The sequence below is a fragment of the Eutrigla gurnardus genome, assembly GCF_963514095.1.
Source record: "Eutrigla gurnardus genome assembly, chromosome: 21".
Lineage (NCBI taxonomy): Eukaryota > Metazoa > Chordata > Actinopteri > Perciformes > Triglidae > Eutrigla > Eutrigla gurnardus.
The window spans coordinates 9,656,621-9,799,578 of NC_139932.1; the positions used below are offsets into that span (position 1 = coordinate 9,656,621).

At 43.4% G+C, this 142,958-nt stretch overlaps 6 protein-coding genes across 20 annotated transcripts; 2 read left to right on the plus strand and 4 right to left on the minus strand.

The window, feature by feature from the left end:
• Window positions 1-13,772: 13,772 nt before the first annotated feature.
• On the minus strand, window positions 13,773-18,529 carry fam3c (FAM3 metabolism regulating signaling molecule C). Of its 5 annotated transcripts, none has more exons than XM_084039106.1 (10): window positions 18,432-18,529; window positions 17,987-18,024; window positions 17,801-17,905; window positions 17,682-17,708; window positions 16,810-16,933; window positions 16,107-16,165; window positions 15,698-15,748; window positions 15,538-15,622; window positions 15,314-15,440; window positions 13,773-14,587 (listed from the first exon to the last, which is right to left on the minus strand). In XM_084039106.1, the coding sequence occupies exons 2-10, from the start codon at window positions 18,000-18,002 to the stop codon at window positions 14,498-14,500; spliced, it is 684 nt and encodes a 227-aa protein (XP_083895232.1). In that variant the 5' UTR covers window positions 18,003-18,024; window positions 18,432-18,529; the 3' UTR covers window positions 13,773-14,497. The 5 variants fall into 5 exon arrangements, with proteins under 5 accessions (XP_083895232.1, XP_083895230.1, XP_083895231.1 ...); XM_084039104.1 differs by having other exon boundaries at window positions 17,987-18,055; window positions 18,432-18,509; XM_084039105.1 differs by having other exon boundaries at window positions 18,423-18,485.
• Window positions 18,530-19,057: 528 nt separating this feature from the next.
• Window positions 19,058-27,297, minus strand: LOC311032052 (sortilin). 2 transcript variants are annotated; one of them, XM_084038660.1, is made up of 21 exons: window positions 26,715-27,293; window positions 26,080-26,142; window positions 25,740-25,816; window positions 25,563-25,659; window positions 25,172-25,339; window positions 24,885-24,958; window positions 24,707-24,753; window positions 24,298-24,434; window positions 24,118-24,201; window positions 23,570-23,630; window positions 22,387-22,539; window positions 22,161-22,258; window positions 21,979-22,078; window positions 21,695-21,869; window positions 21,412-21,605; window positions 20,439-20,631; window positions 20,188-20,304; window positions 19,939-20,083; window positions 19,744-19,850; window positions 19,537-19,654; window positions 19,058-19,430 (listed from the first exon to the last, which is right to left on the minus strand). In XM_084038660.1, exons 1-21 carry the CDS (start codon window positions 26,961-26,963, stop codon window positions 19,416-19,418), a joined length of 2,472 nt encoding a protein of 823 aa, XP_083894786.1. In that variant the 5' UTR covers window positions 26,964-27,293; the 3' UTR covers window positions 19,058-19,415. The 2 variants fall into 2 exon arrangements, 1 of the variants encoding a protein (XP_083894786.1); XR_014599148.1 differs by lacking the exon at window positions 19,058-19,430 and having other exon boundaries at window positions 19,539-19,654; window positions 19,744-19,870; window positions 26,715-27,297.
• Window positions 27,298-37,239: 9,942 nt separating this feature from the next.
• On the plus strand, window positions 37,240-53,292 carry impdh1b (IMP (inosine 5'-monophosphate) dehydrogenase 1b). Of its 7 annotated transcripts, none has more exons than XM_084038891.1 (16): window positions 37,240-37,551; window positions 41,880-41,978; window positions 42,146-42,226; window positions 45,323-45,371; window positions 46,916-47,017; window positions 47,126-47,200; window positions 47,983-48,189; window positions 48,303-48,390; window positions 48,471-48,670; window positions 48,976-49,066; window positions 49,183-49,278; window positions 49,842-49,985; window positions 50,173-50,317; window positions 50,401-50,544; window positions 50,629-50,712; window positions 51,241-53,292. In XM_084038891.1, the coding sequence occupies exons 1-16, from the start codon at window positions 37,331-37,333 to the stop codon at window positions 51,260-51,262; spliced, it is 1,848 nt and encodes a 615-aa protein (XP_083895017.1). In that variant the 5' UTR covers window positions 37,240-37,330; the 3' UTR covers window positions 51,263-53,292. The 7 variants fall into 7 exon arrangements, with proteins under 7 accessions (XP_083895017.1, XP_083895018.1, XP_083895019.1 ...); XM_084038892.1 differs by having other exon boundaries at window positions 37,243-37,551; window positions 42,149-42,226; XM_084038895.1 differs by lacking the exon at window positions 37,240-37,551 and adding an exon at window positions 39,679-39,809.
• prrt4b (proline rich transmembrane protein 4b) lies at window positions 51,658-73,725 on the minus strand. Of its 2 annotated transcripts, none has more exons than XM_084038888.1 (4): window positions 73,587-73,725; window positions 67,321-68,429; window positions 62,247-62,381; window positions 51,658-56,149 (listed from the first exon to the last, which is right to left on the minus strand). In XM_084038888.1, the coding sequence occupies exons 2-4, from the start codon at window positions 68,339-68,341 to the stop codon at window positions 54,066-54,068; spliced, it is 3,240 nt and encodes a 1,079-aa protein (XP_083895014.1). In that variant the 5' UTR covers window positions 68,342-68,429; window positions 73,587-73,725; the 3' UTR covers window positions 51,658-54,065. The 2 variants fall into 2 exon arrangements, with proteins under 2 accessions (XP_083895014.1, XP_083895015.1); XM_084038889.1 differs by having other exon boundaries at window positions 73,591-73,674.
• A 7,130-nt stretch (window positions 73,726-80,855) lies between these two features.
• On the plus strand, window positions 80,856-83,626 carry LOC311032515 (uncharacterized protein). Of its 2 annotated transcripts, none has more exons than XM_084039365.1 (3): window positions 80,856-81,016; window positions 81,488-82,137; window positions 82,948-83,626. In XM_084039365.1, exons 1-3 carry the CDS (start codon window positions 80,991-80,993, stop codon window positions 83,307-83,309), a joined length of 1,038 nt encoding a protein of 345 aa, XP_083895491.1. In that variant the 5' UTR covers window positions 80,856-80,990; the 3' UTR covers window positions 83,310-83,626. The 2 variants fall into 2 exon arrangements, with proteins under 2 accessions (XP_083895491.1, XP_083895492.1); XM_084039366.1 differs by lacking the exon at window positions 80,856-81,016 and adding an exon at window positions 81,032-81,101.
• Window positions 83,627-85,347: 1,721 nt separating this feature from the next.
• Window positions 85,348-86,863, minus strand: lepb (leptin b). Of its 2 annotated transcripts, XM_084038784.1 has the most exons (3): window positions 86,449-86,863; window positions 86,178-86,334; window positions 85,348-86,081 (listed from the first exon to the last, which is right to left on the minus strand). In XM_084038784.1, the coding sequence occupies exons 2-3, from the start codon at window positions 86,331-86,333 to the stop codon at window positions 85,761-85,763; spliced, it is 477 nt and encodes a 158-aa protein (XP_083894910.1). In that variant the 5' UTR covers window position 86,334; window positions 86,449-86,863; the 3' UTR covers window positions 85,348-85,760. The 2 variants fall into 2 exon arrangements, with proteins under 2 accessions (XP_083894910.1, XP_083894909.1); XM_084038783.1 differs by having other exon boundaries at window positions 86,178-86,863.
• Window positions 86,864-142,958: the final 56,095 nt, after the last annotated feature.

The following is a 142,958-nucleotide window of genomic DNA, read 5'->3' on the forward strand; positions in this document are numbered from 1 at the left end:
CATTGTTTACACAGTTTCAGTAGGCTATAACGCTGTGCTTCGTGCAACAAACCTACCATGGGCTCAATCCTCGCATACTGGCACTGTGTTTACGTCACAGCCCATATGTATGTGCTGAGGAGAGCCCTGCTAACCAGTGAGCGTCCGTGATACATGAATAAAGATAAATATGATTGGCTGTCACTGTGGAAGTGGAATCAACACCAAAACTCTGTTACATATGCAGTGATTTATTTTGAGATATATTGAGATAATGCATCAGAAACCAGCGTTTGACTTCCTAAATTGATGGATTTATAAACAATCTTCGAGACGTATGTTTGTATCTCCGGACTTAGTGTTATCAGCTTGCTTTGGATAAGGAAACAGCGGCGTTATAACACCTTCCTTCATGCCCCAAATAACGATATGTTGAAACAGGAAATTGAACCGACGCACCCAGAAATAACTGCACTCACAAAGCCTGTGTGCACATGTGCCAAAAATCACACTTGCAAATGGAGAAACGAGCCAGCGGGTCAACATAAGTAGATTTGAGATATTCGGATCCGCCGTCTCCACTCACACTACGCATGTCGCAAAATGACATTTGTGATCAATCTCCCCTTCACTGGCACTTGACAATCAGCTCCCCACCCCCCCACCCCCCTTGAATCTCAATAATAACCTGATTTCATACAGACACACCATAACACAATTTACACATCCTCGCCTTGCTGCAAGGACGCTTTCTCTAAGAGCCCCAAAGGTTTTACATACATTAGAATACAGAGAGGCCTCATAGCTTAATATCTTTAGTTATGAAAGCTGTGGAAATGTGATCCTACGAGAACAGTGTGTCCATCAAATGTCTGCGATGTTGTGACTTCCTGCCTTATGGATTATATTTGCATTTGCCCCCTAAAGGTACTTTTCATGACCAAAAAGAAGACTTTTTTTCCGGAATGTGCTGCGTACAAAATACTGCATTTTTTCATTCTTTCTGCATCCATATGAGCACTCTTTTTTCATGATAATATGCTGTATACGTGGATGGTGTGGGGGAAAATGTTAATTAAAAACACAGCGATTCACTCCATTACAGAGGCAGTGACCGGTGTGGGAGAGAAGGCAGGGAGGAGGAAGATGGATAACGGGGGAGTGTTGGGGAAAGGTAACGGAAGGAGAAGCAGACATCACCCATTTGCCTCATTACCATTACTTGTAGTGACTCTGGATTTGATGAATGAAAGGCGTGAGATTTCCATTACGAGCAGCGAATGGGAATGAGAATGGGGAAGAAGAAGATAAAAAAACAACAACCAAAAAGCTATTATTATTACAAGCTGAAAGTCCCACACTTTGATAAAAGTGGAAAAAAGCGTCACGTCCTTTTTAAAAAAATACACTTTATTGCAAAAAGCATTCACTCACCCATCCAAATAATTGAAATCAGGTGTTCCAATCACGTCCATGGACACAGGTGTATAAAAGCAAGCACCTGGGCATGCAGACTGTTTCTACAAACATTTGTGAAAGAATGGGTCGCTCTCAGGAGCTCAATGAATTCCAGCGTGGTACTGTGATAGGATGCCACCTGTGCTACAAGTCCAGTTGTGAGCAGTGAGCAGCAGAGATGCGTTCTCTGGAGGGACCAATCACGCTTCTCCATCTGGCAATCTGATGGACGAGTCTGGGTTTGGCGGTTGCCTGGACAACGGTACTTGTCTGACTGCATTGTGCCACATGTAAAGTTTGGTGGAGGGGTATTATAGTGTGGGGTTGTTTTTCAGGAGCTGGGCTTGGCCCCTTAGTTCCAGTGAAAGGAACTCTGAATGCTTCAGCATACCAAGAGATGTTGGACAATTCCATGCTCCCAACTTTGTGGAACAGTTTGGGGATGACCCCTTCCTGTTCCAACATGACTGTACACCAGTGTACAAAGCAAGGTCCATAAAGACATGGAGGAGAGAGTTTGCTGTGGATGAACTTGACTGGTCTGCAAAGAGTCCTGACCTCAACCCGATAGAACACCTTTGGGATGAATTAGAGTGGAGACTGAGAGCCAGGCCTTCCCATCCAACATTAGTGTGTGACCTCACAAATACACTTCTGGAAGAATGGTCAAAAAGTCCCATAAACACACTTCTAAACCTTGTGGAAAGTCTTCCAGAAGAGTTGAAGCTTTTATAGCTGCAAAGGGTTGACCAACATCATATTAAACCCTATGGATTAAGAATCGGATTTCACTTAAATTTATATGCGAATAAAGAAAGGTGAGCGAATACTTTTGGCAATATAGTGTATGTTTAAACCTGTACATACACACAAAGCGGTGCATTAACAGCTTGCTATCCATATCTTGCATATTTGATATTGTCTCACATTCGGTCTGTGTGCGACTGCTCGTGTCTAGACTCTGATCAAACAGTGAGAATAAGCCACCTGGACTTTTCCACGCCTCGCACAATACAAACATCATCCACTTTCCAGCAGGTCAGGCAATTTTCCCCGAGCAAATTAGATGTTTGTTCTACCAACTTAATCACTGGGAACCAACCACACCTGTTATACAATGTACGAAGTGGAAGGGGGTGTGGTTTAAAAACATAAATACAAATTTAAATGACTTGATCTAGAAAAACGACCTGGCATCTGTCTGGGTAATAACTTTGTCTCTCACAAGGGCGTACACGTGAATTACCAAGGGTTAATTACCAGTGAGCTCACGAGAGAGGCGTTTGGGGGTTTGGAAAATGCCACGGGGATAACGGAAGATGATCAGCTACGGTGCTGGATTAGCAGGAGGCCTTAGCTATACACAGCTGTGAAAAATGTGCGTGTTGAGTCAGTGAAGGACAGGCGATCTGTGTTTAAGACTGTTGGATGAGCCTAAGTAGCCTGATAGCCTGATAGCCTGATAGCGTATCACTCTGGGAATGGAAACACGGAGCAGAAAGAAGCTGATAAACAAGCGAGGGCCTATTGTTGTCGTCCACTGAGAGGACAAAATTAGAAACCGCACACACCCTCCGAGGTCAGAGGTCGGCTACGTGAGTGCCGCAGCTGCTGGCCCGCAACCATTTGTCGGCACATGCTTCACCTTTTTATAGTGATTCTGGTCGTCAGGGGGTCACCTTCTTTGGTAGGACCATTCCAATGCGGTAATTGGTTCAGCATGTTAATGACTCGCTAAAACATCCAATAAATCTTTCTTACTATTCTTTTTTTTTATAGTCACAGCACAGAAACGGGAGGTTTTATCGTCATTATTAATTAAGAAACTAGTTTTGCAACTGCAAAATACATTTATAGGAAACACAATGCTGCCTGGATTATGTTTTCTGCCTGGAAAGGAATTTCATATGTTTTCTTACAATATCCACGAGTAGTAACTTAAGCAACACTGTTTTGAGATGGTATACACTTCCTGTCTCCGACGTGGGCGTGGTCATGACTCGTATGCCTCTCCCTACCTTGTTTGGACGTGTTGTGAACGTTGGATTGGGTTATATTACAAAATGTATTTATATATTTTTTTGCTAAAATTAAATATTATATAAAGGGGCGGGGCAGCGGTGAACCCATGTGACAGATACAGTAAACTATGTACTTACAATACTTGTGCTAGTAGCGGCTAATGTAACCTTGAACTGCCAGCATAACTGTCAAAACAAATTAGTATATAAATGTAATTTCTAGGGAGATGCGTCGTATTTTCCTGAATATTTTGCATTCTATTCCTTTTGCCTTCTCTTGCTGCGTCGTTCCTGTGAAGTCTGTTGTGTGTTCTCAGGATCTGAGGGTTAGCAACAGTGAGCTCCTGCTGAGGAAGCTGAGCCTGGGCTTATTATACGGCCTGTAACGATGCCGTTCTGGCTCGCTGGCACCTGATAAACTCCACTCCTTTAGGAGATGAAGGCAAGGACGTGATATCAGTCTGAAGATACTCCTATGGACGTGCTGTATCTGCATGTGCATCGGCATGTGCCAGAACTTCTCCGTACTGACGGAGGAGCACGTACTCACCGACTGGAACACAATCAAAAACCACAAACAAATACCCTCATTTATGAGACTAAACGCCGGTCGGCCCCTCCCTCAGCCCTGTTTTACGACCCGAGTGGAGCCGCTTTGCTCTCTGCAGGGTCTGTGTTAAAACTGTTAACTGTGTCAACATTTGCAACACACAAGTCAATGGCTTCTCTATCGCCAAGGGAGGAGCACCTTCTGTCCAACAGCACAGGTCATAGGTCATAACTTACTGTCAAACAGATAAACTGGAAACAGTTGGTAATCTGCACCGTCAGGAAAACGCATTTCCATTCACGAGCAGGAAAGAAAATAGACTGGAAACCTTGTGGGTGAAATTCATGTTCATGTTTCTTCTTCAAGTGGATTTCAAGATGATTTACTGAAGGACAGGAGCGCATTACGCTTTCTTCCCCCACCATCTTTTCAGCCTATCACAGGGTTCCCACAAGTATTTTCTTTTTCTTACCATAATCCCCCCTTCTTTAACCTGCGGGCTACAGCCGCTCCCTTATGACAGAAGAATACTTTCAGCCTTGTGCAAATAAACATCAACAAAGTGCCCTTCCCCTATATTCCTATTTTTAACTTCCCAGCTTTAGAGGAAGAATGTCAACAGCGACCAAAACAGCAGGACAACTTGTATTTGTATCAACTTGTAAGGAGTGTATCCCTGTGTACAGTTAAAAGTAATTATCATCAGAATAAGGAGTTCTTCAGTTTATTAAAAACTTTATTTTCTGGGGAGACACTTTTTAAAAATGACCATCACAATCCAATTCACACTAAACCTGATCTCATCCATAAATCACATAAATTATCTTTCCTGGCCATTTTTAATGCCATTTCCGCATCACCTGATGAATTTGGTTAACTATCCATTTAAATATTTTCAATGAATCACAATTCACGCATTTTTTTTTAAAACATAACAACATGTGAAATAGTTTAAAATGAGACAAAATAAATGATGCATAGCTAGACGTTACACAGACGATGTCATCCTTTTCATTTCCACTCTGCAGATAAACAAACAGAATGTATGCTAGCCTTTTTTTCCAAGTAGGCCGCTATTATCAGAACAATATGAGCATTTAAGGCTCCCCCATGTGGCTCAAAGGCGTACTGCCGATTTAAATGTTAAATAAATGACTATGGAATAAAATCTCCTGGTGGGTGGGAATGGCTGCTGAATGATGAAGTGGTCTAAGAGGGCAGCGAGCTGGGAAGAGGAGGAAGGCTGTGTGGGATTTAAAATGCCAGACCTTGTTAGCTGAAAGACATGTTATCTCCATGATTGAATCACCCTCTAGTCACCAGTAATGGAGATGTGTTCCTTTTGTTGCTTCATACAACTCGTGTGCACGCATGCAACATGCCAGTGTTTGTGTGTGTGTGTGTGTGTGTGTGTGTGTGTGTGTGTGTGTGTGTGTGTGTGTGTGTGTGTGTGTGTGTGTGTGTGTGTGCGTCTCAAGCTTTCCCGTGTCATCCATCCCTCCCTGGTGAACTGCGTACGCCATTAAAGGATGGCAACGTTGCAGCCATTAGCGTAACAGGATCAGACCATGGAGGAACCTTAGAGACTGACTGCACACATGCATATATGTTCTGCAGACATGCGCTCATTCCAAGGAGGGCAGGCGCACACACACACTGATACTGGAAACCATTATCACAGGCGGTTAAGTGGGCAGTTAGTTATTTTGCATGTGTGTGTGAGAGAGAAGGGGGTGGGGAGTGTATGAATGCCTGACTGTATTGAGTGCAAAATAAGACAGGGGATAAACTTGTGACAGCAGCGAGCGTCCGTCCCAATGCGGCCCACTTTTTGGCAGGAAGTGAAACGAGGAAATCGGAGGAGAGAAGAGCAGTAGCTGAGTTGTTCGCACCCCCGAGGTCCTGTCTCCCAAAGAGGAACGGGATGTGTCCCCTCATAGCTCGCCACGTCTCTACCCGCTGTAAGAGCGGGGGAAATGGTGGCGAGGGGTTCAAACAATGGCTGAGAAAACGATAGGCCTGATATTGAGGTCACATGATAAAGGCGAGACAAATGAGTTGATTCTATGGCTCACAAAACGTTCCTTGACGATAGAGAGAGAGAGGGGGGTTGTACATGGCTGCTGGTAATTACGCTTGGAAATGGGAATAGTGGTTATCTGTCTCCTGTGAATGAAATCTCTCTTGATTGAATCAGGAACACGATGAACAATTCCTTCAAGGCACGGATAGGCTTGACCAAATGGGCCGCGGGCCATATTTGGACGGCTTCGGGGCCCAAATGGTGTCGTGTTTCCGCCGCGGCTCGTGTGACTCGAGGGGGCCGTTTTTTCCCGCGAGGGGGGGCAGAGATCAGAGATGTTATGAAAAGTGATCTGAGAGGGATTGTGTCGGTTCTGAAATGAAAGGCATATGGCCCTGCGGCGCTGGATGTACACACATGACGTGCAAAAACCTCAACAACATTTGGTCCCGGTTTGACGCGGCGACGCCTCCGCCGTCCGTCCAATCGCCTCATTTAAAATATAAATATCCTCCTCCGCCACACCTTTGAGCAAACATTCTGTTACACACAATAACAAAGTGTTGTTTTGTTAGAGCGAGCGTCGGCCCCTCCCCCGCTCTCTTATCACCAGGTGTTTCTGGATTCTCATTGGTCACCTGAGGAGAGACATTGCAACACCCTCCGAAGGTTCAGTGACCTCCGCTGCCGGGATTACTACCAAACATCACATGAATGATTAAAGCGTCACCTGGAGCACATGTGTAGATACAAACACTCACACACACACACACACACTGTACGGATATAATGTAGGTCGACTGCACAGCTTGCTCTGTTTTCACACAAGGTTGCACATTCTGCAACTTGTTTGAACTTTCAGTTCTGTGAGCCGTCTCAAGTGAAAACATCACCTCTCCCCAAATGAAAGTATGCAGAATTTGCTCAGTGTGTGTGTGTGTGTGTGTATTTGCATGCAGAGACTTGGACATTAACACTAATCTATGCAATGAAAACAACTTTAGACTAAACTTTAGACCAGTGTGAAGCTCCGTTGACTCTCAAAGGCTCTCTAGGATGTTTGTGCGTGTGTGTGTGTAGGTGTGTGTGTGTGTGTGTGTGTGTGTGTGTGTGTGTGTGTGTGTGTGTGTGTGTGTAGGTGTGTGTGTTGGGGCATAAAGGTTAAACCCACACACCTGCATCCTTTTTATGGAAGCAAAAACACACGGCAGACAGTCCAGCGTTTGTGCAGCAGTGCAAGCTGTGAAATGCCGTCACCTTCAGGCATACAGTAGGCTCAGCAGGATCTCAAAGTATGCACGCACAACTATATATATATATATATATATATATATATATATATATATATATATATATATATATATACAGTATATATACATACGTTAATAGTTACTTGTTTACGTCTGATACAGAACTGATGAAGATGGTCACAGGTGTGATTCACTACGCTTTGCTCCAGGAGGTAAACAGGAATGGGAATGTTTTCCTTTACAGAGTAGAAAAGGGTTAGAATTCAGTGTAAAACTGAGTCTATATAACATTTTTACATTTCCAACTATTCATGTTTACACAGTGAAATGTGAACTGTAACAATGCTGCAAAAGGACAATAGAAACGACTACCGTGTGGAACCTCTCCCACCACATATGGACAACATCCAACACATGGAGACCACATAGAGGGGTCTCCACCCTTGTCTGGGGGCCCACTGTCCACATGGTTACGCTTCTGAGGTTGCAAGCAAAGCTGCTGCTGCTGCTGCAGAAACTGGTTCAAAGTTGAATATCCAGCTTTACGTGCTCACAGACAAATTGCATTGGCTGTTTTGTTTTTTTCGTAAGGATTCGAAAATACTTCAGGATTCAGAATAAACGTTTTTGAAAGCAACAGAATCGGAACAGGAAACATATCTGATGAACAGTTTATACTGTGTTTATCAAAGCAGCGATCACTTTAATGTATAATAAGCTATCATATATACTGTGACAGTGATTCTGCTGTATACTTAGGAAATATAATATAAAATAAATACATACGTGACTTAATTTTAGAGTCTTTTAGGATGATTACCCTCCATTTACGCACACGGCGCCAGCACCCGAATGTTCGAAGCTTTCAGAAAGGGCCATAAAAAAGGCTGCAGTCGGCAAGTCAAATGCATTTCTTGGCTCCGGATGGGCCGAGGGTGCACTGCGGTGACGTGAGCGCACTGGGATGACATTCAAGCGGCTCCGAGTGACTGTTTATAATTCTGCATGGGTTTTTTTTTTTTTATGGTACGCTGTTCTTAAGTATGTGTTGTGAAGCGAGGGGCATGCGAGATGCAAATTGATGCAATGAAATTCATGAGGTGGCTGAATTTATGGGGAGAAGGCTGCACTGGCTTGCCAGAGAAATATAGTGTGATGTTTCTGCTCTTGCTGCTCTCTCGGTACCAGCTGGCATAGTTATGGCTGTGTGAGTAAGCACGTCATCATTCTGATACTTGATATATATATACATATATATATATATATATATATATGTATATATATAGTATATTCTCAAATGTAAAATGCCCAAATGTTAACACAAGATGCCCAAACAGCCAAAAATCTGAATCCCAAACAGATGGACAAGTTCTCCTATTACATGAAATAAGATTTTTTTTTTATAAGACAATAATAATTCAGGACTATATTCAATCAATAGGCTGTTTCATGGACTGGAATTGTATTTTTCTTTTAAAGTTGTATTTCATTTGGTTCAATACACCAGCTAATAACATTAAGTAGAAAACCTAAATAGTATTCGGCTGTTTAGAAAGATAATATTCACATGTACATGTACAGATACTTGTGTTTAAGTACAAGTATTTGTACTTACTTCCCACCTCTGGGCCCGAAGCAGCAGAAAGTCAGAATGGCGACTATGAATGCATCCTTTGTTTCTCAGACGAGACCAGACGGACGGTGTGTGTTTTTGTGACTGAACCACGTTAGCCATTAGCGGGGGGGGTGAAAAGGTTAGTGCCGTTTCGCTGCTCGGCATGTCATAGCGTCATATTTTGATTTTTGTCAGGTTTCCCAGAATAGGTCTTTGTGGGGAAAAAACATGTACTGTCATAAAAACAACAAAACACGGCAGAGAAAATAGTTCCTCTTTGATTCTTTGGGAAATGATTCCATCAAATCCGGTCACTCTGATCGCGTGTGTCATATAGAAATATTGCTATTGTGTGTGAAAAGATCCATATGATCAGCTATTGATCCAGGTCTGAGGCCTGCGTGGTGTTTGTCTGTCTGTGCTGAGGTCGGCAGGAACTTCCCACAGACCCACTGAGTGTAAACACAGCTGTCTGGATTTATGTGTGAGAGGCAATTATGGGATTGGTGGTGGGGCGGAAAACAAGGGCAGTGAGGTCATTGCTGAGATGGGGAGGGGGTTCCACCTTTTTGCATAGCTGCTCGGACGCCGTGATTCCGCTTCCCGTGGCGCCATCGTGATTTCTGTGACAACCACTGTCTACTTCTTCTCCCTCCTCCATTTTCAGTCTCTTCATTTATTTGCAATAAATCCTTTTTTCCCGACCTGCTGAAAGTTTGAGACTTTGGAGTCCACTAACTTGGCTTATATACTTAGTTATGATCCAGCACTGTGTTATGACAATAAATGATCTATAATAAACAATACTTGAATCCTTGAATGTGGAAAACGGCTGTTAATGTATCACTTGTGTCTGGCGCTGTCCCCGCTCGTAGGTTAAAGGTCTACCTGAGAAGCTTTTAGCTTTCATTTTCAGTTGTTTTTTCTTTGATTACTTCGGGCCTCGTACCTTTACTACTATTCTACCGCTGGGTCGGTCTCACCTATTGCACGTCTGTCCATCCTGAAATAATCATTCCTCCTCTCCGACTCTCCCTGAGGCTACTGACGTTTTTCGGGGGGGTAGGTTTTGAGCTTCAAGGAGTTTCCAGGCTCTAAGAATAGAGGGTGTCATATGCTGTACAGATTGTAGCCCCTTGAGGAGGAAACAGTCTTGGGTGGGGGGGTGGAGGGTTAATGTGCAGAGCTCGCAGTTAACAAGAGGGCTGGGCCCCGTTTGGGGTTCGGTATCAGATAAGAGACAGATTAGGGGGAGTGGCTACAAGCCTACAGACAATATGGGAGCTCTCAAATAACTAAGTTATGCTGGCAGGAGCCCTGCTCCGGGACATCCATGCTACATAATATGGCCTGGGTGGATGTCAGAGGATTCTGAAGAGAAGGTTCTTCTTTAAGGTGTAACATGTGTCGGTTTTCAGGCTTGTCAGATTGTAAATCTTCAGCACCACGGATTTCCCCTTTTAAAGTCTGCAACACTAAAAGAAGCTGCACAGTTTCCTCCTCTCTCCATGGCTGGGGTGAGGAAGCAGCTTTGTGCTCACTGCTGCCACTGCTGGTCACAGAGTATATTGCAAAAACACTCAGGTCTGTTGTAATATCATCTCTGACCACCAAGTGGTAATGACGTGTGATGCTCCCAAGCCCTAAGTGTTTGACTCCCGTACATTTTGGAGGATAACGTGCCTCTTTGGGGTCAGACATGTGAGTTTGTGCACAAACAAGAGAGTGTTTTGATAAAGGTGACGACTCACAGAGGGACTTCTGGTCAGCTGACTCACGGGGGCAGAAGATCGGGGACGGTGCAGACCAGGAGAGGACGTGGTCTGTGGTGAGACGTGTTCCGCAGTGGAGGTTTTACAGTGACCGGGAGAGATGTAGCATGTAATTAAGGCCATGAGTGTGTTTCAGTTACAGAAGTTAAAGGAGCAATACACTAATTCAGAGCATTTATAGAAGAGCAAGTAACTCTTTGTTTTATAAAGAGTTGCTCTACCCTCTGTGTGTGTTGTTATCTGAGTTTCTCCTCTCTTTGTCATAGCTGGGCTGGTTGCGCATGCTTTTATTGCACGTTTGTGCATGTGAGCGTGCCCCACTGGCTAGCTCAGTTACAGCTGATGATGCCAGCACGCTTGCCGTCGTTTGTACCGTTAGCTACGTTAGCTACGATAGCTACGTTAGCTACGAGACGCCGTCAAGAGCCGTCGAGAACTTTAAACAGGAGCTGCATTTACATCAAAAGGTCCAAGCTAAGTTGAGGCGAGGAGTTTGTTTTGGAGCAAACCCAAAGCATGATAGCGGCTTGGTCAGGGGAGGGGTGAAAGGCCAGAGGTGAGGGGTCAGAGGTCACACCCAGGCGAAGTGGAATGATCTCCTAAGTTTCTTTGAGAGGCAGGCACTTTTGTTCGGCGGACGGATTTTATTATGGGAAGCTTGCAGTGGGGGAGAGAGAGAGAAAAAAAGAAGTGGCTCTATACAATAACAACACAAAACGAGCCCTCCTCTCCTGTTTTCGTGAGAGCGTGTTATGCTCACAGTCCTCCTGTGTTTATACGGCTTTGCCCGCGGGCTCCCACGGGGCGTCTCATCATTAGGGGGGTTTATGCGCTGGGAGACATCCTACGTTTATACATAATGCATCATATAGCGTGTCTTTATATAAGACGAGCGGGAGACGGTTCCCTCCCACACCCCATCTCTCAGCGCAGAAGGCGCTCGGAGGAGGTTCAGCCTACACGAAGCACGTACCTCTCCAACCGCACGCTGGCAAACAATAACACGTCTTCATATGCGAGTCCCGCATGAAGGGCCACATGCAAGAATCTGTCATGTGAAGCATAAACAATATATATATATATAGTATATGTATATGCGTCTAAACTGGAACAGCTGCCAAACAATTGCTCTCCCTTACGTAAACACACATGTTGTGCGTGGGGCCCGGGTGAGATCAGAGGGAGAGCAAGGCAGTGTCTTTTTTTCATTCAGCGGGAATAAGGAAGAGCTCTGTGTCGAGGTTGAACTCAGGAGGTCACGCCGCTGGCAGAGAGTGGGGGGGGGAACCTTGAGAGGAGTCATGTGCTTATCCGTACCCGACTGCGACCACAGACACACAAACGATAGTGAAAGTGCGCGCCAGGCTTGTCAGATTACTGTACTATGCGAGCGTCCAGATAAGCAGAGATATCACAACGTGAACGTACTCCGAGTAGGACGGACAAAAAGGGGGCGTCATGTGATGCGTAGGTTGCAAGCCGAGGCCTCAATAGAGCCTCCGCAGTGATATGCATGCATATTTTTGATCAATATTCTCATGTCTGGCATATGAATTATGCAAAAGACAGATGTTAGTTTAAATCCTCAATAGGCCACACTTGGCTGTTTTTGCACATAATAGTGTAGATGCTGCTAATTCAATCTCCTAAAGTGCAATCAGGTGATTATGTCATTGATTATGTAAACAGTCTTTAATGAATACAGGCCACCGATGTATAATTAAGCTATTCCTGAAGCACAACTTCAAACACAACAAATACTGCGCTTGACTTTACTTTAAAGCACAGGACACCAAATTAAATGAGACAATGGCGCCCTCTGCCGGTCAATTTGAAGACAGCGATTCTCAAACGTTGCCAGGTTCTTGCATCAACACAACATAAAAGAGTGAAATTGGGAGATGGACCATTTTCTTTTGAAGCATATTAAACCTGGCAGAGAGACGGGGAGGGTATTCTGATGAAGGAAGGTGTTTTTAGTTTAAATGTACGAGCCGCTGCTGGCTTGATTATTTACCTTAAGACAGTTTTTTCCCAACTTTTAACCAGAAGTTTTCTGAAAATGTATGATGAGGCATACATTTCCAGAACACAAATCTGACCATTGCTCTCAACATTCATTTTTTTTTTTTATGGGGGAAAAAAGGTTAAAGAAATCAGGCTATGAAAGATAATGTAAATGTAAAAACTATCAGAATATAGATCGTTTTGAGAAGATGGCTTTTAAGGGTATGTGTTGTAAAAACTGTTCAGACATTACAGATGAATACGGTAAAAATAAATGAAGTGATATGAAACTTCCCCAGTTGATGAAACATCTGAATGGTTAACAAGTTTCCTGAAATATGCTATTTATATGTGAATTTCAAGAGAAATCTACAACCTCAGGTGAAGTAAAATAAACGTGCATTAAAAACAATGTTTTTGCCTGTTATCCTTTTCTAAAAGTACAAAATGATGCAAAATAAGCATCAAATAATGTAGAACAAAAGGAATACCTGATTCAATTACTAACTTATATTAAGTATCAGACGGTAGAGGTGGCCCATATTTTATGAATTTGACTTTGGATTATTTTTTTAATACTTTTCCACCAGAGATCATACGGCCAATTCCCAATATCCCAATTACAAATACAGTAACATGAGGGTGATATTAGGCTGATAGCAGTTTGTGGTACTTTGAGCTTTGAAACAGCATTTTGTGCCATTTCTACACAAACATGGAGCGTTCATATGATCTATATTCACTTCTTAGGGAAAGACGTATAAACGCATGTTTAATTAACGTGATCAAAGTCAACAAGTCTGCTTCACATGACAGAATTGCTTCTTCAAAACAATGAAATCACTGCTTTGAAATGGTTTTGGTGGGAACTGAAAATCGGAACAGGTTGTTGACATAAGCATCATTATTCAAACCTGATGATTGGATCATTTAGTTTAGTTAATTGCCTGCCTGAGGTGAACAAACAGTAAAAAAAATAGCACAAAGAAATAACTCCTTACCACAGCTAGAAATACCAAACCACTTTGTCATCCTCTCTCTCTCACTCACTCACTCACTCACTCACTCACTCACTCACTCACTCACTCACATAGAGAGAGAGATTATAGTATCATTTATTTTCAGAAATTATATTATTACAATGTTCTTTAAATTAGGATCTTTGAAATCTCTGACATCTTTCACTAAGCAAATATTTACAAATTTCACAGTGAATTTGGTACATTGTCTTATAATATAATGGCAAGGAGCATTTTCTAACCCTGTTTATAATTTCCTCAAAATAAATGCAACTCTGAAAGAAACTAAAGGACTCACAAAGTCATGTTAGTTAAAAATAAAAAAAAATAAAAAATACAGGAACAGGGTAATGAGATTAAGGCAGGGAACAGGAAATGGAAGCTCCCCCAGAAAGAAAGTTGGGCTACGACATCCATTCCCATCAGCTACTGTGCAATAATGCAACCCAATCCCAGCAAGTCTTTGGCCCTACAATTAAATTGTGATATTATAGCAATAATCAAAAAGTAACTCCCATTTTAATCAGTGCAATCTACAGACTACATTCTCCCCAATAAGCTGCTACGGAACGGCATGCAAACAGAAGAAGTACGAAAAGAGTCCAAGAGAAAATGTCCGTGCTGCACCGTCCTGCTCAGGGCTGACTGAAGTTTCACACCGACGTCTCTTTCCTTCTAAGATTGTCCGGAGACTTCCTCAGCCCAAAGGAGAGCAACGACTCAATTGTTATGAGAACAGGAATGTCGGGGGGGCAGGGTGAACGGGATTGTAGGGGAGACATGGGTGGCGCACAGAGCTGGGATCAGTCTTGCCTCTGGGGCACGCATCCTTCCATCTCCAACACCTCGGGCCATCCGTCAAACTTGTTGGTGTCTGCATTGTTCTTTATATGCTGAGGAAACAAAAGACATTCTGTTAAATAAAAACACAAATGGATTGCATTTTCATTATATGTAATAGATGTAGAGACATTAAATATCCTGGTTGGACAGGAAGCGAGTGGTAGGGTGTGTCATTCTGGTAAATGAACCTGATGATGGGGTAAATTGTTCTCATAAGCACATAATCCATCCATCCATTGTCTACCGCTTATCCTGTATTCAGGGTCTAAGCACATAATGAAAGGGCTAAATACACCACAAGTGTTTTTAAGTGTTGCATGTCTTCCGACAGGTTTTACAAGTCGTGTACATCTCTTTACACAGGCATCAGGATGTGGCGTTCCCAAACACACTCCCTTACAAGGTTTTAACAAAGTGCTCTTTGAAATCTGAAGACCAAAGCGCGAACACACTTGAGTATGAAAATTTGAACCATTTGCCAGACCCACCTTGTAAAAACGTGGGTGTGAGGCTTTTTTTTTTAAATCGGGTGCATCCTCACCTACAAGTTCCTCTGAACTACCCTTACATTCAAAATGAGTTAGGGGAGCTCTTTAATTCACTTGCTGGGGTGAGCGCAGTAGTTTTTACTCGTAGGCTCATGTGCTGTGGATATGCTGGTAGTATAAACTTGAATAGTTTTGTCCCCTTACATTTTCAGAGATGTATTAGGTAAATGACAAAACTGTAATAGTTCATTTGAGGGTGTAGATGTATACGTAAGTGGGTTATGTTACCAGCTCAAATGGACTCTTGGTCTTGATGCCTTTCCCTCCTACAAAGACCCAGTTATCCCGGAAGCCCAGACTATTGATAACTGTGCTGCCCAGATCAGCGATTAGCTTCTTGGCTTCATCGTTGAGTCTACGGAGCAAAAGAGACGGATATTACTACATAATCACACATGCGATCAACATGAATCTTGTGAATCTGTAAGCGAGGGAATATTGTGGGGACTTACTTTGTTGACGGATCGTCAAATGAGGCCATCATCACGATTGTCCCGTCATCGATTTCCTTCAGGAACTTAATTAAGGGAGCCACTTCTACAAAAGGTTACAGGTGGTTAACGCATTATATACATTCATTTATTTTTGAAGGCAAAAAAGAAGGGTGCTCACCTCCTCCCCACATATCAAAAAAGCTTGTCTTGATAAGTTCCCCTGTTCTCCCTGTGGGGGTGGGGAACATACAGTTTAGATCACTTCAAATCCAATGTTCCATAAAACAGAGGAGATTTAGTTACAACTTCTATTAACTAATTTACAACTCTGATTACACAATTTATGTAGTGTTGCACACGACAGGTTTACCACTAGGAAAGGCATATTGTGGTTGTGAAACAGACCTTTGTTTCTGATAGGAAAATGTGAATCTATTGGTAGGTAAGCATTCTCTGCTCTTCCAGTCCTTCCAGCCCTTCCAGTGTAACACTGCCGGAGTGTTGCGTTATTATCGGCGGCAGCTTTCTACTTAATCACATTGACTTGAAGGTGTGGATTGCCAACTGATAAAAGCCGATAACGTTACCATTAACCAGGGCAATGTTGATTCCTCTGCCCACGTTGTTCTTCACGGCGCTCAATAATCTACAACGATACAAAGGAGGACACTGAGAATAGAGCTCATACGGGTAGTATCACATATGTACAGCGTGTGGCCTTCAAGACGCTTCCTACTGAGGTTGTTCAGCCATGGAGGGCCAAGTCCCCCCAGGGCGGCATTTATAAGCGGTATAACATTACATTTTTACAGTTTTTTCTGTCTGTGTTGTTGGTGAGACAGAACAAGACTTTTAAAAATAATTTGTAGTTTGAAATGATAAAACACTCAATAGCAAAACAACGGTCCAAAACCCTGATTTTCAATCTATAATTGAGAAGCTGGAACCAGTGAATGATTTTTTTTTCTGTCAACAGACTAATCAGTATGTTGGGTGAAGTGTGAGGTGACTGTTGCTAAGCTACCAAATACAGCTAAAAGAAAATAGCCTGTAAGGCTTTAAGGCTGTCTTGATGAGTTACGATGACAACAATGCATTCCTGAGAACTACCAGATTGAGCTATACCATAAGTGACAAAACACGTCACTCTACATCTGTTAGAAACACCATTCCAAATCACCACTGAAGTGTTCTCACAAAAGCAACCACAGACGTATAAAATGTTGACAGGTAAGATGTAGTCACACCTGGGCTTGAATCTCAAAAGGTTTTAGATGCCATCTGACTTACAATTTGTCCTCCAGGCAGATTCTGGGCCCCACGACGCTGGCCGCTCCGCTCGCCATCCTGAAGGCGAGGTGTCCGAGCGGGCAGGATTTGGACAGCCCACACTTAAACCTGAGTGGCTTTGCTGCTGTGAAGAGAAAACGTATACAATAGGTATACAATAGGTGTCCGCGGCACGCCATTGGGCGCACACAATTTCTGGAACATCTGCAACTGAAATCATGGGTTCAAACAAAAGCCTACCAAACGCAATCTTCCTCTCTAAAGCGTAAGAGTTAATTAACTCCTCCACACAACTACACCACTCTAAGCAAACGTGGGAAACGCAGAGATCTATGCACACTGCACACAACCGCCCGGATAGCTATGTTTACGCCACCCGGCACGCCCATAACATTTTTGGAGAGTCAATATCCGTCTTCCTGGGCTGCATCCCATTATCCCCCCTAATAAGTAGGAGACATATCATTAATCGTATAATCAACAATCATAGGGTTTGTTTTGCCATTTATGCCATTATTATTAACTTCCCTACCCTTATCATGCCGATGTAGTTGTTTTTTGTAATTAAATTATCATTGTATATTTGTATATTATATGTTCATTCAACAGTCACATTTAGGATTTTTCTCTATGTCTCTGTTAGATCCCTACACCACTGTGATATTATGTGTTAATAACAGTGATTAATATGGTAAACAGGAACCGTCAGGGCTGCATTACATGGTATTGTACAGTAATGCAGTAAAGTGTCAATCAGCAATCAGAAAAGGGAAACACGTTTCCAAGAAGACATTGTGCAAAAATCATTGCTGCTGCGGCTGGTTAGTTAAATAAATAAATAAAAATAATAATAATAATAGAAGCATACTTACAGACTTCGTTCGCTGGCAAAGATTTAGCTGAAATGTAAAACAAGTATAATAAGTTGAATTAAGTTTTCATCAAACGCCATTGAAGCAAAGCAAACCCTTCCTTGTTCCTTGAAACTCACACATCATACTGCCGAGTTTGAAGTCGATGTTTATCTCCAGCAGTTGAAACGCCAGAAATACAGCGAGGAGGAAGGAAAAGATGATCGCTGCCAACTTCAAAAAACCTTAAATGACACGGACACATGTTATTACCTCTTTTATTACTGTATGTGTGTTTTTTTTTTTTAAATGGTGGACGCACTTACCGCCAGCCCTGACCATCTTCGTCCAACAGCTAGCAGAACTGCGGGGACAAAACAACGGGTCCGCTTTAACTGTCATGTACGGAAGGTAACGTTACAGAGGGGCTCCATGACAGCGACAGTGTGACGTTTACTTTAGCTAGCCGCTAATCGTTGACAGAAGACGTGCGTCTGAAGCCACGCAGCGTGAGCCGAAGGAGTTTGAGTTGACTTTCGCTCTACTCGTGAAGTTACTACACGGTAGTACGTCTGCTGTGAGCTAACTAGCGTAAACGGTTTATATTTAACGTCAAAATGAACGTTACGCTACCTACGTTTGTTACCGTCGCTGCCTACGTTTGCTAACTAACACCGAGATAACTCCGGCGGGGAAGCGGTGGTAATAACTTAGTAAGGGACATGCGGCGTTTAATAGTAGCCTTGGGGTTAACAAGCACACCTTGCTTACCTGTTCCACTGCCACGGTTGCCACCAAAACAATTGTGTGTGTGATGCCCACTTCCCTGGGTGAGAACAGGCTGCAGAGATGGGTAAACGGCCGGAGGGATGCTCCGCTCGGCCGGAAGAAAAAATCTAATATTGAACAGGCATGAGACGTTATGAAAATACCATGTCACGATTATATCTCTACATACATACATACATACATACATACATACATACATACATACATACATACATACATACATACACCTTTTTTCAGTTAATTATTTTAAACGAGGATTAATACATTTTTAAAAACTATTCGGATTACGTATTTTTTTTAACTTGTATTCCATGTTATTGAGCTAGACAGCTTTTTCAAGTCACTGATGACTATATTAACGATTATCCCGATAATGGAAATTCACCACAACCGATTATCTCGCTGCATTTTCCCCCTAACTCTGCAAGACCGGACAAATTTGTCACGAGTGGCATATCTTAATTTGAAAGTTATCTTTGTTTCCGTCACGCCAACTTCCTCCTTTTTCTTCTTCTGCGTTCAGTTTGAAACAGCTGGGAGACGTTACAGCGCCACCTGTGTGCACTGATGAACAGAAGTTTATATTTTAAATATCATAGACACATAAATAATGATATACTGTATTTATTTATTTTTATTTTACAAATGCACATTGCTAGGATTGTCTTAATTGTTTTCACATTGAACAGAAAGTAAAAATGAGGTGCAACACAAAGTAAAGATAAATAAAAAAAACAATACTGTACAAATGAATCAAAGAGTAAGCAAAGTGAAGCAATGAAATTAGGCTAGCTCAATAAATTAAGACATTCTCATGCCCGTCCTTCAAATCATCAGAACTTTCCACAAACTGTACTCCCATCAAAAAATATCAGGGATAATCCAACAAAATGCCTGGCAGTCTTTTTTCAGCACAGCTGGTCCCAATCTTGAATAATCCATACATCCACAGAAATGTGCCATGTGTCATTCAATAAGATCCTGGTGGAATAAGAACACAGAAGTATTAGTGGAACTGACACCACCTAAACAGCTTCTGAGCCCAAAACAGTATCTGAAAACGTGACAAAATGACGATAACTCTTACATCGTCGGATTCCTGCAGGCAGGCCGTGCCGTTGCTGCTTGTGGCGCTTTCGAGGTCAGTCGTGATGACGTTATATTCATCCTGTATCCGCAGGTTGGAGAAACGATACGCCGGTGACCTGCAGAGGACGACACAAAACCACAATGGTCAGCCATTGAGTGCATAAAACTGTATGTGTGTGTTTGTGTGTGTGTGTGTGTGGCTCGCCTGTTTCTGTAAACCACCCTCTTCACAGCAAAGACGGCAGAAACGATGGCCACCAGGACGACAAATCCTGCTCCTGCACACACCAGGATCAACACCAGCCTCTCTCGCTGGGAAACACACACAACAGCTATTATACTATATTATTATAGATTGACAAAAAGCACACAGACTCATTAGAGCAACACATCTACTCACCGGCGTGTCAAAGTGCGTGACTGGAAACGAGGACCTGGCAGGTGGACCGGGGCTGGGTTTAACGCCACAGGGTCTGATGACCGTCTGTACTGCGTGCTGAGGACTGAATCCCCCCTCGCACCGATCACTCGGGACCCTGCGGTACCTGCAAACACAGTCATGTGTGTGTGTGTGAGAGAGCGTGCATGTACGCAAGATGTGTGTTCAAATTCAATCTTCAGATTTTCAAAAGAAGCCTCCTTTATTTACCCCGCTGTCAGCAGCTCATCCTCCTCCCCGTTAAGGCAGAGCTCCAAGGTTTTATTGGCAGCGCTCTGTTGCCTCACACACTCGGACGTGTTCACATGACGATAGTAGCCGTAGTCGCTGTGTGAAAAGGACAGATGTCAGGGCTTCGCGAGGGAATGCTCTCCATGCTGTCTTAGTTCCCAGGCAACCTCTGATGAAACGGTTTCAGAGGCCAGTTTGGGATCTGCATAATCAGAAACATCTGGACGTACCATGAGTAATCTTCTCTGGTGCACGGGCAGGGGCTTTGCTTCTTGCTCACAACAAAGCCGCGTCCGTTTCTGCACACAGACTGCTTCTTGAGCCTCCTGTATGTCTCTTTTACGCCCAAGAGGCAGCCGCTTCTCTCCGAGTCTCCTCCGTCCGTAGCGTGAGCCAACCACTCTTCGTAGTCCTGGGCGTTACCTAGTGAGTCAGATGGTGACCAATCAGAATACGACTACCACTGACAATAGTTTCACATTTGCAAGTAGAAAATATATATAAAAAAGTTGAACAAAGATTGTTCAAAAATCTTGTTTGATAGCCTCTAGTGGGGTTGCAATTAGTTAACCGATGTAATCAATTTTTCATTACAGGAACCATTACAGGTTTCCCATTTATTTTCAGGTGTTGCTAATGGTCAGTCATATCGCCACAACGAAGATAATTTTACTTCAAAATCCGCAACAACAACCACACAGCAAAACTGAGAAGAAAAAATACCTAACTTTTTCTAAATAACATTAAATATTAATGACCTCATGAAGCAATGACAGCTATTGCTTCATGAGGACTGTGTGGGAGTCATATGATCCGATTTGATTCCCCTCACTCCTTTCAAACCAGCGAAAAGAGCCCAGAGAATAAAATACAAACAGTCATTTCATATATGAAATACCCAAAACTGTTCAAATGTTGGCATTCAAATGTGCATTTCTTTATGATCCCAAGGAGCTGACTGAGAAAGCGTGTTTTCAAATGAAAGATAAAGAAAGCAAAAGCGTGCTGTTTTAGCAAAAGTAATCATAATGAAGAAAGAGGAACAAAGTGTCTGAATCTCATTGGTACTTATAAGTTATGGAAAGTCCCGGGTCATGGGTTGTTATGTAATCTGTGATGGGAAACTGCTATAAGGCCACCAGAGCGTGACGGAGTGATCCAGGCGAAGAGGAGATATAGAAGCACTATAGCATGTTGACTCACACTCTCTTGTAATGAGGCTCTGGAAATCAATGGTGACGGCCACCCACATGGGCTGGCCGTCGTCCTCGGGCCGGAAGCCCCACACGCTGACGTTCATGGCCTTGGTCCCGGGCTCGGACGCCAGACCTGCAAAGAAGAAGGGCTGATCTGTGAAGTTGTAGGACTTCCAGCACTGACCCTCATCTGTGGAGAACCTGGTGACGAGACAAAAGTATGTCACAATGACATCACAATAATCTGCCCTCCATTGTGCGTGAAGTAGAAAAAAATATCATCTCAGTACTTGATGGTCTTGACTTGTCCTTCAAGCCGGGCCTCCACAGCCACAATGAGACCCCCGGAGTCCAATATGCTGTAGTGGTGAGGACCTCTCAGCGTCCCCCTCCAGTTATAACCCCCGTCTGAGGAGACGAACACGTCTGGGTGCTGTGACGACGACAGAGAGTCCCCCACGGTACCTGGAGGAGACAGGAGACCGTCTGAATCATCACATTTAGAGACACCCCATCGTTTTTCATGCACTGGTCAAATTCAAGACATTAAAGAGGAACATTGCTGTTCAATCACCGTGAGCGATGACCAGACCGATAGCAGTGGGCTCAGACAGAGCCAGCATGGGAACGATGCGGATGTTGCGACTGTGCTCTCCGTGGATATGAAGGTTGCACTGATGGAAACACACACATGGTGTTTTAGTAAAAATATAATGTTAATATGCAGAATGGGATTCAATCTTTCATGCAACATACATTCTTGACTTGCTCTCCACATTCCATATTGTCGGGTTTCTTAAGCGGTCTCCACGTCCCTCCTCGATTAAAGGAAATGACGGATCTTATACGGCCGTCTGCCACAAAAAAAAAAACATAGTTACGGTCATACTTCAGCATTTAAAGGTCGTTAAAAGCTGTATATGAATACACTGTTGCCCATAAAGTTGGAATGTTTTGTATTTTGCACAGGAAGCCCTCCCACCCTCATCGAGTTTATTAGTGAGGTAGACTCCTCTCAGCGAGGTAATGTTGGTGAAATCGCTCTTCCTCTGCCCGTCAAACAGGTGGCGCTCCAGCGACTTGGAGAAGAGGATGCCGCGGTCGTCTGACGTGTACATGGTTCCAAAGAAGGTGTCTGTGGAGGAACGCAGAGAAACAAAGGACAATCTCTTAAACTTAGACACATGATTACTCTACAGTCAAGGGTCAAAGTTAGTGACCTAGTTTGTTATTTAATGGACATACATTGCTGTAATTATAGTTGTTATTTAATGAAGTGAGGATGTATTGATATTAAAGGTATAATGTGTAAGATCAGACAAAAGAATATCAAGAAGTATTGTTTTTTGACGCCGTGCCAAATACATCAACGCATCGAGTATAAGCCAACTATAAGTCGGTGACACCTGACGATTATAAATAAAGAAACAGCAGCTTTATTTTGGTAACAAGTGATGCAACGCTGACACGAACCTTTCAACATCAGCATAACAACAACAAGTCCTCATCAATCATATTTTTACTGTGTGAAGCTCACACACACACACACACACACACACACACACACACACGCACACACACACGTCAGCTAAAGCCATGAAGGACAAGAGTGTGTGTGTGTGTGTGCGTACGTGCGTGCGTGTGTGCTTGTGTTACACCCTGATCCCAAGATATGTTTGTCAGCTTTTGCAGTGTAAACTAAATCTCCCTCCCTCCAGCTAACAAAAGATAAAGCCCCTCTCTCCCCCGTATCGCCCCTATTTATCTCAGCGGTACAAAAGTCCCATCACCGAACGCATACAGCATAAACTGGAGCACTTGTCAGGGAAAACATTTTTCAATAATAGCATTAACGTGAGAGGAAACCAAAAATAGGAGTGAATGAGAGTGGGGCAGGGAGCGAGGGAGGGGGAGAAAGAGAAAGGAACAAAGAGCGAGGCAGCTGGACTCGTATGCACAAACACACTTTCAGTATGATGGAATGATTTGTCAGCAGCCAAGAACTTGTGAAACCAGTCCGGCCTTCGCCGTCCAGCTTTTCCATTCGGGAGTGAGAGAGCTAGAAATCCTGTGATGTTGTCTCCACAACACGGACACGTTATCCAATATGTGATCGTTTTTTTAAATGCAGTTTTATTCTAAGATGTAGGTCTATTGTCTGTTACCTCCGGGGTTGTCTACGTGCATGAAGAGCATATCTTCATCTCCATCCAGGATGGAGTAGAACTGCAAACACATGGAGAGAAAGAGGGAGGGAGGGAGAGAGAGACAGAGAGAGGGAACACATGCGGGTGAGAAACCTGGATTTAATCAAATAAAAACACGTTTTTGTGATGACTAATTTAATCTGAAAAAAACCCCTGGTCTAATCGCCGTGAGAGAGAGGGGGTGTGTTTGTGCTGTCAACACAGTGTGTGTGTGTGTGTGTGTGTGTGTGTGTGTGTGTGTGAGGGTGTTTCGTCAGAACAGATGTGTTTCAGTTTTGAAAAAAAGGAAATGTTGCCATCAATGTTTTTTCAGCCTCTTTAACCCTAACCTTTAAAAAGGTTTCCAAACTCAAGTCTGACTCAAAATGCAAGAGAAATGTGTAACAAAGGAGGTCATTATAACATCTTTACAATTCACATGGTAGAGTAGGGGGTCAAATTATTTCAATTTAAATATGTATTTAAATATAAAAGAACAATTAAGACCCTTTTTATGTCTTTCTCACCTGCTCGGTGGAGGCCGAAGGAAGCAGCGCTCGACTGAAGGTATCTCCTTGGTCCGATGAGAAATACATCACACGAGGAGATCTCTGGGAGCAAAATAATAAAAAATAAATAATAATTCATCAGCGTGTTGACATTCTCATTTTGAAGAGTGTAACATTGGCTTTCCTTTAAGTTCTCACCGAATCCTCCATCACGGAGAAGAACAGGAAGGCTCCTATGTAGCCGAAGCTGTAGATATCCTCATGGATGGTGGTGAAGGTCTTCCCCAGATCTTTAGTCCTCTTCAACACTAAGTTCCCTTTCTCGTCCGATTCAACTGTGGCGACAAGAGGCAACACTTAATTGCTAAATTGCTTTTTAATGTTTTTCCTCTCATGGGACAAGATTGCTCGACACACAATGAAACAAAATCATGAAACTAGACAATGAAACAATAATAAAAGGCAAATATTTGGATTTAGAGGTATGTTTTCTTTCACTAAGCACCACTGAGGTTCTAATTGTTCTACAAAGTTCAAAATGAGTTGAAACCGTCACATCGGTATCGCTCTTTGGTGTCATGGAAGTGATTTTCACCTGGCTCCTTACCTGTGTCCGTTTGGCTGCAGCTGAAGAACAAATGAATGCCGGCCCCCCTGATGGAAAGATAGAGTGAAAAGATGTCATAATTCTACCCCAAAAAAGATGTCCCCATGCTTTCACATTTCTTTGACTTTTTCCATCTCTAACAATGGCGGCGCTTGTTTTGCTTCCTGTTTATCCTCACCATGAGAAAGAATGTACTCCGTCGTGAACTTTTGTCCACTTGGCGCCAAAGTCCAGCGAGAGCCACAGACCGCCCTGCGAGGCCGGGAAGAAACAGTGGAATGTTTACCTTCACTTCGAGGTGTGTGTTTGATGTGTGTGTGTGTGTGTGTGTGTGTGTGTGTGTGTGTGTGTGTGTGTGTGTGTGTGACTTGAAGCAATTGAACGGAGTAAAGGGAGACCATGAACCAAAAATCGGATGATTTTAATGAGCGAGAGAAGCGACACCCCGAAGCCCATTTGACTCACGTCGATGCTCAGGGCCACGAGGTAGCCGGGGTTGAGGAAGTGGTACGTGATTGGCTGAGCCAGGTGGAAGGGCAGCTGGATGAACTTGAAGGTCGCGCCGGCGTCCGTGGAGGTGAAGATGATCCCGCCCGCGTTGTCCACCACCGGTATGTCCGCCGTCAGGATCACCTGTCAAATTCAGAGTGGATCGAAGCGGTTGGTGACAAAAGGAGAACCAACCAATCACATCGCTCACTGCAGGAAGCTTTACTCCTGGGTGAGACAGCAGTCAGGCAGCAGAGCAACATCTGAGATGTCTTCAGACTTTTCTTTTGCAACATCCCCCGCTTCCAACATCGCACGCGGACCGCAAGTCTCAACCGCTTGCTCGCTTCACACGGCGTTGACTTACAGAGCCCCCTGGTCCAACGCTGACTCCAAACTCCTCCCGTATGAAGGTGTTGTTGATCCGGTGGGAAATGTCATGGAAGGACTTTGCGTAATCCGTGCTGATGAGAGAGGAGAGAAACGCTTGAGTGCCACTCAAGGTGTGCTGCTCGCGATACTTCCCGCCGTGTGTCCAACTCACCTTCGATAAAGTCGCGAGGAGCCGCCCTCGATGAACGAATCGATCGGCGCACTAAACGTTGACAGCACCAGGACGACCTGGGACACGCAGCCACGTGGTTAAAATGCTGACGAGTATGGCAGTACCATGACATGTTTTTGTTTCTCAGCTTCAGGAAGCTTTAAAATGCTAGACCAATTTGTTCAAATAAATGAAACAAATCAATAGTATAAGGGGATAGAGAAACTGCAAACACTGCCACAGAAAGTGCAAATTCTGAATATGTGAAGAAAAGCAGGCAGCATGTTGTGCTGATGAGAATAATTAGACCTTTCTGGTACCGTATAATGCTGATACTCACCCCTGTGCCGTCTCCCACCCATGTGAGGATCACGTAGGAGCCATCGTCGCCGTTAAACCCTGTCTAGGAGAACGAGAAATTGTACTGTTATCAGTGAGGCCCTGGGCCCCAAAGTCTCACTATGAAAGACGTTGGTAAGCAGACGTGACAGACGGTTATGAAGATGCCGTACGCTCTGTACTTTACTGATGCCTTTGCAAAGGTATAATAAAACAGAGAAAAAGACAAAGCCGTTGTAAACTTCTGTAATTTCAGATTTCCATCACACAGTCTTCACTTCCTGCGGTGGTTACAGAACATTGTTTACCAAAATGGGATCAATGGACTCCTAAGTATAACAAACACGTTTAATGATGGATCACCACAGATAATCAGTTTGCACATTTCATAATCATGAAATCAAATCATTTTTGGTGTCCAGCTCCATCTGTTTCATTTAGTTTGTTTATTGTTTTTTTTTTTTTTACCTTGAATATCCTGGAAGAAAAGCAAAAATAAATATCACTTCCTTTCAAAACACATTTATTTGCCTTCTGAAAATCTTTTTAGGTGACTAAATGTGATATAACTATATATGACTTCATCCAAACGTTGATCACCTCCAGAAGATATCACTGAAGCCAAACACACCTCACCTCATGCGTATTGTCATCCAGAACCTTGTGCTCCACGGGGTTGAGTGGGGTTCGGCAGGGGATGAAGGGGGGCCCGTGGACAGGCCTGGTGGGGCCGGAGGGGCCGCTCGTATCCCTCCGGGGCCGTGCGCGCGCTTGGCCCCGGCTCTCACCCTGCTGAGTCCGGTGGAAAGTCACCGTCCTCCCCTCGCGGCCGCTCCCTTCAGCACCCAGAAGAAGGACGTGAAGGACCACGAGTCTCCAGATCATATCCGATATGAAAATAAGAGGATCTCACAAAAAAAATAAAAATACTCAATAAGAGTAACCTGCTCGGTTAAATGCAACTCATAGATAGTGCCTCGGTCATTAGTGTTGCGCTCTCAAAGCAAGTGGGTGTGGGACGTGCTTGGACGGGTCCTTAAGATAAAAAAAAAAAAAAGTGCTGTGTGAAGTGGTGCGTCCTCCACCAGCAGGTGATTCTGCCCGCATCCAGGTGACCTGAGCCGCTGGGAGGATTCACGCTTCGAGGATGGAAACGCACCGTGCGGCCATTTGCAACCAATGCAAGAAAGGGAAATGTGGGAATCGGCGTGAGGATACTTTTGGTGTGCGTTCGTATGTTACAGGGGTGAAAAAAAGAAAATGCTTGCTTTACTGGAATGGAGAAGTTCTGACAGTGGAAGGGGGCGTGAATGCAGCATAAGAAGAGCGCGCTCTTCCTGATTGTGTTGGCAGTGAACGCAACTGAACGCAAGAGGTCATGCGTTCACTTAATGTCATGTGCCAAAGGGGCCTGAGGAGGATACGCGCTCTGACGCACAACTGTACATTATACACGTCTTAAAAACCAACACCAAGTCAAACGTGCTGCATGCATGCTGTTTCCAGCCAAGTGAGCTGAAGACATAGACATAAAGTAGAGTGGGCTTTGTCCTACCATGATTAAGCTTGGTGTTGAGCTATTTCAATTTCAGGTTCACCTCAGATGTATGTTTCTGACCCTTTAAACAGTTGCTTTGTCCTTCAGGAACCCGACATTTAGAAATTGAATTTCAGTAAATGTTTGAGCTGTCTTTTATTTGTGTTAAAACCCATTAATTATGGTTGATCATTGATATCTCCGGCCAGAGACTCATTGATATCTTTTGTCCTTCTTGCTTGGTTGCTTTACAATTAATCCAATTTAATACTTTTCAGTTTATTAATTGATCATTTACAGTCTGTTGGCACACATTATAAAACATTGTTTGTTTTTCTTTAATTTTGAGGCCGATGGCGGTGGTGGTTTTCCTGCGTGGTGGTGATCCCTTGTGTGATCCCCGTTCAAGACTTTCTTTGTTTGCACGTCACCTTTTTGCTGTGTGAGTGGGGTGTTCTCCTTTTTCTTTTAGATGTCACTTCCCCTGCCAAACCCTCAGCCTGTATTCTTTTCTGTTGTGCCAAAACAACTAATGCTTATTTTAATCATTCAATTTTGTATTATCATTAAACTCCGTCTCCTGCCCTCCCTGCGTGAACGAACCTGCTGTCTGTGCCTTTTGCCTTTGCCTTTTGTGTGTGAAAGAAGTGAATGCTCCAGTGTTCACAGTTTAGCTGTTACATATGGAGGGAGAGCTTGAGGGATTTGGTGGCACAGTTGAGGGAATGATAGATTGAAGCAGGAACAGGCTGCGGCGGTATCACACCGCTATGTCACTTTGTTTGAGATGTTATTGAAATGATAATTGAATATACTGTTTTATATCCCTTGGATTTTAATTACTATTTTTCTTTTTTATACTTTCTTTATTTTATTTTTGAATTTTCTGTATGTATCTATACTTCTTTCTATCCGTGTGCTGCTGCAACGCCCCCAAAATTTCCCCCCTGGCTTTTGTTTAACAGTCATTAATTCATGACTGCAGTGACGCAGTTCAGCTTCTGACCGTCTTCAGCTCCGTAAAAAGTCAATTCAGTCCGTTGCAGTTTGTGTTATGTTCAGCTCAGCACACGTCACACAAGATTTCTGTGGCTTTCACAGCCTGTTAACGAGCCCCGGGGCCAGGAAATGACACGTTATCGCAGCTGAGAGTGACGCCTTGAGTCACCAGAGAGGGGGATCTACATAGCTGCAACAGAATCAAGGCGGATGTTGTTATTCAGATAATTTGCCCTGAAGATTCCGCCTCAAAGATTAGTCTGAACATGTGCTTAATGGCTGATGTGGTGTTCACTTTCCCTTTCGACAACTCATTACTAAAAGTGAGTTGTATGCCTCCAACCAGTTCAGTTGCAGTTCAGATGCCTTTCCGAAATCATCACTTAAATCTGTTTTTTATCATACGAGATATTTGCGTGGTATTGTCATAATTCAACATGTATCATGAGGTCACTGTGACCTTTGACCACCTAAATCTATCACTTCATACTCGAGTCCAAAGCGGATGTTGTGATGAAATTCCCTCCTGGCGTTCCTGAGACGTAAGCGTCCACATGGATTCATTGGTCATACGTACTCATGGACCCAGACTGTTGTGCATCCGGCCATTTGGAGAGAGAAATACCTCTCTTTGACCTTTACTTTCTTATGTTGTTTTTCATGGCTGGGGGTTGTGTCGGGAGGCTGCTACTCTGTTCCACCAGATGTCAATACTGCATGCTCTGCACACTCGCTTTTCATTCAGTATGCAGTGTTCTCACGTGTTTTATCTGAATCCGTTTTAACATGGAGGTAGCTTGGAGGTCATTATTTTGAGAACATAAGTGTTAACATACATCTCAATGTGTCTTTTGTGCCCACTTTAAGGGCTTTGCCATTAGTTCCTAAATCACATTTGACTATTCTCCACTACATTCGATACTTTTGAGTCAGCCAGGCCTCCAAAAACAAACTCTCCTGTAAGCAGTTATTCTGGTACTCACGACACCTTCAATCAAACTTTTTCAAATTCATTTTATTTACAAAAACAAAACCTCAAAATACACATTGAAAAGGGGCAACACTTTCTTGTTTTCAGTGCAAATCATTGTTCAGTAGTGCAGATACATGTCTCATCAGGACGAGCTGCTACAGTGTTTGACAGCAGAGGAGACAAATACAGCAAACGGTGTGGCGTATTAACAAAGTGTGCAATGCAGAAACAAGTCGGACATGTCGGCCGATGTCCATACTCGTCGATGGAAACTCCAATCAGTGTCTTCAGTGATCAGAAATGAATAAAAGTCTCACAGTCAGTTGATCCATTGCCACACAAGTCAGCATTTCCATCCAGCTGCCATTTTTTTTTTGTCAACTTTTCTCTTTATGAGCCGTTGTTTCTGGTTACAGGTAATCCTCCCCGCCGGCTGCTCGGGCAGAGCTGCCTCTGTGCCGGCTGGTCCACGTCCAGGGTGTAGTGACAGGCTTCCCGGGCGTACATCAAACCACCGATGGAGTCCGCTAGTCCATAAAAGACGGCGAGGACACTCAGCGCCGTTCCAATCAAGTACAACTTGAGGATTGCCAGCACCATGGCTCCTGTGGAGAGGAGCATCAGTTAAAAGATGACATTCTGGAAATGTGATATAAATGGAATATAGCTGAGTAACATTTTAACAGCAAGCATGCATGTTTGGACATTTTCAAACAAGAGTATACATTCAAATTAAATTAAATTAAATTAAATTAAAATTAAGTCATGCAGTAGTCTACAGGAATTGGTTGCAGTTTAAGTAGAAAGAAACTGTGTATAATATATTCATTTGCATTAATTTTGGAAGGAAGCTGATTCAACAGTTCAACCTTTCAAATAAAGTTGATATAAAAAAAAAAACAATAGACCAACAAACAGGAAGAAGCAAGTTATTGGTGCATTCTGAGGCTGTCGGAAATATCGGAATTACGGTGATTACGGTGATTAACGATTAGTATGCGTGTGTCTTTTGATGACGGATTTGCTGTTCGATTTGCGGGAGGTAGGAAATTTTCCGTTAAAGTGACGCATTCGACTGTTTTTATGCATCTTGCTTTACAACACAGCTACATTAGTCTACAGCCAGTTAACGCGACAGCTGTTGAACGTCTGTTTTTTAACCTTCCTCCACCGCGGGCGACACCAATTCGACGTAAACGTTTGCATTTCTTGACTTTTAAGAAAGAACATGAAGGCAGCATCCGAACAGAGCATGTGGCTTTGGAGGCGCTAATAGAACAACTCACCAGATTCTGGTTTCTGTCTCGGCTGGAAGACGGATAGTTAAAGAAACCCGCTGATATTTGTCGGCCAAACAACGAGTTTGTCTCTGCTGAACACTCCAGGAACTGTTCACCACGCTGAAGCTGCTCTCCGTCTCCGTCCGAGTGTGTCTGCTGCTGCTGTGTGTGTGAAGCGGAGGTCCATTATAACGCGGGGGAGTGACATCACGCTGGAGGGAGAATTTCCTGATCGCTCGCAGTCGATGACCTGAAGAGAGTTCAGGAGTTTCCAGTGTGGTGGCGTGATGCACATGTCGTATACAAGAGAGAAATATACATAAAGGGTTGATTGTTTTTAATTTGTCCGCTCAGTTCAGTTTTTTTTTACTGTAGATGAAAACAACTAGTTATTATAACATTTTAATATGTGTCCATTTATTTGGCATATGAGTCAATTAACAAAATATTGGTTTTAGCTGTAATATCCACCAAGCTATTCTGTTTTTGTGTGTGTGTGTGTGTGTGTGTGTGTGTGTGTGTGTGTGTGTGTGTGTGTGTGCTAATAAACAGGAACACGACTAGAGTAGACCAGCTGCTCTGTAGGCATCGTAGACTTATTATCGTGACGTCGCCCGTTGGTTTTATCGCCATCTTGGATTCTTGCAACCAGTGAACGGAAGTGGCCGCTGCGGAGGAGCGACGGGCAGAGTGGCACCCCGAGCAGCAACCTTACTGGATCTGGATCCACCTGGTTCCTGGTGTGAAGCTGTTACCGCGAAGAAGCGACCTGTCGATCACAAGGTAGCCATGCCCTAAAGCATATCCAAAATGGGAAGATTTCAAACTAGCAAATCGGACCAGATATTCCTGTTTACAATGTTTAGACTAGTCGCCCCCTGATGGCCTGTAAAGAGACTGCAAGCTTAAGGCACTTCAGCTTCGACTGTGCTTCCAGCTAAAGTCAGCATACTAACATGCTCACAATGGTCATTCTGACATGACGAGCAAACTGAAGACAAGAAAGTCATGAAGAGGTCCAAGAAAAGTTACTGTAGGCCTACTTAATTTTCAGGTATCAGTACTTTACTTGAGTATTTATTTTCCAGACAACTTGTGACTTCTCCCTACGTTTTAAAACAAATATCTGTACTTTCTACTCACATTTTCAAAAAAGGCTTGTTACTTTAGTTTTAATGCGTTTGAGGGGAAAATCTCAGGGTGTGCAGTTGATAAGAAGTGTGTTTATCTTCTGCCACAGGCCAGTCAAAGCTACATCCCCTACTGAACTGTATGTGCTGTGGAGTTGTATTGTGGGTAATGTAGTTGCCGGGTTTTGACCGTAATATAAAAATACATATCTCTGGTACTGTGCAATAGAAAAATACAGCTTGCTTGATATGTGCTACTGCTACTGTATTTTTGATGATTAACTGTAGTATTATAATCTCTCGTCCTTCCTGTATCAGCGGTCACCAAGGAAGTATTTGTTTTCCAACAAGGAAGCTCTTGATGTGTACTTAACCTCCCTTTCCCAAAGACTGATAAAAGATGTTCTCATGAATGTCGAAGCATTTCACCTCAAATCACAAATACCAACCTCATGATGGCCCACGTTTATATTTGAGTGTTTTAGAGACTCGGGGCATGGCATCTTGTAAAACAAATGTAACTACCCTAACAGAAAATGTCATGGGTAATACAATGGGCTAGCTCATGAGAGGTTCACTTCCTTGTTTTGGATGTGGCTATGAGTAAATGAGGTGTTTCTTTGAAAGGTTTGGCCAACATATGAATACAAAGGAAAAGTGCTGTTGAGCAATATTTTTTCTTTTTCTTTCTTTTCTTTTCCGTGACTCGAAGCTAAAGAGTGACTGAGCATTAAATTACGAGATTCAAATTACAGTATGATCGCACACACACACATGCACAGACCTGTTCCTACACACTGTATAAACCTGTTAGAATATTTTAATCAGAAAAAAAGGAGGTCTAGGTGTTTCCAGTCTTCCCACATGCCTGAGCGGAGATCGCAGATAACTCTGGAAAATCCCCCTCCTCAGTAGAGGGTGCATTGCAAAATAGCAGTGCTGTTCTATAGCATTCATAGGAGTCATGATTTCACTTCCCCTGAGGCATGGAATTTTTTTTTAAGGAAGTTCCAGTCTAAATGGCTACCACTAATATCACAGATGCTGGCTCTTAAATCAACACCAAACATTTGATGCGAGTATATGTAAACATCAACATGATAGCGTATGACTAATAAATCATTTGTGGTTAACACTTTATTAGTTTAAAACTTGGCATTGTGTACACTTAAAGGCAATATTACTGTAAGATGAGTCTAAACATTTGCAGTCTGTGTCACTTGTTGCTTTTGTCCATTACAGTTTCTTTCAGGAGAATCAAGTCTCATGACTTTCTGAAAAGAAAGAAAGAGAGTTGTGCAAGCAATTATAGTGCCTTGGACTACTCTGCAGTTCCCACTGCCAGACATAAAGGCAGCCAATCGTTCAGATGATTCATCACACAAAGAGAAAATCTTTTTCTCATCATCATGAAGACTGTAGTTATCATGACTCAGGGTCAAATTCTGTGTGAAATGAGCCATTTCACAAGAAATCAGTTCTGGCCAGACTTCAGCGGCTCCTCCTGTGAGAAGAGCTCTGCTTCTCCACCGTTCAGGCTGGGAGACGTTATCGACATAGCTGAGGCCCAGGTCTGCAGGACCGTGCTGGATAATGAGAAACATTCTCTAAAGGGACTCTGGTGCTCAGAAACACTACCACTTTTGTCCCACAGGGACTGCCAAAGTCAACAGAATAATGGAAGCTCCTCGTAGCTTAAAGGAAAACACCACCGCATTTCCATACTGAACTATGTTCTGCTCTGATCTTAGACGAGGTGATACATACCTCCCTCTCCTCTGTGCGTGCACTCAATGGCTCTTGCGCGCACTCCGCGCAGCGCTAATTTGCTAGCATGTAGCTTGTCCCAGTATATTCCTTAGGATCCAAAGGGGGGTGAAGTTAGAAGCGACCAAGCACTTCCACGTTGTCCCTATTTAAATACGGTTACGTGAGTAGTTACACGACCCAAGTTTGGTTACACAAAATGATACATGCCAATTTTTCTAAGCGGATAACAAGGATAACTATATAGTATGGCGGAATAACAACTGGAAGCACTTCGACGTCGGCGCAGTAATATCATCACTCCGCTCCCCCTCTTACTTCCGTCAATAGAACCTACGTGACCTGCACGCCGTCGCCTGCACCAGCTGTAGTAGTTTGTGCACAGTTGAGGAAGCATCAGGTTGTAGTAAGATAGTTTGAGAAGAATCAAACATCATGGTTATAACGTGCATCGTATAGGGTTGTGAAAACAAGCAGAAGGTATATAGTCCCGTCATGTTTTGAGTGATGATATTACTGCGCCGACGTCGAAGTGCTTCCAGTTGTTATTCCGCCATACTATATAGTTATCCTTGTTATCCGCTTAGAAAAATTGGCATGTTTCATTTTGTGTAACCAAACTTGGGTCGTGTAACTACTCACGTAACCGTATTTAAATAGGGACAACGTGGAAGTGCTTGGTCGCTTCTAACTTCACCCCCCTTTGGATCCTAAGGAATATACTGGGACAAGCTACATGCTAGCAAATTAGTGCTGCGCGGAGTGCGCGCAAGAGCCATTGAGTGCACGCACAGAGGAGAGGGAGGTATGTATCACCTCGTCTAAGATCAGAGCAGAACATAGTTCAGTATGGAAATGCGGTGGTGTTTTCCTTTAAACACATACAGTTCATTTAGCAGACGTTTTTTGTATTTTCACAGTTTCTTCATATCCATTGGCTGGAAACGCACTTAATTCCGTTCTGCAAGAATTGAGCTGGCAAATACATAGTACAGTGCATCTGTGCAGAACTGTTGTAAAACTGCAACTAAAGCATTTCCTTCCAAATGAAAATGGTGTTAAACGTTGCAGCCACTAGATGTCAGTGACAGTTAAGAGCTCAGGACACAAGCTTTAGTCTTGTGTTACCGCATTTCAGTGGAATACTGTTTATATTTTATAATAGACATTTTCCTAGCAGACTTATAGGAGCAAAGACACAAGGCCGTGGAACTGAAAGGGTCTGTCTGAAATAGACAGTCAAGTGTATAATAAAAACAATTAAAAGTGAGAAAAGAGATACATATTAAACAACCAATTTACTGTAAAAAGAAAGCCTTCTTGTAAAGTATGTTTTGAGAAGTGATGAGTCTTTGTGTCAAAATCTAGTTTCAAGTATTATTTTAGTTTACACATACAGTATTTTATTTACAAATATTGTGTTGAATCAATCTTGCACATGCACTGGAGTGCTGGTTGGTCTCTAGGAATATAATGGCGCTGCCATATATAGTCTTTAGTGTGTGCTTTGTCCCCAATGGTGAATGTGTAGGTGGCCATCCACCAACTGCACATTTTTGCCCCGGGGATTTTGTAACTCAGGCTGTCCTTTTACTTTATCTGAATATACAGAGCTCTCAATACAGCCACAGAATACATTATACAACTGGTTATACAGGCTACATACAAACATTCAGTGCAGCACCTACAGCATGTTCTTTTGCTCTTGCTGAGACACTTTGATTAAAAACAAAACAATCAACTGTTCAGTTTTGCTTTAGAATTTAAAGGACCTGTCTTTTAAAAACATCATAAAAAGTTACTCTTCTGTTGTAGGCCTTTGCCTAAAAAGAGTTAATTCCAAATAAACTCGGATCACGTTTTCTATCTCCAGTCAGTCACATGGGAGGACAACTCTTGTCTGTGATTGTTACCCTTGTGGTCAACCGTATGACTCTGATTTGTCTCAGCCAGCCAATGAGTGTCCACACTGTGCACATGACATCCATTATGACAGATGTAATTGACTGAGGGGGGGTTTGCACAACATGAGGACGTGCACATGCGAAATTAAGAGTGTGCTTCCATCCCTTTTAGCGCATGAGACATGAACCCTTTGATCCGACGAGGTGATTTTGATGTACAATGTATCTCTTTGCACGTAAAGCCGGTTTCCTCACTTGCTTTCCCCCCGTTGAGGGCTTTTCCGTTACCATGTGTTGAAGATTAATTTAAGTTGTAAGTGGGGAACCTCAGAGGGGGGGGCTGAGAGGATTTTCCAACTTAACGCCTCGCCAACTGTCACAAACAGGAGGTGATCCCTTTGAGAAGAGTGACGGCCCACTTGTGCGTATACGTGGCAAAGGGAACCCTTTCCACTGGCTTAACTGGACACAAAGTGACACACAGAACCCAAAACGACAAGGCGTAAGTCAACGAAGAAAGAGTCAATCTGTCTATGTGTAAAGGTGGTGCTGCACGTAAAAAAAAAAGACCATAGGGTGTGTTCTTGAAAACAAAATGCTTTTGGAAGCGTTTATGTAACGCTGACACTTTGGTGCGAGCTTCACCCGGCAGCGTCAAGGTACAAGTACATGTTGTGTTAGCTTGTGGGTCCGGCCTCGGCCTCTGACTTTCTTTTTTTTTAAGAGGTGGAGTGGTTACACCAGAGCATATTTTTATACAGACTCACTTTCTATAGCCACAGTGTTTCTCAGCAATTGGAAACCAACATTTTGCACAAAGCATAAGAAGCGTACCCATGGGTCCGTGGTGTGAGGACATTAGTTCATCATCCAAATAACATACCACAGACAGGATCTTGCTGTCTGTGCTGCTCTCTTTGCAGTCCCGTTTATTTTAATTCTGAAATCCTCTTTGTGAAAGTGACGTGGCAGGATTAACCCGTGCGTGGAGTGGTTGCAAGACATAGAGAGCTTCGCGGAGCACTCAGCGGGACAGTGGCGCTCCGCTCCATTCAACTTGTGGAGAACAGCTCGGGGCATCGGCTGCTTTATCCTACGCATACAGGCATCATCTAGCATTTACATTACCCTCTGCCTTTGTGAGAGAAACTCTCCAAGACTTGGAAGACATCAGCACAACAGCCTCTCCACAACAACACTCTGCTGCTGGCATCATTTCCACGGTGACACCCTCTCAGTGGGAGAATCTCCTAGGTGACGCCCTCTATTGACACGCCTAGAGGTGGCTGGTGCCTTTTTTTGTAGGCAGGTGCATCCTGTGCGGGGGCATACGGAGTAGCCCTGTCCTCGTTTTTCGGTTTTTCTTTCTGTGGGAACACCTTTGCAGCTCCATATTTGGTCTGGAGGGCAAACAGAGCAGACACTGGAATTCAGATAAGAATATTCAGAGTTTGCATTTGTTTTCCAAATTGTACCTCCTTCGTTTTCTCCAAGCTTTTGGGTTATGAACTTCGTGCCGAATTCATGGCTTCAAGAAAATCTTCTGTTGCAAACGTCAGCTGTTGGATGTTTTCACTGACTGGTCTGTTTTAAAAGCAAAGCAAACTGCACGGCCAGGCCAAAAGGGGTGCACTGGATTCAGAGACTGACCTTGGACGGACCATGGAGGGGTATGGTTATGAGCACTTTTGTGCAGATGGAGCGAGGGAGAGCCAGCAGGTGGATTATCGGAGGATCGTTGGAGACACTCAGCTGCCACGGACAGACGATTCATCCCGGGAAGGGGAACATTATGTCAGGCAAACTTCACACGGTCACGGACATGAAACTGCAGCCCAGCGATACAACGCCACACGCATCCTGGCCGGTCTAGGCCCAGAGAGGTGAGTTGCTGGGAACTTTTTACTCAAACAGTAATTTGGTTAGATACTTCACTTTTGATTTTATTATTTTCATAGAATGTGTCAGAAAATGTTTCAGCTATATTGTAAAACAATTGTGCAAAAGGTGCAAAAGCAAGACTAATTATAATATCCAATTTTAAATAAAATGGCAATGTGTGCTTTACTCTTACCAACTGTGCTTTCATAAGGCTGCACATGTAAATTAACTTCATGCCATTGGGTCAGTTTACATGTGCGCGTGCGCACACACACACACACACACATTTAGATCAGTTTGCAAATGCCAGGTTTAACCCCTTGCTTTGTTTCACACACTTAATTTCCTATGGATAATACTGTTGCCTTATGAGCAGATACTAAAGCAACAAAAAATGGCTTATGTGAATTATCAGGTGCTATTTTGAACCTCTTTCTCTGCACACGTACAATTGCATGATGCAAGGGATCAAGGAGCAGTGTGTTACGGGGAGGATGAGCAAGGCTGATTCAGCTGCTGAGAATAGCTACAGTGCATAAAGGAACCACTGACCCATATCTGCAATGACCCACATTTAATTTGACACAAACAGAGTGGATAACAGATCCCCCCTCCCTGAGTCACCTTGGCAGACTGATCCAGCAGCCCTCACCTAAGATTAACATAGATCAAGAGAAGAATGTGAGGCATATAAGGTTACAGGGAAGACCACGTGGTTCTTGGATTGAGTATCTGAAATGTAATCAGTGAAACATCTCTGCAAGAGATAATCAATATACTGGAAATGCCAGCCCCAAGAATAGTACCTATGTTAGTCGATAGCCTCCTCTACTATGATCTTCTGCCAGATGGCGCAGCAAAAGAGCTGACGGCCATATTTTTTCGTGAGAATGTAAAAGTGATTTTCTGTCAGAAACTCATGCCAACCATTTTTGCAGCTCAACGACAAGAGCAGCGTGCCGACATTCTGTTATGTGAATGTGAATGTGCGTAGCGCTGCATGCTGGAGAGAGACGTGCCTGAGCGGCTTTAAGTTACTTCTCTGTATCCTTATCTCCTGTATGGAGAGTAAAGTTATAAATATATAAAGCTTTTTCACCGTGAGTCACAAAATAAGCTTTTCAAAGTTTGAATTGTTATCATGTGAATACAACTTGACTCGAGCTGACCTTTCAGCACACCTAATCAAGTTTAGATGATTTACATGTGACCAGAATTTAGACAACGCTGCTTAAAGTCAGTGTGACGTTTCTCTAAGAAACTGGAAAATTAAGGGCTTTGAGCTTTGATTTTTGCAATCAATGCGCCCGTAAGCATTTGACAATACAGGTCTGAGAGAGTTGCTTAGTCACAGGACTTCCATCAAGTGTGGAAATGTCACGCCCTTGCATCATGCACTGTTTCCACTCGCTCTCACTGGTTTTTGCTCTGAATCTTTGTCTCTACACTAAGAAACTTGACCAACAATATAAAAATAGAACTACTGACTAAGTGGAAAAAAATCAAATAGCCAAAACACAACAGTAAACGAAGTCACAGATCCGTTACTTCTACTAGCAATACCACGATGTAGGCCTCATGACTGTGATACTCCATTACATTAAAGGACCATTCAAAAACGCTAAGTTAAAGTATGTATTGTCAACAGAAGGTACTGCAATATGAGGCTATAATACTAGCGAACAATTGCATCATTTTAATATTAATGCAAGGTCTGGACTTATTTATACACACACTGTTGGAAAGATTGTGACATTGCCTGGTAGAAAGAGTCTTATAATAATAATAATATATTATTATTTTTTAAATGATATTGGTGAGAGAAGAAGCATTAACGGAGCAAACCTGAAAACTACATCTAAGTAAATGTACACAGTAACCTATGCCAGCTTTACTAAATAATGGCCCACTAGCTGGAAAATGCTGCCAGTTTTGAATAACTGGTCTGACTGCATTTTAATAGTAAACCTCCACGTGCAGCAGCACTCCTGTTGTAAACGAATGAATCAGTTGGTTCCCCCCTTTGGTGCTGACTCCAGATCAGCAGCTGCAGCAGCAGCAGCAGCGCGCAGAGCGGGTTAAACACGCCTCTATGAGGAGGAGAGGGGATGTGACGCTGCTGCTAGCAGTATACATAACACCAACACGCTCTGACTGCAGCGACAGGCAATCATCTCTGATACACTTTGCTGCCGACTACTACTTTTACATCTTTGGACCAACCACCGACCACTTTTTTTTCGATTTTTGTTTTTTCGAGGTAGAAAATAATTATTGTGTCTATTTTGTATTTTTTTTTTTAATTTATTTAGCCTGTCTTCTGTAGCTTAACAGCTGGAAAGTTGCTTCCCTCTTGGTCAACGTGGGCATCAGCTCCAAAAAGGTTAGCAGGCGAACGCAACTGGGTCTAAGGGAGAAGGTGTCGGCGGTGTTCGCTAAGTTAAGACGCTAACTAGTCTTGACCACTCGGGTCACCTATGTGATGGTTGAAAAGCTCGCGTTAACGTCTCGCGAGCGTTTTTACCCTAGACCGAACCCAAAAGATAACCCAAGCCGCTAACGTGAATGCTAAATGCTAACGGCTGCTCCCCACATGTCTGCGAATAACGCTGTACCGTAGTCTGCGCTCAGCTCGTGTCTGGTCTGCCAAAAATAATAATAATCATAATAATAATTCAGTTGGGATAGTTTCATTGTAACGTTAGCACCAACGCGGTCGAGTTTACTTGTTTATGTATGCTAATATACAGTTTAAATGAGTAACACGTCCATGGACGCTTTGAAGAAGTGGTGACGGGTTTAAATAAGGTAACGTTGAACTGAGCAACGTTTGCGTTTGTGGAAATATATTTGTGTCAAATGTCGAAACACGGGCGTCTTATTTAACTGTCCTATTGTTCAAATCCATCACTGGGCAACTTCAACACCGGTGTCTCCAATCATCCGGCTAACAGTTTGCTAATATTACAACCCCCAGGCTAAAATTGTCAACTAGCTAGCTAGTTTGTTTGATTGTTGTAAGCAGAGCATCGTGTAGCTTTAGCGTTCAAGGTAAATAACCTCAGTGCTTATTTATGGCACTATTGCTGAATAATTAACATTACCCGAGAGTAAATCCTCTGCTTCGTATTGCTGAAAATGTTAGATACAACGCTAGGTTAGTCGTATTAAGCCCGCGAGCACATCATTCTTTTGACATGACATGACATGACACGTCTGACTGGCACTTGAATGCAACGCCAAACTCGCTTCAAAATTCTGCTAAAATAGGTTATTCTCTGTCCTTTTCAATGGCATTATATGTAGTAGGAAAATATTGTCCACCCTTTAGTATAAACACGGATCCTCTCTTTCATTCGGCATGCATTGAACTCTCAAAGCACAATTTATTGTACTGTTTCTGTATCAGTTATGCCAACATTATTCTTCTAACTTAATGAGTGTAAATGTAAACCCATTCAAAAAAACAACCGACATTTCATCGGTGCATTTGTCGGTTTACAAAACGCTGATATGGTTAAACCGGTCACGTTGAGGACTTCTGAGTGATGAGGGAGGCTAACGCAGACACTAGCGTGGATAATATCGCACGCGGACGAGTAGCAGCGATAATACTCCACTTCCGCTTCACTGTATAAACAAGTAACACCATTTTTGTTTACTACGGATGTGCGGTGCTAGCTACTGATAATGCAATCTATAATGGGCTACAATACGGCATTTTTGAGAATGTGGTGTTCTTCTTTGGACAACGTTTGACAATAAACTTGCTTTCATTTATTTTACCGTTACATAAAACGATCAAAAAACTACTTATGGTTTAGTTAAACGTTAGTGGGTCACCTGGTCGTATTTAGCGTCACGCGCGGTCACGTGGGGGGCCACAGCGCTGTTGTCATTTGCCTCATGCGCCCGATGTGGTTTGAAAATAGTAACGCTGTTAATAATTTAGATGTAGAGATAGACGCTCAGCACTAAATCACATAGGGATTTCTGCAGTGACGAGTATGCGTTTGTGATATTTGGTGTGGTCTGATGCACCTCCCGTGATGCATTATCAGAAACAATGCCTCTATAAAACGTTTACAATATTGTTACAAGTTTATTAATGGATATTTTGACCCCACAGTCTGGAGAAGGGGGGGTGATGATTATGTTGCTATGGTTATGTCTTGCTGAGAGAAGGTCACTCAAGCTCCGCATGCAAAGTCTGCAAAGGATGTCTAGTGTTCGTGCAGTTCATCCCTTTTCACTGTCCTCAGATGCACATCTATGTTGGAGTCATGGGCTGCACAGTTGATTGAAGTCATTTCTCTTTATCGTTGTGCAGCATGGCGGATTACTTAATCAGCGGCGGTACAGGCTACGTCCCAGAAGATGGACTCTCGGCTCAGCAGCTTTTCTCGATCGGAGACGGCCTTACATACAAGTGAGTTTCCCTCCATCGCAAACTTCGATTTGATTTTCTGAAAATCTCAGTAAAGTAATTAAATGAATTCAAACTAAGGTCTCCTGATTTCTAATCATCGCCTGCACGCAATGGTGGGTGAACTGTACGCAGCAGTGCTTTGTAATGGCCAACACATTTTGAACCAGCAGATCTGACCAACAGTGCGTTGTCTACGATGGTCATACGGCTGAAGAGCTATGCTCTAAAGGAGATGGGTTGACTTACAAGTGAGTAAAACAGTCATCTTCAAACTGTTTTGAAACTGTGCTGTTAAAAATCCGTTGTCTCTCCTAATAGAGAATTAATAAGGGGGAAGCAAATGACAGGCTCTCCAAATCAACTTTACTTTGATTAAAACAAACCAGCCCAAAATCTCAATCTGGTGCCACTTAAGTGAATGAATGCGGGACATAAATGGAGGGCTTGTTGGAATGCCCCATCTGAGCTTGGTCATGGAGGTCAAATTTGCTTCCAGTGGACATAACTGCATTATTAATTTAAGCTAACCATCAACGTGCATGATCTGGCCTATGAATGCAACTTGCATAACAGCTCATGCCCTTTCTTATAATCACTCCGCTTTGATAAAAGTACTTATGAAGCACTTATGTCTCACGTCTTACTTAACCTCACTCAGCTCTGCTCAGCATTCTGGTGATAAACGAGAATATTTATTTTATTTATTGTATTTATTCTTTTGGGGTTTTTAATCATAAATGAGAATTGGCAAAGCAGTGTGTAACGCAGTTGTTGCCATTTCTCTTCATAAGCTTTCTCCTAAATCCAACATGGTGCTTTATGCCTTGAACAGGTCCTAATGACCACTGAAATCAATACGTAAGATGCCCTCTCAGTATTCCCTGAAAGACCATTAGTTAATGTATTATTCAATGTGATACATGGTACACAATTCTGCACACTGTATTATTGTCTGCACACCCAAACTCAATTTTGATTTGACTAATTCAAGTTTAGTCGAACGTTTAATTGGCTGTAATCCCACTTGTCTTTGCTCTGATAATGCTGCTCCTGCTTTATAGACACTAACTGAATAGAAAACGTAATGGTGTTTGAGTGTATGCGCGTGTGATTTAACATCCTCTCCGCGCTGTAATGAAGTGCATCACGACCAAAGTGAGGTTTGTGCACATGATGGCCTGAATTGATATCACGTGGGTCGCAGGAGGAATTTGGGTGTATGGGCTTGGTTGACCTTGCATTGCTCAATTTCTTTGAAGCACATTTTAAAATTCCTGACAACTTTTCCTGCATATCTTTATGTATATCTTAAACAAATAATTTGGGACATTAACGCTTGCACTCCTAATCCAGGTACTGGATTTAAGAATACAATTTAGTAGGATATTGCTATTGTTTTTAGATTTGTGATTTTTAATTTAAAGAGGAAAATGAAGAGACGCCCTCAAAGAAAGTGAGACCTAGAAACAGAGACAGAAATCATGTCCTTTTAATTGTGATGTTCTTTTAAGCAAGGCAGCTTTTAAACTTTTTTTACAGTCAACAATCCTGAAATGGCCTAGAAAGTGACAGGGATAGCCAACCAAAAACGTTCTGTAAAGCCGTTAGCTTTATTTTACGAGGCAAGGGGGTGAACTGTAGTTTATACACGGAGACACTGTAAATTACATTTGGAAAAGCCCCATTTGACACCGTCTCACACAAGCCCCAGGCTGTTTGTTAAATACTAGTTCACTGCCACTGCCATTTACACAAGGCTACTTCAACTAAACCATATAATTAAAGCTACACACTATATACTACCAAACTATACACTGTGTAATTAAATCTGTGGGCCTTGTTGACTCAGTCTATCCAGATTGCTCACTGAATACAGACTGTTTTTAAAATCCATCTCATGTAAACCATATAGAAGTTATTTGGTGAGCTCAAACCAACCTAATTAAATGTTGATGTAATATGAACCATGGTTGAGTACCTCACATGCAGAGCTGGCATGTGAGCGCATCTTGTTGTTTCACTTCTGACAGAGCTTAAGCAAATAAATCTCTGCTGACAACTGTCGTATAACAATAGTCTTCTGTCAGCGTCTTTGTCACACAAACCAGTCAATGTGGTGTCAGACATGTTACTTGTTCAGATTCACTCTTACATTTACAAATTCCTGGGTGCCATGCTATCAGTTGTTTTTGGGTGGTTTTTTTATTTTTATTTTTTTTTGTGCCCAGACAAGGACGGGCATCTGTACAAGCAGGGGAATATGAGTTATGGCCTCTGGTTGTACGTTGAAACACTCTCAATCGGCATCTGCTTGTCTGTATTTAACATTCAAATATGAACAATAATAAGGCATCGCCAAGCCAGTGCCGGCTTTCCAATTCAAATCCTACACAATGAGCTCTGGTTTAGCACTGACCCTGATTCAGTGGGTGCAGCCTGTGTGCGGCAGCTGAGGTTTGTGGCTGCTACTAAATGCAAGCAGATGTCTGCTGTACTTCCTGCTTGTCCCCGTGTTGATGTGTTGTGGGTGTTTTTTGCTCTCTGAAATGAGTGGAAACAAACTTGCATCTTCTTGGACTATTTCAGGCGATTTTCCTTTTCTTCCGCCCACACTTGAAGCAGCAGAGATGTCCACCTGTACAGCTCACCATCCAACTGTTTCACACACCCGTGCTCTGTGGTTACACCTTAAGGCATACAAAGCCTCTCTTATTCCCCTGTCCTGTTTTTTTCACACCCATCTGCAAAATCCAAGAATACATACAGGCCCTGGTTTGAAAAACAAACACACCATTCCTCCATCTTTCTCTTGCCACTCATGTCATTGTGTCCATACAGTCCCAAGAGCTGAGTGAGAACAACTGTACCTTTTTACCAAGTACAGAAGGCTTCCAGCTACATCCAGTGTCTGCACTCAGCTGCTATGTCACTTGGTGATATCCTGGGATCCATGAGGAGAAATGAGTGTATCCAACAATAGGTCACAGGCTCTAAACTGTGGCATTGCCCTAGTTGAAATTGTTATACAGGAGGGAATAAGTAGAAAGAGATCAGACAATGACAAACTGAGTAAGACATATTTAATTCAAAGGTTCTTTGACAGTCTTACAGCTATTTTTAAACATAGGCTTGTTCAGTGGTACACTCATTCAACAGTTCACCCTGCAATCCACCTATAATGTGGGAGTAGGAAACATTTTTCAGTTCTGTTTTGCTTGGAGATATTTTGCAGGACACATATTGCTTATTCATGTTGGTTTAAACACGATGAACTCTTAAAGCTTCTTCATTTTAATCTTGAGTTACATCGGCCCCTAACTTTACATTTTGTTTATGTCTTTCAGTGACTTCCTGATATTGCCCGGCTTCATCGACTTTACCTCAGACGAAGTGGTGAGTACACCCATGTGTGAAGGTCATATTTGAGAATTTAAAGGGCATGTAAGGTCGCTTGTCTTTCAGAATTGTGTTGCAAGTGTATGCAACATCTGAGAAGAGACTTTTCTGGGTATTTCAGAGGAGAAGCCAGTCACTACTCCAGTTTCTTCCACAACCCTCCACGAAAAATAATGTGTCAGCAGACTGACCATTCTTGGCGGAGACAGCACTTAAACCATCAGCCCTAAAACACTGGAGTCTCTTTTTATTTATTTATTCTTTAAAACGGGCCTCTCTATTCCAGACCTCAAATCAAACGTGTTTTATAATGGCTCCTAGAAAAATAGTCTGGTTCTGCCCATCTAAAAGCGTCTGCATCATTTCTTCTCTCCCTCCTACCCTGCTATTTTTGCCCGATGTGGTCACCCACTGGCTGCTCCCTCACTCTTGTGTTTACATTTGCGTCTGGTCGGTTGCTCATCCACCTCTCAGCAGATGACGAGAGTTAATCTCTGGGCTTTAGATGAAATCCTGCTCTCCTGCCTCTTCCATCCCAGCAGATTCAAATTCAATTGATATCTTTTTTTTTTCCTTCAGACTTACAGAGAGCTGTGTGAGATGCTTGTCTGGCTCACCGTGTTGTCATGAGCCGGTTGTCTCAACAGAGTCTTTGTCTTAGCCTAGTTTTTCACTGGATAGTGAGTCTATTCAAGCTCGAATAACACAAATGCTTCCACATTTGGCCCCAGTCACAACTTTGAAAGGAGTAGTTTCTACTCACGAAGCAACTCATAAGCTGTAATTTGTGATGTACTTTCTAGCTTTGGTACACTGTGTAAGTTGTTGGAAACATGGTGAAGGGCCACAAGTGTTTGGAGCTGTTGTGGGAAATTCTTCAGGGACGTGATGTCCGTGACGTGCTTTCCTAACTCGGTTGAATTTAGCAGGTTAGTGCAGTTGTGCTCTCTAAATGGAGAGGTGGTGTTAGGTGATTTGTCCTGCCTTGGCCGTGAACCCCTGAGAAAAGCCTCCGTGGTTTATGTCTGGCACAGATAAGGAGCCAAAGCTTGGACACTACAGAACTCATTTGCTGGTTTCCCATGTGCAAGGAATGCCATTATTTTCACACAAACAGTTGAAGATAACAAAAGACGGTGATGGCTGTTGTGGGAATCGGTAAGATGTTGAACGTGGCTGTTGGAGTTACAGTGCTATGGCTCATTTTCTCACTTTTCAGTGACTGGTTCCTGCCCTCGCAAGGGAGTATTGTGTTTTAAACGGACTATGTATTTTATTATGTTGGCAGACTTCTCGTATAAACGAGATAAACACGTACTGACACACTAAAATTATATCACATTTTTTTTTAAAGGAGCACTAACTTAGACGAAATAAAAGAAACTATTCTCAACTGAGTCTGTGTCCTTTTAGTGCCACTGAAACACATTTAAATATCAAGCACTTGAGGACTCAATTGTACTGTATATTGAATCTGAAATCTAGTGTCCCCTGGTGGTCATTTCATGTGCAAAACGGCCCCCCCTTTTTTTTCTTCTTAGGACCTGACATCAGCGCTGACCAGGAAGATCACATTGAAGACCCCTCTTATCTCCTCCCCTATGGACACTGTTACAGAGTCATCTATGGCAATTGCTATGGCGGTAAGACACTGCTCTCCCAAAACTGCAGAAATATTTAGGAAGAGCACTGAATTTTATTTGTTTTCTAAATTCTGTTCTTAACTTTTTTTATTTTTTTTTATTTGGTAGCTAATGGGAGGCATTGGCATCATTCACCATAACTGCACACCAGAATTCCAAGCCAATGAGGTCCGCAAGGTTAAGGTAAATAATGATTATACTTCATATGTACAGGGAGCTATTCTCAAAATCTTTTTTTGTCTCAACGTTGTATAGTTATGTCTCTAGTCACATAATTTGGTTTTAGTAGTGGTAGCAGAATTGTTGTTGTTGTTCTCATCACCATTACACACTCACATAAGATAAAATAATCCTTTATTAGTCCCAAGGCAGGGAAATGTACAGAATATAGCAAGAAAAAGGGATACTGTAACAACCAGAGGCAAAATGGAACAAAGAAATAACGGTAAAGATGTTAAAATAATTAAACAGTAAAAAAACAAATATAAAAAATATAATTGTAGACAGTGGTGGAGTTGACATTATTGCACATATGAATGATAATGCACAGAATATTGATATATTTGTTATTGGACATGAATGAATGAGTGAATAATTGACTGTTATTGTTATGTGCAGTCTACTGGATGCAGTGTTTATTATGCACTCTTGACAGCATGCCTGTCCAAATGTGTATATAAGGATTAAACTAACATGAACCAAACCTTAACTCTCTCATGAATCAACTGTTTACCTTTTTTGTTATCTTGTACCCTCTTGTCCCTATATAGGCTGTGGTAATTGTCTTCCGTCTGTGTTCTTTGTGTGTGTGTTTTTTATTAATGTTTTCTTGTATTCGCATATTAACACGTTTGTTTCTTGCGTGTGATGTTTTGCACTGCTTCTTTTTTTTGTTCTTGCACAAATAAAAAAATAAATAAAATGTATAATGATAGCTCTAACATTTGGTTTCTCTTGTTTTCCAGAGGTTTGAGCAGGGTTTTATCACAGACCCTGTTGTGATGAGTCCACGCCACACAGTTGGGGATGTGTTTGAGGCCAAAGTAAGACACGGCTTCTCTGGTATCCCTGTGACGGAGACGGGCAAAATGGGCAGCAAACTAGTGGGCATCGTCACTTCCCGAGATATAGACTTCCTTTCTGAGAAAGACCACAGCAAACCTCTAGAGGAGGTATGTATTATTGTTTTTGTTTTTTTAAGAAACCCTATATACTTCAGTTTCCAAATGTTTGCATTGGTATCACTCATTTGCTTCTACACTTATGATGTTTTGTCATCTCCAAGGCCATGACAAAGAGGGAGGAGCTGGTCGTGGCTCCAGCCGGTGTTACACTAAAAGAAGCCAATGATATTCTGCAGCGCAGTAAAAAAGGTAAATACAAGTTCACAACAGCAGGATTTTTTTTTTAACTCACAATTTAATAACCTCACTTTCCCTTTCTCCATAACCAGGCAAGCTTCCCATTGTAAATAATAACGACGAGCTAGTGGCCATTATTGCCAGGACGGATCTGAAGAAGAACAGGGACTACCCGCTGGCCTCCAAAGACTCCCGCAAACAGCTGCTGTGTGGCGCCGCCATCGGCACCAGGGAGGACGACAAATATAGACTGGACCTGTTGGTGCAGGCTGGAGTGGACGTCGTCGTACTGGTGGGTGTTTTTGATGCTTGAACGTGTGGCTGATTGTACATCTCATCACTGGTCACATAAATGTGAGAGGAGGCTTGGACCAAAGTTAGATCATTGTTGTCTAAATTAATAAAAAAACAACACCAAATATAACTTATTTGCAATTTTAATGTATTTTTTGTATCATACGTTACAAATATATCTGGACATTGACCTTAAGCGCTAATGTTCACGTTTTGTATACAGAACAGAATATCGCCTTCGTCTACTGAATCCTTGGGTCCAATGCCAGTGTACTTAAACCGTGAATGTTTTTGCATCTCCAGGACTCTTCACAAGGCAACTCGGTGTATCAGATCAACATGATAAATTATATTAAACAAAAGTATGTTGAATTGCAAGTGGTTGGAGGAAATGGTGAGTTTGTTGACTTCTTACGTTATCTAAACAACTTTGATTTTGAACACATACACAGCCTGCTTCTTTTTATATATATATATTTATTATATACATTTTCTTTTTTTTCCCAACAGTGGTTACAGCAGCCCAGACCAAGAATCTGATCGATGCCGGTGTCGATGCTCTGAGAGTCGGCATGGGCTGCGGCTCCATCTGCATCACACAGGAAGGTACTCACCCTTTTTCTATGCCATCTCCTGAATGGTTACAACATCACTTTGTTGTCATCTGAGTACTGGAAGAGCAGAAATATAATAATAGCAGAAAGTTAATACAATATATAATGTTGTGACCACATAACTGACAGTTGAGATTTAACTATAGGGAAAATAATATGTTGGAATCATAAATCATCAGCTGCACCTGATCTTAATCTGGCTGTGAGCTACAGTGAGAAGAAAAGGCTATCGGTTGCTAACTGTAAAAAAAATACCCCGAGACCCTCCTAGTTGTCATGGTGATCTGCCAAGGTCCAATTCTGGGTTGCCATGGGGACCGGCCTCTCGTGCTCAGACTTGGTCATGTTCACCAAGAGAAGAGAAGAGGCGTGTTGCAGCAAAAGAACATGAAATTAAACTTACTGTTAGTCATCCATCAAATAGAAGCTGCTTTTTATTTTATAAGCTGATTCCTTTTCGTCCCAAGGTCTCATCTGAGTACACTGTTGTTGTTTTTTTTTTTTCCTGTTTCTGTTTCCATGGCAGTCATGTTAGATTTGTTTTCTACCTTCTAGTCATGGCATGTGGGCGGCCCCAGGGGACCTCGGTGTACAAGGTAGCGGAGTACGCAAGGCGCTTCGGTGTGCCAGTCATCGCTGATGGTGGCATTCAGACTGTGGGCCATGTGGTGAAGGCTCTGTCTCTTGGAGCATCGACTGGTGAGATTTCAATGAGAATGACATGGAGAATGTTGCAGCATTGTGAAAAAGGCCTTATCCAACAATTGCATTTCATACAGTTTGTCAATCCAGTCTTCACTGCAGTGAAGCTTTTCATCACGGCAGAGATGATGTCAGATTAGGTAATAAAAGCCTACAGATAATACTCTCCTGTCTCCCACTCCAGTTATGATGGGCTCATTGCTAGCAGCAACCACTGAGGCTCCAGGGGAATACTTCTTCTCAGATGGTGTGCGGCTGAAAAAGTACCGTGGTATGGGCTCCTTAGACGCTATGGAGAAGAGCACCAGCAGCCAGAAACGCTATTTTAGGTAGGCGAGAGGCTTAAAGCCAAACGGCTGTTATAATGTGATTCCATTGGAGGAATGTTGATTGATGTTTTTTTTTTTCACAGTGAGGGCGACAATGTGAAGGTAGCCCAGGGTGTATCGGGCTCGGTCCAGGACAAGGGCTCCATCCATAAGTTTGTACCTTACCTGATCGCTGGTATCCAGCATGGCTGCCAGGACATCGGTGCAAAGAGTCTTTCTGTGCTACGGTGAGCAACGTGTGAATCACTGGTGATGATGCACGTTATTACTTTTATGTCCATTCTATTTGACCATGTCTTTATCTCTTTCAGTTCCATGATGTACTCTGGAGAGCTGAAGTTTGAAAAGAGGACCATGTCTGCACAGGTGGAGGGAGGAGTTCATGGACTCCACTCGTAAGTACAAAAACATCTTGTCTGCTTTAAGCCACACATTTAAATACTCCACAAACACTCATTTTCTGGGACAACAATTTTTTTTCTTTGTCCACTGTAGGAATAATGTACATAAAACATTTGATCACATTTTTATCAACTGCAGTATAAATAAAAAAACAAACAAACATCCGTTTTAAAAGCTAGTTGATGGAAACAAAAACGGTGGTTTTACAAGAGCAGTTTATGCCATGTCTCCATCCCAGAAGCAATGGCAACTCGTTGTTGACTCTCATACATGATTTCATAATTACGTTGCTAAGAAACAGCTTGGCTCCAATATTTCTGTACTCCCTGTCAAAAAGGAGAAATGCTAGTTTCTCTCTGTTACGCCGTTATAGCTCTGGATCCCCAGACGTTTTACCCGGGCGTCCCATACACACCTGTGCTATTGAGAAGTTTTTAGACAAATACTTTTATTTATATTTAATTAAGATCTGATTTTCCCCCAATTTTTTTTCTTTTCTTTTTTTGTCTCTACCTCTACAGTTTCGAGAAGCGGCTTTACTGAGCGGGGGGGAATGGAGTGCAGACCATCGGTGCACATCTAACAGTGACCAAATGTTAAATCGACACTTCAGCTAAAATACCACCACCCACTACACCCGCTCCTCCGTTGCATCCACCGTTACTGTCTCTCTGATCCCAGCCAGCTGCTTTTGGGAGGAAAGAGGCATGGGCGTGTCGTGAGAATCTTCAAACCGACATCCGTCTCTCTTTTGAACACCTGGAATTTTGCACTCGAAGTGGCGCATCAGGGTTTTTCGGAATGACATACACGCCCCGGCAGGGCGGGGTGGGGAAGAAAGTGAAGGTGCACTGTGTTTATTTGTCCTGTTAATATTAGAGAGTCTAAAATGGCAAAGGTGCAGATCAGCATCCTATCTTTTTTTTTGGGGGGGGGGGGGGGGGGGGCGGGAACCACGTTTACCAGCACGCTCCCCATCTGAAGCTTCCCACATCCCAGCTCTTAAACACACTAGTATGGGCAGAAAACCAGTCTCTTTGTGCAGTGTGTATGTGTATCATGGCAATCTTACTTTTTGTTACATTTTTATCACAGGTATAAGCTACTTGAACTGTAGCTTCTCATATTTCAGCGCATATTGTTTACTTCCTGTATTTTGGATCCCGAGGTACGAGATATTGTCGACTCTCCTCCCGCGTCTCCTCCAACCAATCAGGCCCAACTCAGATCCACATTCTTAACCACTGTGGATGTTCATTTTCCCTTCAGCGGCATGACAAACAATCAGTGTCCCATCTCAGTACATAGTGTTCATATGTTGAGCATGGAAGGGACCAAAAACTGAAGATCAGGTATGTTTGAAAGACAAGAAAAAAATCCCTAAAATGTATCGCATCAATAAAAAACAGTAGTTCGTAATGAGGTCCATTTCTCTGCCCGTAATTTGAATACTTTTAGATAAAGCAAACTTTATATTAAACCTGTATGGTCTCGGGGAGACTTTGAATTGAGCATGAAGCGTTTTGATATGCATGTTTGTTTTTTCACGAAGCCAAACGCGGCTGTATTTATATTCTGCGTTATTGTAATTGCATACATACTGCCAAGTGTCGTTACACTTCCTCTGACACTTTTCTTTTGTAATTTCAAAACCAAAATTAGCAAGAAAAGGCTTGCGCAAGAAGTCGCTTCTTACCTTGTCACTTCATTCCTGCATTCTCTACAGTTAATAGCGTAGGTTCTCTTTGATAGGTTTATGTTTTTGTAATTGTTTCTTTTTACCAGAGATATGCCTTGAAACGGAGATGGATAAAAGGCTGCACGTCAGCTCAGTGAAAAAGCATAATGTTACACACCTTCTCGCCTCCTTTTTCTTACTTTGAAACGGCATCAATTAGCTTATATAGGGGTAGGCTTTTCTAACATTTCCATACTGGATGTCCTCACGGCCAGATGTGATTTTTTTTTTTTTTTTTTTTTTTTTTTTTTTTGGCTAGTACAATGTCCCAGATTGTAAGAGTTGAGTTGCGTTCTCTAACGTGCTAATGTATTTACCCTGCACAGGGTTCACTTGACTAACAAAAGCCTTGCAATTGGACTAAATTGCAATATAAATGTACATGAAAATATATGGCGTAATGTATACCTATATCCAGTTGGAAATGAATGCTGCTCATTTTCAGTTTCCCATCTAAAGAGATAATTCAGGTTTTTATTTTTTTAATGTCTTATTTGTAAAGTACAGAGTTTTTTTTAGTCCATCTAAAAAGCACAAATATATTGATAAGTGAAGTATTAGTTTGTTTACATTTGTCAAATTTCTTTTTGTGGCACTTTTGTTGTATGATTTCAGCTTCAGGATATTGTAACGCAGCTACAGTTGCCAGAACATAGTGGTAGCTTCTGCAACACAACCAAAACAAGGAGCAACAGCTTTTTGGATGGACTGAAATGACTCTGTATTAAATACATGCATTAAGGATTTTTGAGGAATATCACTTTAGCCCATGTTTACAGTGAAACAGAGGTTTGTCGCTTTTGCTTTCAATATGGTAAAAGGTAAATAAATAAAACTATGGACTTATGTCTTATTGAACTTGAGCTTCAAAGTCACATTTCACAAGTAAAAGAAGTCCAATTTTATAAAACAAACTTTATTAAACAATGTGTTTAGCAAGGCTATGATTGAACATAAATAAATTAGAAAGCCGGTCACAGAAGATGCTGACAGTTTATGTAGAAGCACAGTCCATTAGTGATTAATGCAGAAGGATAAGGTAACATGTTTTACCAGTAGAGGGCACTGCTGCACCAGAACTCCAAGTAAGATGTGCATGTCTATATGGAGAGTTTATAGTTAAACACTCAAATATGAATCTCATTTATTCACAATGAGATTTAATGACAATGTTATTCTGCTGAATTTGAAAGCATAAGACTTGAGTAGTATTTAATAAGTGCTTAAGTTTAGTCACAGTTCTAGCTATTGGAATGTTGGAATGAAATAAAAACATTTGTACAAATACATTTCTATATCCACACAGTAAACTCACCATTCTTTTGACTGTATCAAACTTCACCAGCCTTTTTATCAAACATGTAAAAGTTACAAATTACCTTTTGGCTTTTGACATTCTTGGCACTTAGACCCTGGTAGACATTCACTAATGACCACATTAGAAGCCTCAAACCTCCAAACACTTTATTTTGACAGCTTATGTCTTTTATGTGGTACGCAAAAGCTACCATGCACCACCAACTAGGCTGTAAAAACCATCGACAGTCACCCTTCTGGCATCCTTAATAAATCCTCTGTGAAACCCTTGTTTGACCAGACTGTCCTTTTTTATAAATCAATAGTCTCGCTGCAGATGCTCGAAGCATCGATTTGTCTGCAAACACTGATGAACTCCTCCTGCACTGATCGGTCTGCCTCAGACGACATGTCCAGGTCCAGGCTCTCTTGCGAAGGTGCACCAAGTGTGTGATAGTGCCTCTGTGGGTCCCCATGGCCTTGGTGGCCCATACCCTCTTGTTGGAGGAGCTGCTGAACATTTCTGTCCGGGCTCGGGCAGAGAACCAGTGAGGAGCCTCGTAAAGAGCCTCGGTAGAAGGAACAGGAGGATGAGCTGCCCCTCCAACGTTCAGGAGATGAACTGCTGGAGGATGTGGACAGGGAGGGAGATGGTGGAGCACCTACGATAGTGTCTCCTTGAGGTTGGGTGCTAGAGGGCTTGGGTTGAGAGGCCATCTCCACGCAGGAAGAAGTCCGATAAAGGCCAGGGTCAGCTGCGATGGGATCACAGATGCCGTTGCATGGTAGTGCACAGTGGTTGTTGATGGATAGGTCACTGCAGCGAAGGGGCCTAGCAGGGCTGAAGAGGCTAATGGGAAAGAGGGCCTCACTGAAAAGTGCCTCGTCTATGCTGCGACGTAGGTTGATTGGCGACGGTGGCCGCAGATCTGTGGTTGAGTCACTGGCAAACGAGGAGCCACCTGAGGGCTCTCCGCCTCCACCATCCTCAGGTTTTCCTGAACCCTGTATGCCCAAATCCAGATCCAGGTCTCGATATGCCAAGGCGCGATTGCTGTGGTAGAGGAGGTCCAGGCCGTTCAGACTGCTACCAAGCCTCTCATCCATCAGAGTGTAAAGAGGAAGGCTTTCCGTCTCTCCAAGCCCGATGGTATCAACGATTGCAAGCTTCTCTTGCTGACTCAGGGTCCACTGGTAGCTCCCAGGCAGGATTGGCGATTTGGTCGCCAACAGTTCTGTCCAGCAGTTCCCTGCAGCTGGGAGGTGGTCGGAACAGTAGACCGGTTGTGCTACCACCAAGGCTAAAGTGAGACAAACCCCGAGTTCACACAGTCTGCAGCTAAACTGGAAAGCCCACCACGGCCACGGGTGGAAGACCTCCTCTCCACCTATGACACCCATAGCATTGAGCATGGCATATAACTGCAGTCCTGCACATGCTAAACAAAACAATGCTGAAACACAAACGGTTACAGCTGCGCGGTCCCAGTCCCGGCTCTCGGCGAAGGGGCAGCGGTTGTAGCGTTCAGCAGGTGTCGGAGACGTGTTGTTCAGGTGGTAGATGTGCTTGGAATCGGCTCGCACGTAGATGTAGAACACAAAATAGGCAGCAGACAGAAACGTGGCCAGTGCTACAAACGCTCCACGGGAGATGAGTGAAAGAAAGAGGCAAAGGGGAGGCTTTTGCTGGTAGAGCTTTAGTAATGTCACCGGTCCGAATGCAGCACCGAAGTGCACGATGACCAGGCAGGCCAGGAAACAGGGTCTCTGGAAAGCCGAGTAGGATAACTGCATTCTCGAGCGCATGGAGAGTAGAAGGAAAACCAGACCGAAAGCTGCGGTCAAGCAGGGAAACGGCGCCTCGTAGAGGATCAGTGAGGCCTCTGGAGATGTTAAGCGGTCCTGGTGGCCGTAGGCATCGTACAGGAGGGAGAAAGATCTGGTGCAACCGGCGGCTAGTAGAAACAAACTGACTAGGGCAAAGTAGCCACAGCCGGATGGGCATCGTAGGGGCAAGCAGAGCAGATTAAGAGCCGAGGCTAGGGTTACTATGGCGAAGATGCAACCGGCGCCGTAAACATGTGCCTCCCAGGCCAGGCCCCAAGCTGCCATGGCACTGTTCCAGTCGGTGTACAGTGGCACCAACATGGGCGAAGCTGGGATCAGGAAGGGGTGCACTGATTGATTGGTGCTAGTGGTGTTTTGCGTGGGCTTGACGTCAAACGAGGTCGCAGAGTCCAAGGAGGTTGCAGAGTCCAAGGAGGTTGTAGAGTCCCAGGCTTCGGAGAGATTGCAGATCCCGGAGCGCTCTTTGTTGCAGTCTGGAAGCAAGGTAACGTCGCTGTCCACCTGGTTGAACATCCAGTCTTCAGTGTGCAGAGGAAAATGGGGAGTTTCTGGGGGGGGAGAAATAAGAAATCAGTTGATCAAATTGCATTAAATAACCAGTAGGTTGCAAAATCAATATTTGAATTAATATTTCAAGAGAGAACAAGAAAATCCCCAAACTTGATTAGCGGTGGAAATGGAAAATGGCAACCACTGTAATGATCTTATTTTAATTCACTAAAAGCATACTAATCGTCCACTCATGACAATACACAGACGCATTTAAAACTGTCTGAGCCAGGGAAGAAATTGGCTCAGGTCCAGGATGGCAAAAGCGTGCTCTCCGCCTAATGTGCTAATCCTGTTTAGAAGCTTGTAGGAACTTCAAACTGAACTGTGTGTGTGTGTGTGTGTGTGTGTGTGTGTGTGTGTGTGTGTGTGTGTGTGTGTGTGTGTGTGTGTGTGTGTGTGTGTGTGTGTGTGTGTGTGTGTGTGTGTGTGTGTGTGTGTGTCGGAGTCACAGTTTTTCTTGCGTTACGTAAGCCATCTGGCGTTTCCATGCGAGTACAGTTGATTGTGATTGTGTTAGACATGTTTTAGCACTGCAAAGGAAATGCTTTTAGCTTTAGAAATTAAGGGAAAACCATATGTGTCTGTGTGAACAACAGAGACGCCATACACGTTTGTGTACTGTAGTTCAGTTAGTGGAGGCTGACTTGAATGGGACGTAGCACAAGTCACTTCACACAGCCTAACGCCTCACAGATGGGCAGCCCCCCAGTCTACATTACTGAGCTTCACATCATAGTCCTTATTCTTTTCCATTGAACATAACCATCATGCACACACTCTCTTTCCACCACAGAAAAGGACATATTGACACCTTACGTCTAATAATGGCACCTTGCCCTATTAACAAAAACAGAAGAAAATGATGCAGCTTCTATCTGTCCGTGACTTGCAGATAGAATCTGCATCTTATTGGTCATTTTGGTGCAGATCAGAGGCAATCAATCCTCCAGAAAGAGCCAGGTGCTATAATGGGCCACCGAGACAGCTCAATAAATCACACAGCATGCAGGTTTAATGAAGTGTACACTCATAAATATATTTTGCTATAAAGTGCTATATATATTTTTGTAAAAATGTCAGTAATACAGCCAGAAAGCAGTGTGGCAGCCCTTGTCTTTAAATAAAATGGGGTTTAAATATGTTGGGCAAAGCCTGGGGAATAGATTATATCGGGCGGTAATGTTATGTGCCAGTTTAAGAACTTACATGTGCAGACATCAGCACCGCAAAACCCCTAAATCTTTGCCTATAGATTGATCATGTCTAATTTGTTTCCTACATAAAAACTAAACGTGGGATTTTTTTGTTTTAAGTTTTTCTCATCTGTCTTTTAACGTACTTTTAATGGGCTGAATTCTTGTATTTCCCATCCCACCCAGTCCTAGTCCCATAATTCTCTCTTTTGTTTATGATTTCCCTTCATCACCCGCCCTCCGAAAAGGGAAACTCCCATAGGTGGGTTTGTTATTTTTAAACTGGGACAGTTTTCTGTTCCCCTAGACTGCCCTGATTTTTACAACTCTCTTTCCATGTTTTTATGTTTTCTCCCCCCTCTCCCAAATTGTATAGATCCTATGCATGCAGCTGCTGCTTCCATTATGTTTAACATGTGTAAGTCTGCAGCTCTATGCAGGCAAGTGCAACGGTTGAGTGTGTTCCTTTTACTACTACTGTGATGAAGCCCTTTCACTTGGATTCATGTTAATGAACGTTTCTTGTACAATGTGAGCTCACATCGGAGCATCTACCGGTGCATTTGCATGTTTGTGCTGTTGACACTTGCTGTGATCAAGTACCGCTGATGGACAAAGTCTTGTCCTCTTCCTGCCTCAGATCCTCAAGAGGACTATTTTTTTTTTTTTACAAGTGCTTAAACGCTGCCCTTCAGTCTGCCTCCTCTCTATAAAGTCTCTATCATTTTCCCTAATTTGCCTCCCGACCCCAGAGCTGAATCACCGTCCCAGGTTGTGATGAAAACGTCAAGGTTGAGGAAATATGGCCGCTCTGCCAGATGCCACTGCGTCTCTTACTGTAGCACGACGCAGCAGATTTATTTCCGACATCCTAAACTGTCTTCTGAAGCTTAATCACGTACTCAACAGGAGGGAGAACATAGATGGATGTGCTTTTTTTGAGAGGCTTTGTTTTTGCCTTGATGGACTGTAGCATAAACTGAAATGCTATTCATACAGCTCCCCAATGCATCATTTTCATAATGCGCCTTCAGCGTCACACTGGACTATGTTGTTAAAAGCAAATTAAGCAGGGAAGAGAATTAGCTAGGTGTGGGAGCATCAATCAGTACATCAAGATGTGCCACACATTCACACACCTCTGCTGTTCTGCCAGGAAAGTACCACTGGACTAAACACACTGTTCCATACTGATGTTTAATATGCGGAGAGGGAATGATTTGATTATAAACCGGGTGATTGATTAGAAACAGTGTCTGGAACATTTTGAAATAATCCTTTATCTTGTATCTTATTTTGATCAATTAGACCGTATTCCTTGAATAATTTATGAAGTTGGTTTCAGATTATAAATGAACACTTTATAAATTTCATATCACTGAAAATAGCAAGCAAATTAAGGACAACACCACACATTATTTCACTTTTGTTGTTGTTGTTTATGGAAAAATAATCATAATAATAATAATTTGTGTTGAAAACAAGAGTGTGAAGCTATGCTAACGGGTCTGTAAGGCTGTACTTTGAGCTAAAGGCTGACAATGCTAACATCCTGATGTTTATAGTTAGTATTATTAGATATATGTGTTAATACATAATTGTCTCCATCTTAGTTAAGCTTTTAGCATATGTATTGCTCATTAGCATAAATACAAAGTACAGCTGTGGCTTATGGGACCAAAGCGTTGGACAAATAATAAAAGATAATGAATATATCTACAAAATTTAATAACCAATCATCAAATATTTAAGTCGTTTCACTCGAAACCCTCATGTTGGTATTAGAGGAAAATCACTAAAGTGATAAGAATTCATCCTCTGGGAACTATGAATGTCTGTAATACATGTCAAAGTAATCCATCCACTACTTGAGATATTTCAGTCTGGATCGAATTGCTATCCCTGGTGCCGTGCAACTAGCATGAGCTTTTAATGAGGGCATTTAATACGTAAACCAGCACTCTATGCCTGAACGGACAATGTCATCCTATTAAGACAGGCGGTAGCAGTGTGGGAAATGAGGCTGGAGTGTAAAACAAAACACATAGCTGCAAGACTGTTGAGTGTGAGGGCCACTGATAAAGTAGGTGGTGTACACTGTGATGCCAGGTGGGGTTCTGCCCATTTGTTTACTTTCCAGGGCGATGGTGGTGATTTGGATGGCCATCGGGCAGTGTGGAAAACGTGACGGGTATTGTATTATGCCATGTCTCCTTTCCTCACTCATGTAAATGTCACATCTGAGGTGACAACTTCAACTTCAACTTCAACAACTTTATTGTCATTTCCACATATGTCCACATACAGGAAAACGAGATACCGTTTTTCAAGGTCCACAGTGTCGCTGACACACAGACATTCAACAACAAATAATAAACAAATAACAGATAACAGATAACATGTAACAACACAACAATCTAACTATAAGTATAAAAACAGTATAAATATGTAAAGTGTATGAAATGTAAAGTAAAGTAAACAGTGTTGGTACATTAGTGCAAAAAGTGCAGAATAAATAGAATTTATTTATTCTATTTATTAATCCTGAGCAGCCCGGATCAGGATTTGGTATGCGGTGGCTACAGTACAAGGATGGATCAGAGTGTTACGTTCCACTGCACGCTGCCAGGTCATCTGACACATTCCTGTGGGAACAAGTCTCCAGTATTCTCTCTAGAATGTTGGGCAGTACTTAGGCCTTTGAGCTAAATGCTAATTCTAGCATGGCAACATATGACAATGCTAACAAGCTAGTGTTTTGCAGGTATTTTGTTTACCATAGCCAACCATTGTCAATCCAAAGCAATTGTATATTGCCATCCCTAGTACGCAAAATGGCAATATTGTATAGTATTGCCCTGCTTTCAGAATGCCTGCAGCTAACGGCTATGGTTACTGTGAATATATGATTCAGTATAAATCAAAATAATTTAAGATCCTAGAGCTGTCTTAAGACGATCCACGAAATTATTAATATGGACCGATAGCACACATTCTGAAAGATAAATGAAGACTAATTTGGTGAAAATCAGAAAACCCCCATTACACGACTTGCTTCGGAGACCATTTCTCGTGAGGAGTGGTTTCATTTAGCTCTCAGTGGAAACACTATTGGGGCTTTACCTTTCAAATTCCATTAAATCCTTTGGGTTTTGCTAGTACATCTTGAAATGTCTCACAGAGTCCTTAATACCAGCCAAGGTAATAAAGGTTGATGATTCTTCTGATGTTAAAAGGGCAACAACCCCACCAGACTAATTTTTAATTGGCTGCGTGTTGATTCTGCATCTTGAAACCGAGTGCTTTGTATAGTTTTCATCTGATTGCCTTCTTTTCAATTTGTCTCAGAAAAAGCAATTGAACCAGGGCTCATGAAGAAGTTACATCATGCATACTGAGGAGGAGCCAGTTTTGTGTGTTGGGAAATGTGAGGCTGAGGGTTTGTTTCCTCAACTCTTGCTGTGGGTCCATTATAGCAAATGGTATGACGGCTGTAAATGTGTTTATGTGCGACCGAGACAACAGATTTTTTGCTTTAGGCAGCGAATGGCAGACGGACAGACTCGGAGAGAGACCCATAGCGCCCCCCATCATCAGCAAGTGGGACATTTGACGGATCTATTTTTGAAAATCACTTGACATCATCTGCTATTCTGGGCGAGGTAATGTGGGTTACAGCTGCTCCTGTGAACTGGACTGAAGGTGGAGTGTTTAATACAAATATTTGACCAGAAGTCAAGTTCATGACAATATATAATATGATAGATTAATATATCATGTTTGTGCATTCATATTGCATGAGATTTTAGAATAACCTATATTAGTTTTTGCTTAAGGGTGCTCAACACAAATTCTGCTAGCAGCTAACAGTGCAAACAATAGTAGCAGTGCTGACAGAGCTAACAGTGGGTGGGCATTACGCTTCAGCATCGAAGCTGTTGGTTGGATGACGCAGCGGTAACCATGAGCGCAGTGCAAAGCAGCCACAACACACACAGAGGGAAAGCTACTTAATTCTCTGAGAAAGACCAAAAACAAACAATACATTGATCATTCTATTGTCTCTGTAGCCATAAACCGCCATTTTTGTCCAAAAGCACCACACAATTGGTTCAATGAGGAACAATTCCCTTCGATGGACATTGGCACAGGAGTTCACTTTGAATCAATATAACGCTCTGTTGTTGTCAACACTCACAAGAGCACCAACCGTGTGTGAATCCATCGCTGGAAATAGTGCCCACGCTTGACTTTTGCTAAAAACAGCTGAAATTGCATTTGTAAAAATGCAACTACATTTGTGAGCAGTTTTTAAAGGTTTACATCATCGTTCGTAGGTTTGTTGAGTGGAAGTATTGAAGCATGGTACAATTCTTGGTTGAAGTATTTTGGTGGGATTTGTTGCACAGAACCAGATTGATAGAAACTGCACTTAATAACAGACATATAGGATATGGTCAGCCTTGATTTTGTCTTTTATTATAGTATCTAAATTTCTGCTTTAATAGATTCCCAAAGCAGAATTAAGAGTAATACACATTTTTAGTACTCTGCTGTCTTTGGGTAGCACTTAATCAATAGTTGCCTTCAGTTTTTTTAACGGCAGCTTTTGTCACTGGATCACTCGAATGATTGTGTCTGTGAGACGGTTTTTCGGGTGCCATTGTTCCCTCCTCTTTTCTCAAAAGTTCTCCAAAATCCCATGTGCAGTTTTTCCTCCTCCTGTTGGAAGCAATTAGCAACTTCAGGGAAAGAATGCCGGGTAATTGATTGATCTCTGACAAATTGATACTGAAACAGCCTGCACTCCTTTTAGTGGTTTCTCCTGACAGTGTGGTAGATTGGAATTGATGCAATTTGCAAATAAGTGTTTGCCAGCTCAAGGGGTTTGTTGGCTCACCTGTGCTCTGTGGCGGGGACGTCGGCGGCGGCTCAGTAGATGCCGTGGAAATGTCTTCCAACCTGGTGTCACCGTCCCCGTCGGCTGAAGGAGCCACACCTTCCTCGACCTCCTTATCCTCTTTGCTCAGCGGCTCTGGGAAGACACATGCAAGTTAACCTCTGCGTGATCTCAAAGTAATCAGCAGGTGCAATTTAAAGAACACGACGTCGTCGCACCCAAGTAGCCTGGGAAAAACAGATTAGCAAATCTTGAGCCTGCCAAAAAAGAGAGTTTAACCCTCCGTGTTCTCTGCTCACATGGACGTCTGAGGCTCCACACTGCGGAACATGGAGGGACTATATTTCTTAACCCAGTTCTGTCAAATGGATTGGCCTATTGCCCACTTAGTTGTAGCCAGTCATCCATAGCACAGTAGTCTGGCCCTCTGTGATCTAATGACGTTGACATCCTGATGTGTGTGTGTGCATGTTTGTGTGTGTGTGTGTACGTCCTGGTCCATCACTAGCTCAGAGCCCAGACCTGTTTCAGGGCACATCACTCTCTCTCCTCCCGTTGGTTCACTCGCAAAAGTACGTGTTCACAGTCGGCCCCCTACAACGCGGCGCAGTGGTTATAAATGATAGATTTGGGACAATATTCAGCAAGTGAGTCTGTTGGGGAAAACTGATGAGTTGGGTGAAAGCCAAAGATAGCAGGTACAGCGCTGGTTTCTAACTTCAGAATTAATATTAATAAAAGACGCCGAGGCATAAGACTAGTGGGAGAAATAATGAGTGAGTAAAAAAAACGATGAGGAAATGCAAGCTATTATCAGGCGGCGTAATCTAGGTCACGCTCATGCACAGCAGCAGAGTTAATTTTAAGTTTTAAAAGTCTAAAGCAAAGTCTGCTTTATTGCACTGTCGACCCCCAAACAGCTGGAGACACGTCTCACCCAGAGAGGAGGAACACTGACACCTGCACGCACGACGCACAACAGATGTTTATTTCACGATTTAATCAGCGTCGCGATTAATGAGCTCGCTATTTAAAACTATAACAGTTGTGAGTTAGATATCTTGGTTTGTGCTTCATTTGTTTTTGCAGAACTTTTTGTTTGTGACTAGTAGGAGCAACTGTTTTTACAGGAACATGAACTTACTTACATTATTCTCAGAATAATTTAGTTGAATTTAACTTGACTGAATGCAACTATTTGGTCTATTTCAACACATGCATAAAGCAAAGTTGTGATTTATCAAACATCTTCTGTCCAAGATAATATAACGGCATGTGGAACTGGCGGTGAAAATGGTCAGGCACAAATTCTCTCTTCTCATGATTTATAGACAAGGTCTGGTGTGAATTGGGTCGTGATGGTTTGTCTTTTTTTCAAGAAGCGTGTCCCAGAAAAAAAAAAAAAAGTTAGGAAAAAATCTGCAGACAAAGCGAGTCCTTCTCAACTCATGAGCTCTTGAAATGTTATCAATACAAACTAATAAATGATTTATACGCAGACTCACGATGAGGTATGAGGTTATCTGAAAAAAAGGTTTTTGTTTTTACAGTGTAGCTGATTATTTGTGTGGAGGGTGTCAAATGCATGGAAAGGAGACATCACTGCAGCATCTCAGATACTCTGATGTGATTCAATTACAACATCTAACAGCTGACATCTGCTATGAATCAAATGTAAGGACAGAAAACATCTGCGCTCACTCACTATGACCGGCTCTTTACAAAGAGCACAGGAAAATACAAAAAACAGAAGAGAGATTTGACTTGTTGTTGCACAGCTCAACGCTAAACGTGCTGAATTTGCCATTTTACTCTTTAAATTGAACTCATTAGCACACGCATCATTTCTTTCAGCCTTTATGACCTTGAAGAATTACATTCGATCCATAGTTTCTCAGTAGAAGAAGAATCCTTCCTTCCTCACCTCAGGCTGTAAATATATATATATATATATATATATATATATATATATATATATATATATATATATATAGAGAGAGAGAGAGAGAGAGATTTCTTATCCAGAGATACAGAATCTGAATTTAAAGCAGCACCAACAGTAGGCCACAGTGATTCACAGCATACATTTCAGAGGCTTCTCATTATCTTCCGCTCCCAGAAATAATAAACAAAAGATGATGTTGCACTCCATTACACTCTGCGTTATCTACACAAGCCCCCGAGTGGATTTGGGAAAGAATACATGGGTTTGTAACAAAACGCAGTGAGCTCGGAGTGATAAGATAGAAGAAGGAGCGGGGTTAGGCAGCCGATCGGCAGAGCCGGATGCGCGGATGCCTCATTTGAAATTGACTTGCACAAAATTGCATCACGTTTGTTGCTAATTTGGCTCAGTTTTCAGATTGTTACTCAGGGATTCATGGCATTTTAGAACTCCGTTACACTTCAGACTGGATAAAGGTGAGAAATAATCCAGTTTCTTCTAGAACTCGGTTTAATCTAGTCCATCCTTTTCTTTAAACGTCGTGGAGAAAATTCACATTAAAGTCTCCACAGTTTTTTGATTTGCATTAAGGCCCCTTTTTCCATGGTAATTCGACACTGGGGCATTAGATATGCATGTCACATGCTCTGCATGTAAATCCATTCCCTTAATCAATTAATCTGTCAATGGCCGTGCTTTAGCTGTTTTGGCGTTGTGTTTGGATCACGGAGACGATATATAGCCTTGCAGGTATTAATGGAGTGTGTTAAGGGTCTCGTCTCGCCGCTGCCTATTAATACGCCACGCGATAATGGGAAAGGCTGGCAGGAGGGGGGGAAAGAAGGGGCGGGATGAAGAAAAGCTTTTTGTAAGAAAATTTACAGCAGCGGCTATCTGAGAGGTTTCAGCCTGCGTTTCAACCCCCACATCTCATCAGCCGCAACCCCCCCCCCCATCCCAATTCTCCGCTCTCTCTTCTCATAATTGCCCTTGCTGTAGAATACCGGAGTGTCCCTCAGTAGAGGAGTGGCGGATTTGCAACAGATGCAGAGCTTTTTTTTTATACACCTGACAGCCTCCTCAAGGGCAACGCCACATAGCAAACACTGTCCCCGATCAATGAACCCCCCGTTTGTGCGGTGAAGATGTTTCACACCTCCTCCAGCAGGGATGTGATTCACCCTGCAGCTTAAAAATACATTACAGAGTGTTCACATTGGGATAATGCAGGGCTGCCATGCTTTCATTTTCCTACTATTCTCCTCCTCTGTCCTTTGCCAAGGTGGGATTGTCTAAACACTGCAAGACTACTAGGGTGCATAAACGCACCATATTTTTTCTTTATTGGTTTTCAATTCTCCGTGGATGACTGGAAGCCTCTCTGATCTCTGACATTTTCACCGTTCAGCCATAGCTGACGTGTCTGTCCATGAAAAGAAAGTGAGGGTTTTGTGTTTGTACAGAGAGGGAGGGGGGGGGGGGGGAATAAATGGCAAGAAGCATGTTCAGCATCCATGAACAGCGACTGGCGGGCGGATGGTCCCAGTGGAGAGGAGGTGGTTTTGCTGAGTGTGCGTTTGGAATACTGATACACGGTCACAGCAAACCCCCCCCACCAGAGCCAAGCCCCATATCTCCTCTGTGTGGTGCACAACCCGAAAACAAGTGCAGACACAACACCGAGCCAGTAGACATAACATCGCCAGCTTCAATGCAAACTGTGCACAAGATCTGGGATCTGGAATAGTTATTTTTTACTAAGAAACTCTTAAGTGTACCTTTTGGTAATGCATAGAATTATATCGGTAAGTATCCAAGAGCGTAGTCTCAAAGTGCATTTTTGACCTTGGAAACAGCAATTGGCAAAACAATCTCATATCAAGGTCAATTGGTTCTCACGCTTTACACTGTATCACACATGAAGAAGACGTTCTTAAAATGCTCCAAAAGCCAATATGAAGAGAAATCTGCTGCTGTTTAAAAAGGGTGAGTACCAGCATTAAAAAAATATATATATTAAGAGGTACATTTATGGAACCAGTTAGTAAGAAGCACATAACATCAGCTGGACAGCAACCTCACCGGCAGAGGATAATCGACTCATCTTTTCTGGCCCGACCTTTGACCCTACATGATGAATGGGTCTGTACCTGGAGGAGGGCCTTCCTCTGAAGACTCATTAGGTATACAGACAGTATTATGCAGACAGACACCAGTGTTGGGGGATGGGTCTTAAAGGATGAGATGCTGCCTCAATGTCATGTCAAAGTCTTCTGAACCCTAGCTACCAGTAGTCGCTTTAGCTCATCGTTTCCCCTTTCATTTCAACAAACCCCCATCGAGCAGCATTCAATTAAATATTATTTCATTCCATGAAGTAATGGCTTATGAAATATTGGTCTGGAATTGCTGCTTTAAAACTCATTTTAGATCATAAAATGGATAAATAAGGGTTGAGAGAGATAATAGGGTGGTATAAATTACTTATTTGGGGCCGATTGTGAAACTCAAAATGAAGTCAACAACAACAAACCATCTCTTAAAAAAAGCCTTTTGACCACCCGCAACAGACTGCACAACAGACTTTGATGCTTTAATCTCCATTCCATCTTCTCTGTGTCATGGGACTTTTATTGAATCATTTAAACTCTGTGGGTAGCCAGCATTGGAAATACAATAAAGATCTTTCATGCGCTTGTAGTTGCTTTTGATTGCTGCGTTGTGCTATAACTCCCAGCTCTGAAAGCTGTCGCGTTGCGTGTCATGTATCCGTTCAAAGGATCGGTAGCATGAAGCATTAAAACCACTGCCACAGGCTGCCATATTACATCAAACAATCTTAGCTATACCTTGAAGATACTCTCTCTGAGCAACACAAATACCAACCCATCGCTACAATCATGTCAATGTCGATCCCAGACTTGTACTTAATGAGTGTTGACAGGTTTCAACAAGATCTGGATTTATGCTAATGTCGGACTAGTCGCCATGTCAGAATGTCATCGATCAAGCCAAACTGTCTGCAGCCTTTTGACAGCCGGCTATTGACCACTTAAGACGCGCCTGCCAATGATTGATCACATCTATACACTCAATCCAACCACTATTGATTGGTTAAACTTTGCTTACCTCCTGCTATTGGAAAGTTAACCCTTTGGCTCTGAGTTGTGCTTGTTATAGATCCCGACACTAGTTCCTGATCGATCCCCACGGTGGTGGTGATTACCCCCGGCTGTTCTCCCACGGGCCCCGAAGTGGCCTCGGAGAAGCCCAGGTCAGCCTCACTCTGAGTGGGGGGAGTTTCTGTCATTGTGGCCCCTCCAGCAGGGAGTGTAATACCAACAGTCGAGTCTTGTTGTTTTCTGGCAAACGTGGTTTCTGAGGACGTAGGAGACCCCAGAGGGTGTCTGCTGGTCAGCGTGGTCTCCACCAGTCCTGGGGTCGTTGTCGTGGTTTCGGCCGCTGCCCATGTCAAGGCAGTGGGAACCGTGGTTTTGGGTGCAATCGTCAAATCTTCAACCACCACAATATCAGTGTGTTCCTTCGGGAGGTGTTGCGTAGTGGCACCCATGCTGGCCCTGGCGTCCTGTGCAGTGCCCCCTGGTGGGTGGGTATGTGTTGCATTTTGTTCAGGGGTGCTAGTGCTGGTGGGAGTGTTGGTGAACACAGTGTTTCTGATAGAGCCTCTTGTGGGAGAGTGGGAGTCTAAAACAAGAGTAGAATTGTCACTTTGTGGAGAATCGGACGTCCCAGTGGGAAGTGATTCTGTTCTTATCTTTGTCACGCTGGTTAGGAGCCCCTGAGTCACAGTGGTGGGTGTTTCAGAGGCTTCAGAAACGCTCTCTTCCCCCGAACCTGAGTGGTCTTGCAAGCCGTTGATTGGTTCTGTCAGCCCCTTGGTGGTTGTGGTCAAGGCAGCCCCGGCGTTACCGTCCGAGCTCCCATAAAAGGGGATACGGAAGGGTAACGAGGGAATGGGGATGAAACTTGGCAGAGACGGGACCCACCAGGGAGAACTCGGTTTCTTCGCAGGTGGCTTTTCTATCGACGGCGTCGGTTCCCAGTGGGCCTCTTCGTCAGCCGCGGCCTGCCTGTGAAGAAGCAAAAAACACCAGAAGCAGAAAGCCAGGGTCTGGAGGAGGCGAAGCATGCTGTCGACTGGTGGCGCACGGTCCGGTCACATGTTGTTCTCCATCCTCCTGCTCCCTGAGGCGGGTTCGGCTGGCTCTCCAAATGGCCTACAAGACAAGAGCACAGAGGACACCGGGTGACACACTTTTCATGCAGCTCTTGGCCAGCTAAGTTTGCATTACGAAAGGTTTCATAGAATAAGCATCTGTTCGCTTTCCTTTTCATCAACCTGCTTTTCAAAGTAAATCACTTATAGGCACCACAAATCACAACAGGAGTTTAAGTATTATGGACATCCCACAATTAGTGGTGTCCTGTTTGATGCGGCGGTCAGTATTTATGTCATGCCGTTAGCTCACGTGCACGGTTGGGCATCCACACAGACCGACCAATTAGAGAACATAAACTTAAAGAACTTCCTTTTTTCGTATGCATCCTGTTCAGCGAGGAGTGCTCAAGAAATAACATGTGTGCGGAGGGTTGGGGGAGGTTGGTGAAGAATTAGGGTCCGAGTTGCCAGCGTAAGAATAGAGGGGACCCCTTTTTCTTTTGTTGAACGCCGAGTGGTTCAAAGTCACTAGCCTGTTGCCTCAGTGAAAAGACTGGAGCACCGAAGGAATTTCCCCTGTGGGAACAACAACCTGTATGCTTTAGCTGTACTTAACTCCCCCCTTCCCTCCAGCTTTGGCCTTGTTCCCTTTCAATCTCAGATTTATTTGTTCTTTAAAGCGGAGGGAGAGAGATCTATTTGTGTGGGAGAGTAAAAAAAAACATCAATATTCACAGAAATCCGCGATGAGAGTGAAGTTCCCTTGTCTTCATGAGTGTTATTTCACACTTTTCCTTTATTGTCAGCCTCTTCTCTGACAAGTTTATTAACAACCCCCCCCTCTCTAATCCTCACCAGTTCTCTCTGCTCTCTCAAGCTTTTGCACACACAAATCAATCAGCCACCACCATAAGAGACTCAGGCGAGTACTTTGCCCGCCACCTCCCCCTCCGCTCCCAACCTGGAGGGATGAAACCAGCCTATACACACAGTCAGACGCCGAGATATGAAGACTGACTAGTGGGGGGTCAAACATGGAGCTACCCACACACTCGCTAGTTTTAGCAGCATGAAAACCCGTTTCCGACAACGTGCGGTTGTTTTTAGATGCCTGTGAGCTGGAGCTTGGCCCCGACCAGCCCACACACGGTCACATTTCATGCGTGCAGCGGTTTGATTGTAGATTAATTTGGATCTGACTCTACATGTTGTTGGTTGTATTTGTCCGCCCACATGCACTGTTCCGTAGTAGGAAGCGTAGTCACACATGCACACGCCCACACACTCCAATAAACTATTATACGCTTCCTTTAAAGTGAAATGTCTTGTTGGGGAAGTTTATAGAAACGTTTTTTTAATGAGTTTTAAAGCTTTGGCTGATTTATCTTCTGTGCTTAATTACCCTTTTTGTTGATTTGATGCTTAACTGATCAATTATTTAGACGGTGGAGGACATGTTTAATTTATTTTGGCTAACATTCTCACATTTCACTTCGGCGTCACTTCGACTCAGTAGGGTATCTTCCAGCATATTTGTATGTATATGACTGGTGAATCACATCAGAATCAGACTGATGATGATCTCTTTATATTTTGAAACAACAACACAGGCTGATTCATCTTGTCATGACACACATGCAAATAGATTTTTTTTAATTTAACATCTTCCGCCTCCAGAAAAGTACTGGAATTCACTGCAACTACTCATTATTAAAGCCCCAATAAAAGATTCATTTTAGTGGGAATACACACATTTAGAGGTCATAGTTTTGTAACATAAGCTATATTCATAGATCCTACTGCATCTACTAATACGTTGTGAACTTAAATCTATATGTTTTTGGTCATATAGTTACCAGCCAATACTTAGCATTAATAGCATTTGAAGTTGTTTTACTCGTTACCTGATGAATGTACGGCCAATATTCGCCCTTCTTTTGTCTCTGTTTTGGTCTCCACCACCTCCTGAGGGAAATTGCTGGTTCTTTAGCTGCTAATTTGCTCTGCTATGTTCACCAGCTACTCCCTGACTTAGTCTGTCTGCAGTTTCCTGCTGGGTAGGTAGTTTACAGTGGCTTTATCAGAGCAACTTTGACATTTCAACACTTTTTTGTGATTAGCCTAGCTAGAACTAGAATTTTCCCCTTGTCAAAAACAGCATTAATCCATTATTTTTTTTGGAAAGTAGCTATCAAGCTATTACATAATCTCCAGTGCCAGCCACTGAATGAAAAAAACAAAAAAACATCACTGCTTGTGCTTTTAACTTTTTTGTCACTGCATCAAATATGTGCCTGTTAGTGAGGGTATTGTCTGGTTTGACAGGCAACAGAGCATGTGGAAGGGGAACTATAAAAACTGTCTGTGGGGAATTTACAAGTCCCCTCTATTATTTCGCCGGCGTTTTGTCTCGGTGCGGCTGACAAAGACGAGGCCTGCCGCTGTAGAGTGCTCAACGGAGCGGAGACGGGGAACGAGGAGGTGAGGCTGAAGAGAAGGGCAGAGAGCAAAAAGGCAAGGGCAATAGAGGAGAGAGAGAGAGACAGAGAGAGAGAGAGACAAAGACACCGTATTGACAATCCATTTGTGGCATTCGTGCCCGGGGAGAGTAACTCTGCCGCAGTCTCCCTAATGCTCATTTAGGTTTAGTTGCCAGAGCCTCTTTTATTAACTCTGTAAACAGACTCCTGTCTTTCAATTCAGTCTGTGTTCACTTCACCCACGGCCATCTTGATCTCAATCAGCCCCCCCCTCGCTGTAACATACTTCGCTATGGAAATGGCTTATTCTAAATTAATCTGCCAGCTGTATTACATACTTACAGGCCCCTCTGTGATCACCGTGATCATATTAAGGCCACCGAAGCTAACGAGAGAGAGAGAGAGAGAGAGAGAGGGATGAAGGGAGGTGCGGAGCCTCTGAGAATGATGGAGGTAAAAGGAGACTGATTTGAAGCTGTTCTGTCGAGTGATTTAAATGGAGAGGCTCTTCACTGGAGTCATAAATGGAGACGAATTGACCGTGACCCATATCATTACTGCTCCACAAACTTCCTACGAGCACGGGAAGGCCTGAAGATCAATGCACCGTCCACGATAACGGAGTAATTTACCTCCATGCAAATGGCTACTGGCTCTGGGAGACTATTTTCTGGATCTATCGCTTACAAGCTACCTCTTGCTCTCGTACTACTTCCACGCTCATATGTACTGTATTTCCATACAGCCCTCCCATGTGCCGCCGGGTGCGATTGCAACTCAAGGAGTCAACATATGGCTTTTTTCCTGTTGTCCTCTCCTGACTTTGACGCTATGCAGGGATGTCGATACTGCACAGATTCAATCTGACTGGCCGCTTTAAACCAGCAGGGGATTCATTCTGCATAAAGCAGGGAGATCTGAAGGGCTTTATAAGGTGATAGAGGGCAAGAGCTTAACATAGCAACCAATTGTCTGATCTATCAATCTACAGCATGTTGTTGTCATTGTGGTCATGGCAAATACTTGTGACAGATAAGAAAAGAGCGACGTATAGAACCATCAAGAAAGAGTTTAGAGGATTTTACTGCGTGAGGTCTTATTTATTGAAAATGAAATCACTTACGTTATTGATATCATCATGTTTTCATGGTTTTCTAAAAACAAGGACAGACAGTTTTCTTCCATTTTAGGGCGCGTTCATTTTCATGGAATAGTTCATCATTTTGGGATATAGACTACGCTTATTTACTCTTGCAGAGAGATGCTAGATGCGAGGATCCGTACCACATATCTGATAAATATACAGCTAAGACCAGCAGCCGCTTAGCTAAGCATAAAGACAGTAGGCCTTTCTCACAGAGCCATGTGGCTGTTTCCAGTTTTCATGCTAAGTTAACTAGCTGTTGTAGTCTTGTGTTTACGGGAAGAATATGAGAGGTATTGATATTCTAATGGAAGTGTAAATTGCTGAAGCCAAGGAAGGAAAAAGTGGAAATTGCAATTTCTCTTAAGTGCATGCCACTTCTGTGTATTTACTGCGATATGCAATAACAACTCCTCTCCACAACATTTTCACAGTGATTCTCTGACGTCCCGTCACACACACACTTGTGACAACATCCACAGATAGAAATGGTGCGACCAGTTACGTTCAATAGTCCCTGGACATTATTGACCATAATGAGAGCGGCTCCCATGTCCGGGAATAGCCAAACCTCTGGTCTAATGAGCAGCATCACAGGCAGGACTCCAACAGGTTTACGTATGTCCTGCAGGCTTTACAACCAAACAACATCCCGACTCATGCCATTTAACACGATTAATGCCTTGCTATTCTAATCCGTGGGGTTTCCTCGGGTGATTCTTTAACATACCACTGTGCAAATCCAATTTAGCATCACCTTTCATAACATCTCACTTCCATTTCTCTGTGAAAACTTGTTGATTCACAAATTTTTTTTTTCCATTTTCTCAGTCAAGTTTGGCTCTCCAAACCTCTTCCATGCCTCTTGCACTCCCACGTCTTTAAACCTCACAGAACATATTCCGCATGCTTGAGAATGACATTAATCGTGCCGGGCTAATGCTTGTGTTACCCCAAAGAGCTGATGAATCCGGGCGAACCTGCCAATTACAAAGGACGCTCTCAATCACAGGCGTTCCACCGGCTGCCTTCGCCATGGTGACAGCTGACGCCAAAGACGTCTCGCTAATCCCCTGGATTTGAGCACCTTTTTTGGACTCCACTGTTTTGCTTGCAGGAGTGTGCTGCACTCACAGGCAAATGGCCACACACACACACACACACACACACAAGCCATGCTTGCAAGGACATTTGCTGGTTTGCCGGAACATCAAAACACACATGCATGTATATATTCTGAAAGAGAGAGAAACAGGATTGCGTAATCCAAAGCCAGATATTCATGGAAATTACAGATCCCTTCTATCCAGATGACACACTGACAGACACTCACCGAATACACAGTGCGTGTTGCCTTGAGATTGATCACTAAATGTGTCCCTCTGGTAATAATTAAGCATACGAGCCACCTTACATGTGTATAGAATATGGTTGTGTGTCAGCGTGTTTACCTATAGCTGCAGCTAGAGTGTTTGTCAGCGTGCGTGCTGGAGTCAGAGCCACACATCCCCTTTTCCTAGATGCAGAGAGCTGATTACCACACACACATTCAGAGAGAGAGAGATAGCTATGTATTAAAAACATGACTTACCTACAGATGTATGGAATAAGATGGAGAATCCACAGCCAGCAGCAGTGTGTGTGGCTGTGTTGCGGGAGAGAGACCGTCTTTCTGAGCCAGTGTGGATTCGTCTGTGTGGAATTGAGTTCCACTCTCCCTCCTCTCCCTCCTCTCCCTCTCCCTCCTCTCTCTCCCTCTCTCTCTCTCTCTCTCTCCCTCCCTATCTCTCTCGCCCACTGCATCAGTCGTCCACTGTGTGGCTCCCATCACAATGCCTGTGGTCACACCTCAGCGGGCAAATTGTTCATTAGGGGAGATCACAATAGTGCTGCGGACACCGGCACACACAATTGGTGCAAACACACACACGCACACACACACACACGCTGCATATTACAAGCACAGGCGTCGCACATCTGCATGTGCACATGCTACCGGTGAAAGATCTGAATGCAGCTGTTTTCCAAGAGCTATTTTTAGACCTCGTGTAACTGGTGTGCTGATGTTGACTTTTTGGCCACCACTCCGACTCGGATCTCGTTGTTTTTTTAACCTAATTTGTGTAAAACCCAGAATTGTGTCCAATAGCATTATTGTTAAAATTCTCTTCAACATCTGTGATTGGAAACTGAGATGAGGGGGGGGGGGGGGGGGGGGATTGTAGCTATGGCGACAGGAGGTGAATTCTGGTCACCTGCATGAAAGCAGCTTTCCTTCCATCCACCACCCTGTTCTACTCCTTGTGCATTAATGTGAGGTAAAGAATTCTCCAATATCAGGATACCGGGCTGCCAAATCTCCAAAAATAAGAGCCAAGTTGTCCTTTAAAGCATGTGTTTTATTAGTTTCCATCCCAGGCTTTCCGAAGCACAGAGCAAGTCACGTCATGTTTACAGGGTTTACATGAGGTTGAGGAGACTCACCTTTGCCTCTAGTTTAACACAGACATCGCGCCACCAACTTATCTCCGTTGTCATCAAGGCGTCTAATCGATCGGAGCGGGGGTTATTGTTATCCGCCAGCTTTTGGCACGACATTCACCAGATCTTTGCCTCCGTGATGCCCAGGAATGTCCTAAATATAGTTGTTGCAACAATCAGCGAACTCTCAGCCCAAGGAAACATAATTTCCTGAGCGGTGGCTGATCCGTCCTGCGATGAAGCCCCCCCAACCCCCCAGCTCGGCGCAGGCAGCATCGTCTTAATAACATATTTGACCTTGACTCTCCTTGCTATTCTGAGGTACCTCTCCTTTACCTCAGAGAGATAAAGGATTAGTTTCCTTGCTACACTGCGGCTTCTTCCAAGTCACTGTCTTGTCGTGCTTTTATATAGAATGATTGGCTTCAGATTGGATGTGCGGTCTGAAGATCTTCAACTCCTGAAATATATACTCTTTTATTCTGACCTTCAAAAGGTCATATCTATGCTAATACTGTCAAACCTAATGGATTGACTGGATGAATGTAAAAGCAACACACGTTTAGAGAGTAGTATAGATATTTTATTTGAAGCCATCCATCATTTATGTAATAACTGTAGACAAAAGGACATTTTTACAACCTGTAGGCTTCGCTCAATGAGAGAGAGGAATATGAAAATGATCTCCCATTCTAATCTCACAACGGACTCAAATCCAAATACAGTCTTAGAAAGTTATGAATTTGGGACTTGGTAAGCTGATCTTTAAACTGTGCCTGAGGACAGCTCTAAAAACGGGATTTTTAGAGTTTAGTTTAGTTTGGTTGGACAAAACAAGGCAACTGAAGACATTTTATGAATAAGTAGAGTAAAAAGAATCAAGAAAATAATCATTAGCTGCAGCTCTATACCGACAAAAGCTGCAACTGCCCCCCCCCTGCTGTGAGGTTATCTTACTCATCAAAGCTGTAATACTGAGAAGACTTCCCCTTCTAATTTAAGATAACCTCTGTAACCGAATCGTGCACTTTTACACATTTCCCTGTCCTATGAATGTGACTAATGGCAGTGGACTTCAGTGTGTTAAAGGGAACTTTTCATGCCTTCTCGGCGTCTTGAGGACACTGTGAAGCAGATCGCCGTCCCACAGCGAATACTAAGAATTCAGAGCGTTTGTGTGTGTGTGTGTGTGTGTGTGTGTGTGTGACACATCCTCTTCTTGTACAGTCTGCTGGATCCGGCACACGGAATGTGCCAGACAATGGCAGACTGTGGAGGTCAAAGAAAGTTTCTTTGTATTAAAAACAAAACAATGGACTCTATCAATAGTTTATTGGCTCTGCCATCTATATGGACCCGGCCCGGGGCCCTTTCACTGTCTTTTTATAGTGACAGCAAGGTCAAGACCCCAAATCTCCCTTTGAGCTAAAAAGTTTTTCTTTTTAAAAAAAGCTATCATTATTCTGTGTGTGTGTGTGTGTGTGTGTGTGTGTGTGTGTGTGTCCATACACAGTGTGTAGGCACAACCCCTTTTCTTCCACCACAACATCTATGACAGATTGTTAATGATGTTTCCCAATGAATATGATGATGACAATGATTTGTAAATACAGATTTAGACACATCATTATTAATAGTCTTAATATACGAAGTGGAAGCAGTCGCAGCGTAAATGCTGCCTTTGAAGTAATCCATGGAGACGCTCGGACTGGGGGGAGAAATCCAATACATGCATCTCTTAACGAGCAACACAACATCCGTGTGTGTGTTTCAAGTCTCGCTCCTGCTGGCTGGTGTACTTTATGCTCAGTGTGTGTGTGTGTGTGTGTGTGTGTGTGTGTGTGTGTGTGTGTGTGTGTGTGTGTGTTCTGGTGTGTTTTCATGAATGTGTTCTCAGACAGCTTTCCTTGCAGATTTGATACGGCTGATTAGGGCTGTTATGAGGCTCGGAGAGACCTCGTGGACGAATCATCTGCATTTTCCTTGACAGATACAGGGGGAAGAGTCTGGGATAAATAACGTGCTGTCATCGCTTTGCTATCACTTCTCACAATACTAAAGTGCAAGCCTTTTTTATAAAGGCATTGTGAGAGCTTGATTTAAAGCTGCATGTAGGTTTAACGTGACCCGGTTCGTGAGTGGTACTCGTCCACAACTAAACAGCTGTGTACTGCCAGTCCCTCTAGCTAGCTTAGCCTCGCTGCTGAACCACAACAATATAGTCTAAAGCTGTGTCATGAAGCAGGGGGTACTGTTACCAAGGTTACCTACAGTTAAATATATCTAGCATGCCCAATTTACCGGCCAACCAATCAGAAACGGTCAACACTTGAAATAAACAATATCGCGGATTGCACACAAAAAAATGACAGCCACATGTTTAGAAAGGGGATTCTGGTGCAGGTGGGTGAGACGTGGGCTTGCCATTTTTAATCAATGACTATGTTTAATACATCAGTTCCGTGCATCTGCTGGGGATTTAACATGGTTTCCATACCAATAAGGAAGATTGATGGGATAAAAAAAAAAAAATCTCCTCCCTCAGACGACAGGTGTCAACAGAGTCTAAGCATGTTATGAATGCAGATCACAGCCCTCACATGGAGACGGGAGGCGGAGATTGATGGGACGGCAGCGAGATAAAGAAATGGTAGATGAACCTGCTGTGTGGGCCTTCGTGCTGCTTCCTTGTTTGGAGAGAATGCATATTCTATATTGTTTAAAGCGGCTGTAATCAATATTGTTTTATTATATTGTTTCACAATATAATCAATGGATTAAGTGGGTTTTAGTAAAAATGATAAGCTCTATCCTGCTGTGACCTGCTGAGCATCAAACAGCAACTGGAGAGCTAAAGGAGATGGTGGAGAACAAACTAGAGCTAAAAGGAGAGTGAATTACACTATTTAGACTCAAACATGTTCGAGTTGCACATTTGACTTGAAACGTAAGACATTCATACTGTTGAAGACCACATGAAAAACTTCTGTATAAAAGCACAACTCCGCGTTTTTCTCGCGGCTCGTTAAGATTCGCTACACCTTCCGAGCATTGAGTAACCATAAAATTGCAAATGTCCGTATGTTCGTACACTTCGGACACGCTTGGCGTAATTTCATCCCATGTGTGGAGGCACGTGATGCCAGGAAGAAATCCGTCAGAGGCGAGTGAGCGGAGCGAAAGAGGGAGGAAACAGAATTTCCACACCCGTGATGTGGGTGGACCTCCTCCTGCCCAGAGAACAGAGAGGGCACATTCTCCCCTCCTCCCCTCTTTCTCTCCCCGGCCTCCCCTCCCTCCAAACTTTCTCTCTACGCTCGGACAATAGGGGCCCCGGTGAAACAATGCAAAAACGGATAGGAAGGGGGGTTTGTGCGGGGTGGTCTGCGGAGCTGAGAGGGGCAGATGGGTGTAAGGGCCTCGCTTTACAGAAGAGGGGTCAGACGAGAGTGATGGAGGTTCGGGATGAAGGGAGTGTATTGAGAATCAGCAGGGATGAGGGGGTTTGTTAAAGAGGTTGACGTAAGATGGGGAAATGGGATGTCGGGTACTCGGGTAGAGAGGGGTAGCTAGCTGAGGGTAACACAGGCGCATGGCCAGGGGGGTGAGGGTTGTGCTTTTGTAGGACTTAAACATTTTGCTGCCTGACTGAGCCTGAAAGTGATCATGCTGAGCCAGGCAAGGAAAATCTCAGGCTTTTTCCTGTCCGTGCACACACGCACATTTGCACACAAAATTGTTAGCCAAACCATTTAAAGCATAGTGGAGTGGAACATATTTTTATATGACAATGGATCAAATTGGTAATATCAAAAAGGTCACCTGACTCTGCAGTCTCCCTCCTTTTTGCTACTATTTGTGTTTAGGAGGCAAAGATAGCAGACCAGATCTGAAAACCGGGGCAGTTTTCTATTGGAGAACCAGCAGGTTTTTAAAAGCAGGTTAAAGTCATAAACAGGATATTATATTTCCATGTGGAACAAATAACCTGGACACTAAAAATCCTGCAACAACTGGAATGTTCATTTACAAACCTAAAAATACATTCTAACATTAGATGCTTACTGCAGTCAAACCAAAGGTCAAAACAGAAGTAGCCTACTGGAAAATATAAGTGTTTGTGTGTGTGTGTGTGTGTGTGTGTGTGTGTGTGTGTGTGTGTGTGTGTGTGTGTGTGTGTGTGTGTGTGTGTGTGTGTGTGTGTGTGTGTGTGTGTGTGTGTGTGTGTGTGTGTGTGTGTGTCGGTGGGGGGAAGGTGCAAATGACTGGAAAACAGATCCAGGGGAAGAGAGAAAAAAAAGAGAAGGTGAATGAATGTGATGACCTAAAACTGCCTCCGCTGCCTGCATGGGAAAGAATGGAAAGAGCTGATCATGACTGTGACAGCCATTACAGTCACCTACACTAAACACTGTCAGGACAACCGAAGCTCACATTTACAGCGAGCCACGCTGAGATGAAATGACGGTGAAGTCAGAAGGACTTTTTCTTCCGGTTCTAAAGCTGCAATGTGAAAAAAGTGACATGTAATGTGAATCCGTTCTGTGCAGACAAGTTTTGTTCAAAACTCCTAATTTTATTTTAAATTCAAGCCTCAAAGTTTAGTATGATATTAATGACCATCCTTAAAGGAAAATACATTTAATTAATAATTTAATTAATTAATTAATTAGACATTATTTTTATGTTTAGGTTTGTAAAAATGTGCATTTAATTCAACAACAGATAATATATTAATTCAAAATAATTGAATCAATTCATAATGGGGAGCTAGAGCAGGGTGATAATAATTGTGCTGTGAGACAGCATAGAATAAGTTGTTTTTTTAATCTTAACGGTCATTCAAAGGGAAGAACTGGAGGATATGGCTAAAGGAAACGTCAGGGATAAAATACACAACAACAAATTGATGTGTCCTGTGATTGTGTGCTAGTTTGCTGGTTTGGTGGAAGATATTTCAGTACTGAGCTGTCTAAATGCAGACAACGTGACGCATCATGTTTCCAGCAACTATAATGGGATTTTCTGGTTGGAATGGTCTTAAACAACTGTAAACATCAGGTTTTTGCGGTCAGTATATCTCAGGATCAAATGGCAAAGTTCGGAATAAATAACTGACATGGAAGAAAACATGGGAATGCAATGTATAATTATGCAGTAAGCTTTATTATTTTATCATCAGTATTTAAATTCTATTTTAACCACTTTTCATAGAAAAATATGGTACCCTTTACACTACAATTACCCAATAGCTAGTTTCTAGTGACTGAAAGATTTAAAAGCCTACCTGAGGAAAGTGGCCTGCTGTAAAAAGTTAATTATAATGGTGAAGATGAATATAATAAATTGCTGAAATGTATTGCTATTTTGCTAAATTGCTTTATCTAATTAGAAACCTTTTTTTCAGGTGTGGATTTATACTTAAAATTATGAACACCACGAGGCCTGAGTCACTTTAAAAGACATCAAATCCTCATAAATTAAATAGAAATGACACATCTGCCACTTTTACAGAGAAGTCTAGTTTAATTACACATTCACTCATCCAAGTGCACCACACACTGGAGTAGCAAAGCTCTCTCTTCTTTTTCTATGTTAGTCTCTGGCTCCATCTTGTGACACTGTCTTGCAATTTTTTGATTAGTAGGCCAGAACAAATATCGATCTCGGTCATGACCGTCTAATGTTTCCTTCCTTCGATAAAGTCAATGTGACTTTTGCCAGAGCAATAGTTCTAATCCTTCAAACTATAAATAGCTTAACAGATCGGGTGATGATCTCTGTTTAAGCTGCAATGGGGTGCATGCAGTGCATTTCACTCCTTAAATTTACATGGAATTTGGAGTAGTTGGTGGACAAAAGATGGATGCATCAAAATAGTAAAGTCTGACAATCCTCGTGAAAGGTTTCATTAGAAATACTGGACGAACTTGCTGTTTGAGATGCAGATATTTGTGATGTTACAGCAGAGAGGAACAGAAGGGTGATATTTCTATGGGTAGTCTACCAGCACATGTTGGCATCACATGAAATTAATTAGGAGATGGCACACGTTTAAAAACAGCTGCAGAAAAAAGCCACATTCATTATCCTGAATGAGAAAATTAAATGTATTTAAATTTATGCATTTAAATGTATTATTTGTATTGTGTACTTGTATGTTCTACCACTAGGTGGCGGTAACGTGCAGTTTTGCTGTTTGCCAACCACCAATAAAAAAAACCCCACACACACAACTTAAAAAAGAACACGAAGAAGAAGTGGCTACGCTGCCGGTGTTGTGTCGAATACGGTTCCCCCGTCATTCTGTGCCTTCCTGACTCAACCCGAGCCAATCCTTACCTCCGGGGGCGGAGCTAGCGTTGCAGCAGGGCACGACTCGACGGGGGAACAGCCTTCGACGTCACACACCGGCACCGAGGCGGATGATCCGAGCGACCGTCCGGACCAAGTCTTCTTTAATTCCAGCCCACCGAGAGGACCGGGGCCGCCCCGAACCTTGGAGCCTCGTAGAATGGGAAACCTGGCGCTCTCCATCGGGTAACAGAACCATATGTTGCTGTGACATTGCTGCGTGTGTGTGCGTGACCTGTATTGCGGAACTTGCATGAGCATATAGAAACCGGTAGGCTGATACTCTGCTACATCCTCCCGACATCCGGTAATGCATTTCTTTAATAGCCCATTGAATGATAAATCCTATATCACATATTATATAAGGGAAAGGGAAGCGTTATAACGCGCTTCACAGACCAGCTTCGTCTCTGGGAGCTTAATCCTTCCCTCCCCCCTCCCATTTCCCCCCAGATATGATGTGATGTATTCATAAAGCACCAACAACCCCCCTCCCTTAAACTGAACGTATAACAAATATCACACAGAGCATCAATATCGATATGCAAACAATATCAGACACATAATATGCACAAGGCAAAGTACAGTATCTAATAGAAGGAAAGTATGACAGGATAAAGTTTAATAACATATAAACCAAGTCTTTTTTTTCTCCAGTCTCTTCAGGAGTGAGAAAACCATGTCTGAACAAGTCAATGGGGGACGGTTCATAGCCAGGAGGATCAGCAACGGCATAACCTATTATTACGCTCCATTCTCAGGGGCTGGAGAGCAGACTCCCAAAGACTCTCAAACCTCCACTGCACTTTGCCCCATCTCCCCCCCATCACCCTCAGCTCTGCCCCTAAGCGACCCCCCCTCTGCAGACCCTTCCTCCTCTCCATTGCTCTCAGATTCACCCTCGCACACATCCGCCTCCTCCTCCCAAATCCAGTCGGATTCCACCCCCCGTCCTCTTCTTCTTTTCTTCTCCTGGCTCGGCGCCCAGCCAGCGGCGGTGGGCAAGTACATGGACCTTTACCTGGACCGTGGCATGGACGTCCTCCTGGTCCAGAGCAACGTAACACACTTCCTGTGGCCTCGGTGGGGGCTGGACTACGGGTTGGAGGTGCTGAAGGTTCTGGAGGAGCCTCAGTTCTCAGGGAGGCCGGTGCTGGTGCATGCCTCCTCCATCGGCGGGTACACCTTCACCCAGACGCTCACCCACATCGCTCAGGGACGGATGCAACACGCAGGCCTCGCCCGGAGGGTGATGGGGCACATCTATGACAGCTTGGTGGTCGGCAGTCTGGAGCACATGGCGATAGGTGAGCGAGTGTGTGTGACTCACCTCAGGTCACTTTTGTGTTTGGCTGCGTGTCAAATCTTTAAATAATTCATAAGCCAGCTGACCTACTGCCCCAGTTTGAGTCCAGGAATTATTTGAGTCAGCTTGTTTCAAACCTTGGTTAGGTTAAGCACTCATCCAGTTGTCATTTCATACATATGTAATGCTGTATGTATTTCTTAATATATTTATTGGTTTATTTTATGATAAAATGTCCCTTGAAAACGTCTTACAATGCTCACAGACCCCAATGTGATGTCTTCATATCGTCTGACCAAAACAGTCCAAAACGCAAAGGTATTCCATTCACTATGATATAAAGAAAAGTAACAAATCCTCATAAATTGAGAAGCCAAAACATTTCTGTTCAATTAATGATTAGAACTATAATAAACTAAAAGTTTCAGTTAATGAATGGACTAAAGGCTGCAGGCCAAAACATTTCGTTACGGATAAATCTGCTGATTATTTTCTCGATCAACCTCATACAAAACAGAGAAAAGTAACTATTACAGTTTCACAGATCTCAACGTGATGTCTTCAATTATTAAGGTTTGTCCAACAGTCCAAAACCCAGAGATATATAAGGCGTTCAAGTAAAATACTAATAATATAACATAAATGTAAAACAAGAATAAAACAGACCCAGAATATCATTATCTGGGATGGTAGTTAAGTTTTCTTCAGTGTCAAAGTAACGCAGCAGTAATTATCTCTTCCACCGTAGCCGCATTGAAAACAGGTTCTACTAAAAGCTAACTTGGCATCACTGTCTCTTGTTGTTTTTCAGGCCTCGGCAAGACTCTGGTGCCACGTTTCGAATGTGTCGTCAAAAACGCCGCCATGTTCTACTTCTGGCTCTTCAAAACCCAAACGGCAGACTTCTACGAGAACAGCATCCAGGTTTTCCGCAACAGCCCCATCACCGCGCCGGCCCTCTTCTTCTTCAGTGAAAACGATGCCCTGTGCAACCCGGCGGACCTGGAGAACTTAATTGAGCTGTGGAGGAAGAGTGGCGTGGCCGTGGAGAGCAGGAAGTGGAAGGAGTCGAAGCACGCGGCCCACATGCGATGCCACCCGGAGGACTACCTCTCTGCACTGGAGAAATTCTTGAACTCGCTGCCCATCTCCTCCCTCAAAGCAAAAATGTAACCGTTGGGGCGAAAACTGTAAGAAGCTTTATGACTTCAAAGACAATACGTTTGATCATTTTATCTCGCAGCTGTAGCATTTTTCATGGTGTAATTTAACCGCTCTCCTTTTTAAACAGCCTCATATGCTTGATTCTGTTGTTTTTCATTTTAATTATTTTAATCAAGGATATATTTAAAGTGATATGCACTATTTAATGAATTGCTTGGCTGCCTTTGTCATGTGACGCTTGTTTTGCACAGGAAGTGCTCTTTGTTGAAATGTTGTCGCATCTTGATACCAGAGATCTGGCTTTTGCACAAATATGCGAAATAAACCTCATGTGTGAATTTAATCGTTCCTCACCTCCCGTTTTTAATCTTTGCTCTCTCCATATCATTTGCATGCATCAGATTTACATATTTTGTGTTTGTGCGTGCAGCTCAACCAGCCATGCATAAACAGAACAGGTCAGGCAACAAGCAATTTTGAGCGGGCATGATGAAGGGCAGCTAAAGGCAGAAATGGCTCATGAGGGGAAGATCCGCAGCAGAGCTACGTGTTTGGAGACCAAAAGGTGTGTCCACGTTAACTGCACTGGGTGTAAAAAGGTGGCGGTTAAAGCAGTCGGTGGGGGGGGGGGGGGGGGGGAAACATGTCGGACAGCGAAGCTAGATAGCAGGTAGCCGTAGGGAGGAGGAAAGGTGAGTGGCTGCTTCCTACAGCGCTGAAGTAGTTATTTTCTTAGTATGAAACGGCGACATCTGCTGGTCGAACCCAGGCGTTGCACCGGCATGGAGGATTAACGTCTGTATCCACGACGAAGCTGTCACTTGTGTGTGGAGTAGTCTGCCTCGAGCGTAAACGTGACCTGGTGAGACAGCCAGACAGACAGACAGACAGACAGGCAGACGTGTGTTGTGTGTTGTGTGCTGGGATGAGGGAGGTGACGTAGAAGAGGCCAGCTCCTGCTCGCTGTGCTGGTGGATTGAGCTGCTGCCGGATAGCATGCAGCTGCTTTTAGCTAACGTGTTGTTGGCTAATGGTGGAAAAAGTTTGACTTCAGTGAAAGCAGTAGTACTGCAGTAAAACTAATAAAGTATTTGCACCCAAGTACCAAAAGCATATCATGCAACTTTGAGCACTTGCTGACCATAATGTTGATCCCCTAGTAACCTACAGAGAATTATCTCTCCTGGGTATTTTGTATAATTTGCAGTATTGTTTTGTTATACATCACTCACAGATTTAAATTCATTTTAAGATGCTGGAAGATGGAAATGCTAAATCTGGCCAAAATATAAGACAAATATTACAATATATATTATTCTCTTAGTCTTTCTCACAGCAAACCCTAGTTTTTGTTCAACAATCATAACCAACATCTTTTTCTTGTTTTTCTTCTCAACATTATTATTATCATTACAAACACAGTTATGGGTGACACCGCCGTGATAGTTTTACTGTAAACTTTTATTTTACATACCAACGATCTCAAGTTGGTGTTGGCATGCAGTCTTGTCTTATGGAGGATTATACGAGTGTCTGTAACAAAAACACACATTATTTAAATGTCTTTAAAAACATATCTAATTATTAAACATGTCTGTGTGTGTATTGTATATACAATTCACATTTTATTCTACAGTATGAAAGGTGTCTTTGAAAAGCACTTTATAAATCTGATGTTATTGTAATCTTTTCACACTGAGTTAAATCTAATTCAGAAGTTTAGTCAATACATTTTATGTTCATATTTTTAAGGCAGATTTGTCAAGCATATTAATATTATCCTTTTAATGAATGTAAAAATGAATGCTTCTTTTTTTTCCTCCGGTGTGTAATTTTGTGTGACAGATAATCAAACAGACTTTAAAAACTTTATATCTGTTTTTAGAAAATATGCAATCATAAGATAATTTAAAAAATATGCCCTGACTTTATGGTTTTAAATGTTCTCATAGAAAAATTACTAAAAAATACAAAAAAAAACTAATTCTACAGGCAACACATATTGTCTGAAATCTTTATTGCAAAGTTTAATATAACAAATGACTTTTGTGCAAAAAATTCTCACATCCTAGTTTAATGTTTTTACTCAATAAAATATTGCACTTCAAAACAACACCATTAACACTGCACATTCATCAAATAGTTCCCCATACTTTTCTTTAAAACATCATGCACGTAATACAAGACGTTTACCAACAGACATTTTAACTTAACAACCAAATTTAATATGATTCAAATTATGTAAATACGTTTTCTAATCACACAAAATAATGCTCAAATATTTTTCAAACTATAGAATCTGATGCCCCTCAAAAGCTACTTTCATTACATGCAAACCTGTTAGCAGCCAGAAGATCAGAATTCATATTTAAAAAGTATTTGCAAAGAGGTATTCGTGCAAATCTGCCTTTTCTATCCGTGGAAAGGCGAGGCTTGGCTTTTGCGTGATACAAATGCATCTCAACAGATCCTGAGTTTGTCCCTGTGGAGGAGAAACTTCTCCAGGTAGCGCTGCACTTTGGTCAGAGTCAGGTGGAGGCGACTGTCGGGGAACACGTCGTCGCTGGTCCCCTCTCTGGGTCTGGCCCGGACGGGACAGTCCACCGTCAGGGCCAGGGAGCGCACCCTTCCCTCCAAGCTGGAGACATCAGCCTGGATCTGGCTGAGGTGGCCTGTGAGAGGGCTCTGCAGCTCGTTAGCCAGCAGTCCCAGATCATGGCTGATACCAGCTAATCCCACGATGGAAGGGGTGCTGGTTTCAAGCTGTGGAGCCGCCGGCAGCTAAGGAACAAAAAAAAAATGATTTGAGTTAAAAATGTGATAAAGCAGGATGCATATTTTCTTTGAACAGTTCTGCCTATATTCCCATAAGCACACCTTTGTCCTTAGCTTCTTAATGTGCACCAGTGTTATCTGAGCGATGTTTACTATGCTGCGAATACTATTCCTGACGGAGTCCGCCTTTGCTGGAAGACTTGAGCACCCAGGAGCCACCACCAGAGAGACATAGAGAAGGGCCAGAGAGATGTGCATCCTAAAAAATACATACAAAAAAAGATTCAGTTTAATAAATGCCAAGGACACCATAATAAAAAACAATATAACTTGTATTATAATAATAAAAAAAACAACACATAACAGGTCTTACCTTTCACAATCGTTGCTGTGTTCCTGTAACGCTGTATGACAGAGAGATGACACATGCTCCTCTGCAGGTTCCCCTCCATTTAAATAGTCTGCTCTGGGTCCATTCCCCTCCTCTCTCCTCCCCCCCCCGACTCATAACTGAACCCTTACAGGTCAACTCATCAACATGCTTTGACATTCACGCTAAATTACATTTAAAAAACGAAACTTTAAAAAAAAGATCAGTCACATCATTCTGAGTCAGAAGCCTGGCGTAGTCTTGTGTTCTTAGTTGTGTTTTTTCCTGTAAAAGAGGATTTCACTTGACGCGTGCGAGTCGGCCGACGTTGGCTCCTTCACGATGTTACACTCCAACTTTTAAGTGCCGCAAAATGTGTAGGTAGATTGTAGCTTGAACTGGCATCGTCCCGTGCAAACCTATACGAATACTTATGTGTGCAAAACTCTGATAAGCCAGAGAAGAAAAGGATGATTCAACAAGTGAACTTAAATGCTATTTTTAGGTGAAATCCATTGATATATACTTTACATTTATAAATCAGAATAAAGAGAGTGAGTCATCATCTTGCTTTGGATTTTATATGCCTGTCTTTGAAAGCATTGATCTTATTTTTTTAGATATGTGTAATGAAGATGTGGCCCCTTTAATGTTAGCTGAGTTTGTTCCTGTTGTTGGAGGCAAAAGCAGCGACAAAAAGTCACAAAATGGAAACGTTATCACGGCACTCACGGTTTGAGGTGTTTTTCGATTTTATGCAATTATCTCATTTATTTTCTAATAATGATGAAAAAACTACAAGAAAGTAAACATCATTCCCCTGCAGACAGTTTGGTGGAATAACGATATATTAATGATTCTAGTGAACGGATTCTTCTTCATTGTTTTTTCACAAACTCGTTATCTTTTCCCCCGCTGTTATGTGCACCATCCCCCCATTTTAAACTCGGTGCTAAATGCGACCCGGTTATGTAGACAGTGACCCAGTCGCACAAGATTCCCAACACTTTGATTAACCAATTAGCATAAATCTGTGGCATAGTGCGGCTCGCCAAAAACCAACTGTTTGGACCAGTCGAGCCCACTGCGGCGACGTGACGCAGATGGAAATACTTCTGGAGCAGATGATGCACAAATAGCAACTGGGGAGGAGCGATTTATTGGAATGGCAGCTTTGGTCACTTCCAGTAAGCTGACATGGCAGAGGGCCCACAAAGTCTGACCCCCTTTTTACATGTATTTTACACCAAATGCCCCCCTTTGGGAGAACAAAGAGTGCAGGAAATAGTTGCTTACGAATGCCTTAGGAATGAGATTGATTGTGCGTTCGAGTTAAAACTCCCCCCAGCATCAGACATCATAACCAGATTTGTTTAAAGGTCAGTCATAGAAGCATTTTCCTTGGAAAATCGCAAAACAACAAAAAGTCAATTACCAGTAACCAGTTTACAAAGAAGTTTCACTTGCATGTTTAGTCACTCAGCAAAGGAGGCCATGTCACCACGGCTTTATGATATCTCTTCAAATGAAAGCCCATCAGCCTCAGCTGTACTTTGTATTTAGTGCTCATTAGCGGACGTCTTGTTGACCTGACCTTTGCTTAAATGTAATAACAAGCTAACTCTTTAAGTTAGCATTAGCTCGGCCCCTAAGGATGTCTCCTTTTAATAATTAATAAAGGGCCTCTCAAAATGTTGAGGTCATTCCAAAACCATAATGCATGCCATATGTGGATCTTGTGCAACTCCACACTGACCACTTATGATGATGTTATAACCATTATTTTAATATATACAAGGGATTTGCACGTTGAATTCATGAAGCTCATCTCCCAGAACTACTAAATGTGCTCAATTCCTCATTTCTTTCTTTTATTTTGGCGTCATCTCCGGCCGTCTGAATGAAAAGACAATATTGTTGCCAGTCCCACCAGCAGCCACGAATGACTGGAATCAATATTTACTTTCTGCCAAGTCCACTCGAGTCACTTCAGAATCTCTTTTATGACTAGCCTTTCGGCAATTAAATTTAATCACATCCCTGCGTTGAAACAAAAATACTTGTCAGGGTTTGGCAGAAACACCGAGACACAGAGCAGATCTTTGAAGGGCCAAAAGCCAAGAATAGCAGACGTGTCCTCAGGCAGCATATTTAGTTTCACCAAATAAACAGAATAATTCACGCTTCACACTTTTTACCGTAACTTTGTTCTGAGCGCGTCATGGGGAGGAGACTACCAGTACGGATATCATAATGGACCTGAGTCAACCTGCTACCCGCTCAGTGTCCAGCTGGGGATTGTGAAAACTAACTGGAGCACTTTTGGATTTTTTGGTTCAGTCACTTCCACTGAACTGTCTTTCGTCCGTCTTCATGGTGGAGCTGCTCTCGGTTGCAGTTCCCACATCGGCCTCTGGAGAGCCATACTCACCCAGGGATTCAACCGCGGAGCATGTTTGCCAGTTTGTGTTGAGGACGTCTCGCCACTGTGTGACAGGCGTCCCTTTTTTTTTTCTTATTGCAACTGGCATGGCAGCTTGATTATTCCCCTCTCCATTAGCATTATTATTAAACTCTTTTGAAGGATATAATTCTTGTCCAAACATTTTATTTTGGCAAAATGAAGAAAGATATTATGCGGTCACGTGAGGACTAAAAAAAAAATTTAAATAAAAATCCCTTCAAGTCTGTTTTGCCTGTGGTCACCATTTGAATTCACTACAAGTGAGGAGCAAGAGTGCATCCGCTAAACCCGCGTCCCTATCTGATGACATGGATGAGGCTCTGCCCTATTTCCCAAGGCGATGTGCGACACACACACATTGTGGGCCACTTCTGTGCTTTAACTGGGAATCTCTGGCTGCAATCTGAAGGTCAGTCAGAGATTTGCTGGGTCAATTAATGGACGCAGAGGCCCGGTCTACCGGAAAACATGTCACCCATGGTGGTCTGTGGGATTCTGTAGCCGCCCGAGAGCCATAAAATGCACTTTTTAAGTTTGCTTCAGTTCTAAATGCATTTGTTCTTAATATTTAACTTTAATCTCTAAACTAAAATAGTCCTTGTGAAGCAGAAATTGTGAAGAAAATAAAAAAAATCACTGGCAAATCATAATATGTTATACTATATAGTATTATAATACATCTTTGTATTCGTGTGGTTTAGTATTTAGCAATATTTACTGTTCCAATCCTACACAATGCAGCCCTGAAGACACACAAGTTGTTGCAACAGTTGCATCAGACGGAAAGGAAGGTTCTGGTTGTTATTTATTGGACAGAAAACAAGACGGTACAATATTATATTCACTCTTTATTCAACAAGTCGTAACACTTCAGAGGAAATTCCAGCTCACAACACTGAACATGAGGGAAGCAACACATCCGCACTAATCCCCCTGAACACGTGCTGCTAATTGTGTTTGCCTCACCGTTCACTCGTGCCCCGTCGACGCACACATGCTTATGAACCCGCCCAGAGCCATGATGTCATATGTTTGGTGTAAGTGAAGCTTCCTCGTCAGTGCACAAGAACCGCCTCGGGTTTTGACGTACAAAAGCCACATTGTGAAGGCTCACGGGTTTCGGATTAATAATCACGTTTACGTAACTCGCAGTGCGTCAGAGGCTCGTAGCTACGCATTAATTTCCCCTCATGTGTACAGCTTTGTCTTTAATGTTGCTTCTCTGGCCTGTCTATACATTAAATTCATAATTATGTGTTTAATTAAACATACTATACCATATATGACATAATGCAAATATAACACTGTATAATACAAAATGTTTTCAGTCTATACTGCAGGTGTGAAAAGCACATTCTTTACATTTCCAAAACACATTCTGACAAAATATATATATAACAGATTCCAGGTGAGGAAAAACAAGAAGATGACATGACAGATCTGCATTCAGTGGTAATGCAAAACGTAATGTTTTGGCATAAGATATTAGAATTCTATAACATAATGATGAAAACAATTTGCCATATGGGCGACAGGTATAAAATATAGGAAGAATTTCATTGATAATTTAAGTAATTCAACTTTTTTGCAAAATCTGGATTGTCTCAGATCTTTTGTCTCTGTTTTTCTGCACTGGAGTCTTTGTTATTACAGTCATTAATATGGACCGATATAATATGGGGGATGAATTATAGCTTTTACTGTGATTCCTTTATGAAAATATTTTATTCTGTATATTTACAGTAGATATCGTGTTTCTTTTTCTGCAGCGTAATGACACTTCCCTTGATGGGAGCGTCAAATGCATCCAAACTGTCTTGTATGCTTAACATGGGCAAAAGTGTAGACTATAGATAGTTAATTTTTATATTAGGGTCAAATTTAGAAAGTACACCGCTACACTCTTCGATCTGAGGTCATTGTGAGTGAAGCTGCTGTCTATAACTTTCACTGTAATAAGACTCTTTGGAATCAGTTCTGAGGTCGGGTGAGACATGATGAAGACGTCTGCTCTGCAACACCCTGTATCTCAAACGCTTCCGATGTAAAGATCACATTCTTGTGTTTCACAGCTGATCTAAAGCCACGCCTATGGCAACTTTGACAAACTCAGATTGTGAACGATCTCAAAGCGCCACGCCGTGTGCCATGAATGAGCAGTGGCTTTACTCAAACACCCCCGGAGATGAGAGATACTCACCGCTCCATCAGGGAGAAGGAAAAGGCGACGCCTGGTTCAGATGCCAGAATCCAGTGCAGATACTTTTTGGGGTAAGGGCTTCCTGGCTACTGCCTGAGGAACAGCAAGCCCAGACCGCAAAAAGACCCACAAAGGACAAAAAAAAAGTGGACGTCATCACGTCGTGGCGATCTCCTCAGCATCTATAGGAAGAAAACCGAGCCATTAGCACATCTGATGGAGGCAAGGGATTTATAAAGCAGTTTATGGGGTTAACACGTGTGGGATTAATTCACTTGGTGTAATCTGGGATCGAGATTAATCGGAATCGATCAGAAAAACACTTTTGAGTGACATTTTAAATAAAAGACACACAAACGTGTGACAGGAGCTTGACAGGAACACATTAGGCGGAATTCCAGCACAGGTACGGTGTGATTATATCATACTTTAATGAAATGAATGGTCCCCAAGGGTTTGATCAGTGAGCATTCTTGTCATAACTTCAACAAAAGATCATCCAATTCAACAATCGAACCGCTGCACTCCCTCAGCAGCAACATGAAGGACAACCAAACCACTGTTATAAAGCTGGGATTTGGATAAATGTCTTTTGAGACGGTGCCCTATCGCCGAATGGGAGGATTTGAGTGCAAATGTTTCAGTAGTAGGTTTAGAAAAAAAAAAATTGTGGTTGTTAGTTTACATTTACACTTCAAGATCAGATTCAGTCATGTTTTTTGAGTGCCACTCTCCATCTCCGGAGTCAAGGTGTATTTTGTGACATTTCTGGATAATTTTTGTATCCCTCGATCCCAATTTTAAGATCTTTGTCATACATATATTACATTTGCCCTCCGTCTGGACCAGAAAGCAGTGGCTAGAGGACTTAAACATGTCTGTGAATATTGAAGCCGGACAAGTTCTTAAGAATCACCTCTATTCAACCCCCAATCCCCAGTTGCAGATTCAACCATTTAAAGTGTTTGACAACATGGTCTTGCTTTGACCCTGGTCTTCTCCACACATCAGTGAGCTGCTACGTTCTCACAGTCAGGGCTTCTCTTTTCCTTGGAAGGTAAACCCCGTGACGAGATGCACACTGTCCTGCAGTATCACCACTTATACACTCTTTAGTTTTCACTGGCCGTGGCAGGAGATGATCTCCGCTAACGCAAATTTACTTTGAACTTGATTTCTCCGAAGCAAACCATAGCTTAAATGTTGTCATTTAGACTATATTCCAGTTATTTAGAGCAGATTTCTCAATATCTCACTCTTATTTGTGATGAAATATTGCTTTAAAGCAATCATACGTTCACACAGAGAACTGTTTTTACAATTCCAGCCGTTCATTGTAATCATTTTTGGACAAATATGTCTCAAACTATGGTTCCACCTCCCCCCCCCCCCCCCCCCCACAATAACTCAAGTGTAGCGTTCCATCCAGGAAACCACAGCGGCAGCAATAAATCTCTGACATTCAGTGCAGATATTTCAAAAGTCAACGTCATCAGCTTCTACCACGTCAGAGCTCTACGTCTATGCTAAAACCACCAATCTACATGAAAGCTCTAGAAGGTTGCTTAAGGCAATTAATCAATATCCTTTATTTAACCAGGTAAAACTCATTGAGATTTAAAACCTCTTTTCCAAGAGTGACCTGGCCAAGACGGCATCACAAGAGAAGAATGAAAGCACAACTCTACAATATCCACCACAACACACAGGGTTGGAATACAGCTGCTGCATTTACAGTAGAATGAAAACACTTCAGTGAGCTAATTTCTCATCTAGAGCCGAATCTGTTGAGAAATTAAAGGGTGCACCATATTGTATGACAGACAGTGATTGTGTGAATACAGGTAGTGACTCTCGACGCCGTGCCACACCCTTTCTTAACAAATAAACTGCCAATCCTGTCTTATTTTACAATAAAACACTCACTACATTTCAGTCATGTTCTGTCAAGTTTACACATGTACACTACAACAAATCCTCAATTCAATTCAATGTGTGGGCTCACATCATGAAAATGTCATGCTCGAGTAAAGGACAAGTTCACCAAAAAAACGTTTTTAAAAGGAGGCCTTTGTGGTGTGTATCGAGGAGGCGTGCCCATCACATGACCACATCTGGACGATGGGCCCTATGCGTGTATATGGGTGTTACGTCAAGCCCCAGGCGGATGGGGACCAGCAGACTGGACCATCTGCACACGGAGGCATCTGCCACACTTACCTCACCACATGCGTCATACAGAGGGGGGGGGGGGGTGTCACGTCTCTTACTGCTCTTCCTCAAAACGTGTCCTACATTGTCCCATATTGCGCTTACTTCGCTATAAACTGGTGGAGAATAGTAAGGGGGGGGGGGGTTCTGATTAGTTAAGTTAATGAGTAACGTGTATCTATGAAGGCTCGGACAGTCTCCAATTATCTCATGTTCGCAGTGTCGGTTCCACAGGCCCTTAACCCGTGTGAGCTCTCCCGTCTTCTACATCACTGAGGTGGATCCACCTTCACAGCGAAGGAGGATCAGTCCAGTGGTTAAAAGACGACCTGCTCGCCGGCCTTTAGAATGTAAGGCGGGCGCTCTCCGCGGTCCTGAAACACACTGGAGCTGTCCGCGGTGCTGAAAGCGCGGCTCTCGCTGCGCGGTGAACGCCCTGCACTGGAGCCCCGTTTGTGGAAAGAAGGAAAAGTAGAGTTGGTAAAAAAAAACAATGGTTGAGTGGAGGTTGATAGAAACACCAAAAAATTCAAACTGAAACAATATATATATAAAACAGCTGACACAACAGTATTAAATATCCCATTTTTTCGCCGTCACGATGGGATGTGCATCAGTCAGGAGATAAATTGATCGTGCATGAATTGGCACTTGTTGCCATAATGCATTAAATGCCGGCCGAGTGGGCAATAAGTGTGCGTGTGCAGGCGTGCACCCGTCGAACGGTCTGATCGTCGCTATTCTACGCTAAAAGAAAAGTAGCGTTACTTCTTCTAGGTTCCACGCGCACGACTGCCCCCCCTTCCCTTCCCATCTCACACACACACACACACACACACACACACACACACACACACACACACACACACACACACACACACACCGCCCGGCAGTGAAAAGTATTGCTTCTTGACAAACGATGATCAACCCAGCTCAATTTCTATAGATAGCTCGATGTTAATGAAACTCACCGGTATCGTTTACGTTTGTTACGATCCGACACGATGCGAGATGCGGAGTAATCGGCGCTGCAATTAGACGCCGCCGCTTTGCAAGTATGTCGCCCCGATCCTTACGCGGCGTTTCTAGCATTTCAAAGATCAACCGGCTGGTCGTCAGCATTGCAATTATCGTCCTAAAAAAAAATGCATTTCCCCAGAGAGCGCGCGCACACTCACACTCTCACACACACACACATGCAGACACACGCGCGCGCGCTCAGCTGTGAATCTATATCGATGGATGCAGAATTTGTATTGCATCGGTCGCCTATTACGGGGCTGTAGACGGAGCACGTTCACCGCTGCGGTTAACGATACAGAATTGCAAATCAACTCAGCGGAAGTCAACGCGAAGACACTTTTAGTTGAATATGTTTTTTTTTTGTTCTTGCCCCCCCCTCCCCCCCCTCTCCCTCTCTATCATCACACATCAACACGTCTCTCCGGAGAAAACGCTGGCCACTCACGCGTCACCGTCCAAAACTCGGGGATGAATTTTCTCAATGGCTCCCTATATGGCAACACTGTCTATAACCACGAAAACAGAATGGCATGCTTTCTTGTTGCACTCCTTTCAACAATAAGCAAAAGAGGAAATCATTTAAAAAAAAAATTAGAATGGGCTCACCCAGTCATCACCGATCCGAGGAAGCGTACATCATTTTTCCTCTTCCCCCCCTTTTCCCTCCAATAATCCCTGGGAATTTGAACGGCACCCATTGATATGCAGCAGTAAGGCCCCCCCTCCCCCCCACCACCACCACCACCACCCTCCACCTCCACCCTCTCACCCTCCCTCCATCCTCTCGCTTCCCAGACGTCAGTCGCATTGCCTCCCATTCATTTCGGTCTATACTCATTTTTATTTTCTGTGCATTTCTTAATCTTAATCCATTTTGTCCTCCTCCCTCCTCTCTGGAAAATGCTGCAAAACCTCTAATGGAAGCCACTCAATTCCTCCAGTCTGCTTCTTGCTGGTGACCTGCATTGACGTCATTGCGTCATTAGGTTTCCCCTGGAAACACGGGAGAGCCAAAAATAGAAACACATTAATTCAAACCCCAGGCTGGGGGGAGGGGGCTGGGGTAAAGGGTAGTTGGGGGCTGTTTTTGGCGACTACTTCTTTCTATCAATCTATAATCTTCTGACCGCCCCCCCCCCCCCCCCCCCCCCCCCCCTTCACTGTTTACTGAGTTCCAACTCACTTACACATTCATTCCAACCACAAGGAAATATCCCTTTGTCTTATTTTCGTAGGGTATTTAAATTATACCTGACAGTAAAATATTCTTTTAAAAGGGGATTCTTTATGTTATCATCCTTCCTGTAGCATCTCTATACATTATACATGTTCTTGTGTTGCTGTGTGATTGTCAGGTGTCACTATACATAAAGATTATTTTACTTAAATATAATTTTATGTAATTTGAAGGAGTAGCGCCATGGCGATGTGCCAAAAAGCATGTCATACTGTCAAAAATGACTGTTGTCATGTGGGATTTCAGCACTATAATAGGATATTTCTGGACTACATTATCATCTCATTGGTGCCTATTTATGATCTTAAATTAAACATGTATTTTTTTATAATTGAACCAGCAATGTTGGAATTATGTGGCATGCACAGTAACCATTCAGCTATGTAGTTTATGCCTTTTTAAGATAGCATTTTGCTGGCATATATCAACAGTGAGCCTTCTACAGTTTCACACTACGTTTCTACAGGCTTGCACCACATCTGAAACCTTTTGGTAAAACATAAATATATGAGATCAACCTGCTAAGGGGGGCCCAGGGGTAAATATGTTCAGTACCATGACCCCCCTTATTTGATCAAACACATTTATTGTAGGACTATGCAGATGCAAAACTGAAGCAGTAAAAGTCTTAAAACTCCAATGTGACACATGGGAAGTGAAGCAGGACATACCACAAGTTATTGGTCAAACAGCCTTGGGAGAAGTGAGCTGTCCATACAGTAGTAGAGTTATAACCTGAGATCCAGACAAAACGCTGACTGTATATTTCAGTTAATTAAGACATTTCCAAAAATCTGAAATAATGTACAACGTAGAAACGCTCCTAGAAAGACAATGTGTTATTAGCATATTCTACATTTTGTGCCCTTCATCCAGGATGGGACCCTTTCCAAAACTGTTGTTGGACAGATTTGCACATCTCATATACTCTTAAATCAGACATGTAGCCAATGGGCAACACAAAGGGGGAGTAAATAATGACACTATGGTCAAAAATGCAAATATCCCAAGAAGAAGTCCACATTTCAGAAACAAATGTTTCATTATGGCTGCATGGTGGTGTAGTGGGTAGCACTCTCGCCTCACAGCAAGAGGGTCCTTGGTTTGATTCCCGGGTCGGCCCGGGTTCCTTCTGTGTGGAGTTTGCATGTTCTCCCCGTGTAAGCGTGGGTTCTCTCCGGGTTTTCGGCTTCCTCCCACAGTCCAAAGACATGCAGGATGGAGATAGGTTAATTCTCTAAACTCTAAATTGCCCGTAGGTGTGAATGTGAGTGTGAATGGTTGTCTGTCTATACATGTCTCCCTGTGATAGACTGGCGACCTGTCCAAGGTGTACCCTGCCTTCGCCCAATGACAGCTGGGATCGGCTCCAGCCCCCCTACGACCCTGAATACAGGATAAGCGGTAGACAATGGATGGATGGATGTTTCATTATTTCTTTTCCTTGAAATAATATAAACCCACACCTCTTGTATGCTGTGTGAACATCTGTAATACATAACACAGGTCAGTATGAAATATTGGATCTCAAGTTGATGATAATGATAACCAGTTTGTGGCTACTTTCTGAGCTCAATAAGTTGATTTTAAGGGGAGTCGTATTCAGGGGAGTAGTTGTGTATTGTTCATTCATTGTTCTTTCATTCATCCAGTCATCCATGTAGTTCTGCTCTTAATCCATTCACATATCCAGGCCAGCCACCTTTCCGGTGACGCACAGCCCTCCTCCCATTTAATCGCTTTAGCTTCGACTACCGTCGCGTGCACCCCTCCCCACTCCCTCTTTCCAACGCCCACCCCCCCTCGCGCCGTGCACCACCGCTCACACACAGGCACGTGGTCACACGCACACGCGCCAGCCTCGTGACACTGACACTGGAGGCACGCGCACCGGCACATGAGCGGTGATGCTGCATTGTGGCCTTAAAGAGAGGGAGAGAAAACTACGGCAGCGTCAGCCTCGCGAGATGACGGTGGACGGCGAACGGTGAATTCCCTAAACAAGTTGTTTTAACACGCGCAGACTGTTTGATTTGAATATTTACGTTATTGTTTGCTGAGTTTATAAGCGAAGGCTTCTGTTTACAAACTAAGTTTAACCTGCGACTTAAAAAACAAAGTTTAGGCTGTGAGAATACACCTGTGGAGAGCTACTGGCGTCCATCTTTGTTACACATTTCACCAGTTCATTTCCTGAATTTTTGTCATTATTATAAATCCAAATGGAAGAATAATCACACGAAAGAAGGTCATACTTGAATGTTTCTGAGAAATTAAGCGCAATGAGCAGATAACTGCTTTCTACTATTTCTGTCACCACTTCCTGATTACCTGTTGCTCTGAACAAGAGAGCTTCCAACTCCACAGTTATGTTAGTTATCATTATGTTCTCTCTACAGAAAGGAAACAGGGACTCTTAAGATTGCTCTCTGGCTGCAGCAGCAGCAGACCTCGTTGCATGCCCCAAGGTATTACAAGTGGCAACAACATATATAGGTTATTTCACATTTAGCAAATACCATATCTGGTGTAAAAGCAGGCCCATCTGTCCTCCACATGGGCCAGAGTGCCTTCTCCACATGCAGTCCAGACCTGTTGCTAAAGGGGACGGTGGATTTCATGCCAAGCAGATCTTGTTTATGAATAAAAACAGGTCCTCCTTGCAGAGGTTTAGGTTCAGCCTGTGCTGATCCGAAATCACGTCTGTCGAGTATTAAACATCTGCATAATCCATGCATAATAAGTAACATATGCTGTACTGGAAGCAACTTTATTACTTAAAAATAGTTATGAAAGGGGAGCTTGAGCACCCAACACAGCAGATACACAAATGTAAACTTTAATAGAATCGTCATATAGCTAAAAGCACATACATGACATGTGTCCTCTGCATTTAACCCTTTACCCCATTAACATGTAGGAGCAGAGGGCTGCTGTAAGGGGAGCAACTTCAGGTTCAGTGTCTCTCTCAAGGCGCTCCACATTTCTGCTGAGGAGATCACACACGAGGTCCCAGATCAAACCAAATTTAGACGTCGTCCCCCAGATCTGACCGGTCTAGTTTGTCTTCCGATCCGTTTCTCTCACTCCAAAATTGACCGTGTGGTTCACCTTGACGGATCTGCCAAAGACGGAGACACTTTCTCCCACGTCTTGGAAAGACACTTTCTATTTTTTCACCTTCACAGAAGCTGTGTGTAGACTCCAGATCGTAGTTTTCCAGTGGTGGCATTTTGGTTTTGGTTGCAATTTGAAGAAATATGAGAGTGGAGATACCGACACCAAATCCCAATGACCTCGCTCAAGTTGGTCGTTAAATAATTGATTGATTCACTAATACACCTTGTCAATAGGCTTACAAAGCTCAATTGGTGATTTAAGACGTTGCAAATATGCCACGACATTTCCAGAACAGGCTACACACCGTCACAGTTGAAAAGTGAAAAGCCAGCCTGAATAGGATGCAACTCAAATGCTTTTGTTTTATGTACTTGACACTCTTTATTAATTTCAGGTGACGGCTACGGCGAGACTGACAACTTCCCGTTGAGAATATTGGAAATGGATGGCGACCATCGCAGTGACTGCAACCCCAAAACTAAAGGGGATCATCCATAGGAGCCACTCCACAAGGAGGACCTGCCCTGGCAACAAGTGGGGACATTTCTGGTATGCAAACTGTTTTGACGGTTTATTTTTGTTATGTTGTTTAGTGGCAGTAATGTCAATATTATGGAGCAGGAACACTTATTCCAGCCGTGATGCATCATACCTTTGATGTTATAACAATTCTGAGAAAAGTTGTGATTTCTTCAGCTGACGTTTGCGAGGATGTTGTTATGATATGATCATATGTTCTGTATCATATATTGACATTTTCACTGCAAGTTTACTGTCTGGCCTTACCATGGCAATGCCGTTCAGTGGTAATTTGAGTGTACATTTGAACAGTCCCATAGTATCTTTGCATTTTATATCGTATCATTATAGTACTTGGCTATCCTACATCCCAAACAGGCCTCGTTCAGTGTTTACATGGACATACGTACTACTCACTCCAATCTTTTCATCAGCTGTAACACAGAAAAATCACTTTTTTTATGTATTTATTGCGATAAGATACCAAAAAGTACTTTTATAATGCACCGTAAGAATTTGAAATTAAATTTGACTCATGTTTATAGTGCCTCATCTTGTCTACTCGTGAGAAGAACTGGCAAAATTGTTCGATCACATGTGCTGATTCCTGGCTGATTGGATAGTTTGAGCATTGTAGTCGTTACCGTTGTCGTGACGATGATGATGATGATGATGATGATGATGGTGGTGGTGGTGGTAATGGCTGTCAACAAGATGACTTCTGTATGTGTGTGTGTTCCTGTGGCAAAGCAAAGAGGCTATGGACAAATTAGGACTTTTGGTTGTTTTTTACATCACTTTCCTGATTGGATAATGAACTCTTGAGTTTACCATGTTGGTGTCTCGTTCTACCATTAGGCCAGATTATTATTTAATATTGTTCAGCCCATGACAAGATATGAACATGTTGCACCTGAGCAAAGAAGGGCATGCACATTTAAAAATACAAGCAGCTATGACTGTAGTTTTATGTTTTCCTCATAGCGGTCTGGACTAAAAACAGTCCCCTCACTTCAAATGCATGCTCACAATCCCCTTTCTGGCCCTTGAAACCAAGTGGTGAATTTTCTCTTTTTTAAAAAATGCATTTAATTAATGGTGGCAGTGTAACACTTTTATGAATCCAGCTAAGGAAAATGTTTACCCTTTTCTATATGGCAGCGGTTGTGCAGTCACATTATTGAACTTCTTACAATCAATTCTCATACCGTCCCGGAAAAAAAATCCCGGCGTTCACTCCGACTGGCTACATTAGTACTGCTAGATGAAAACACCAGTTAGCTAAATGCATTTTTTTCCCTTTTTCACCTCACCCCATTACCTCACTCAATATCTGATCTTCCTCCTTCTGATGTTTATATTGATTCCCCAGACAATTTTTCTTACCATGCTCCTTAGCATGTGTATTAATGATTTCTCTCTTACTTACTCTCTCTCTCACACACACACACACACACACACACACACACACACACACACACACACACACACACACACACACACACAGCTGGATGAAGACACCTTGACAGATATGCATGTATGTGGGAGGGTTAGCAGTGAAGAGGATTGAATATCCAGCAGACTGATGAAGACTGAGTGGCATGACTTGTGAATGCATTTGCAGTGTTTTCCTGAAATCTGGAACCTCGGTTGGCCAGAATGAGAAAATGTGTGATTGCTCCACAAGGAGATTGCCAAAATGCAGTTGCCCCACACCATAGTCACTGACCTAGGGGCCTGGCAGCACTGCACCACAACAGACTGCACTAACTGCTGACGCCATCTGCTGGTCGACAGCATAAACTGCAGTCACAGTGTTTACTCGGATCCACCACGTAAAATACCTTTCTGCACGTTTTCACAAAACTTTTCTGCAAGTATTTCTAACACTGTAATGAACCTTCTCTATGTTCTATGTCACTGGCCCATCAGCTCTCAGTCTGCAGTGGTTTGGATGAGATGAAACACACAGATGTGTCCAAAAAGATAGGACAAGAGAGCTTGTTATAAAACTGGTGTATCTGCAGCCTTCAAATGTGTGCTAAATCTTCCCTGCCGGTGGCAATAATACGTCTCCGTGAAGGCTAAATTCAAAGTCTCACATCAAGCATTTGAAATATCTACCCAATGAAACACAATTAGCTTGAAGAGTATTATGAAATGATATCTACTCTGCCTGTAATTCAGAATCTAACTCCCGGTCGCTGCATTTATGAATGAATGAGTTTTACCACCCCTTTGGTATTTCTTGCCTCTTTGGAATTTAAATGCATGCAAAGATCAAAGCCTCCCTTCAGGAGGAAGAGGTGGTGCAATAAGCAGAAACCCCATGACTATTCACACGGCGGTCCCTCTTCCACTGTAACTCGGTCGCAGCCTGCCTCGCGCACTCAGAGGTGCTACTGGAAACTGCCACCAGGGGGCAGAAGTGCTCAGGAGTGTCTTTTTCCCCTTTCTCTCCATCATCCCTTCAGTTTCTGTGTGCTCAAAGTGAATGTCCATACACACATGCATGCATACATCCATGCACACATAAATGCACACTGAACTGCATATGAACATGAATATTGATTTCCTTGGGGAAAATCGAGATGTTTACAAACAGTTGTACATATTTTTTAAAAAATGGAGAGAAAAAAAAGCCTGTACAGACGTATCACATTTGCTCCCGAGTGTGGGATGACATTGCAGATTCTCTCTGATCACAAGACCACATAATGCTCGTATGTGGCCCCGCAGTGACTTTGCGAGGTCACGACCTCTCCGTTCCCCCCACCGCAGGTCGCAGGTCTATCACTGCGCCGCACGATTCAGCTGCGTCACGCAGCCCCCTCACAGCAACACAACCACCGGCCTCCTATTTATACCAGATTGTTAATGGCTGCTCTTATTAATTTCACAGGGAGTTAATCAAACAAAGCCGTGCTGCAGCAGATGTCTGGTGTAACTTTCAAAGTTTATTCAGATGGCCCCGTAGCAGGGAGGCCACGGTCTTGGGGTTGGGAGAATGACATAAAGGGGACAGAGAGGGGGAGAGAGAGAGAGGGGAAGGAGTACGTAGGTTGTGTGCAAAGACGGATAGGAAAACAGGAAAAGGAAAAAAAAGAGTGAAATTGGCAGGCCGATATCAAAGAGGCCTTTGTTCAAGCCTCCCTCCAGTAGCTGTATGACGATCAGAGCCGGAGAGCAGTGGACCTTGAGGACCTTGAGAGGGGGAATTGAATGCTTACGGTGCAGAACTCCATCTTCAAGGCTCTCTGCCCTCAACTTTTTCATTTTTAGCATTAATTATTTCTCGCTAATTGCCAGGATTAGAAAAAGGGGGAGAGAGAAAGGCCGCTCCGGGTCTCTGGAGTCTTAGACCAGTGTGTGTGTGTGTGCAGTGTGTGTGTGTGTGTGCGTGTCAGTATGCCTACATATACACTTCAGCCTTCTACATGGAAAAAAGAACAAGGGAAAGAAGCACAAATTAAACATTCTTGGTCAGCAAGGTTGTAAGTACTCTGTATTTGATTGTGCTTCTTGAACCATGGAACTATTTCCATTAAAGCTAAGAAGATGGTCATAGCCCAGTAATGTCCTTGTAGAGTGGTTAACACGGGTGGTGATTGGGTTTGATTTTTTCTATTTTTTTTATTTTCCCTTGCCTGTTCTGTTAAGAGTATATTTGCTGAAGCCGTGGCGTTTTTGATAGAAGCATTCGTATGACACTTTATTGAGTTGTGAGCTAGAATGGCATCATTCAAATCCTCCTTCCTTTATCAACTTCGGACATGGAAACATCCTGTCGCCGAAATTTTTACAGTCTGACAAGCTGGTTCAGATTTAAATCACGCATTCTGAAAATACTGCCAAACTGGCTGTGGCTAAGGCCACCTTATTTATGATGCATCTAAAAGCACAGACTTATTATAAATATTAAAAGTCTGGTACAAGGCTCCAAAGTCTGAGTCACACGAGTTTGTTGATGGATAGAATTTGGAATTTTGCAAGATATATTTGTCAGAAAATCAAACACAGATGACACACAATAAGTAAATATGGACATCGTGAAAAGTGTTGGCCATCAATTGTTCGGCTTCTACTCTTTCTGCTATTTCCCTGTTTGGAGAGGACAGAATCATAAGAGCCGCATCGTAATTGGTTTAATGAGTTCATCATGTTCTTGGGAAGGATGGACAGATGGATATATTTTGTCGGCTTTTGATGCGATCTAATTTCTCCTTATGAGCAGAAAGCTGTTGTCCAAAGTGGCACACAGATCACACGCTGTTCGCCAAGATCAATCCAAGCAGCAACGCTTCTTCCAGAAAACTATCTTCTGAGCACCCTGTGAAGAAGAGAAGAAAGCGTGTCAGGACGGGATTTCTGAACCCGTCAAAACACCACCATGATAAGATCCTATCGGTGTCGATACTCTGTGAGTAATACGCCGTGGCCGAAGATTAAACTAGTCAGTCGGCAGCGTAATGGATCGACATCTCCTTTCCCAGCATGGAGTCGTATATCGCTCCCCATTCAGTCTTTGATAATCTGCACCACATTCTCTGGCGGTCCCAGACCCAGTCTGTCTTCCTGGGGCCAAACCTTCAGAGGCTGCTCTAGACTGGGCATTGTGCCTAGAGCTCCCTTTGCCCGCGACAGTGCTCACCAAAATATAAAAAAGTTTCCTGGCACTGTGCTGCAGAATACATTCATCATTCCTCTGTACCACAATGCTGTCACAGGATATCACTCTTGGCAGCTGTGAAGTAATACGATGAAGGACAGGAGGAGTTTACATCCTGGCTGTAGCCACAAAGTGTGCAGTTGTGCCACCCATAATTGCGTTTTAGCTCCAAACAGGGATCCGCAGCTTGCCTTTGTGAATGCTTTTTAACGAGACTGGCCAGGAAATAGTCATTAAACTTTATTTTTTGCACTTTTGGTTGTTGCAATTTGGGGATTTGAAGATTTTTATTCAACAATACAAACGACAAAACCGTAGAATCCCTAAAAATACCTTTTTAATTGAACCGAAAGACAGTTGTTGCAGTTCTGTGTCGTCCATCAGATGGGAGTCCCTCCAAAGTCATGACGCTGAGACGAGGTCAGAGCCCTCGCCGCTGTTGCTTATGGCGGAGCGTAAACCGTAGCCACGGGTTCTTCCAGATGTCGGGAGGCCGTAAAGGTGCAGTGTGTTTCTGGCTCAATCGGGATCAACTGACATCATTAACCAACAGCAGGGCAAGAATATGCAGGAACGATCCAAACCGCTATATTAGGATCTTCACCAATCAGGGGCCGTACAGCAGTCCATGTCCATTTTAATAGTTTGTTTTTAATATTAAATCCAAACTGGCAGAACGATCTTGCCTTAATAGCTGGGTTTTTAAAGACAGTCCAAAGCATTGCAGAGCTGTTGTCATCCAGTCAAATAGAATTGACAGCGAGGCTCATAATGGGCTTTACCTTGAGGCGAGAAATCCAACTTTCTTTTTCATTAGTGCACAAGCTTGTTCTGATGTTATAGCCGTTTATTATATTTGAGATCAAATCACCCGGCGCATTATCTGCCTTCCAATAAGCCCGGCTTTATTTCATATCCGTTGATAATAAAAAGCTCTTGTTGACAGCGCGGCACGTAAGTCTGGCTCCAGACCAGGTCCCGTGGCTTCTGTTATTTAAAAGGAGGGGGGGATAAAAAAGAAGGTGTTGTCGTGATGGATGCACCTGCCTCGCCGCCTCTCGTCGTGTTTTTACAGTCCACCTGACGCCTCTCCCTCTTACGCTCAAGTTCAGCGCGGTCGTAAAAAAAAGTGCAACTCGAGCAGCGGCAATGCAAATGTGCTCTGGTTGGCACCCGCTGACTGACACTAATGCCACAGTTTCCCACGCTAACGTCACCGTAGCTAATTGATTACATTAGCTTTGGACATTGACATACAGTAGCTTAATCAGGCGTCATACTGAAACAGTTCGGCTACTTTAATCTGCTCTTGAAGGTACGCAGAGGGGATATTCCTTTATGCGAAGCAAAATATGTTGCAGCTTTTTTATTTACCCCTCTCCCTCCGGTTTCCTTTTTTGTTGCCCACTCCACCAACAGCGTGCTGACATTTTAGCATTAGCGGTTCTGTCAGAGTGCGAAAGAACCAGCTCCTAATATCCCCACTTAGCGCCCCGGGGTAGCAGACCGATTTGGTATGTGTGTGTTTCCAGTATTATCCGCACCGAGTGACGCGCCTCAGTCAATACTGCAGCCTGCTGTGTATCATGGGCAATAAAAACACACCGTGTAGCCTTTCAGCCCCTCTATATCCCCTCCAGATGATTCTATAACGGAGTGGCAAAGTTCAAAACGCACAATATTCTCCCTCGATCCCTCTCCTAAAACCACTGTCCCGTTCAATGGCATCACTTAGTTTGCAGCCATTCGTATTCTGTCATCCATGGGCCGGGACCTTGTGGGTCAGATGCAGAACACGCCCTCATCCTGGTGTCTATATGGAACAAACTGAGTCCAAATTGTGCCCAAAACAGGAAACCAGCAGTTTGAATGAATGGCAGCAGATAAAGATGTGTGTGTATTTGTTTCTATCATCATAAGGTATTATGTTTATGTCAGGTATGATACAATTAATGTGTTTTTTTATTATTATTTTGGAAAGGGAAGAGTGTAATGTGTTTGGGCGCATGGCCCGGGCTGCCTGTTGTGCTCAGTGTCAGGATCCAGTGTGACTGCGTAGAGGAGGCTGGCGTGGCCGGGCATGCCCCTTGCACCCCCACAGGGCTTTTGGAAAGTGCACATCTCACCAAAATGTCACTTTAACTACAGCGAGTCTCCCTAAACGCAACCAAGTGCTCTTTCTCACTCTCTCTCTCTCTCGCTCATTTGATGAACACACCTGAATCATCCTCTTGAGCAGAAAAGAGGCGGATGTAAATGCCAAGTCAGCACAGTGCTGTAATTAACTGCTGGCCGCGCGGTACACGTGTGAGTGCGCAGTAACCGCACGCAGATTAGTCACCACTGTGACAGAAAATAGGTCCACTTGAGAGGATGATTTTTTTATTTTTCTCAGTTCAGTAATCTCCTTGTATGTAAACGATGACACGAGGCATATTTTGCCTCGATTCGGCTTTTTCAAATGCTATATGGGTAGTTATGCAATTACGATAATAAGCATTTTACAAGCTGCAGAGGAGGCACCAGGGGCCAAACGGGGAGATGAGAGCAAACTTAGGCCCTGAAAATAATTTGACGGTAGTTATTACAGGCTTATTGCTGTGGATGACATCTATTTCTCTGGTTTCTGACAGCACATCACCCTGACTTTCCTATAATAGCTTTGGCTGGCAGACCAGGACTGGTGAGAATAAATTAGAAATGATTCCCAGAGCGCAGTATTAGCAGCTTTTTTTTTTTTTTTAAATAGTGGCACTTTTATGAAAAAAAAAGGGGGGGGGGGGGCATGTAATCACTCAGGCTAGACTTTGATTAAAGTGAGCTGGTAAAAGTGTGGATTTCATGGTGACATAGCTTATGTGCTTTTGACAGTTCCTTCTCCGCGTCTCTCCCTAATTCCAACCTTCCCTCATCCTCCCTGTTACGTCGGGCCGCTTTCATGTTAGTTCCCATTCTTCGTCTCTGTGCTCGTGTCATTACCTCCTGTCTTCGTGCTGTTCACGAGGATATTCATGGACCTTTTTTTTTCTTTTTCTTTTTTACTTCGGCATCACAGCTTATAGCTGTTACAGAACTGGTACGGACATCGTTATCAGGAGATTATTCATTCCGGTGCGTGTGTGAGTTGTGGGACAATATATATCGATATATCGCGATACCTGCTGCTGCGATACATTATCAATAAATACTGCATTGTTTCACAAATTCTGTGAAACTGACACCACAGTGCAGTGAATAAACACAGTTTAATTTCTGCTTTTCACTGGTATTTTTGGCTCCTTCAGATACACAGATATCGTGATGCATATTGTAGATGCTTTCTTGCAATATATCGTGTAACGCAGAATCGTGATATCGTTATCGTGGGCAAAATATTGTGATATTATCGTATCGTGAGTTACTCTGTGATATGTGTACCTCTTTGTCTGTCCAGTAAATGGTGAATCTTGCACACGGCTGCACCCATCAACTTAGTAGTTGTTGTGCTCATTTATGACCAGATGCTCAAGGACCTCCCATGATTTCAGCGAGTCATACTTTTTGACTACATATTTTATGGACTGTTTTACACCGTCATTGACAGCTGACTGCTCATTACTCTCAACCAGCTGAAAGAGGCCCTGGAGTGATCAACAACTGCTTTAGTTTGGACTCTTGTCTCCAATACAGACTCTGACTTGTTCCTCTTTTTATTTTGCACAATTAGACAATTGCTCGTCGAACACAACGATGAACGGAACTAAACACAAAGCGGGACAGTCAACATGAAGCGTGCGCAGGGAACTGCAGTTTAGCCGCACGGATCCGGCGCATGCGGCTGCATAGATCAAAATGAGAGCATATCTGGGTGAAAAATGTGTCTGCTTGCAGCCTATACATCACAGCGGTGGTCGTTGCAGACACACATGGTGGGAGTAGGGGATTACCTCCATGTAGACAACGACAATGTTTCATCCATCACGGCTGAAATAACCACAATTGCTGCTACATGTTGTGGAAGTTCCCGATACGCCGGGTATTCTAACGTCGTCCTGCCCGAGGTGCTCGTGGATAACCATAACCCACAGCCTTTAGCTGGCCCACAGGGAAAATACTAGTATATGCGAATATGAGAATATATATTTCAGGGTCACATAGCATCAGAGAGCTTTGACGTGATTGAAGTTCACAAGATATCGACTTGTTAAAGACCAAAGTTCTACATTTCTTTATGGAGGAGCTGGTGCCGCTGTAGCTCGCTAGAACGGTTCCCAGTAGGGTGACTGAACCGCAGCAGACTGTGAAGAGTGTCAAGGGCATATCGGCTGCTGTCGGAGTGCTTAGCACTGTTCTACCAGCCTCTGTTCAAAGCGCGTGTGTGAAATGATAATATTTGCTTGAAGTGATTGATCTGGTTGTTTTTTTTTTTTTTTGTTGTTGTAAAAATTCAAATTACCCCCCCTAGTGTTGTCTTTGAGCGCCACGCTCTTTTCCACGTGCAAATCCACGGGTCTGTGTTCGGTGGGAAAGCAGCAAACGCGTCGCTTCAATTTATATTCACCCTGTACACGCGCACGTGTCGGCGAAGCAGTTCATTTATAGGTGAGCTTGAGCGACGGATATCTTACTTTCACACTGTGTGTGTGTGTGTGTGTGTGTGTGTGTGTGTGTGTTTGGGGGGGGTTTGCGTTTGACCTCCCCGCCATACATTCCCTCACTTAACCGTGTTTGATCTTTTACCTCCAAAACACAAAGATTGAACAGCGGCTCTATGCGCAGAGTACGGGGGAGATTAGCTCGGAGCTCAGAACATATTGATCAAGATTATATTTGGAGTGCGGGCACATTCATCAGTTATGGAGGACACTTTTGAATTGTAATTACTCAACAATAGGGGTTGTTCTAGCTCCTCTCCGCGCCCGCTTTAAGACACCGCCATCCATATTTATGAGTGAAGATAGAGTTGCACTTCTTTCGGAGAAAAACACACACAAACACACACACACACACACACACACACACACACACACACACACACAGGTATTTTAAGGTGATGGAAGAGACAAACATGCAAAATGAAACACCCTTCCGAAACCCACTGGTCCGAGGTCCAAGAGAGAAAAACAACACGCGTGCCTCCACATACACACAGACCGCATGCATTAGCATTTCAAACAGCAGCACGCCGTCTAAATGGGTCATACATAATACAGTACATATATTTAAACACAAGTTCTACCACTGCGGCTGCACGCGTTTGCCGCCCCATGGATTAAATCCAAATTATGCATATTTAACTGCTGTAGGATTAGAATGATCACTTCTGTCCAATTACTCTTTTCCCACTTCCATTTACATTCTTGCTCTCTCCGCATCCTTTTTTTTTGTTATCGTTTTAATGCTTAAACGCCAGCCGTGGCCAGAGACACGCGTTGCCCGTCCTTCTGCTTCATTCTTGTGAACGCAACATCTCAGGAATGCCCTTAAGGAATGTTTTTTTTATTTGACATTTTGGCGTGACGTGGATGCAAACTGAAACTCGACTAGGCTGGCGGAGGAATTCAACCTTGAGGCGGCAATTCTGGTTTATATTTCTTTTCATCTGCCTTTTATTTGCAAGGTTATCGAGTGGTAATTAAATGAATAGTAGGGGGGGGCTGTATGATCAACATTTCCTCCTTATAACATTAAAATGTGTCTATCCCCCCCAGTGTTCAATTGTCCTAATGTTTCAGATCTTCCCGAGTCTCACTTATCACTCTTTCTAATTTAATATACAAACAGAAGTAGAACTGTATCAGGCAGTTGATTTTTTTCTCTAGCCGCGGGCAAAGCATCTGGGAACGTCTGGGGGAAACAAAAAAATACAAAAAAAATACACACGGCGAGAACGAGAGGAAGTTGGAAAAGGCTAGAGATGGTGAAAGAAAACAGCTGGTGAGGTCTAGCAGTGCTGTGTTTGCAGAAAACGTCGGCAGCTGGTGACCCAGAAACATCCCCTCCTTCTCTTCCCAACACCCGAGCGTTGCTGCAGTCACTGCAGTGGGGGGGTGGGGGGGGGGGCACTAGCATTCCAGCCTCGGCTCGTAATACACTAGTTAATTACCATAATGAAACACAAACATATAACAAACTGAAAAGGCGGCTAAAGAATACAGAGTTAAACTTACTGCGGTTATGCAACTTCTCTGTTCTGTTGCAGCGAGTGAGATGAAGTAAAAAAAAAGGGGTGAAAACGTTGACTGTGCAGTCTAGGCACGTTTGCAGTGAAGCCCCCTTGAGTTGTTTATCTATTGTGGCACTTTATTTATGCATGTGTTTTTTTTTAACATAAAGAAAAGGCTGTTTTCTTTTTAATATGCAACTTAATTGCAAAATCCGCGGTAAACAGAAGGATGTGCGTCTGAGCCTGTAAGGGATTTATCTCCGCATTAGGAGATTATATACAGCGCGATTGTTTACTTTGCTTCTTCTGATCTTATTTAGAGTCGACCTAAGTAAATGTGGCTGCTTCGATTTCAGTCGAAAGTAACACTTTTTTTGTCTGCATCTGGTGTAATTCCAAGTGTTATAAGTACACATTGGGATGATGATGTATAGTGTACAATTACTTAATTGACTGGCCCAAAACAACATTAGCTGAAGCCTTTTGGTTTCTTGAATAATGAACACAAATGAAGAGGCTGAGTGGTTAATTTGATCTTTTTTTTTAATGCATGATTTAATAAGGTTTTGCGTGGATCCCCTATGGATTCACTCACTGTGATGAATACAGCTTTCGCCATCGTCCCTTGTTTAATCACAGTCGGATATCGCGGCGATTGAGTCAGACGCCAGCATTATCTGCAGGACTGTTCCATTCCTTATTAATGAGTCCTACCCGAAGAGTCTGCAGAGAAACTTTGACAAGATTAATTTTCCCACGAAAGCCTGCGCGGGCGTTCCGTTTAGCAAATAGATTGCCTTGATGCAACGTGATGAGCCCCTGTGAACGTGGCTGAGAGGTGCGGATCATGATGACAGACCCTGACATTGAAATCCGCTGATAAGTGAGCGGATTTCAATCGGGATATTGAATTGCATTAAATCACATCCGCACTTAGCCACCGGTGTATCTATTACCATGGCAACGCACTGTGACTCTCCAAGAAGCAAATGCCCTTTCCCTTCTCCTCTTCTCTTAATCCATTTCTTTCCTCTGACACCGTTATTCTTCTGCCTTTCTCCCCTCCGTGTCTTAATCCACTTCCTTGCAGCTGCAGTGGTGCGGGAGGTGGGCACACCGTGATATACTGGTTAATAATGAAAAAGTCGGATAGGTGGGATTAAATTATTATGCGCATAGAAGACGAAGGCGCTCATACTTTTTCATACCTGCTTGTGCGTTACACTCTTACCACCGGCTCCTTTTCTGGCTAATTCTTCTGTTCTTTCCTCTTTCTCTCCGCTCTGTCAGAGGCTTTTCATCTTGATGTCTTCCTTTTTTCTTTTTTGCTTCTCTTCTCCAAACTTTTACAATGTGTTTTTTTTTTGTTCTCTTCTCTCTTTTGCTCTCCCAGCAACTTTTGTCCACGGGGCAGCATCGCTCCCGTACATATAGAGAACTGTCGCTCTCTGTCTCTCTTTTTGTATGCTCTTCTCACTCTCTCTGTGTAGGAGGAGCACACTCTTTTTTTTTTTTTTTTCCCCGGCTGAAGTCCTTATCAGGCGTGACTCACAATTCAACTATTTCGACAGTGGAGCTCGTCCTCGGGAGTCTCGCTCTTTCTCTCTGTCTTCTTACATATTTTATCTCCTTTCAGCATTTCCTCCAATTTTCTTGCCCTGGCTTTTTATTCTACCTAATCTCACCTCTCGTATTATCTCCCCGTACACACCGCATAGTCTCTCTCTCTTCTCCTCCGTCTCCCTCGATCTTTCTCACACCGCCGTCCCTTTCTACTCTCCCCTCGAGTTGTGTAAACATAAACATTTTGGGTGTCTGCCATCGGAGATATCCAGGGCGAGTCTGTCACCAGAATCATTTCAATGCTAATTTCCCTGGCATCTGTGATAAATAAATTCACTCTGACAAACACACAGTAATCAGCTTCAGAGGATTGGACCCATTTCTTTTTTTTCTTTTTTTTGTATCCTTGCTTCCCTGACTCCCTCCCCTCTCTTTTTCCCAGAGCCGGGCCATCAGGATCTGAAGCCAGCCGCATTTGATAAACACACACGGACACGAGTTCACACAAACACACGCGCGCATATTAACTCTCAGCAGAGCAAACATGCAAATAGTGTATGCATGCGCAACACAACGCACACTGTGCAGAACACAACACGACTGTAGCCAAGATGTACTGAATCATGCACACATCCTGCGTATGCATTTGCATTAATTTGCGTAACCATGTTGGATGTGCAAATGTCATGTCGATGTATTCATTGTTATTCTTAACTTTTTACATAAAAAAAAAACACATTTTCAGGAGTGCAAGGTCATGCAGACTGATTTAAAGATGACTTCCGTGCATATTCGGATGTCCATGCTGATGAGACATAAAGGGAGGGAGGGAGAGAGTCTATGTGAAGACCAGAGATGGGGGGGGGGTGTTGGACAGGGAACGGTCTTAAATGTCTCTGCTCTGTATACGGAGGAGAGAGATTCCAGGGGAATCCTCTGCAATGCAGCACCGTAGTGGGGAGCGAGCCCCCATAGCCACGTATAGATACTCAGATAGTTATGTATTCCTGCTGCAGCCGCGATGCACTTCTAGCATCACACAGACACGTGATTCGCTCACGTCGTCACGAGAGACAAATAAATGACTCACCAAAGAGGTCGAGGCTCATTCAGCGTGAACGTATTCGCACGCACTGTTGTTTTACATATTAACGGGTACCCTTCAATATCTATCAGTATGTAAATCAACATCTGCCGCCTTAATTTACAGAATCAGACTCCAAACCTCTTCATCAACGTATGCTTGATCACGGTTGTTTACGCATCGGCCAACTCCTTTCAGTGCTCATCCACTTGTGAAATCTGTGCAAGGAGAAACACCAAAGAAGAGCCTCGTGATGAGCGAAGCTGGGACTCTGCTCTGATGGCTGTTGGCAGGACTGTTTATGTAATTGAATGCAGGGCTTCCCACCAGGATGTGAAGGAGCCAGCCAGTGGGGGAATGTATTCATTACATTGTTCCCTCGGAGAATACATATCGATTGCCTCTGGTTCATTCATACCACTATTTCATATACGCTGATCTTAAGTATTGCATATTTGAAAGCGTTTTCATGTTTGCCTACACGATGTAGTGAAGAACAGGGTCCATAAATATCTACTGATATTTAACATCACGCCTATTTCTGACTGATAAGAACTTCTGCTATTAAGAATCCATTTTTCAGGACTTGCGACAAATATGGTAAATGCACTCTTAATCAACAAATTGCATTTTGAGGTGGAACACGTCGTTAATCCCATGTTTTATCTAGCCTATGCATGGATTTTGAATTAAATATTTTATAAAATAATGTGTGTACTGTGTAAACTGACAGAAGGTCCTTTTTTCTCGTCATCTATAGTTATTTGCAGAAATCCCACAATTCGAATTAATAGGAAATACATCATTTTATTTCTATTTCAATTCTCGCTATGATTAAAAAAAAATCTTGTCATTGGTAATTTTATTTATGCATTAAAAACTGCTTTGAGTTGGTGTTGGGAAGTTGAATAAGTCATAATTCCCTCTCTCATATCTATTTTATATTGCTGTGAAAACTGTATTTACCCAAAACTCATTTCACTGAGTAGACCTTGAATGCACCACGCAAGTAAATACGACCTGTCGTTATATCTGTACTGTACTTGGGAGCCGGTCACTGCGACAGATAAACACACACGTACACACACACACACACACACACACACACACACACACACACACACACACACACACACACACACACACACACTGTCTCTTTCTCTTCCTTTCACTGTCTTTCAGGTTCAATACACACACACACACACACACACACACACACACACACACACACACACAGACAGCTTTTCTCACCCTCCCTCCTACAGTAGTGTTTATCCACCTTTCCCTCTCCTCTTCAGCTGTCTCTCCCTCTTCCCCTCCTCTGCCTCTTACACTATGCCTCTAAGACCTTTATCTTCACTGTCTCATTCTTTTCCCATCATTACTCTCCCTCTCAATTCTTTTTGCCACTTTTTTTTCCCGAGCTGTCTTGTCTCTCCATCTCCTCGTTTCACTTTCCTCTTCCCTCCCCGAGGGTTTGTCTCCACCACTGGGATCAGGGGCCAGGCACTCAATATCTCCCACCTTGTCATGCCGCGAGGAGGCCACCACCCTGGCTTTGTTGTGTTGACACATCGATCCTCTCTACCATGCCACATAGAATTGTGTGTGTGTGCTTGTCAGCATGTGTACGTGCGACCACAAATCAATCTGGTTTGTTGTTTGAGCATGTGTCGGCGTTGTTCGATACGTAGTACAGAAGGTGTGAATTATTTTTTGCTGTCCTGGAATCATTTTAAACTTGAAAACTTGTGATTTTTCTCCTTTTTTTAAAATGCTATATAATGTCAGTCACCGATCAGCTGATCAGTCTGTCCACTGCTGCAGTACTACTTCCTGTATAGAGTGGATCAGCATGTACAGACATTCATGATCCCCACAGGATGAACCCTCCAAACTTCAGCGACCCCCTGACTTTCCATCCAACACCCTCATCACATTTTATTTGACCTATACTTTTGTTCAATGAGCAAATACCAGAAAGGCCGACATACCCGGGGGACGCTCTCCATACTGTCAATGATATTGACTGCAGTTTGAATATGTGGAAAGTCACACTATTCATGTTTAAATTGTGTTTTTTCCACGTTTAGTCTGACATGAGGTTCAGGGATTTGAGGGTGCAGCTTAAAGTTCAGATAAGGACTTAGGTATTGTGTGCCTTTTAGAGGAAGTGTATCAATAAAGTAAGAGTGCTCCTTGCGCAGCAGCGCTGTCCCTGCTGACGGCAGCAAGACTCGGCGAGCAACAGTAAATCATCGCACACTGGGAAGCTCGTGTCAGTATTCGTTATAAGTCCATATTTATTCAATCACAAGTGCAACTGTGCGAACGGCACGCTTCATCAGGTCGGCTTGTCAGTGGAAGTGTAGACTCGGAGCTGTAGCTCGGCTGCAGTGTGTGTGTTTGTGCGTTCTTTCTCACTTTGTCTTGTCTTCTTTTGCTGCCACTGTGTGTGCCACCCAAGACTGCTAATTCAGGATAGTGGCTTTGCAAGAGTGGAGCTGCATCATCCGACCCCAGCCGACCCCCAAAACCACCTCGCCTGCCTCGTGTGTGTGTGTGATCAAGTCATGTGTCTACACTTCCGTCCAAACAAGAATAAGTAGACGGTTGCACCTCTCTTCTGCTTATTGTCTCCTTTTCGCAGAGTTTGAATGAGATCATAAACGGACAAAAAGAAAAAATAACAGGAAGGGCGAAGGCAAGAACATTGCAAAAAAAAAGTAAAGGAAACATCGGCAGGAAATAATCAATGTCTTTTGAATGCGTCTGTGGGTGAGATGAGTCAGAAAATGTGAAAATGTGTATGCACAATGGACGCGAAGGCCACAGAGTAAATAAAGCGACTGTGGCGGAGGCAGTTGTGCGGACGCTGACGGAACAGTCCCCCGCCTGCTGAGAACAGCGAGTACAGCGCCGGTTAGACTCTGTGAACTTCATCACTCCTCGCTGGTTTTGCTGTGCACCACTCCATAAAGGTACACTTTGCTCCTCTTTTCAAAACGGGACCATTTGATTATAAAGGAAGAATACACCGGTTCAGCTGAAGTCGAAGGCACAAGCACTGAAGGTGATCTGCTGGAGGAAGCAAGATGTGAAGAAAATGTTCTTTCAGGAAAAAAAGACTCCAAAGTCGTGGACAGCTCTGCTCGTTTAAATGTGTATTGAGGGGCACAGTGTGCACCCTATGTATAGCAGAGGCCTATGAATGTTTAAAACTTGAACTATCCCTATCTGATGCAGAGCAACTTCAGGACACATACACGCAGACGTCCACCCACTACCAAACACCTGCGCTGTCCTTATACAAGGTCACTTCAAATCAGCTCTCCCTCCTCCTCCCCCTTTTCCTGCCTTAATTCCTTAATGAACCGGAATTAATTACATATCACGGTGGATTACGTCTCTTAGCGAGGGAAGCAGTGGAGGTCTGATGTTTTGAAAAAATCCTCTCGTTCTGTTCTTCCTGTAAAATGTGACTTAAGTGGCACAACCTCAAGGTTGAAGTTGATGTCTGCGCTTTGATTTTCTATTTTGCTGATTCACTCGAGCATTAGTTGTCCATTTCTCCCTCTGTCACTCTCGCTGCGACTGGAGTGTTAGGTGTGCCCTTCGACGCTTTTAGCTTCACTCTTCTTTCCCCAGCTGAGTACGCATCTGTCCTCTACACTTTTAGCACAACTTCCTGTGATGCTGTTTGTACAGTGTGTGTGTGTGTGTGTGTGTGTGGGGCTGTGTCCTCCAACTGTGCTCTCCATGTAGACAGTAGAGTGATGCAGGATGCTGCTGTAGCAGGGATGTGGCTGCAGGCTTTCAGTGCCATCCATTGTTATTGTCAAGAGTTGGTGTGTACACAAGCGGCTGTGACACACGCACCCACACAAAAGTCAGGGATGTGTGTTCCACGAGGCCCACTTCGACCCCCACCCTCCCCGCCCCACCCGTGCAGAACTTTGGCCGTTTCACTTCTCTCGCTCGCCCCCTTCATGCATTTTGAGTACCTGCCACGGGAGCGAGCGAGAGCACGGCCCACAATCTGACAGGGCACATCTGAAGGATTAGCCAGGACTCTCCGGAGAACCTTCATTCCATTCGTATACGTGCCCATTAAAACCTGACAACACGCACTGCCAAAACAGTTTTTTTTTCCATTCTAAATATCTGTGCAGCACACTGGCATGTGCCATTAAGTCTCCTGGGTTTGTCTTGGAAGGAAGCCAGTCCACCCATCAAAGAAAGTTATGAAACTTTCTCGCTGGCTGCAGCCCAGCCTCAAAACCAACATCCAACCCGGTGTAAGATCGCTGAAGCAGCTTTCATTATGCTGTATAAGAAAAAAAAAAAAAAAAAAAAGAAGAAGAAGCTGCCTCTCTCAACCTCCTCTCACCTGGAGAATCTTAATTGCCTGTCTGGACCCCAAAGATTCAGTGGTGTGTGGCCCACTGAGATCTCCAACAGACTGTCAAGCTCTCAGCTGATATGCCCTAATTGACCCTTTATTGCGCTGGCAGGGTGCCAGCCAAACCACACCGCCGTCCTTCCCTCAGTCTCCGATGGGCTGCTGCCTTGGGATGTGTCTATTCATCACACAGCATTATGTTAATGGTATGTTCCAAGGTCTTCAACCCATAAATAAGATAATTCCCGCACCTTTAGATTGTAGAATCCCTGAACCGTCTTCCCTTTTATGACTATAGGAAGTGATTTTCCCCCTCATATTCTTAAGTTGGCTGATCACTCATTTATCACCCGCTTTTATATCCGCCATCAGTCTTTTAAGTGCGTCTGGAGATCCAGAAAGCCAACGCAGTTATTATAAATGAGAATAGCGCCAGTATCACGTTTTAATCGCATACCTAAAGACACGGTTATTATTGTCGTAATCCAATTTGACAGTCTCTCTCTCTCTCTTCATATGTTTATCCACATATTGTGCAAATTTAGTAAATCAACCCCTTTTTTTCTGAGAGGTAGAAGAGTGCCAATTTATTATTTGGAAATGCATTTCTGTGGAAACACAATTCCATCGCTTCATCGCTACAATGCGATAACTTGAACGGATTTGACATGATTTATAGATTAATTTACATTCCGTCGAGAGGCTTTTAGAGGTCACCTTCTCTCAATAATACAATATGCTGAAACGCAGCGGCATCCTTTCCAACTTCTCTGAACCCTCCTTGCCATCTCTCGCTGTCCTCCGGGCGGCAGGAGTGTTCGAGGTGAAATCAAGAGCAATAAAAGTTGCACCCGTGCTCTGACACGGAGAACACCTTTTAAAGGACAGGTAAGCGGGGGGAGCCGGGAGAGTTCGTTGTTTCAACTTCAGTGCTCAAAAGATCAATATGGCCCCTCGAGGATGGGAGATAAGAAGAGCAGTATACAGCAGTGAAGTGCCAGCATCACTTACCATCTGATTACAACCTCCGCTACCTATAAACATCATCGCCTTTTCAATTATTTATGATGCCGCTTCGTTTTTCGTGAAAGCGAGTGGAAACGTGTTTTTTTTCCTTTTTTAAGGTGGAGCCAACGGATTCGTGAAAGGTTAAGTTTAGTTAGTGTTGGTATTTTTGATTTTTGAAAAAAGTTGCCAAAAAGTTGCCAGAAGATTTAGTGTCTTTCTACATTCATTGCACATTTTCACATTTCTCTTGAATGATTTGGACCTTAGCCACATTTTTTGGCAATAAAAACAGCTTTTTTTGCCCATTTATATACTAGCTCTCTCCATATTGCTCTGGTACTATAATCCAGAGGTTGATTGATTTTTTGTTTGTTTAGAGTGCAGGAATAGTCATTAACTGGTTGAAACTTTAACATGGGTAAAGATGGTCTAACTGGACTTAAGGACCAACATGGAACACAGACTGACTGATAGGTCTCTGATTGGTGGCCAAGGCTTGGTGTTTCAGAGCTTTTTGCAAGATTGTAAACACTTGGGTCACCCCCACATGACAAACTAGTATCTAATCTTTTTTTAATTATTTTCCACTGTGAGTAGTTCCCTCTATATCAAAGTATTTATGTTGTTATTTAATCTGCCTATTTTGTTTATAACTCCAGCCATTATGCTGTTTTCTGCACCAACAAAACGTATAGAGATTAATGCTTTGCAAGTTTCCACTGAGGCCGGCTTTCACAAATCCCTTTCTTTCTTTGCGAGATGTTTTTGTCTTTCTCTCTTTAGAGTTGAGCTTTTATTTATTAGATATGAAGTATTGTTCCTTTTTCTATTACTGCCGACAAAAAGAAAACATCTCGCTTTATAATTTGTGTTTAATAATGTATAGAGAGTGGGATTATGGGATGATTTGTATTGTTTACTGAAATGCTTTCCAAAACCATATCATTTATTACTCCTCTAGACTCGTCGCGCACTTAGATGCACACAGAATATCTATAAATAAGTGTTTATCATCATCTCGTGTTTTTCATTCACATTTTAGAACTTTATTGATCGCTTGATTGACATGGCTGCCTCTACGTGTGGCTGTAAACGCTTTTGAAATGAAATCAACAGAGAGGATTTTCCCTCCATGACTCTCACACACACACACACACTCACACACAAGCACCAAAGCTCTCTCCACGTCCTTTTTCTCGAACGCACCGCTTCAACACTTCGTTTTAATTTAGTTTACACTCTCGTGTGTCAGCCTCAATCCTCCCCGACCTTGGTCTCACCCTCTCCGCTGTGTGAAAGCCTCACAGTGTCTTCGGGGCCCCTCAAGGATGGCAAACAGTCAAAACCTTGCCCGTCATTACATTACGCAGCTAATGCAATAACGGTTAGGTGGAGGAGGCGACGAGGGTCCGATCTCTTTGTGTTTGTGCTTGTGTATGCATTTGTCCTGTACGTGCGTCCGTGCACCTGCACAGTCGTAGGGGCTGCAGTGTGACTCTATATATGTGTGTGTGTGTGTGTGGGGGTTTAATGAAGCACTCTTAACTCAGCACATTTCCCCAGGCATGGGCGACTCAGGGGCAAGGCTGTCAGAGTATGCATGAGCACACTGCCAAAAGATTGCCTTAGTTCCACACAGTAATGTTAAAGCAAAGAGAGCACACATCACTTTTACTCGCCGCTCTCTCATCCTCATAATCCCGGTGTTATTGGAGAGCCTGATACTGGCGGTGGCGGGTTGAGGGGTTTTCACTGCTCACACACTCACACACACACACACACACACACCTCGTGACCGGCTGCAGTTCGATCGGCGGGCTCAGCCGAGTGTGTCTGGATGCGTAGTTGATATTTCACGAGGCCGGATCAATGCCCTTCCCGTCTAACTTGAGAATTGCCTTTTTATTGTTATAGATCAAAGGGAAAGAACCCACAGTCGAGCATATTGATGAAGAGCACTCTGCATTCTCTCACTGTTGTCTTTACCTTCACTTTCATCTCATATATATGTCGCTCATCGAGTTATATCATCCACTTTGTTATTTGTCGAGACTGTCACGGCACTGTTATGGCGTTTAGCTGCAATTAAATGCTGGTAACGCTTCAGTACATTAAGTTAAGATTAAGTAGATTAAAATGCTGACTGGTTTCAGTTTTCTCAGATTTCTTGGTCTATGGTAGTAAACCAGTTAGGAGAATGCAATGAGCATTTTTCACTATTCCCTGACATATTATAGTCCAACTGATTTAATTGATTGATGAAGCAAACATAATATTATTGCTTTCACTACACTGACAGGTTAAACATACATAAATCTGTACTGTTGTTCTCCTGGACATTACACAGCGGTCATCTCCATTGTCAGGTCTTGATATGAAAGCATTCAGGATCCCGAGAGCTCATTAAAAAAACCCATACAGTTGTGAAAACGAGAACCGCTCTCTATAATCAAACCGCGTCTTCGCTCCCAATTAACTCATCTTAGCTCACGAGACAAACGCCGCACTATTTTGAGTGTCTGTCACCAGCCCTGTCTTTTATTGATTTTTGTTGGCGTCTCCCAGTTTGCGTTCTGTATGATCAAGTTGTCAAACAGTCGATGTGACTTAGAGGAGCGTCACCCGCGCTGTCATGTAAATCCCACTAAAATATGGGCAAACTGTCTTTGAGGTAAATAGAGAGATCGAGAGTGAGAAAGAGAGGGGGGGAGTGGGACAAAGATCAAAGCAACACTGTGCTATGTGTTGAATACCAATAGGTGGACGTTATGCCAAATGTGTGTTGGCTCTTGATTATATTATAGCGCGGGGGGGATTGAACCTGGGCTTGTGTTTTGAGAGCAAACCAAGCTTGTGGGGTTGATAAAGCTGCTTTGCCAGTTTAATTTTGGGGGGATCAGGGATGATGAGGGTACGTTAAGCATTGTTCTGAGTGAGAAACGAATGTTGCCAATGGAGACCCCCCCCCCCCCCCCCCCCCCCCCGCCCCTGCACAGCCTGTTTATGTGTCGGCATCTGCATTCATTCTGTAGATATCCTTATCAAACACGGCTGAGCTCTGACCACCTGCACCCGGTTGTGAGCCAGCAGGCGTCGAGCGTTTGCACCAGCTTCTCTTGAAAAGAAATAATTTCGTCACAAGTGCAACCCTGGTTTGTGCTTAATCTATAATTTAACGGCCGCTTTTATCCCAAAGTGATTTACAAAGCGGAGAGTGCAATGAAAAAGTGGCCTTGAAAACACGGCGAGTGCAGCTCTCTCAATCTCTCCTTTTCTTTTTTTTTCTTCTTTTTTTTACCAGCACAGCCACACAGAGCCAATGCTCAAAGTATTCCTATTAATCTCCTTGTTTTTCTCTCACTGGGAGGTGAGTTGGCAAAATCCTCATTAAGTGACTTAAATTACCTATTGTAACATTTGTTGCTGTCGGAGAAACGTCTCGAAGAATCGATGCTCCGAGGAGAAACTTTGAAGTTCATGGTGAAAGGACGTCGTCACTGTTCCGCTTGCTTAACAATGACATTTTTTTTGTCACCGTTTTGGCTCGCTGTGACGTGTTTACTTTGGCCACTGGCAGCTTGAGCCTCCCCGCTACTGCGTTTTATACTCCGGCTCAGCCAAGTGAGTGACAGCCGTGTTGTAACCAGCAGCGGAGTCCTGGCGACGGATAGTTAGGTTGGTAAACATCAATGGTGCGGAAGCTATTCTGTCAGATGTAATTGGACTTCGGAGGAGGGGGGGGCAGAATGATTCATCAAAGTCAAAGTGGAGGAAAGGACCCATTTGGGGGGGATGAGTGAAAGAGAAAAGAAAGTTTGTCTCCCATGTGTTGTGAAAAATGATAGTGAGACTGGGGGGTTTGGGACGTGGAGGGAGGGGGGAGGGGGGGAGAACAGAGAGCAGGGGAAAATGGCACAAAATGAGAAAACTGTGAATGATAAATGGAAAGAGGCTGAGTTCTGGAAAGCAAGGAATATGGGGTAGGTGTTGTGTAACATTAATTCAGCCGTGTGTGTGTGAATGTGCACGCTCGTCTCCACCGGTGTGTCTGGGGGCCCTGTGCGTATATATATGTGTGTGTGTGTGTGTGTGTGTGTGTGTGTCCTAATCGATTCTCTCTGTGCCATCTTCAAGTCCTCCCTCCACCCCAGCCTCGGGGATATTTGTGTTTGCCTGCAGTGTGCTACTTAAAAGAATCTCTGGGAAGTAAAAAAAAAAAAACACACAAAATAGTGCAGGAGACGCGCACGCGGGCGGCCGTACCTCACACGGAATAAAAAATCAGCAGGATTTCTCACATCTATCACTCTCCCCTCTCTGTCTGCCTCTTCAAGGGATGTTCATCCAGCAGCCGAAGCACAGCGAGTACCAACCCGACTTAGGAGGAGCCTTAGTGCCAGTTTGGCAGCGCCGTGGCCCCGAGGCGACGCTCTGTCACTGCATTGTCCACTTCTCAACTCACTGAGAGAGAGAGAGACACAGAGAGACAGAGAGAGAGAGAGAGAGAGAGACAGAGAGACAGAGAGAGAGAGAGGACATCATAAGCAAAATACGTCAAATGTTTGACTTTGACTGGCTGTAAAACCTGTAACTTCCACCAGGGGTCCAAAATCATTCTTAGGGCTGCCAGACGATTAAAATAATAATAATAAAAAAAGGAAACCACATTTGCATTTGTTCGATGCCTTTGGGTGAATTGTATTATCTCCGCCTGGGGAATCATGTGATCGGTCGAATGTGTGTGGGCGTGTGTTCAAGACGAATCCCGCGTTCTGCTGCAGCAAAACTGCATCATAATTTGGTGGCCGGTTCATAGCCGAATGCTCAAGGACCTCTCGTAAGTGAGCCGACAGCTTGGCAAGCGTTTCTGACGTGTCCTTTGAGCTTCTGGGGGTTAGCCCATTGTTGTTTGTATTTATTCAATCACAAAATACTGCAAGGGCGGGGTTGCAGAGACATCTGCAGGAGATCTGCACTCTACTGAGAGCAGCTTTCCTTGCAAATTAAAATGTTTAGGTGAAAAGAGATACAGGCTTTAATATGATCATTCTTTTCAAGAATTTCTCAGATTTATTTGTGGAAGAATCAGGACTAATATTTACTAAGTTACAAGGTACCGGGTCCATTTTCTAGTCATTGAAGACACACGTGTGACGAGTGCAAGAGGGATGAAATTGAGTTTACTCAGCTTGATGTGCAAAATAACTGATTTTGCAGTTGAACACTGAACCTGACTCTTAAATATCACAATAACATTGCATTTTGAACAGTAAACTTCAATGGGATTTATTGGAAATTAAACTTTCATAGACAAAGTACTTAAAAAAAAACAGCTTTAAAGCTACTACAAGCTACTCCTTTGTGTTGATTTTGGCTGTCCCTGTGGACAAAAGGAGTAGCGTTTCTGAGCACCAGATTCCCTTTAGAAAACCCCTCATCTTACATGGTCTGCCACACAGTCCTGGTTCTGGTTCTCCCATACCAGCCTTCCCTCCAGGGACCCAGGAATACGGCTTCCAGGAGCACAATGTCGGTGTCGGCTCCCAGCGGGGACTGGCAGAGCAGTGAAGCAATCCTCTCCTCCTGGCTGGAAAAGGAGCCACGTGCTGCCAGGTGGAGCTCCATTCCAGGTGAAGCTGGATCTAGATCCACCTTTGGCGGGCTGGTCGCCGCTGGAGGCCCTGCTGGATTCTGAGCTGAAGGAGCCCCTTCATTTTGTCCACAGTGGCACCAAAGACGAGCATTAATCAACTATATATAGAAATAGTCAACAGCAGTTAAAAGTTTGTCATAATAACTCAATCAATCGTGGAAAAGGAGGGTCAAACATACAGTAGAAATTTGATGGTACACGCTTTAGTATGGAGGCATGCCATGAATAAGCAAATGAGATTGTACCCTGCGAGCGTGTTTGATTCCATTCTGTTCTTTAGTTGCTGTTTACGTCTCCTTAGGCGTACCTGTGTGTGTGAACACGGAGACGTCAGACTCACCATCGGCCCAGAGCAGTCGCTCGCTCTCCGTGTTAAGCGCCGCTGCGGGATGTTTCCGTGGTTTGGAGGTGAAACCATGTCACTGCACCGCCCCCCCGAGGCGTTCGAGGGGGTTCGTCAAAGTTAAGCCTGTTATCTGTCTGTGACGTCACCGTAGCCCGGGCTCACACACAGGCAGGCAAACAAAAACAGACGTTATATAACCATAAACCATGACACGGCACTTGTCGCCCCTCTGGAGAGAGACAGAAGGGGGAGGAATGAAGGCAGAGACTGCGGGAAATGGTGTGAGAGTAACGGGGGAGAGAGAGGGAGGCAGACTTAGATTATAACATCAGTGGTGGTTTGTGTGGGGCTACCTGAGGCAAGAGGGTGTGAGAAGGATTAAAAAAGAAGATGTAAGGGAGGAGAACCGGGAGCTGTCAGAGCTGGCAGTATTGACTGACCGACGGAAGCTTTAAAGCCTTATACACGACACCGAGCACAAACACATGCATACGTCAGCCTCTTTCTCTCTCCCACATACACATATTTGCATGTATCTAGTCCTAGCAGCCACGCTACACTCTCTGTCATTGCTGACACCATTTCTTAGAAAAAAAAAAGAAGAAAACGCAGTCCTCGACTGTGCTGCTTTACCCAAATGTTCTCAACTCTGTCTTGTCAACACTTGAAGACAAGGGGGCCTCAGATTGCGGCAGAGTCTCCCCACAGCATCAAAGTTTGAAGAGAATGGGATTTGGTGTGGCTTTGGGCTGCTGCCGCCGCCGCCGCCGGTGGCGAGGGTAATGTTGTGAGATGTGCAGTCTATCCCCACCTCGCTCAGACTCTGTGCTGTGCCCAGCGGTTGTTTATCCAGGCCCTGAGCTCACAGCTCTCGGTGGACCGGGCCTTCCACGTAGTCGCACAGCTTGTGGGGTGGGGGGGGGGGGGGGGGGGGGTTATGTCTGCGTTTTGTGGTTAAGTTTGATGTGGAATAAACAGAGGAGGAAAAACACAATATAGTCCTGCACCTGTGTTTTTTAGTATCGCCCCCATCAACTTTTAGTCGGCCTTCTCCATCTCCATCATTATGATGCCTGTGTGCCTGTTATTGCCGTCCGGCCCCTCGGCCAACAAACGATAGCCGCTGTAGCTTAATTTAAATCGCCCATAACTGCCTCAGAGATATTTTGGCCGCTGAAACAACTCCTGTTGCGGCATTTTCATTTTATGTACACGCCGGCTTTACAGCCCAATCCAAAAGAGGGTTTGTTGACTGCTCTAACCACTCACTGCACGAGTTGTTTTCACTGCAGAATGTGAATAAGCAATAACAAAAAAAACAAAAAAAAGTTGGCGCACGTGGAATATTGTTTTGATCCTGTCTTTGATCCTCACAGGGAGCTGAAGTTCAGACGTCCTGATTGACGGCTTCCTGCGTAGTTTCCGTCTCGTTTGATGTTTTCTTTTCTTCTTTCCTCCGCGTTACATCTGTGTTATCTGACGCGTCTTCCTCAACATTGTTCGGGGTCTGCGATGCAAGGTTGCTGTTTTTCTAATCTGTAGCTCAGTACATAGGGAGATTGGCATTTGCATTTGAATTGCTTTTTTTTTTTGATGGCGGGCCACGATAGCATGCTGGATGAATGCCCGATGGGAGGAAATCTTTTTTTTTTTGTCTTCCCGTGCCTTGTCTCCTTTGAGGCTAAAAGAAAAACAATAGGCAGAAACAGCTGCATTGCTGCAGTAAGAATGGAGGAAGTGGGAGAAAAAGATGTGCGATGGAGGTGTGTGGATTGTGTTTGAGCTCGATGCTCCCAGCTGGGAGGGTTGGGATAGACCTCCTGGAGATCCCGTAGCTCCTGGCACTCATGCAGCCTCCCCCTTTTCTTCCCACTCCCCGCCTCATATCCTGAGCCATCCCCCCTCCTCATCCCCGCCGATGCCTTTGCTCTGCTCCCAACTTCCCTTCTCTACACTTTCTTTCCTCCCTCTCTTTTATCTCCCGCTCTTCCCCTCGCTCCTCCCCCTATTTCCGAGCCAGCTGTGTAGCAGCTCTGCTAATGACGCCGAGAAAGCATGCTGTCAGCACATCCTCGGAGCCGCCGGGGCATGGTTACATAAGCTGGTTAACAGAGCAGGCCCACTGCCATGTCAACCCCTCATCATTATTAGGAGAAAAAAAAAAAGAGAGAGAGACAGAGAAGAAGAAAACGGGCGTTAAAAGAAATGGGAGACGGACAAAAAAAAAAAATGAACATATGCTCGCTCATCTTCTGCCTCTCCATCTCGCACATGCACTTCATCACCGATCATGATCTCATCATCTGCAATACCAACTCATTTTTCATCCCCTCTGTACTTCCGCCACATTCCATCAAATTCTGTCTCATCTTCCATCTTCTCCTCGGTCCATCACGCAGACAAACACATGGACCTCGTGAGAGGGCTTTTTCTATGGCTCTCTCATGGCGATCAGGAGGGTCGCTCCTCTCATACTATCAAGGACCCTAATTAAAGCCATCAGGTAATTACGCACAAGTAGAGGATTAACAGCTATGTTGGAATAAAAATGAAAGACCTCCCACCACTTCTAGCCGAAGGCATACAAAGAGGAAAAGCATGCACGCCCACGCGCTCGCCGTACACACCATGCGTCTCCCTCTTTCCCTTTCCCCCCACTCATCTCCCAGTACTACTTTGGCTCTGCTGTAATGTATCTTTTAAGACCTTTCTTTTCTCTCCCGCATCCCCCCGCTTTAAACCGTAGATTTTCTTTTAACAATCTAAATCCCCCCCAGTTGTATTCTCTCTCTCTCTCCCCCCCCCCCCCCTCCCATCTAATCTCTAATCTCTAACTCAGCTGCAGAAAAGCAAGGTCATATGGGACAGCCAGGAAAAGAGCGGCAAGCGTAGCTACACAGGAAATAATATGAGGCTAGAGAGTTACAGCCCTCAAACAGCTCTCTGGCCTAGCAGAACAAAGTCCTCTGCTTTATAACGTTATTAGCCCCGCTAACAAAGAGAAATGAGCTGCTTACGCGCAACAAATTGGAGCACCACCTAAAACAAATGAAGCCTCACAATAACACAAACCCCGGCAACCGAGGTCTGACAAACATGGTAATCCATCTCTTATAAGTGTACAGAAATGATGCACTCACGTTGTACAGGTTTCTCCCTGCTCTCTTCCTTCTATGGATAACGGTGTGGGTTAATGGGGGTTACTGTATGTTTTTGGCAGGGGTTCTGTGTTGTGATTAGTCTGTGTCGAGATTTTTCTTTTGTGTTTTGGCCCCTCGAGCGCAGTTTAAGTAATGGCAACTTTGGCAGTATGAAGTCAGGGCCCCTTCTCTGCGTGCATTTTGCCATCAATTATGAATGTGCAAGCTTTACTCACACCCCGGAGCTTGGTATGTAAACTTTGCTTTGATTTTCATCGCAGTGTGTGTGAGACTCGACAAAAATGTGCTTGTAGTTACGGGTATATGTTTATATGTCTGTCTGTGTGCATTGAAGTGTATCAAGTGTATCTAAATGAATACAAGCTTATTTACTCTGTGTGTGTGTGTGTGTGTGTGTGTGTGTGTGTGTGTGTGTGTGTGTGTGTGTGTGTGTGTGTGTGTGTGTGTGTGTGTGTGTGCGTGTGTGTGTGTTTGGGACGATGACGGAGTAAGGGTGTTTGAGAAATAGAGAAGTAGAAGGGGAGAGGGAGACATAAAGAGAGCATTGATGCACATGCACCACCCTCTACACCCTCTCTGTACTTTTTGTCCGCAATATTATGTAATAAAAAAAAAAAACTGGCACATAGGGGTATAAGCAAAAAGCTAAAACGGAAGGAGGGAAAAGCTGAAGAGAGGGGGGGAAAAAAAAAAGCTGAGGGAGCCAGACCTAAATATTCAGATGTTGCATTAATGGAATATGCTTCACTACAATATAGTGCGCAGCCATTTAGGGATCTGCCTTTGTCATTAGGCAAATTAAATCTTCTTAATGTTCCCTCTGTTTAGTAATGGAGGCTCCTCTGTCACCCCCTCCTTTTTTTCCCCTCCTCTGTTTTCCTTCCTCACCCTCTCCCTCCGTCTTGCTCCCTCTCGTGTCTCCCTATGGCATCCCTGTGGTGCTCAGTACTCCGCAGTCAGCTTTTGCTGTCTAGCATACGCCACTAAAGCTCTAAGTACATCTTCCCAAGACTCTGTACTTAGCTGTGGTGCTGTCACTGCATTGCTGTAAAGCCCCTACAACCCAAGCACAACACAAGCACTAGCACAGACACTTTTTTCTTTTTTTTTGCTTTCATCACAAATAGTTTTGGGAGTAAATAGTGCATTTTGACATCTGATCGCAGTGAACGTACTATGGAGGACTGCGATGATTAAAAGCAGTACATTTAATTGCGTACGCATCGCACTCGCGGTCTGGGCTCCCGTGGCTGTGTAAGATTTATGAGAAGTATGGCTGTGGGCTTCTTGGTGCTTGTTTTCAGCACCACGGACAGCTCCGGGCCCAGCCAGTCAGCACACAGTGTGTTTCAGGACCAAGGACAGCGCCGCTGCACCAGCCTCATTACGGCCACGCAGGACATTTAGCATTTTCATTTAAAAAAAGTTGATATTAAAGTTAAAAAAAAAGAGCATCACCCTTCATCTAATGGATGCTGTGCTCATTAGGGAAAACAACAGCATTGCTCACTGGCTTTAATACTTAAAACAAGATTGTTTTCTTGGTACAGTCGTGTTGTTTTGGGAAGGCACTCAGGAAAAACCCGTTGTGTGGTTTTAGTACCGTATGGTAAGAAGTTGTTGGTCTAATGGTCATCTTAAAACCCAGTCACCGGGAAGGTTAGCATGATTTTAATGGAAACGTAATCACGGATTTCGGGAGATACTGCCCTTCTTTAATTTGATGCCCGGCTGTAGTGAAAACATGCCTATTCTCCAACGGCTGTCTGCATTTAATTAATTTTGTCATTACCAGCGGTCCTTGTTATTGGTCTCAAGTGGACTTCCATGGCTTAGCCCAGTAATGTGACTCCACTTCAATTATGTGGAGTTGTGTAAAATATATTATGAAAGGGAACACTCTAATTTGCTGGTAAAAATATTACCATACTACCTGTGTTCTGTATGTGTCGATAACCGCCTTTATTGAAGCGTTTGTTTTTTTGTAATCTCTCTGTTCCCAATTTCACGTTGCATACTAATTTATCTCTGCTGACAGATTATATGAGCTCGCCGTACGCGGCAGGTACGCATAACCCATGGGCATCCATTACACAGTACTGCAGCAGAAAGAGAGGAAGGGAGGGGAAGAGAGCAGCAGACGGGGAGACGGAGAGTGGCGAAGCTTTGAAAGAGACAACGTGAAAAAAGGAAAGCAAATGGGAACAATTGCAAAATGCTAAAGGAAAAGAAGCAAGAATGAATTGTTTGAGGAGGGGAGGAGGAGGAGGAGGAGCGGCAGGACGATTGGAGAGAAAAATCATTTGAATTCCCATCAGAAAGGGTGCAGTTACATCTCATTACCTGAGAGGGGCAGCAGAGATGCAGCTTTCCTATGGCTACTTTCTATGCCCCTATTTACCAGAGACCAACAAAGACTAACCATCCTTTTCTTTCTCTCCGACACACACATACATGTTCCTCCCTTTTCCCTTCACCGTCCCTTTCTCACTGTAAATTTGAAAAACAAAAAGAAAAAAAAAGGCAGAGGAGATTCTGCTTTGAAACCGGTACAGATGTATCTCGCTTGTCGAGTCAAACACGCCACAAGCAGGCAAGCGCCGCTCCTGTCGGCCTCCTCAACCACCTCCATGTTCAGTCATCTCCGTCCGTAATAGGCCGTGTCGGACTAGCAGGTGATCTGCACTGACAGTGTGTAGGCACAGCTTGAAGCGAAGGCTAATTGGTGCGGACTGACTTCGGAGAGAGTGTAGCCACTCAGTGGTTGAGTAGCTGGGGGAGGTGGCGAGGCCAAAGACCGTGGTAAGGCGTACAATGGGAGTATCATACAGAGTGGGAGAGGGGGGGCTTCTTTCCCTTCCTGACGGGCCTTTTTAATGATTATCAAGGGCATCCTGATGGTTCAGTGCGCACACTGACTCATACTTGTTCATAGTTGTTACATTGAACGTCGAACGTGGCTCGAGGCCGTTCCCGGACGTGGTCTCTTGTCACAGATAGGATGTTACATAACAAGTGATTGTCTCCAACCAAACTGTGTAGCCTTCATTTTATTACGATAAAGATTAAACTTGGGCCGATTTGGTAAAAAAAACTCTTTCCACGTAGATAAACCTAGGACCTGCTGTGCTGTATTAGGTATGCATACTTAAACTGCAGTTCATGCAGCCGTGCACACACTATACGCAACCGTGGGCATGCAAATATAAATACAGATGTGTAGTAGTGGTAGTACAGCTTGACATTTGGCTGAAATGTCTCTAATGCTGACACAGCCGCTGCCTGTGAGGAGTGATGCCCCAGAGGCAGGAGTCAGTGCTCGCTCTGACTCATCGGCACGTGTACACACACACACACACACACACACACACACTGGCATAGCCATGGACGTCAGAGGCTTCTCTATGTTGGCATGACAGGGACTTTCCCATCTCTCATCCCTGTAGAGCTTAGTACAGCTCATCCAGCAGAGTGTGTATACATTGCTGCAGGGCAAGCTCTTAGAGGAACTGTACGTGAGTCACCGCCTGCAGGGCAGAGATTTCTGAAGCCAAACTGTACACAGACGCTGGGCTCTCAGTTGATGTAGTGCTACACGTGTGTGGATGTTTTTCTTTAATATGCATGTAATGTGCAAGTTATGTCTCATTATATGCTTTTATCCCCCGTTCTCCTCATGCGTCCCATCTAGATGAATAATTTCAACGATTTTCATATGAATAAATGTCTGTTAAGTCACTGTCTAACCCTGAATGAGGTAACACGGCGGTGATTGAGCTCGCGGCCCACTGATGAAAGCATTTTTACGGCGTTACGAACTGGGTGTCTGTGTTAACGAGGGCAAGACAAGAACGTGACTTTAAAACACCAACCCCATAAATGCGTCGCAATACATCAAAGTCCGACTGAAATCACCTGTTTTTATGCTCTTGAATATCTGCAGAATGTTGCTCATCGTCACCGAGAGAGTGGAGTGGGAGTGTGAGAGAGTAGGAGTCCAGAGACAGAAAGAGAGCCATGTGCAAGCATGTTGTGAATCACACGCAGGACCTATATGACTCAACTAGGTGAGTGCACACGCCTACGCCGGGTTGATAAGGGACCATTTAGCATGAGGGATGATAAACAAACAGCTCAGATTACTGCCAAAGTAACTGTCATTGCTTTTGTTGGCATTCGCTGCTGGGAAAGGCTGGTTGATAGTACACCCTCCACCAACAGGGTCCTGTGTGACTGAGGAGATGATAGTCACTGGATTTTTAAAAGCACTTTACCTTGATATGGACGTAAATGGGGCTTTTTAATGTCTAGTACAAGTGTTTGGACAATGTAAAGGCTTCGACTTCTTCCAAGACATACTCCAATTTCCCTCTAGGTCTCAATTTTCCTTTACCTTAAGGGCAATTAATCTACACCGGAGCCAGCGACTGCCAAACAAATGAGCAAAAGGTGAGCCCGCTTGCGTTCTCGCTCACTTAATTAGGCCTCCTCCTGCCAAATAGTTTTTCAGTCCCACTTTCACCTACTGTACCAGGTCCACGCTGGGTGTCCTCCGTTTGAGCCTCGCAGCCTCCGTGGGCGCGCTCGGGAATGAGTCCCTCGGAGGAACGGAGCTTCTGTCTGCCTGAGCTCTTTAGTCCGGTGTTAAAATCTGCCCCGGCCATCCGCTGCCAAGCTTGTCATCGCAGCAGGCTTACAGTGTAAATGCCCAAGATTTAACTAGATATTGGCAGTGCACTGCCGTGCCCCTATTTGTTAGCCTCACGCTAATCTGATATGCGGGACGAGAGACGCCAGCAGTTTGAGCTCGTCAATATTTGCTCATGGTCGGTCAGTGTTTAACGATGGACTTACACCGATGTAATCCACAGAAAACAGCGGATTGTGTCGACAGTAGATGCCGGTATTTATGTTTGCGTCTGGGTGGCAGCCAGGCTCGGATTCAGGATACGTGGAAATGTGAAAAAAACTTTCATACACAGCATACTTTGGGTTTCTATAGCTTGTTCTAGCCACCCTGTTGGGAGCTGAGATCCCCAGCGGATGCTGCCTGCATCCTGTGAGCAATGTAAGACTGAATGCTAAAAAACTCCCTTTGACAAACTTTGTCAGTTTTCATCTTTAATTTATTCATTTCGTAGCTGTATCTCATTATGTGCCTATTTTTCAAAGTGGGTATTTACATTCTTTCCCTCACACCACTGCTGGTCGTCTAGCTTTATCCCTGTACATGCAACAGGTGTACGATTTGTCCCAGATGTTCAAACAAGGCCATGCACAAATGCTTGCTTATTTGTTGTATCGTGATATCAGATTTGTCTCAGAAAATATCTCCCTCCGAAAGTGCCTCCGCGACGAAGCAGAAATGGTCATACAGCTTAAACACTTGACTGGAGCGTCTCTTTCCCCTTGTTCATCAACAGGGTTGTTAGAGAACACTTAATGGTGCACAGTGGAGTTTTGCCCTAGCTATCGTTTCATTCCTTGGTTCAGAAGGAAAAACAGCCTCTTTCTTTTTTTGCCGCTAAGCTTTAAGTAGCACATTCCTCCCATTTTAATGCACTCCTCTCTCAGCGACGCCGGTAGCTGCTCCACAAGACGCTGGTGTGTGTAATAGGGCTGCTTTGGAGGAGCTCTCCCCCGGCTGCCGTGCTAATTGAGGTGCAGAGACGAGCCCCAGCCAGATGGAAGGAAGATGCCGCAAATTGATTCCTCGCATTCGTCTTCATTAAGGTCTCGGCTCTGGGGCTCTGTGAGGGAGAACGTGTGAGAGGGGGGAGGAGAACGAGAGGGGAGGGGAAGAGATGGAAGAAGCGGGGCAGAGGAGACCCCCCCTCAGGCCCAGAGGACTCTGCTCTGATTCTGACTCTCGAAAACAGTGCGTGTGCTCTCGTTTTTTTTTCCTCTCGTGTGTCGGCATGCCTTGCAGTCGAGCGGGGGGAAAGGCAGGAAAGGAAACCTTGAGCTCCACTCGATCTCGGTCGAAAACACCTCAGCAGGTGCTGTAACTTCAAGGAGGTTGGACGTCCACCCTGACCCCCCAGCTTCCTCTTTTTGTGAACCGCAGCTCCTGATGAAAACCCACCTCGACTCAGCCCCCGGTGCTGTTCACTTTCAATTATCTGCAGCAGCTTCCACCACTAACTAGGGTCCACAGAAGCGCCCTAGAAGAGTCAAAAGTTTCATCATGCACCCCCTCTCCCCCCCTCCCTCAACGTTGACCACATCCACTTCAAAGCTGTACTTATCTCACTCACAGCCCCGATGATGCAGCGTCCGTAATTACTCGACAAAACAGAAAGAATGATCCATCACTTCGGCGAATTGCATTCCCCATACTTAATGGGTCCCGCGTTTATGTAACGATCCCCTCAAATTCACACCGCGGGAGCACTAACACTCCGTCTTCCTGCCACGCGGCGGGACGCCACACATCTCTCACCGCGCGTTAGCGACTCGCCACCCAACAACCTCAAAGAAATAAATAATGAACATATTTTTTAGGGGGTTTTTTTTGTGTGCATCTGCGTCACAAATATGTATGCAATAAAAAATTCCTCTGTTCTATTTCCGAGCATATTGAGAATAATAAAAAAAAGAAGAGGATTTGTCAACAGTGATAAGCTTTTTGGAGCGTGCTGCTCGGCGTTAACATGAAAGGGGATTTTGAATGGGACGGGCTGGCTGGCAGGCAGGGGTGCAAACGCTATAGTTGGTTAGCTGAAGGTGGGAGGTTGGCAGGGTGCAAAGGGGGGGAATGGGGGGGTTGCTGTTTGATGTGTCATGTATTATTCGTGCCACGTTACCTGGATTATATGGCGACTGAATATGGGGGGTTACTTAGGCCTGTCACCGAGCTGTCTGGTAGGGCTTTTTCATTTCACTGTCTGTCTACCTCGCCCCCCATTTCTCTCCCAAAACCCCATCCTCCCCCGTCTCACCCATCCTGTCACATCCTATCACAGGCCCAAATCCCTGTCTCCTCTTTCTCCTCGTACATCCATCCATCCATCCATCCATCCACTCCTCCCTCGCCTCCATCCCGCTCTCTTCCCTCAGCGCTGCCTCCCTCTGTTCTGCGGTGACATTAAGCAGCTTACCGCATGTCTTGCTGCAGGCTTACAGCGTGCCGGACGCAGAGTTTTTTTTTTTTACTGTCACTCGGTTTATACAGGTACTTTGTGAGTCAGAGCCTTCCGTGGTACTTCCACTATGCGGGCGGCTATTTGCGTACCTCACTCAGAAACCTGGTAATTTCCCAGGCTTCAGAAACACAGAGCTGGTTCTGTGTATGGAGTCACCATTCTTCTCGGATTCCCTCCACTAAAAACATTCACACCGACTGCAGAAAGCATTGATAATAGGAAATACAGTATATATGTATATACTTTAGTATGATGTCTTCTTCTGCCAAAGGAAAGATGGGTTTCTGTTGTTTTTTCCCGTGCTTCTCTCAAGCGGGCAGCTTCTCCCAAAGCATCTCACAGAGGTTTCACGCAGTTGGCAGGTGTCAGGATCTGACTGACAACTATCTTTGGAGCAGTTCATACAGACTAGACTTGAAGTGAATGACTCACGCTCGTCTCTCATGGGCCTCACGCTTGTGGGCGTGCTTCGCACCGAGACATATTTTTATCCATTGATTTCTTTACTTTTAGCTCATTAAAGTCATCCGATCTGGAAGCCGGTAACCGCGGCGATCGGCTTTTCCTGCTTTTATTGTGTAGTTGAAGTGGAGCGGGAAACATTGGGTTCCTCGTCTCCAGGTTATTGCTCCTGAGGGCGTTTGGATAACGTTGAACGTTTCTCAACTTTGGAGTGTTGGATCATGGTGAGCAGAGTCAGCATGTTGTTATGGGTTCAGTTCAAAATGCACCTTCTGTTTTTGAGCTCATACTTGTGAATGGAATTTCTCACTTCAAAAAACTCAGAATTTCAAGAATCTTATTTCACTTTGGCTTACTGATGGGATAAAATATTATCACAATACAGTTATTGATTACTTTAGTTGCTTCAAGTCCAATTTTGAAAAATGAGAAGAAAACGAACATGCAGGAAGAAAGGGTGTGTGTGTGTGTGTACATTATTCAATTCACCATATAAGAAATGTGCTCCGTCTGAATGTTTGTTGATCTCCTGGAATATCACATTCCTTCTATAAGAAAATAGCAAACTAGTTGAAGTAACACAAAAACTGAAACATGAAGTTATAAAATCTGTGACTCACCCAGTCTTTTTATGAGCAGAGTTAATTATGCATATTTGCAGATGATGCTTGGGGTGATAATTGATAATGTACCTTTTTATAGTCCCACTCATCATCAGCATCCCGGTCTCCACACAACCGATCCTACAATTAAAAGCAGCGTAAATGGATGCCTTTTTTATTAAATTCTTCAACAACTACTTAAATAATAACAACAGTAATTGAAATTGTTGCAGGTTTAGAAACCCAAGTGTACATATTAGGAAATGATAAAGTCCCGTCCTATTGCAAACCTCCCTTTGGTATCTCCCCTCCATCTTTTCCTTCCTTCTCTTTGTCTCTTATCCTCATCCTTTTAATCTTTCATTCCAGTTGTCTTCCATTATGTCTTCCTCAGACTGTTTAATGCAAGTTGATCCTTGGATGAAAACCTATATATCCTGCTTGTGCAATTTTTAGTTTTCCTCTGATTTGGCCTTGGCCTTCCGAGCTGACCCCAGAACAGCTTTGCATCCCTTGAGTGCCTCCGGGCTGCTACCTGAACGCCTACTTGCATTCCCAAAAGGGCATCTGGGTCACCTTACCATAGAACTTACTATGGAATTACGAACCACCTTCTCCTCTCATCATGTCAAGTTTGGCATGTCTTTCTGTCGCTCTGCCTCCCACTGCTTCCCTCTCTTCCGTCTCTCACTTTCATTTTTATTCCAATTCCCTCCCTCACTCGCCTACTTTAAACCAATATTTGTATTCATTTCAAGTTGCCTGCAACTTATTCACTTGCCTATAGCTTGCAGCTATGGAGTCCTGTTTGATGTTGGGATCAGCATCGCTGTCCATCTTCCTCCCCTGGACCATCTTTCATGTTTTTTTTTCTCCAGCCAGGGAAGCTCTGAATCTTGAACCAGCGTCTATATTTAATCTGTTTCCCCAGCTTGTCCGTCCCGACCTCTTGACCACTTCTTGTTTCTTGTTGCTTCACTTCTCGCCACTATGATGTGCTTGTTATCCACCTTCTTACACGTGAAAGACACAGGTATTTCAAAAGCACCTTTTTTTCCCCCCTTTTCATCTTCGTACTTTTTTACGCTGAGCCGCTGAAAGCAGAGACCATGTGCTCGAGCTGGTGGGGAAGAAATGAAACCTTGTTATGAAAAAAAGCGCCACCAGGAAGACGGGGATTACTTATCGGGGGCCCCGAGGTCATTATTTCTCTACCAAGGTCGCTACTGAAGGAGTGCAGACAAACAAGCCGAGGCACAGATGATCACGGCAATACACTGTGGATAAGGATGTTCAAGAAGGCGCATTTTCTAAAGGTTGTTTATGGAGATGTGGACGTAGAAGGGATGACGACAGAGGCACACACACCACCCTTCCCCTCTTTTTTTCCACTCAAAATCTCTCAAAAACAAACGTGGACATTGAAAAGTGACATAATTAGTAGGGTAATCAATTTGCAATTAACTGCGCTGCTCTGTTGGAGAAACAGCAGACAGATGTTTCATTAGTGTTGATGGAGAAAACTACAAACAGACGCTGAGGGTCAGCAGGCTGGGGAGAAGTGCTTTATGATGATCTAACGCGGCGTACAGTGCACACGTCTTGTTGGCGCACGGCGGTGCATCTACCCGCGCAGCGTTCACCCTTCTCCGGATATTAATATTCATTCGTGGAATTTAGCGTTTATGTTTCATAGGGCGATGTGTGGAATGCACCTGTGGAGTCAAAATTAGTGTTGGTGCTCGCGTTAATGAACAAAACAACTGTTCATCGTTATTCTTCTCTGATTTCATGACTTGCTGACACTCATAATTCACTATGGCATCTGTTTCTGACCTTTTTAAAACTCAAATTAACTCGGTTGTCAGTCAGGGGAACAAATTGATGTGATTTCAAGATAAAATGTATTTCCTTATTTGCATCCTTTGTCTCAAAACACCACAACATTAGAAATACTGCCACCCAAATAAGACCAAACAGAAACTTAGGGTCAGGGTTCAGGACCTGACACAAGCCATTAATATGACTTGACCTCTCATCAGCTGTTGTTGTTGGGCGGTATATGCAAAATGTAAGTGTTTTTAATTTATTCAAGATCTATTCATGCTTGGTCCAATGAGTTTCAACTGTTGGAGGTTGGCATCAATTAACACCTGTCTACATTTCAGTATGGATAGAAAATAAAGGTCTTTAGCTTACAGAGACTCAGAAAGATTTCGATTTGATGTTATATATTATATTTAAAGGCTTACAAGAAGTCCTAGGTGTTAATTAGGCGCTCTGAGATTTCCCTGTATTTTGCACGCTCTTTGTAATTAATCTTCAGTGGTGTTCAAAGATAACTAACTTATTACTGCAAATTGGGACACGAATTATAGAACACTGTAATTATCGGCGAACACAGTAATACGATGTTACCAGCTAACAGTGTAAGCTACAGGTGCATGAATGCATGTATTTAGACATGAACACACACACACACACACACACACACACACACACACACTGGACAAACCCTCAACATTTCACACTTAGATTCAATAAAGTGCTGTCACTCTTTAGACCTTCACCAACCCACACACCTGATTCAGAAGGGCATGCAGCAGCCAGCAGGGCAACTTTGTAAATGTCCTCACACAAGGAGGAGGTGCACTTCTATACAGTGAGTCACATTATTAAAAAATAATTTTGGGACTGGGGTTGAAACGACTCCTCTTTATGGTTCCCAAAAATGCCGTAAAATGTTTACTATTCACCGCACTGCTCGCTTAGCCCCTCCAAAGTGTGAGCATTATGGGTGTCGGGAGGTTTAACAGGAAAAAGATGAGTTGGGGAGAGCAGTGGATGGTAACGTTCCTTAGAGAAAAGACAGAGATGGAGGGGAGGAAAGTTGATAAGAGAGCGAGAGAGAGAGGGAGAGGGAGAGAGAGAGAAAGCCAGCAGACAAAAAAAGTGTGAATTAAATGAGTGAGATAACGAAACACCAAAAATAGAGCGCTCGGCATCACACAAAGAATCTTAATTCTTCATCATTACGGCAGCTTCATTCCTTGTCTTCATTCATTTTCAGTTTTTTTTTTTTCTAATTCACTTACTCACGTTTTGTCAGTTTTATTGCCTTCGTGGGGCTGAATATGTTTGGCGCTCAAGTTAATGTATCACACTGGTATCACTCTTTGTCAGATTTGATTTTCTTTTATGAGACCGTGAGCTAATGTGGCATAAAGAAACACAATTTAGGAATGACATTTGATACAAAGATGTAAAGCGAGCGAGTTAGGGGGAATGAAATACGGATCAAAGAAGAGGAGGCAACAGTAAAAAAGCAAACATCTAAATGATAAACCACTCCATAATATTTGATTTATTCACCCTGGCAGCTGGGAAATCAGTTTCTTTAAACATCTAACTTGTGTTTAGTTGCAGGAGATTTAACTACAGACTAGGGACGCCACGGCGAGGAGATTTTTCCCACCGGGTACTAAACTCATGACACCTGCGATACCCATTACACCTGACATTTAACAAGAAAATATATTTGTCAATGATGCTCATTATCTCTAGAGCGCACTCACTTTGGTCTCTGATGTTGGATGGCTGTGTTTCTGGCCTTTCCGCTCGAGCTTTCACTTCAGTCATGAAGGTTAAGGGAGCAGACCCAAACGGACTGCAGTGGAATGATTATCTAGAATCTTTGTCTAGAATTATTATCTAGAATCTTGTCTAGAATCTTTGTCTCGAACCATTATCCAGAATCTTTGTCTACAATCATTATCTAGAATCTTTGTCTAGAATCATTATCTAGAATCTTTGGCTAGAATCATTATCTAGAATCTTTGGCTAGAATCTTTATCTAGAATCTTTGGCTAGAATCATTATCTAGTATCTTTGTCTACAATCATTAACTATAATCTTTGTCTACAGTCATTATCTAGAATCTTCGTCTGGAATCATTATCTAGAATCTTTGTGTACAGTCATTATCTAGAATCTTTGGCTAGAATCATTATCTATCATCTTTGTCTACAGTCATTATCTATAATCTTTGGCTAGAATCATTATCTAGAATCTTTGTGTACAGTCATTTTCTAGAATCTTTGGCTAGAATCATTATCTACAATCTTTGTCTACAATCATTATCTAGAATCTTTGTCTAGAATCATTATCTAGAATCTTTGTCTACAGTCATTATCTAGAATCTTTGTCTAGAATCATTATCTAGAATCTTTGTCTAGAATCATTATCTAGAATCTTTGTCTACAGTCATTATCTAGAATCTTTGTCTACAGTCACTATCTAGAATCTTTGTCTACAATCATTATCTAGAATCTTTGTCTACAGTCATTATCTAGAATCTTTGTCTACAATCATTTTCTAGAATCTTTGTCTAGAATCATTATCTAGAATCTTTGTCTGGAACCTTTACAATGCTTTCTGAGCCTCAAGTTAGAATTAAGCTCCTTTTCTCATAGACTTTCCATGCAATCACAATTCTTTTGGAGTCGCCCCCTGATGGCCAGCATAGAGAAGGCTCCTTAGCTTTGGCTTCACTTTTCAGAATGGAAGGTTGCTGCCTGCTTCAGATGCTGCCACCTTCGTCAGAAAAATGTATCAGATTCCCTTATTAACGTAATAATAATAATAATAATATGTTTATTTGATATAGCACCTTTTACAGACAAAGTCACAATGTGATAATCACATAACATTTTGTTGCAATAAGACAGTAAGATGAGCAGTAAAATAATAAACAGAATAATAGCAGGCTCCCTATTAGAATGGGAATTAGAAATGGGAAATTTACCAAATAGGCGCCTTTGCTTTTCGCTTTCACACCAAATCTGCCGCCATCATCTTGTCAGTCAACTCTCTCAAATCTCTTCACGTGATAATGGAAATCTGAATCCCGTGACTGCTGCTTTATGAAGCAGACACTTTTGGTTGAATGCCTGAACGCCGGCAACATCAACTCCTGCAGACTATTCTTTACTCCAGTAGAAATATCCCCTCTGATCCCACTTCATTTAGAGCTGAGTGAGGAAGATGCACTGCACTCCATCTGGCTTCTTTGTCCTGTTCTGTGTTGAATATCTGGAGCCCTGAAGTTGCAGATCCGAAAAGCAGTTTCCCACTTTACCCTGGCATATGTGGAAACCACGCCCGGCCGAGCACATCATGCAACCTGCCCCTGGATTGAGATCCCGGAGGATGGGTGGAAAACATCGCCAAGCTGCCGAGTCTGGCCGCCAGTCGCTGTCTGAAGCCCGTCGATGAACTCAAATCGACCTTTCCTCCATGTCGTTTTGGTGCGCCGCCCACATCACCGGTTGTAAGGATGAATTTCTCTCATGCACCATGTTAGGAATTTCTTCCAACTCATTTGGCCTTTTACACATACACAGTTGCACCGGTGGGAAATTAACAAACGACTTCAACGCATTATTCTGAGACTTTCCAGCTGGCATGTGCAAACTCAGGTAGCTGCAGGTGGAATTTAAGCTCAATATCCCACGGTGGTAAGAAGATGAAAGTTTACTTCCAGTCTTAACCTGAATGCGAAGTAACCCTCCTGTGATTGCTGCATATCGGAGCAGGTCATGTGGTTTCAGGAAGATGAACATCACAAGCTCAACCGCAAACCTTTGGCAAACAAAGCAGATGTTCTTTAAAGCCCGTTGTTGATTTAGAGCTTTCGCTCCCTTTTGCCTGATGCACCACTCAACTCTTTTCCAAGTAATGAAGATGCACAGGTGCTAATGGATCTTACCGACTTCATCAGCTCACCTCAAAACAAGGGGGCTCATGCAGACGTCAACTCCAGAAACAGAGTCTTCAGTTTTTTTTTTTTTTTTTGGAGATTTGGGACTCGTGAACAGCGTTTTAGATTTCGCCCAGTGTTCCCAACGTGTCAGTCAACCGGGGTGGATGACTTAAAGTACAAACCGTAATAGTGATTAATATGCAGAAGAATACAAAAATGTTAACTGCTTTTTATACTTCAAAATGATATACGACTTGATTATACATTGCATGTTTATTAGTTGATTTATATTTGGATTTTTTAGAATATGAAGAATCACAATCTGCACAGCAGCTAACTAATATTGTTAAATAAATGTGTCGAGTAGCCTAAATGTAGCTAAATGGGAGGACAAACTGCATTCATTTTTCGTAGCTAATAAATGAACCCTGTAAATGAATCACCTCAGCTAGAGCACAACATTGTTTACAAGAGCACAAAGTTCTTCATAGACCTCACCTCTAATAGTACACCCGATTGATGCATTTAACTTTTAAAGTACATTTGTTTTCTTCCGGGGGAGCGTGACCCCCGAAAGCATCCGAGCTTCTGAGGTCGGCCCACCGCAGACTCACAAAACCCCTGTGGGAAATACTCGCCGTGCAAAGCGGTTTGCTCGTGTCACATAGAAAATGGATGAGGGTGAACTGTCATGCAGCTGGAAAATAGGGGGGAATTGGGAGCAGTAAACTATCTAAGTGTTGCATGGGCCGGCACCAGTGATTCATCAACAACAACCTGCTCTTCTTCCATTTAAAAGCAGTTTGGTCACTCGTCCTTGTGTGTGAAGCACATGCATTTGGATTCCACACCTCTGAATGCGTCGCCCTTTGACCCCGGGCAGTCCTTGATTTCCATTCGTGCTGCGTGAAAGCAAAATCAACCTGCGGTCACTTGAAACTCACTTGTGACATTTTTAATTCATCAGCGTGAACCTTTTATTTATCATTTAAATTTACGAGCTGTAAATGTCGTCGGGAATCAAACGGCAAACGGAGATTAAGCAAACGTTAACGTCGTGAAAAAAGGGTGATGTCTCAGTTGGTAGTTCCTCATATTAAATTGTTGCTGTCAGAGGCACAAGGTCTCAGTAGGGGCAGAATATTGGCTTAATTAAATTTTCTTCAAAGCCAATAAAGCACGTGGATTACATGTCATGGAGTACAGACAGTTGCTATGTTTGATGTCACAGTCACTCTTGTGCCGGGGCTTAGAAGTATATCACTTCAAATTGGCCCGTAAGGATGTGTTCATATGTGAAGGCCCCCGTAGAGGCATCAAAAGAGCATAGAGCGTGATAAAACACACTCTGGGGCCGTGGAACGCCATTATTTTTTACATTCAAAGCTTCTATTGAGGTTTTTTCGAATGCAGCTCTGAACGTCTTCATATTTATGAGGGCAAAAAAACATTCACCGGATTAAATTAGTTTGTCTTTTTATTTTATTCTCTGAGATCGACTTTCTTTAATGAGCACAATTCAGCTAAACGGCAACAAATATGGATTGAAGTGCAAATATGTGATGAGATAAGCATTTTTTCGATTTTGGAAATTGATGGACTTTATAGCGCTCTTTATTGTTGTAAATGAAACAATCCTACGAAGCCACTGGAAGCTAATTGTGCAAATAACGTAAAACAAATTATATTAGTGGAGCCTAATATTAATCAAACTGTGCAGATGTATCGCGGTTTAAACG

What these genes read in the sequence shown, in the direction of transcription:
- prrt4b (XM_084038888.1), bottom strand. Translation starts at nt 68,341, where the DNA reads ATGCTTCGCCTCCTCCAGACCCTGGCTTTCTGCTTCTGGTGTTTTTTG. An exon ending in TAACTTTCCAATAGCAGGAG is followed by an intron (nt 62,382 to 67,320) that starts GTAAGCAAAGTT and finishes GTGTCTTCCCAG; the next exon opens with AGCCGCTGAGCAAAGAGGAT. An exon ending in GTCCCCGCCACAGAGCACAG is followed by an intron (nt 56,150 to 62,246) that starts GTGAGCCAACAA and finishes CTCCCCCCCCAG; the next exon opens with AAACTCCCCATTTTCCTCTG.
- impdh1b (XM_084038891.1), top strand. Translation starts at nt 37,331, where the DNA reads ATGGAGGGGTATGGTTATGAGCACTTTTGTGCAGATGGAGCGAGGGAG. An exon ending in CATCTGCATCACACAGGAAG is followed by an intron (nt 49,279 to 49,841) that starts GTACTCACCCTT and finishes TCTACCTTCTAG; the next exon opens with TCATGGCATGTGGGCGGCCC. An exon ending in AGCCAGAAACGCTATTTTAG is followed by an intron (nt 50,318 to 50,400) that starts GTAGGCGAGAGG and finishes TTTTTTTCACAG; the next exon opens with TGAGGGCGACAATGTGAAGG.
- fam3c (XM_084039102.1), bottom strand. Translation starts at nt 18,062, where the DNA reads ATGACAGTTAAAGCGGACCCGTTGTTTTGTCCCCGCAGTTCTGCTAGC. An exon ending in GAAGATGGTCAGGGCTGGCG is followed by an intron (nt 17,906 to 17,986) that starts GTAAGTGCGTCC and finishes GTGTCATTTAAG; the next exon opens with GTTTTTTGAAGTTGGCAGCG. An exon ending in TTTTGATATGTGGGGAGGAG is followed by an intron (nt 15,623 to 15,697) that starts GTGAGCACCCTT and finishes AACCTTTTGTAG; the next exon opens with AAGTGGCTCCCTTAATTAAG.
- LOC311032052 (XM_084038660.1), bottom strand. Translation starts at nt 26,963, where the DNA reads ATGATCTGGAGACTCGTGGTCCTTCACGTCCTTCTTCTGGGTGCTGAA. An exon ending in TCCTCGCGACTTTATCGAAG is followed by an intron (nt 25,660 to 25,739) that starts GTGAGTTGGACA and finishes CTCTCTCATCAG; the next exon opens with CACGGATTACGCAAAGTCCT. An exon ending in GCGTTGGACCAGGGGGCTCT is followed by an intron (nt 25,340 to 25,562) that starts GTAAGTCAACGC and finishes TGAATTTGACAG; the next exon opens with GTGATCCTGACGGCGGACAT.
- LOC311032515 (XM_084039365.1), top strand. Translation starts at nt 80,991, where the DNA reads ATGGGAAACCTGGCGCTCTCCATCGG. An exon ending in AACCTGGCGCTCTCCATCGG is followed by an intron (nt 81,017 to 81,487) that starts GTAACAGAACCA and finishes TTTTTTCTCCAG; the next exon opens with TCTCTTCAGGAGTGAGAAAA. An exon ending in TCTGGAGCACATGGCGATAG is followed by an intron (nt 82,138 to 82,947) that starts GTGAGCGAGTGT and finishes GTTGTTTTTCAG; the next exon opens with GCCTCGGCAAGACTCTGGTG.
- lepb (XM_084038783.1), bottom strand. Translation starts at nt 86,387, where the DNA reads ATGGTGTCCTTGGCATTTATTAAACTGAATCTTTTTTTGTATGTATTT. An exon ending in TTAAGAAGCTAAGGACAAAG is followed by an intron (nt 86,082 to 86,177) that starts GTGTGCTTATGG and finishes TTTGTTCCTTAG; the next exon opens with CTGCCGGCGGCTCCACAGCT.